The sequence below is a fragment of the Arctopsyche grandis genome, chromosome 11, assembly GCF_051622035.1.
Source record: "Arctopsyche grandis isolate Sample6627 chromosome 11, ASM5162203v2, whole genome shotgun sequence".
Taxonomy (NCBI): Eukaryota; Metazoa; Arthropoda; class Insecta; order Trichoptera; family Hydropsychidae; genus Arctopsyche; species Arctopsyche grandis.
In genome coordinates, this window is record NC_135365.1 from 12,236,359 (window position 1) to 12,380,537 (window position 144,179).

The following is a 144,179-nucleotide window of genomic DNA, read 5'->3' on the forward strand; positions in this document are numbered from 1 at the left end:
GGACTCTCTTGTTTACCCACGAATGTACTTAGACAGTCGATACTCTCTCCCATGTTCCCACATTACAATACATATAAATTTAAAGCAATAAAAGGAACATCAAAATGGATCTATGTATATGAGGGGGACTATTTTTAATAAAAGAATAAGATCTATGTATTATATATATTGGTGTCATCATAGTTGGTAGAACGGGGATTAAAGTGAAATAATGTAGGATTAAGGAGGGAATAGTTAAGTATTTTTACGTATATAATACGAATGTTGCTTCATGTCATTCTGTGAGTAATTGGTGTGTGTTTTTTGTGACGCAACAACATCTGAAGCAATTCCAGAAACGTAAAAGATCAAAAGAGGACAATTCAATTAAGCGATTATCCATACATTTTTTATCAGATGATCTTTTAAGAATGTTTCCGGTGTAATGCAAACGAAAGTCTTAATTGGAAAAGACTTATCTCAAGCTTTATCAAAATGTCTTATTCTTCTCCGTCTCTTTCAAAAGTTAAGCGTCTGCGATGATCATTTAAATATCTACATACACCCATTATAATACACATTTTCTGACTATAATATAATATTTTGAACTTCACCAGTTTCTCCATTGTTTGTTCATGAAACTTCTTCGTGTGTTTATTTTGTGTACCTATACGCTAAACTTGGGTCAAAGGAATCGCCTTATACATGTTTGTACATATGTATGTACAATCGCCTTATACACACACATGTACACACAAACATATGTATTTTTTATCATCATCACATGTGATGGTTTTAATGAAAAGCCTTTAGAATAATTTTAAATGTCATTTATTTGAGCGAATTTTAAAATGCTTGTACAAAATGGCATGCGAAAAAGCAGGGAAAGGTTAAAAAAAACATAGGGGTAAACAACCAAAAAATTTAAAATTTGTCACATTTCATATGAAAAATGTAGTACGATTACATTGAAATTATTCCTCACGATCTACTGATGTACATATTTAAGTTTATACATACGTACAATGTACATACATATATCTATGTAGCTTTGTAGTTCAGGATCTAAAAAACGCAGTAGTGTTCTTATGTAACTTTGACGGATTTATTTTCTTTATTGATTATTTTATGTAGTTTTATTTCTGTTTCATCTTGTAGCCTTAATCATTTATCTAAAACGATACTAACGGACCTAATTAATCAGAACTTCGACTCTTTTCACCCTTCTCCAGATACTTCAGTCACCAACCCAAGCCAATTTGATACCTCATTTTTATTTTTATCTATGTACGTAGTAAAACAATAGATGAAGTTTTGTGATCATGCGAAAATTCGAACTCAAGTTTTTGACTGATTCGAACTCGGAATCGATCACTGATCACGTTTTCATGATCTAGAAAAAAGTGTGTATGTGTCGGTGTATTTTGGGTATTTTTTGAATACCGTTCGTCCTATCGATCTAAAACTTAGTATTGGTTACTAACATTTATATCGATATAACGTAATTTTTTTTTTAAATTTTTAAGTTGACTGGAAATGGTACCTCAACTTATAGGTGTCCTCTTTTAAGTTTTTGAATTTAATTATCTCCCAAACCGATAATCAAACCGAACTGCAATTTTTACATACCCCCTTTACGTTTCACTTACGATTCCAATTCAGGAAAAAGTTTGGCTCTTATCCGATCGTTTTCATACTTTGCCATATTGCTCATTTTGGTCATCAATGAGCAATATGGCAAAATGGTAAGTAAATGGATCCTCCGCCATTACGATGGTGCAAAAATATCATGTAAGACGCGTTTGATATCTGCCCGGTGAGATAGTCGTTGACGTTTATCCATCGTTTGTTTTTTACATGTAATAGAAATTATATTTTTTATACCCCAACATTTTTTAAATACTCTTTCCTAAACCGAAAGTAGTACTTTTACTCTAGAGAATCGAAGTTTTTTTTATGTTTTTCTCAGAAACCCTTCGGTTTATTGAACTGAAATTTCATATTTCGAATTTTAAGCTTAATACCAAGATATGCATAATATTTGGTAAGCATCCGTTAACCCGAAGTGGAAGTTTACTCTTGTTCGATTTTTCTTCGACTATTTTTTTCGACCTCTTAAACATGTGTGCTCTTCCCAAGAAAATTCAAGTATAATCCTTGTGATGAAAATAAAAAAAAAATCGCTAAATTTAATAAACCGGAAGTGGGATTTTTTCCTCTTCCAAAAGTCAAAAAGTTTGCGACCACACGATATTTTCCACACCCTTGAACGTATCAAGCTGAAAATTGAGCAGTTGTCGAATCACTGTGAGCTGAGGGGTTTATCATGGAAATAAGAAATCAGGAAATTTACAACTCTCAGACACGAGGAAAGCGACTGGAAATATGAATAATTAACAAAAGAAACAGCATATAATATTCTCAATGTAGAACTTAAATGCATATATGTACATACATATACTATATATGTATGTATATGTATGCGTATGTTGAATTTCAAATTGGAGCACAAAGTGTCAGCATGTCTCATATCAATGTCAATTATGTACACGTAGAGCGTATTACCGAATCGGTGGCGTCATACAAGTGAGCCGCGGATTGGAATCAAACGGTCGTAATTTTCTAGTGCACATTGCGTTCGCTTAGTTAGGGCGGAGTAACGATCTGCTAACTGGTTGTGTACAACTGTGCGTTAACTATCGTAGTTTACGGAATAGAGGAGACCTGACATTGTAATTACTCGAGAGGACGAAGCGTACCGTACGCCATTCCCTACGGGAAGACCTTTTAATTATACGGACGACTGTTCATATCGAGGGGTAAGTTACCCCCCCCCCCTCCCCCTGTTCCTCGGTTCACTCTTATTGCAAAAAGTTCAATTGTTAATTGTACATAAATCCAGACATCGTTTGTTATCAGCGCTGTTGAAAGGGTTTCTCTTGTGCATTAATGAGGCATTGAAATATACATAAATAGAAAATTGAAATATACCCAGTGGAATATGACGTGATTTATTTATTTAAATGTATGCTCGATCAAACGGTAAAAATGATTGTTATTTTAGAAACTTATAAATGAGCCGTTATATTTGAAATTGGCATAAGTCCACTTTTATTCATTTAGAGAAATATTTTGCAAAATATTGAATATAATGTTTTGCGTTTTATTTATTTATTTATATAATTTTAGTTATATATCTTATTTGAAAAAATACATTCTTAATTGCATAACTCTAAAATTTTATGTATAAATTTATACGGACTGTCCTCCACAGAGGTGTCTCCTCGCACCTCGCAAGAATGCATCCACGGTCTTAGAAGACTTGATGCACTCAGGGAGGGTATTGTACATGAGCACACCCCTGTGAAAAACACCCCCAGCTGTCTTCTTTTTTCTTACTCTAGCTACAACTAAATTTTTCTTATTTCTAGTATAATAACTATCTCTATTTCTTATTGTATAATTCTTTTGACTATAATATATTTAAAATACTGGTGGCCTGTAATACGTGTATTTTGCTTTTCCGAGATTCTGGACATATCGTGATAGCAATTTGGGAATTAAGTTTTTGGTTTTGGAACTGAAAATTGTCGGTGTCGAAATTTGAAAATTGAAAATGTCGGTGTCGAAAAAGGTGTATGTAAGCCCAACCGGCCTTGTTTCGTGCAAGCTCGACAAGTACAATGCGGCCCAATCTAGGCGAGAATGAGCGTTCTTGAGTTATCTTTTCCAATCAGCACATTGGAACGCATACCTACTTTTTCTACATAAGCCAAGTCTTTCTTTATGCGGTATCCCGTGGAACGCATTTTTCACATAAAAAGTGTATAATATTAGCAAAATGGTGTAGAACTAAAACGACTTTGTTGAATTTTTTTGATTGTGAAATTCGATTAATTGTAATGGCTAGTTGTTGGTTTTACGCTTTAAAAATAAAACGTTAAGAATTAAATATATTATATTTACCATCCACTGCTGGATGAGGCCTCTCCAACACTCTTCCATTATTCTCTATTTTCCGCAACTCTAAATAGCTAAATAGCTAAAATTATATAAATGAATAAATAGCTCTCATCCATCTCACTCCACATATTTTTACCCATAATCCTTGCCGTCTTCCTTTCACCATTTTACATTCTCTCGGGTATCATTCCAGCACTTATTTTGTCCTTTTGTCTACCTTTCATCAATTCTTTCAGAAACATTGCCGGCTCATTACCATTCCAGTCCCTGCACTCTATTCTCTATATAAACTACCCTTGTCGTTTTTATCACCCACGTATTCCGTTTCCAATTTCTTCTCGTTATGCCGATCATACAGCGTTCCACATTTACATACATATATGCAACATGAAATTGGGTGAATATGGAGACAATTCAAAACATTTTTTATTGCATCTGAGATAGTAATTCAAGCGACTAGAATTATTTAATAAATTAATCAACATTTTTTCTGGAAAATTTTTGTAAAAATATAAATTTGAAAAAGTATGTGTCCATCTTAGACGCGCAAGTATTTTTGATAAAAAAAATTATTTTGGAAATTTGAGATATTAAAGCTTAAAAAATTTAGGCTAATGATTTTTTACTATTGTATAATTGAAGTTTTTTGAGATACGAATGTATCCATTATTTTAAGCATTTAATTTTTTTTTACTTTAATAATAATACTTAAAGTTACGTGTCATCTTTCAAAAATTCTATCTCGAGATTTTGATTGATTTGAACTCAAAATCGGTCCCAGATCACATTTTCATGTTATTATTTATGTGCGTGAATTTTGGAGATAATTCGAACCTTGCTAATCCCATCAAACTGAAACGTAATATCAGTTACTGAAATTTTTACGTTTTAATTCTTTTGAAACCGTAAAAGCCAAAATTGTGTCGGCGAAAAAAACATATATTTTAATTTTAGGCAAAAAACAATTTAATTAACATTCTGTGGTCATGTAATTGGATTTTAGTCAGAGGTTAGATGATCCTACTCGACCTATTTAGGGGTCCGTAGATTTTGTGTTTCCGTCAAATTATGTCTCGACTGAAATGTTTACCAGCCCCGTGTAATTAAAATGTACATATTCGTCCCTTCCCGGCTCAGAATGGATGGTCACCGTGTTGCATAGTTAATCTGGACATCTTTAGTCTTCATTATGTTTGAAATTTGCTCGGTTAAATCTTAATGCTGTGTCGTTAACTAAACGGCAAGTTGTGTCGTCGTATGTCGACCGTAAATCATACATAATATACATATTATATTATGTTAATGGGCGTCACAGAATGTACCCTGTAAATAATAGTCACGGATTTTAGATTAACTAAAGGCATCATTTTCTGAAAAAATAATTTATACACCAATTAAAATAAAGTTATATGTTATATATAAATATAATATATGGTAATTAATAGTAAAATATTGAGTGCGAACATTACACGCTCGCCGATCCAACCCTTTCACCCTTTTGAAATGACGGATGAATGTGTGTGTCACTTAGTTAATGTGTGTATGTGTGTACACTCCCGTGCAGTGCATCTGACGCTGACGTCACCCGTTCTAAGTTAGGTGCTCAATATCAGGAGCACATGTAAGACGCTCTACACCCCCCACTTCCCCGCTACCCCGCTTTCCGGCTATATCCCTATAGCGGTCGTCACGCCACATATCTATGGCGGATGCTTAAAATGCACCCATTACTCAGAATGTATCGTGGTTGCTCTAATTGGTCATTTTTTTAGTCCACGTTGGCCGCTTCACGCTGATTGGTTGTGTGCCTCGTTCACGTGTATTTATTTTATTAAATATCTCTAGGCACAACATATACACCTGGCTTTCTAAATTTTGTTTTTTTGAAATCTCCATACTTATCAACGCATCCGTCACATACATATGTACACACATCGCGTCCGTTTTTATATATGTATGTATATTATATTATAGATCAATTGATTTATACTTACGAATACATTCACTCGGGAGCTTTCAGTGATATATCGTTGGACATTAATTGAATGTGTTAGTAATTAAGGATAGTTATTTCTTTGAGACTTTTATTTGTTAGTAGCATTTTCTCCATCAGATCTCGTTAATTCGGATAAAGTTTATCGACTCGCTAAGTCGCAGTGAACTTTCAAAAGTTTCGGGTGGGGGTGTCGTGTTCTTATTAACCCTTTTTCTAACTTTTTCAATTTTTCAATTTAGAATCGACACGACGCATTTCATTTCGCATTTATGTGTAACTTATACCAACTGGTAAAGTTCTTTTGCCAATTAATTTTGATCCTTTTAAAGGGCCATTACGAGGATTACACCGAGCACACCATTATTTAAAATTGGAACAGCGATGCATTTCTCCGTTTCATTTTTATAATAGTTTCGACGATATTTATCACAGTCTCTTTAAGGATTAAAATTTCAGTTTGCTTTAAAGCGTTTCAGCGGGAAATTGATTAGAGTGTAGAGCACTAACGTTTACGTGGCTTTAAGCTTAAAAAATTGCCCGGCGACTCGACGGAAATTTAAAATTGAAAATAAATTACACCAGATGATGGTTAGCATAATAATTTTTCTCTGCATATTATAATATTTTATCATTTAATACGTATAATAAATTTTATTCTACACTTTCATGTTGTAAGTCAAATTTATAAAACCCGTCTTTTAGGTGGTATTGTTTTTTATTGGTTATATTTATAGCCTCATTTCACTTCCACAATTGAGTAGTGAGAGGTATTCTCGAATTTTTTATTATACTATTATATAAATGTTTAAAAATTGTTTTTAATAATATTTTGATATGTAGACGAGAAGTTGTGTCAGTTCATCACAAAAAATTTAAACTTTGATGAAAAAATAAATGTCGGGTTCAATTTTTAATGGAAAAACGGGAAAACTTCAAAAGGCAAGAATGGTGATGTATTCAATTTCATGGTGAAATTTTTCGCCCAACACTGGAAAACTTCCATGGGGGGTGCGAAAGGGGGTAAGCCGGGTGGGATCGAAAAGCGTCCATTGTCAAACTCTCTCTGGAATATTTCAATTTAGCGACATTGATTAATTTCTCTCTAATCTTTGGTACAATGGATTATTTATAGGTGGATTTTGGCTTTTGCAGCGCCAAGTTCGACAGTCACCAATGAAAATTTGAAAGTTTTCCCGGTCGATATCTGAAAATGGATTGAAAAAATCTCATTGAAAATTAGGCACATTTATGTAGTAGTATTAAATATAAAAAAAATATATATCGGCGTAGGTATAAAGAAAAAACTAATCAAACTTTTCTCATTTTTCGCACTTATCGTAAAAAAAGATATTTATTTAGGTTTATGGGCCAATGGTGGAGAAAGTTTATCTATTATTTCACTCCTCGGTATAATGTCGAGTGGTAGGTATACCAGCAGTAAATTATATCGTCAAACTTATGGGCAAGCTTTATTCTTTTAATATATTTATTGTTTAATAAAAATAGACAATTAATATAATACTCATCTCGTACATATTGCTTTTTATGAAACATTAAATTAATCTCCCATATTAGTATTTGTAAGATGGCAGAAATCACACATAAAAAGTAATCTCATATTGATATTTCAAAGGGTTGTTTGATAGTTTGATTTGATGTTCCTCTTAAAAACACCGTCGATTCATCTTGTCAATAATATTTTCATGGCTTTGCGTCTGACATGGACAAGCACATATAAAGAAATCATTCATGGAACCTTTCAAAATCTTTCGTGAAGTCCACTTTTATTTTAGATTGTTCAGGGTGTGGAGATGTCAAATGTAATTTCTCAGCGTTGCCAGAGCAAATAAGTATTTCGGCTTTTCACTGTTGAATGTTGAATATTTTAAATTGGCACGTGTCAAATATCATATTTTATTTTTAAAAGGTTTATATTAGTTTCACTTCGTCCGTATGGACAAACTTCCTACACTCTTCCAATCGCTTTAAAACTTTGCCATTTTGTGAGGCTTGATCGCTGATAGAGATTACAATTGAGTCCGCTAAGTCGATGGTGAAATATAATCGTAATTAACACGTTTAAAAATCCAAAAATATTGGAGACAGTGACAGCTCATTCAGCGTCAACGGCCATTAGCCTTGTTTGTTTGACTTTTCGATCCCCACTCGTTTTGTCAGATTTTAATTGTTTATATGGCTATAACTTTAACTTTTTCATACTATATCTTATAAAAATTGTTACTATTATACATACATATGTCCACCATGTGCTATTACATGAATTATCCCAAGGAGACAAATATGGTTAAATTAATGTTTAGCAATTAGCAGTTTTTCAAACATAGCAGTACATAGAACACAAAATAGTACAAATAGAGACATCTATGAACTATCAACAAAATTTCGATATACAGCAAATTTACGAGAAATATTATACATTATGTGGATAGCATTGATAAGATTGAACAAATGCGCAAGAAACTCAGGTGAGGATAACGATTTATTGTATCTGTCACAACAATTAGGCTAGATAGATCAGAAAAATTCAAAAGGGAGACGATAGGTCGGTGTTTTTTTTTTAAATCACAAGATCTCGCCAGCAGCGTATTCGGCCGGGAGCTGAAACCACAACCTACGTATATATTGTTATGCAATAGCTCTCCTAGTTCACTACGCTGTGGCTATGTATTGCAGAGAAATGTTATTCTCTGATGTATTGTTTCTAATTTTTTTTGGGATAATATTTTTGGACAGTTGGATGATCCATCCAAACACATCGTAATTTCTTAGCAGCCAATTCAATTATTTATTTAAGGATAGGTTAGGCTAGATTAAGCTAGGGTTGGTTTTATTCATTTAAGATTAGGTTGTTAGGGTCGGTATTTATTTTTGTTACTGGCAAACCATTTGACGTTTGATTTGCCGAGTGGACACCGATTTGGTCGTGCGAGCTATTTTATAGAGGGGCACTCTTTTTATTTGCATGGCGAAATGTTTTAGAGATTGTCATTCGCATATAATGTCGTGATAAGTACGTAATTTTCCAGGAAATAGGACTATTTTGCCGGGCCTATAAATGGTACCCATTTTTTATGTCAATTTTTCATAGTACATATTTTCAACTAATACGAATAGACGTCAAAGCTTGGTTGTACAAAAACTCACAAATGCCGTAGAGATTTGCATCAAAACCAAAAAGGAAATATAAATATGTATTTGTCGCGTAATTCCTGAGGGTTGACAATATTTGACAAAAGAAAACTCGAAAGATTTTCCAGGCGAGGGTCACGATTTGATTAATTCCAACGGGTCGCTCGATAAAAGTCCGGCGCTTTCCGGCGGCTACTGTCCGTGTATGTGTGTGTGTGTTGGTCGTGACGTCACATCCGGTTTAGCCCGTGGGAAATCATTTGCGTTGGATCCCCAGTTAGCGTTATCGTCCGCGGTGGACCGTCAAATCACTATACCGGGACGAGATAACGCACGCATACACTTCGCACCATTCTGTATACAAAGGTAGACACTATGCATATGTAGACACAGGTGTGGGTCGGCACTAGTAAAGGTCTCATTTTGAGCGTGTCGTCCATTTTCCGGTATGACGACGTTGTAACGAGACTTCCGATTCAGGTGTGACAGTCGGCGCTGTGAATGTGCTTGTTTCAATTGCACTTTATTCGTATGTGAGGTGGATTAAGTATGTAAGTTTGCTGTTGGCTTTTCGTGGAATGATGTACATATACACATATGTATTGCATACGTGCATATAAGCTGAAATGTTGTTAGGATTTCTGCGATGCTGCTGATTAACTTTTGGATAGTTGTGACATATGTTTGTGTTTATGTATGTATAAGTCGATCGTTTTCTGCCAGAGTTTGCCAATTTATCTAATTTCACTGTTGAGACAATTTCTCATAGCATAACGTTGTCTGACTATGATTTCATTTTATTTTTTAATTTATATATTATATATGGTATACATATGTGTGTACTAGGGACATTTTGCACTACCGGTACTAATGAAAAAAACTTCTCACTACCGATAGTACTGATATCTACCGGAGTATTTAGTGTAATAAAAGTTAATTACTATGCTTAATACATAAGTAATCTAACTAATTGCTTTAATGATGTATAAGAAAAAAAATTTAATTGCATATTGGAAACTCTCTCGGTGTTTTACGCAAAAAATATTCGCATATTGGCGTTCTTGTTTTGAGAGTTTGGCTATCATTGCAGTTAAGCACAAAATCTGCGACACAATTCAGGCCGGTCATACTGTTGCGTAGGGGTGGGTGGAGGATCCAAGTAAAAGGCCAACAGTCGTTTCACAGCATTTATTGATGGTTAAGGAGATACACGCAGTGTCACTGCTAAGTCCAGAATGACATGATATCGCCTACGTACTGCCTTATAAAGGTTAGATCTCTCAGGACGCCTAATCTGTTTACCTGTTGTATAGTCGCGTATTCGGATATGGGTTTCCACGACATTGGGTCTCCCCGTACCGATTCTGAGAAATAACTAATAACGGTCATTGTTTAGCCTAAATGCACTTAGAGTCCAGATATAATCTTTGGAAGTAAGTGCATGCATTTAGTTAATCCGATAACAGATATCCGTTGGTCTAAGTGCAATTCGCTTAATCCGCGGCGTACGTAACAATACCATTTCGTGGAAACGGCGAGCCGGCGTTGAAATGACTCGGAGCAAATAAATGGACTATGACTGTTATTGTTCATAATGTAATGTTGTTTTATGTTTTTTCCTTATTATTTTTGTAAAAATAATATTTTTATAGAAATTTCTGCCAGCACCGTAATCCCGGTAATCAGACTAGTTTCAGTACCGGGATTAACAGTACCAGAAAACACCGGGATCCCGGGATTGAAAGCCTTAGTATTCAATTAATTGTCAAGTGAAAATAATTTGGTTTCTGAAAAATTCTTATTGTTGACAATCGGTTAAACAACAGTGTGGACTAGTGGGTAGCGTATTATGCTTTCGAGCAGAGTGGTCACGGTTCGAATCACACAAGTAGCTGTTGGCCAGACTTTGTGGCCTTCGTTTGTGGCTCCAGGTCGATCGTTTGCTATCAGAGTTTGCCAATTTTTCTGAATTTAATTGAAACGGTTACTGTTCATTGGCATCTCCTTTCCATTCTCTTTTACAAATCTCAAGTTATTCCGCGTCTTGAGGTTTGACAATTTCTATAATAAAAATGATGCAAAAATTTCTACATATACATATGTATGTATGTCATGGCGGATGATTTTATGAACTCGCATTGTATAAAATGCTTGTATTGTATCTGTATTAGTATGTACACTCGTCACTTTGGAGCGATCTGTAAACGCGAGTGTATATGTTTAATTGAAGTAAAATTTGTAAATCAATATAAATATGTATTCGGAAATAATCTCAAAGTACGATATTATAGGCATACTTTATCTTCGATTTTAAAATTATGATACAGTTAACGACTCTTTTGAATAGCAGCTCAAATATGATGTTGAGTGTTGACTCATTCTTAGACTAATATATACTAACTGGTAGATACAACGTTTTCTTCTAAATTCAAAACAATTCCACTAACATAAAATTGGAATGATTGTATAGGTATTGTTATTTCGGTACTACCGGTACCACCGTAGGAAGAATTTAGATCAAAAACCAGTAGAACTAATTGAAGTAGTACTGGTATTGTAATGCCTAATGTTTCCACGTTTGATTTGAGGCGATATATAATGGTAAAAATTTATATATTATATTTTAATAAATTAATCTTTATAAAATTGTAATTAATGCTATATATTTCAACGTTATAACCCAGCTTAAGATGCAATTACCAAAATATTACTTATGGGTCTATTTGGCAAAACAACTTCGAGGCATAAGGATGCTAAATCATACTTGAATGCTTATAAGCTTAATAACTTTCAGCGTCGAGAAAAGCATTAATTTTATATAAAATTATTTCTGATACTTTTCATGTTCTATGAACTGTGAATAAGTCTGTATATTTCGAAAGTTCGAAATCATTCGCAAGGCACTTAAAATTGTTCATTTTGAAGTAACAAACAAATTCTCAAGCGTTGTTCAAATTCCCGACGGTATCGTGTAAGATTCACTCTTCATTTTATTTTTATAACTTCTTGCCAAAAGTTTTTAGAAGAATTCAAATAATACTCCTTAGATATCACTCTCATAAAATGCGAGTGTATTATATTTATGCACGTGTTTTCCTTTTCAGAATACTTGAAATGTTTTTTACGTGTTTACGTTCAAGGAATGTCCGCTGAAATATTTCTTCGCTCCTTATCATCCGGCATACTTTAAGAGGCGGAAAATTTACCTATAGCAGATGTTAGATTAAGATAGTTTGCGCACTAAAAGAAGTATACATGTATAAGGTGTATCGATAAGTCCATATCATTAAGGTGTATATATATATTGTATATAATATCGGCTTATCTGTAGAGTTTTCGTCGAGACGCGTTCGCCGCTTATTGCGCGATGAAAGCTCACAATAACGACGAGTTCGGTGTAAAAATAGCCATAAAGTGAGACCGATCCTGAACGTGAGTACGAGACATGTCTCTTACATAGATAAGACGAACTTCGTTCTAAGCGATTTTTCAGCGAAAGCGTCAGAATCGAGGCTCTTATTGGACGTTCGCAAGCAGACGAAATTTATTTCACTATTCCAACGACGTTAATACATATGTAACAATGTAATAATATGCCAGAAAGTTTTATCTATTTATATAATTGTTACTTGTAATGTATTAGATATTAAATTGTTTTTTTAAAGAGTGTATATCATTGCAAAAATATTATACGCAGAATTGATTTGATTATTTTTAAATTTTCAAAATGATACTTAGTGTAACGTGGGAACATGAGAGAGTATTCACTGTCTGATGGCATTCGTGGGTGAACAGTAGGGACTCCGGATTAGGCTAACTAGACTCAGTAAGTGCCCGAACAAAGGATACGCTGGAGTTCTCATAGACCCATGCGAGTGGGTGCGACTCACCAGGGATACGCGCCTAGACAATAAACACATTAAATGAATCGGGGAAGCGGTGAAGCAGCAACCTGTCCTGTATAAGGAGGAACACACGGTAGATCACATTATTCTGGAGTGAGCGTTGATATCGTGTGGACCTCCCGAATCGTTTAATAAATGCTGTGAAGCGACTTTGGCTTTTCATTTGGATCCTGAACTCACCCCTACGCAACAGCAGATTATTTATTTACGATATTTTAGTTCATTTTTGTAGAATTATCATTCATGCCGATCTATTTCAATATTGGATAATTTTAGATCTCTCGACAACATTGAAATCACTTTTGACTTCAAAAAATATGAGAAAAAATTTATTTTATTTAACTTTTCTATTGAGTTGATTTTATACTTAATTATTAAAATTATTAATAATTCAAAACTCAACTTTGAGTTTTTTATATTGTAATTTTTTTTTATATAAATAAAACAAACTTGTGGAGTTGCGAAAAATATGTATTTGACATGCGAGCATTAAAAACTTAATTTCGAACATTTCGAAAATGTATATTTCCACTTTATATTTAATATCCGGAGAGAAAAAGCGTTTGTTTGAAAGAATTTCTTCAGAACAGATAGGGAAAAAAAAAGTTCATTTTATTTTCTGGGAAAGAAAAAAATTTCAGCATTGAAAGGATCGTAAAAAATTCTCACAATTTGATTGAAAAAAGCATTATATTATATTTGAGTTTGATGCCTATAAACGTCCAAAAATATTTGTCGATAAAATAAATTAAAATTTCATTAAATCCAATATATTTATGTAATATTATACATACATACATAGGTACATATGTAGATACATGACTTCCAGTTCAATAGCGCCATCGCATCACACCGTATGCAAAATTTATACATGAAATTCGATATTAAATTCCCACACAGACCAAATTTTACAATCGGATGAATAAATTTCACCAAATTACACTCTGTAACAGTTTACAGACATGTTTCAGAACGTAACGACCGTACGCTCGTAGAATTCATTGCTATATATGTATGTATGTATGTCTGTATGTGCACATGATGTTGCATTGTAATGCAATCGCGCCAAAACAAAGCGCATCCAGTTCGACAGATTGCACAAAATCATCGTCTGTAATATTCGCATTTTAGCAGCAGTTAACTAAGAACTCTCTCGAAATTCTCAAGTAGGCACTCGGGAATTGTATACCCGAAATGGAGTCATAATGCAACCGCACATACATAGTACTTGTAATACTTGGAAGATACTTCGGCTCGAGTGCACTCTCTTACCTTCTTGGGATGTGTTCCCTTTGTAAATTCAGTATGTTTCAACTGAGACAAAAACCGCGTACTAGCACACGTGCGCTTCGAACAATCTGCGAAGAACGTAGCTTTAGAATTTTGGTAATGAAGGAAATTTTAGAAGGGTAGTGGTTTGTAACCGGTGGCTTGAGAGCTCTCGGGAATCCGTGCCCGGGCTTAAAGTATCCGTTAAACGGTGGTTAATGTTGGGATTAAAATTTAAAGCAAATTCAAACGATATTTGAGCTGATGTCGTAACTCTAACTTATAAATCTTGTAGCACAACTTCTGATCAAACGTTTGTATGTTATCTTTTGGAACTATTCTAAATTAATATTCATATTAGACATTATAAACCAAAATACAATTGAAAAGGATACAAGATAATGGTCGATAGTACAAATTATCCCCTGAAAGAATGTAATGTAGCAGGTGTAACTACATTGTATATGAGCCGTTATATTTGATTTATAAACGTTGGAAGTCCAATTTTCAGTTCTAAAACCTCTATTTCTATTTGACTTAATTCACAAATTGCCTTTACTTCTTTTAATTCGGTATTCCCGGAATCTCGGAAAAGCAAAATAAACGTATTACAGGCCACCAGTATGTGATATGATAATAAAAAATATGTATTGTCACGTTCCAGGGGTTGATTGTATTTTTAAAAAGTTAATTACGATGATGACGATTCAGTCCCGCGTCCCGCGTCCCGCGTTAAAATATAGGCGAATGTACTAAATTTACTAATACTAAACTATTATGAAGCAAGTGTATCCTTCTTGTATTGACGATTCCACGATGGAATACAAATTAATAAAGATGAGACAATTGTGTTTGACGTTGAATGAAGAATTAAGTAAGGAGTTATCACAAATCTACAGAATAGCGTAAATAAAAATAGCTTTCAAAAAGACTTAAAAAATCAGACAATTTAAAAATATGAGTTTTCATCTCTTTTAACTTAAAAACCAACTTCGATGGAAATTGAAAGAGTTTTTTCCATTGCTGGAAATATCTGTGCCAAATCTAGAAATAGGCTTAAAAAGCTATTCCCAATAAATTTAATTTTATAATTACATTCTTTCCAGTTAAAAGATACATTTTTTTAATTTATTTTTTTAATATTTTGTTATTTAATAAATTTTAAATTAACGAAAAATAAATTAAATTGTAATTTTTTTTTTAAAAATTTCAAATCGTATATTTTAAGATCCCGGGAATCTCGGGAAGGATCCCAAGCTCGATTCCATGTCCCGGGAATATAAAAAATCCGGGAAAACGGAAACCAAAATCTTAATCAATATATTTTTTTAATTTAATTTATAATTTTAAAGTTCTGTTAAAAGCTATAATGAAACAGTTTCTACTAATAGTGAACTTTTTTATTTTTCACTAGGGATACTTTTTATTATCACTTTAGTTCGAATTTGAGGCTGGAATGATGAACTTGAAAGACGCGTAGAACCGTTTATTATTTACTGCACTGATTGAATCGGTGTGATGATCTGACTATATGGTACTCGTTGTATCGGATACTATAATTAAATGTCGCAAATATTTTTAAACCTTTGTTATTTCCACGTATGACTGTGTGGAGAGCGAAATTAAAGTATTTTAATATATGAACTTGAAAAATAAGCCAATTATATTTATAGTATTAATATTTACATGAATTGGATTAGAAATTCAAAGCAAATCTCGAGTTTTTTCAGTGGCCTTTATATTATAATTAAATAATCTCGAAGCATTCATTAAAAATAAAATAATAGTAATTTTGTGATAGTTTTAAAATTAACTTTTTTTTTTATTGTATTGAAACAAAATGTATTATGAAAGCTGAATTATTTTAAGCAATATTGTGTGTCTTCTATAAAAATACAATATAAAATTTGATTTACATAATTTCAAATTAATAATGAATATATGAGTTAAGTGGGCTTGTGGTTTGCAGCTTCCTTTTGATTATGAAAAGGGTCAGACCATTAAAAAAAGATTTTGCACCTCTGACGTACAACAAAGCTTCCGCCTAGTTCTTGAATATTTATCGAAGAGCTTGTAAATATTTTATCGCAGAAAGGGCTCGTGCATCTCGGCGAATAGAAAAAAAAATCAACAACATAAAATTCACGGCAAAGTGAAGATAGGGCGAGTGTGTGCATGGAAGTGTATGATAAATGGCTTTGCTCTCGATGTTCTTTGTTACACGGCGGGAAAAATTCGCACCGCGAAAATGGCGTGTAAAATTTTAATTTTATAAGCTGACGTAATACGATGAGAATTTATTGATCACCGCGTATGTACTTACAGGGTGTGCTGTGTTCGAATTTAACGACCGTTAAACCGGCGTATGCGGTGGCGTTAAAATAAGCCAAAGCTCATTGGCGAAACGACTCGTTATACGCGTAAAGTAATCGACAACTATCCCATTGGATTTATCGGGATCAATCGCATTCATTTTATGGGGAATTTGCGTTAACGGGTTTGCAATCGGGAATCTGTATAAATGCATACACAGTGTATGTAGTAACTACATACGTATATACCTATGTATATGTACATGAGTGCATGCATACGTTGTGAATGCATCTCAAGTCTTCATCCTTTAACCTCTTTTATTGCTCAAGCTTCTGAAGTTGTACTCTGGAGATATATAACTGAAAGCCTTCCCATGAAAAATCTCAATATGAATATCATTTCAGTAGCTCTCAACGCTGGGAATTTCAGGATGGGACTTCAAACCAGAATACGCTATTTTACTTTATATATTCCATCTTTTCCCAGTGCATTATCCGTTACCGGACGATGGCAATAATTTTTGCTATACATAGTAATTTTGTTGGCTGCTGTCCGGAACAATGTAGTGGTACTTCCATTGAACTATTGCCTTAGTGTTTTCAGCCAGGACATCCTTCTTCTTCTGGAGCCTCTCCTGCCGCAGATTTTCCATTTAATAATAAAATGCAAAGGTTGATGTGTCGCATTTCGTGTTTTCATCTCTTGATGGTCTTGGCGATTTTCTTTGTTTTATTCTTATTTTCCGAGACAAAACACACTCATTTGTGACATTTTGATCTATGTACGTAATAACAATAGATTAAGTTTTGTGATCATGCAAAAATTTTGACTGGTTTGAACTCGGATTCGAACAAATACGATGTCTGTGTATTTTCGAGATAATTAGAACACCGCTAGTCCTATCACACTGAAACTAAGTATCAGTTACTGAAATTTTTATCTTCACAATGTACATATTAAGTTTTTTTATATTCAAACATATGTACATATTAAGTTTTTTTATATTCAAACATATGTACATATTTCTATTTTTTACATACCTCCTTTGCATTTTTTGAACTGTGTCATATGTACATTTGCATTTGGTTTATTTACAAAATCTATGTTTATAAATGTATGACTAACGGTTCAATATATGAATAGTGTCAGATATTCTCGGTTTGAGACTTTGAGACTCGGTTTGAAATTTAAAAAAAAAATTCTTTACATATTCCATATTCCAAAAATTTTTAACTCAATTTACTAAAGAAAGTCGTCTTCGTGAGATAAAAATTGTAGTGGTTGGCAGTGGTGAATCATCAGGTTTACTAGGCGGTTAGGATAATTGCGATGATACATAAGGTTTTCACTACAACATTCGAATATTGCATCAATGCCGGATTGTAATTTCAAGCAATCTGATAAATATTAATGCGATGGAAAGACATAAGATCATTAGCGTAAAGTAAACACGAACACATCAGATGAGGTATGAGATCGTTGAAAAATATAGTAAATAGGAGTGGTTCAAGCTGTAAACCTTAAGGAACTGTTAATGGGATTAGTCTTGTCTTCTAGTGGAACTAATTGGCTTCTCAAATTAATATAGCAAATAAACCATCTACATAAGTAGATTGCCATGAATTCTAAATTTAGATAATATGTACTTATATTGTTTAAAATTTCAATTGATCTTCATCTCTTACTCATTACATACATATATAATGCTTGGTTTCTAGCCTTATCAGTATCACAATCGTCAACTCAATTTTTCAATTTTTCACCCAATAACGCTCAAAATATTTCTTTCCTTTTTGACTGGCTTATTATTATTATTTTTCTTCAATCATTTGTAGAATTATCCCTAAACCAGCTCAATCAATATTTACTTAATTTAGCCCATCGTTCGACTTCTTGTGTTTTTGATTTTTTTTATCTTTGATTATATTAAATAATATAATAGATAATCCTATGTACATTGTTGGATAATATATAATCAAAGTTTACGATAGAAATCGTAATTGTTGAACCGTGCACGGTCAATAGACACGTTATCTGCACACAATAATAATTCAAGCGTATCACACGCTCTACGACGTATATTATCATAATATCCGTAGCACCTGCCTACGACATGTTCGCCTACGGACCTTTGCGATAAGGTCTACTTTCGAATAAGTTCTTTGTTGTGCTAATTCTGTTCGGGGTATACGAAATCATTTTCAGCACTTACCTACATACTTTCTCACCCGCCTACCCCACGGGGACCCCGGAACTTTCCTGCCCAAGTTTGAGAATATATTTCAACTTTTTTTCTTCATTCGCCCCCTCCCACATTCCCCCCGAGTTGTCTCGGCTTTGTTGTAAAATTACCCTTTTTTTACTGTCGTGGTGTATTTTTTTTTCTTTTACTTCTGAAGCCGCAAAATTATTAAAGAACAACGGTAGAAAACATACGGGCGATTCGTGGCAGACACGAATTTTTCACAATTTTAAAAAGGCTTTGTTTAGTTTTTTTTTTCGTACGACATACTAAACTTTTACGCTTATATATTTATTGAACAGTAGTATCGACCAGATTTTTTGAAAAAAATAAGTTATTTTTTCAAGTTTGACACACGTCAACTAGATAATATTTATGTGTACATAACATATAATAGTATGAGGCAATTTTTTATGTTATTTAAAAACAAAGTCATGATTCAATTTCAAATTATAATGTTGTTAGTATGTATGTAAAATAGACTATCTAATACCCATCAACTATTCGTATGAAAGTGGAAATGCATTATTTAAAAATTTTAGTAACATTTTTTAACAATGTACTTTCGGTTTCAATTATGTAATGTTTCTATTTTTATTTTATACAAGCTTAATTTGAAATTCTATCGGGCGGGTCGTGTAGCTAGAAGAATGGACGATAGATGGATGGAAAACATGCTCAAATAGTACCCGAAAAAATTTAAGGGCGAAAACACACTGAGTGGTACGTGGTACGTGTTTTTTAAGATACTTTTAAACATGCGAAAAAAACGTAGCACCCCTAGCCCATATACATATGTACATGGTGCACAGTCCCAAAAATGACCCCTTGTGTGTTTTCAGTGATATTTTATCCTTGCTTGATAGTGATCGATAACGGTGAATCCCATATTTGATGAAATGCAGGAGAAAATTATACATAGGTTGCATATGGATATGCATACACGTGTGACGTCTCCAACATATGCATTATGCAAGTACACCCAAGTTCGGTTTGGGGAGCACCCACTGTTTACTGTCACAGCGGGAAGCCAAGGACACGTGACGTACCATACCACTCAGTGTGTTTTCGCCCGGAAAAAGTGAAAGGACGGCCACAGGGGATGAAATTAGAAAAATGTGTGGGATGAGATGAATGAGAGTTGACCAACACCAAGACGAATGGACGAGTGTTGGAAAGGTCTTCATCCAGCGGTGGATGATGATGACTACCTTATTTGCATGGAGTTGATCGATCTTATGTAATACTAGTGTTGTGCCCGATGAAATATCATCGCATGGGCTATGGCATATCAAGTTTTTAAATAAAAAAAATTAAAAGAAATGTGTAGGTCCTGTGTGTGATCCGCACGCGGTCGTATTTTTTCAAATGCCTTTTAGATATATTTAATTTAATATTTATATTTAATTGTTTAAATGGTAAAAATACCTACCTACCTATGTACATACATATAAACAATATAAAACACCAAGAGAAAAAATAATTAATTAATCAAATAAATTTTCAATAAATGGCGCTAAATGCTCAGAGATTTATTTCGCTAAAGGAAACATTAGTAGCAAACAGTATATATATAGAAGTTTTTTGTTGATCTGTTATCATGTTTTAGCTGTGACGTACCATATGTCTAATCGAAACGACGATCGATTATAGTACGGCGAGCGTTATCTTACACAGACACACATAATAGCGCTATTATATATATGATCGTTTTGAAAATCATCTACGTTTTAATTAAGAGTGCCTTGAAATACTATATTAAATTTGATAAATTTTCGGACAGACATAAAAAACAAAAAAAAACATGTATGTATGGATATATAGGTGTGGATGTACATATGTAATTAGAGTTTTTCATTTTTGATTATTTGAATCATATTTCAGACTGTTTCGAAACGGAAAAAACGCGATGACACAAATGTAAATTAATGTTAAAATGTGTCACCGTTCACGTGACGTGACACTTTTTATGGGTGTGTAAAATCACGAATGAAAAAAAAATATGCAAAAGTTCTTCCGTCAGCTTTAATTATGCCGGGTTGGTAGCGTGGAAAATGATTGTACATAATACAAAATAAGAGACTTTCCGAGGTAAATTCGGGGGTAGTTTGCATTTCAATACCGACGGGAAATGCGAAGATAAGAGGAAAATCACGACTGAAGTCTGGCAGGAGGGACTTTGTTCTCACACGACAAAGAAGCAAAGAAATTGTATACATATGTATTATATTGTGATAAAATATTGTACACGAGGCTAGTATTATTCGACGATGCTATTGATCAAAATGTAACAAAGTAATTGTTCTCGATCCGAACAATATTATTATTTCTCTTTTACGCTTTTCCCGAAAATCAGAGAACAGTGTCACGTGTAAGCTAATTCGGCTTATGAATAGAATTTGTGAGCTTTATAACGTATTCAACGACGTCTCTTATTAAATAATATACGGAAAAGCTTTTACGTGTAATATCATACGGATGAATATTTTTCCTAATGGAAATATTAATCCACATGAGTAATTATTATGTACATACAATGTGTGAGCAAATTTAAATAATTTCATAAAAAAAAATAACAGGTAATTTTCCCATCATTGTTTTACATTATTTAATGTCAATCTTTATATTTTACATATGTACATTGATTTTATATACATTTCATCAGCATTACTAATGTTGACAGTTCCGTTCGACGAAACTACGTACATATGAGTGTATTTGATGAATTTTGGAATAAGGAGCAACGAATAAAATTGACATGTACTGTATGCGTTTTTTCCCAAACCGCATGACCACACGTCATTGATATGATACGAGTGCGTTGTTCAGTTTGATAAGCTAATAAACTTTCGACTTCCGAGTATGACAAATTTTGTGTAGAATTTTAAGATAATATTTAGGATGAATGTTTCAAACTGAGTAATCACTATCGAAACCAGAGATAACTCGTTGAAAAAGTGTAAGGCATATTGGATTTGGACCCCCTAAATGTTTTATTTTTATTTATTTTTAAAAACAGAAACGAACAGCATTGCAAAGTATGTCTGTATATAACATTGACACCAAAAAGGTTTCTAAAAATTCATAATTACATTGATTGATTATTCAAAGTATAATATATCTATCGCTGCTAGAAATATCTGGAAGACCATCTCCTCTCAAAGTTTTTCAACTCATCTTACTTTTTACATTATCTATGTACGCAGTAACAATAGATTAAGTTTACTGATCATGTGAAAGTTCGAACTTGAGATTTTTGAGTCAGAATCGGTCACTGATCACGTTTTCATGTTCTAGAAATGAACACCGTTAGTCCTATCGAACTGAAACTTAGTATCGGTTACTAAAATTTTTTCAATTATTTAAATTGACCGGAAATGGTACCTCCCCTTATACATTCATATGTAGGTGTCCTCTTTTTTTTCAAGTTTTTGAATTCAATTATTTCCCAAACCACTAATCAAATCGTTCTGAAAATTTTTTACATGTATTAGAAATTATAAATTTTATACCCCAATATTTTTAAATATTTTTTCCAAAACTGGAAGTAGTACTTTAATCTAGAGAATCGAGATTTCATAATCGAGATAAAATTTTATATTTAGAAGTCTAAGCTTAAAATCAAGTTATGTATAAAATTTGGTAAGTATCCGTCAACCGTGACAGTGATCGTTTACTCATGTTTGATTTTTCTTCCACTATTTTTTCGACCCCTTAAACTTGTGTGCTCTTCACGAAAAAAATCAAGTACTATTCTTGTATCAATGTGATGAAAATAAATAAAAATCACTAAATTTAATAAACCGAAAGTGGGATTTTTTCCTCTTAAAAAGGTTAAAAATGTTGTGACCACAATTCTTTCCACAACCCTGAGCGTATAAAGCTGAAAATTTATATTTGTATTTTTTATGCACTAACTTAGAGCTGATAAGGTTTTGGTCAGAATTCGTAAACTGGAAGAAGTATTTTTTTTTAAACAATATTTCATTATTTTATTTTGACCTTTTAAATTATTTTTATTTTCTTGATATGTATATGATGATTGTAGTGATTTTAAGTAATAAAAAAAATTTGAACACAATCCGACAACCGAAAGTAGAACTTTTGCCTCGTGCAAGTTTCCATACATTTGCGCTCAATTTGTATCGAAAATGCTGTCATAGCTATTAGTATTTCATAACGCTGCCGGTATGTGTGAATGTGTCTGTACGGTTCAATATAGAATTTTGTTTTGTGACTTTCTTATATTCCTCAAATACATAGATAAAGTCATGGGTTGGTCACATCCAAATTTTTTTGTTGTTGTTTTTCTATTTATTTATTCAAGTAGTAGTAGTAGTAGTAGTAGTAGTAGTAGTATAATTTTTAGAATGACACTTAATGTGAAATTGTTGCAGGTATTTGGCACAACCACGACAACACAGTGGCGCTCTGTGGCGCGGGTCGAGGGGGCCGATAGTACAACTGCGCAGGCGCCGGGCGCGCCGGTCCCCACTCACGCCGTCGCTCTCTCGGCAGCCCCGCCATGGGCCGCGGGGACCGGAGGTCACAGCACCACAAGACTGAAGGTAACAAAGGTTAGATATCACTCACTTACTTACATATACTCGTAAATGTATAAATGTACCCGTGATTTGAACCCCCCCCGCCTGGCGCGGGATTGTGAATATGTGTTGACTATATTCAACCGCGCGCGGCGCTGCGGTCGCACGCGCAACACGTTGCGCCACTTGTGGCGTTCGTTGCGGACTTGCTTTTGAAACTTTTTCAAGTGTCCGCTTGACACTTGGTCGTCTTCTATACACGGAGTGGATGGATATAAGCGAAGAAATTGCTTAGAAAGTACAAATTAATGAATATGTTTAGGCTGTTTACCAGGGATACCCACCACAATACCCACAATTATGTATACACAAACCCTGGTCATTGACCTCGCAACCTTGAATATTATAAATTACATATATATATGTTACACCGAATCCGTGAAATTGTCTATTACACGCATTCAGCAAGAGAATTGCCGAATGCGTGAAAAATGCAAGCACGTTGCCCAGTTCGCGGATTCGGCAAATTCTTTGCCGAATGCGTGAACTGGACAGCGTGTTATATTATAACCAAGTGTCAAAGTGACAGCTGAATAAGGATGTTTAATTTAGTTTAATTTACATATTATTATGTATAATATGATTACATACATATGTTTCGATGATCTCATATAACTTATACATAAATTAATGCTATTTTTATACATTTTATACAGTCGGAATTTTATACCTTGTGAAGAATCAGTTTTATATTATAAATATTATATTACAAACCCTGGTCATTGAGCTCGCAACCTTGAATATTATAAATTACATATATATATACATATATATGTAGATCGCAATTAAATTGTGTTATTTCAAGCATTTTGTTTATCGCCACTATAATCGAATGGTCTGCAAAGAGTGCTCTGGAATCGCGGGTCGTAGGTTCGATCCCGCGATCTGAAATTAATTTTGATTTTCAAATATCGTTGAAATATAAATTAATTTCAATTAAATATATATATATATATATATATATATATATATATATATATATATATATATATATATATATATATATATATATATATATATATATATATATATATATATATATATATATATATGTATATATATATATATATATATATATATATATATATATATATATATATATATATATATATATATATATATATATATATATATATATATATATATATATATATATATATATATATATATATATATATATATAGGAAGTCCGCTGGGTAGTAGGGAGGATTGCAGGAGAGAGAGACAAGTAAAGACGATCTCAATTCAATCTTATGTTTATTTAGAACAATAGGTAATCGATGCGCGTACGCAACCGGCGCGTCAAGGCGCGACGCCTACTACTACTACTGCTACCGCACACGGTTCAGGGGTACCAACCTTAACATTAATACATACGTGTACCAACTGTTCGGCATGAGCCACATCATTATACATAATTGTAATCATTTTTATATTAATATCCTACATTCGGCCATATCTGACAAAACATTCGTCCTCGAATGACATTCATCATCTTTCATTCTTTATAATTTTTCATCTTTCATTCAAATAAAACAGTATCACTTCAATCTCCAAGTATTCATCATTTCTACTGAAGATTTAACAAAATTTGACCCATCGAGTTCTCCCACTTCATATACATCATACTGATTGTTGTCTCTAACTTTACAATCAACCCGATACGGTCCAATGAATTTAGGTCTTAGTTTCATTCCCGATTCAAATTGTGAATCCTTTTTTATTCCGACCAAATCTTCTTCTTTGTACTGCTTTTCTGATGTTCGTGTCTTATTGTATGTCCGTCTGTTTTTCTTCTTGAATTTCTTATACAAGATATCTTCATTCGATAAAATATTTTTATCTGAAACATTTTTCTTCTGCACGCCGTCAGTCAATCTCTTTTTCCAAGTCTCTTTCTTTGAAACAGCATGCAATTCTCCCGGCTCCATGTAATATTCTGATACTTCAACAGACACCTCCGCCTGTAGATCAGTCTTCCTTCTCGGCACAATGTTTTTTGAAGAACACTCCTTGTTTGACATCAAGTCTTCAAGCTGTTCCAAGCGTAACTTCATAAAATTTCTCTCCGTTCTGAGCTGTGAAATTTCTTTGTTTCTCTCCGCTAGCTCTTCTTGTACTTTATTGAGATTCTCGGTGAGAACAGTCAGTTCCTCACTATTATTCTGCTGCTTTTCTTCCATTGTTTCTTTTCTCGGTGACAACTATGTTTGCAAATAGAATTTGTGTTGTCTTCTTTTCTTCCTCATCGGTGACAAGTTCTTCACCAATATTCTCTCTTGGCAGTTTTTCCATATCGGACTCTTTACAGATTTCCATTAAAGCAGGTATATTTACATTATCTATTGTATTTACAGTAGATTCCGATACATCTTTTCCTTTTCTCATCGGACATTTTGCATATACATGTCCAAAGCTGTTGCATTTATAACATTTCAGTCCTCTGTGCTTATTTCTACACTCTGAAGACCTATGTCCTTTCCTGTTACAATTGAAACAAATTATACTGTATTTGTTTTCTTCTGTATCCTTCTTTTGATACATGTGTTTGTTTGACACTCCGTCGTCTTTCCTCGAATTCCAGGGAACATCTTTTCTAACATTAATTTTTTCATATGTCTCCACTTTCTCTTTGAATTCTTTAAAGTTTTTAGCTCCATATAAAATTATTTTATTTGAGCTTTCGTCTGGAATACCATCAATAACATACTGGATGATTACTTCTGCCTCTAGGTTTATCCGACTACGTATTTCTCGCATATTTCTCTCACACACACACACACACACACACACACACACACACACACACACACACACACACACACACACACACACACACACACACACACACACACACACACACACACACACACACACACACACACACACACACACACACACACACACACACACACACACACACACACACACACACACACACACACACACACACACACACACACACACACACACACACACACACACACACACACACACACACACACACACACACACACACACACACACACACACACACACACACACACACACACACACACACACACACACACACACACACACACACACACACACACACACACACACACACACACACACACACACACACACACACACACACACACACACACACACACACACACACACACACACACACACACACACACACACACACACACACACACACACACACACACACACACACACACACACACACACACACACACACACACACACACACACACACACACACACACACACACACACACACACACACACACACACACACACACACACACACACACACACACACACACACACACACACACACACACACACACACACACACACACACACACACACACACACACACACACACACACACACACACACACACACACACACACACACACACACACACACACACACACACACACACACACACACACACACACACACACACACACACACACACACACACACACACACACACACACACACACACACACACACACACACACACACACACACACACACACACACACACACACACACACACACACACACACACACACACACACACACACACACACACACACACACACACACACACACACACACACACACACACACACACACACACACACACACACACACACACACACACACACACACACACACACACACACACACACACACACACACAGATTACCGTCTTTATATATATGATATATATTACATCACTAAAATATATTACATCACTATTATGAAATCAATTTTTAAATTATTTATTTATTATGACTGATTATTATTACACTGAGCAACAAAAAGTCACCTTTTTGAGTTACTAGAGCGGAGACTAACCAATCTTTAGTAAGTTTGACCCACTGAATTCGAATATGATAATGATTTTTGTTGGTTAGTGATCGTCTGCGAGATATGAGCGTTTAAAAAAACGCGCGATTTTTATAGTTTTTTGGCTCTTGAGGTCTTTTACTCAAAATCTAGTATTTATGTGCTCAAAGTAAGTATTGAAATCAATAGTCAGATGTTTTTTCTAAGGATTTTAATTTTTTATTGTTTTAAAATAATTAATTGTCTAGCAAATTTTAAAAGTCAAAAATATTATTTTTTAACGGATATTTTCTCCGTGCTATTTTGCGTTTATTTGACCAGTTTTTTATTTCACCACGTTCACAAGGGTTGGTTTTCTATCTCAATTTATTTTTATCTAAACGTACTAAAGTGCGTTTTTTTAAACGCTCTTATATCGTAAACGGTCACTAACCAACAAAAGTTGTATAGTGATCGTTAGTTACTTAGTAAAGATTGGTTAGTTTCTGCTCTGGTAATTTTTTTTGTTGCTCAGTGTAATTACTATACATATATTTTACGAATTTTCAACATAAAGAGGATGATTTTGCATATGTGTAGGTATATGTACGTATGAACGAGTATTATTCCATTTATTCAAATGTAGCGTTCAAAGAGCGTGCGCGAAAAGTGTTAAAAATGTAGTGGAAAATTGCGAAGCGACGTTACATGAACTAACAACCGAGTTTCAGGGAAAATTTTCCACACCGACAACTTTTCTCTGAGATGCAACAAGTCGTTCAATTTTAAATAAGGTCTTTGATAAAACTTTTTTTACTTTTTTGCGTATGTAGGTACATACACACGTACCAAAATACCGTAAGAATATAAAATTATAAATAAATCTCTCCGTTTATCTGATTAAATTTTAAACTCTATTCAGAACGATTCATTGAAGTAAACAACATTCCAGTTTGCAAAGAATTTGCTTTAAAGCCCCAACTTATGTACTACTAGACGAAGCCAACGAATAGTTATCTATAGTTAGCAGATATGTACCTACTTTGCGAAGAATGTTTTAATGGGTTTTAGTCTATCGCAGTTATTCCTTTGAATTTTATTGCAGAATCGTAGGAAATGCTCGTAAATGTAATCGGGAACGATCTATGTACATACATATGTAAGTATACGGCTGGTTCCAGCGTTAGATTTATTTTATGTTCCGTGCAATTTTATCGGTTCAATTTCATAATCGAATTGCGAATATTTTGTACATTGGCATTAGGGTCTCGCAGCTTAATCCCACGATGCGTACGAATTTTCTAAAGACCCATCTTTTTCACGAGCGTGGACAGCCGTGAAATGAAGCCGTCTTAATCCAAAAAGGGTTTTTCATTTTGGAAACGCTTGCGTATTGAATGCTTCTCTTTATCCAAACGCGTGACGTTTTACATACGTTTTGAATAAGCTTATCAAAAATGCGTTATTTATAAAGTGGTTAAAATATGCGGCCCCCACGAAGAATTAAAAAAATCTTCCATTGAAATATTAATGTATTATCGTGTAAGCATCTACAAAAGCAGTGTGTAAATTTTTTTATTTGTTTAATACACAAGTACCTATACCACAGAGTCTTCACAGGTCACCCCAATATGAGACTGGTCAAAAAATACATAAAAGCTATTTGTATAAATATACACATAATAATAGAAAAACCTAATAAAATTAAACATTAAAAAATTGTAAATAAATAATAGAAAAATAAAAATTACAAAAAAAAAAAATGAAAATTGAGAATTAAAAATTAAAAATTAAAAAATCGAAAAATTATAAATTGAAAATTATAAAAAAATGAATAGTTTAAATTGAACTAAAAGTTAAAAAAAAAAACAGTAAAAATACGGATATATTATCTGGTAAAATATTGAAAATATCGATGTGATTACCGACCAAATTCAAGCAACGTAAGACTCGATCAATTGGTGAAAAAGCAAAAACATTAGTTCTTAGATTAATTTTTTGGTACGATATATTTCAAATTTAAACATCTGGATTTTCATATAAATAATGTATCAAATCAAAGACGTTTTACAATGTAATAGTTCCATAAAGGGATTTGAGAAAACTTTAAGGTCCGTTCTACTTCTATCCATACAGTAACTGGAAACATAAGAAAGAGTATCCACTGTCTAAATGCATTCATGGGTGAACAATAGAGACCCCAGAATAGGCTAATGGGAGTTAGTGCCTGAAAAAAGGATACAATGGAGTTCTCATAGATCCGGGCGAGTGTGTTCGTAAACAAAAGATGCACCACGTGTCTAGACCTTTACGTGTCTAGACAATAGATACATAAATAGATCGGGGAAGCTGTGCTGTGCAACTTGATTTTTATAAGGAGGTACACACTAGGGTTTGCAATACCTAGTATAGGGTTTGCACTAGGTTTGCTGCCTTCGGGAGATAGGAAAGCCACACCTGAATGCGTGAAAGCATCCATTTTAGAGTGAAACGGACGCGTTTTGACAGATTGAACGGAAAGTGCACGCACTTTCGAGCCAATCGGGTATTACTTATTTATTTAATTATTTAAGAATACTTGGGAAAGGCGGAAAAGCCGATGGACCAAGGGGGTTTGAAAATCATGTAGTAGTACAGAAATAAAAATAGCACATAAGATTAATTAAATTAAAATGAAAATCAAAAATAAAGAAAATCGAAAAGAAAATATTAATAACTCAAAATAAACGAAAATAAAATAAATAAGAGAAAATATAAAAGATAATCTTTTTTACTTAAAAAGGGAAGAACTACAAAATCCAATTTATTTTAAGGAAATCATCAAGTTTATTTTTTAACAAAACTTTAAGATACTACATAGAAGTTTACTAATTCATAGGATTCTCTAATTATTTTGCAGTAAATATCTTTTTGTTGTCTGAGAGTATGACCATTCAGATGGATAATTGTATTTGGTATATTGGTTATTTTTTCAATTTTATAGACTTCAATTAAATCACCTTACTCTTCTCGTCTTTAATCTCATATCATAAGATTTAATTTCAGTAGGCATTATATTCTTTCAACTTTTCGTGCGTTATGTCACGTCACACATTCAAATTGGAGGAAATAATAAATTATATAGAACATTGTTAAAATTTCCCGCTACTATGGGACTGCAAGGATAAATATTACGTAAATAAAAATAAATAAATTACGCTTTTAATATTTTTAAATACGCTTTAAATATTAGTGAAGAAAAAATTCAAATGTCTTCGGTCATATTATTGTAAAAAGAAAACAAAGACAGTGAACAAAAGAAAAGTAACGCTGGCACTGATAAAACATCATGAAACATCAATTTACAGTTGACAGTATTGTACAAGTTTGGATGGTTGATTGCATGCGTCACGCATACGCCTGTTGAATGTTGAATGTTGAAATGAAAATTGAAAGCGAACGTTGAAGACGAAAACGATTAATTGGAGACATAGCTAATGAAGAACAGTTAAATAATAAGGAGTTTGAGTATGTATCTTTACATAAACCTCCAGGATGTTACTTATCATGTGCATCATTTGTGATAAAGCAACACCTTTCCCGAATAATAACGTCATAGCATTGACTAAATTTTTTAACATCCTTCTACTTTTGGGAAGCCCTGCTGTCGTCTGTTTTTCCTTGATTGGTTAGTTGCATCAATCGATGAGGTAATGAATTAATAGAAATAACCGGAACCGAAGTAGATTCGCACGCTTCGCTTGAACGATGAACTATGCCAGCTAAGATTTATTGCGGAAATGAAAATACCCGAGTTGCAGTTTAAAAAAAAAACATTCATCTGTATGTAGTTCTGAGTCAAAGCCGACATACACTTTTGCACATAATGTACCAACTGTATATATGTAATTATGTATGCTTCTATAATACCTAATACATTTTCGATCTGAAAATAAAATTTTCAATTTCCCGCAGGCGATAACTATAGGTAACTACATCCATATATATATATATATATATATATATATATATATATATATATATATATATATATATATATATATATATATATATATATATATATATATATATATATATGTACATATGTAGCTCTACTTTTATTCGAGCGAAAATTGTCGTCTTCCTGCTTCTCGTCTTCAACAGTTTATTTCCTCTCGGCTCAGGAACATTTTCCAGTGTGGCTGGAGCAAAAATCGACGAATAATATAAACGAAGAGAAGGGCTTACAAGGGACAGCGACCGACCCTTCGTTGTTCTCAAACACTGAAAGCCTCCTTTTCAACTCTATTACGTTTTTTGCCCAACATTTCGACCGTGCAAAGGTTTTTCTATTTAAAAAAATCCTCTTACTAACCCACTTCAACTCAATAATTTTCAATAGAAAAAATATTCCAGTTCAAGTGCTGCAGCAACGGAACGTCAGAGGAGACGCGCGTGTCATCGCAAATTCCATCATCTAATTTAATGATAGATGTTTCATTACAATAATGTCACGCCCTTAAGTCTACAATTTGCTCTCAAGCCCTACACAGCTTTAGAGCACGCTTCTAGTCCGTTGTGGACGTGTCGTAATTAAAATTAATTGGCGTAAAATACGCCGCGTTAACGCAACGCTCCGACCTGTCGTCTCGTTAGCGTCACGCATAACGCTAAATATATTTTTTTCGCCTGATAAAATATACGCAAAATCCCTCTTTTTCATTTATATTATTATTTTTATTATTTTCATATTGAATTTGAGCTTCGCTTTCGGTCTGCGCATACATCGTTGATTTTTTCCCCTCCTATTCGTGGGCAAAAAATATGTATGTATGTAGTTTCGAATGAATTTTTCGGCGAAGGCTACGGGGGCTTCCGATGTGGAAATTCAAATTGTACAAACGAGCGTGCGAAAAATAAAAATAAAGTATAGACAAAACCATATATTTGGAAGAAAAACGGGAGACAATCACGCTAGGTGTCAATTTATTTTATTTTTTTCGTCAATACATACAAATATGAAAGAAGTCGTCATTCAAAAAAGGCATTTGAAGTTTTTCCTTTAAATACTAATCAAAGTCTAAATTGTATTGTTCGAAATTGATAACGGTCCATTTATAAACAAATACCAATTTATTTTGATGTATTTTAAAATAATTACGTCGAGAAATATTTGGAAAAGTGTCCGGTGTGAATCTGCGCGAAGATTAAAGTTGATCTTTTTAAATGCTGCTTACGACGTCTAGGATAATATTAACCCAGAGTCTATGCCAATATTATGAAATTAATTTTGGTTACATAACCCCTGAGAGAATTATAAACCCTTCAACAATATTATACGAAATTCTTAGAAATTTCCTTCTAAGGCGACAGTAAGGGCGAAGCCTTGAAATTATAACATGATATATTCACACATTGTATCTCATATTCATTGGTATTTTATCGTCTGCTATGAAACTATGTTGAAGAAAGCATACTACATGTGTATAGTATTTTTCCAATTTTGTAAATATCATAAATTTCCTAGTGGTATTATTTTTGCCCTAGTCGCATTATGCTGGCTCTCCTGTTAACCTTTCAAATATTCTTTGTGTCTTTTTTGTGTCATATTTAAGAATACACCCCCCGGTACATCAATTTGATGTTTTTTTTATTATCAAATTTCATTTAAAGAAAACTTGGCCATGATATAGTTGAGTAGCGTGGTACATAAATATAGATTAGTGGTTAGCGTACAATGCTAACAACTGAAGAGTCACGGGTTCGAGCCCTGACCCAGTGTTTCTCACCAAACTTTGGATATAAATATGTATGTATGTGACTCCAGGTCGATCGTTTCCTATCAAAGTTTGCTAATTTATTTTGCCAATTATTTTTTTCAATTTCAACGGATCCTACCAAATTGGCCACATAACATAATTTGTCATCATGATTTGAATTAATTTCGAATAAAATACATATAAAAACGGACGCGATGTGTGTGGGTATGTGTGTTTGTGTCACACCATCAACACACAGCCAATCAGAGTGAAGTGGTCGAAGCGTGGTAGCGGGGAAGTGGGGGGAGGGTGTGGAGCGTCATGTGACGTAAGGCAGAGCGATGGGTAACACATACACAAACACACACATTCATTCATCATTTCGAACGGGCGAACGGCGCATTAATACGCGCACGTGCCCATAAATTACCTTACACTCTATTTGTATATAATATATATTTTTTTTAATTTCTGTATCAACGGAAATGAAATCAACGGCCACAACACTAGTTTATAATAATACTATCAAATTTATATGTAGTTAAAATTTAAGTACAAATTTGGCATTGGTGTCGCTTTACGGCGATCCGTAGTGGCACCACGTTAAATATTTTTTTTTTAATAAATAAACAAAAAATTTGACGGTCACCTTCTGTGTATATAACTGTATGGCTTAACAGAAGAAGCCCGAAATCGGAAAACTCTGATAGGAAATTATCGACCTGTAGTCACTTATCCAAGGTCTAGCCTGGAGCACCGGGTCAAGGATTGAACCTCGCAGTTGAAAATATTAAACGCTAATCACTGATCTATGCTGCTGGTTTTTATATTATTATACATATGTATTTGAGTCCAATATTGTTGTGTAGCGTTTAGTGCATTGCAATGTATGAAGCAAACGATTCGAATTGCACTATTGAAGCTCGGCGGTAATAAAGTGGCCTAACTTTTAAATGGCACTCTAGGCGTCCGCTCGCCAGTCCAAATCCTGGATTTTCATCAGGACTTAAGGATACTATAAAGGCGAGTCTCCAGGAGTCAGGAAGGAGCCGAGCTGAGTTATGGGCGCAGGACCGGCTTCGGGCACAATGCGCCCGCTCTTTTATTGCTCAGTGAAATTCTTTATTGCGGTCGGCCATTATTATAACAGGGCCGGCTCTCGGCGCCGGTCTCGGACACAAAAGGACGCCTTCCTTCGACTATTTGAGGACGTTAACGACGACGCCGAAGATAACGAACGCATTGAGCCGACGCTGGTGAAAATGAAAATGTTGAATTTTCCCAAGTACAGCAATGGGACTAAATCCAGCGCGCAGGTACCGAGCGAACAATCCCTTTTTTTTGTATTTAAAAGTTGCATTTTTTAAACATTGAAATTTGATAGGATTCTCTGGATGTATGTATATATATGTATATATACGCGACTGTGAGGCTTCCACTATCGCCATTTATCCTTCTGCTAAAGGGAAATCATTAATCGTTCATTCTACATATATGTACATATGTATGTAATCTGTATACTTCTCTTTTAGTGATGACAGAGGCTCTTTAGAGAGTGACTTTAGCTATTTTTAAGCTTTCGATTGCATGATGACTAGACTCAATTCCTTGCTTTACTTACTGAGAATAAGGGCGAAAACACACTGAATTGTACGGAACGTCACGTCCTTGGTTACACTTTGTGACAGTGGGCGTTTCCCAGGGGCGTCATTTCAGCTTTTTCCAGGAGGAGGGCAAAGTTTTTAACCAGTAAAGAATGACTTTCTAGGGGGGGGGGAGTGTATTATATTAAAAAAAATTAATATTTCAATATATTTTTTTATCATTTTTTCAATAAAATTAATAGTAGAATAATTTTAAAGGGTAAACGAGTTTTAAATATATCTTTCAAAGCAAGACAAACAACAAAACAAAATATATTCGGAAGTTAACATTTTGTTTCTGGGAAAAATCGACGTGTTTATACCTAACGGTGCTCTAAAGAATTTCAATATTCAATTTTGTTGGTTTAGTATTTTAATTCAAATTCATAACAATACATTAAGAAATGTGGGTAGTCCCGTTTATTTCTAGGGGGGGGGGGGAGGTTGGTTCACCGTTATCGATCACTGTCAAGCAAGGATATATACAAGGATAAAATATCACCGTAAACACTCCAGGGGGTGATTTTTGGGACTATATACCATGTACATATGTGTCTGGGCTAGGGGTACTGCGTTTTTATTCGCACGTTTAAAAGTATCTAAAAAAAACACGTACAACGTACCATTCAGTGTATTTTCGCCTTTTGTTGTCGTTTTTTCGCTATGATGCTATAATCATTAGAAAATAAATGACTGATGAGGATAACCTAGCTCTTTTAAGAAATACTTGTTAGTATGACTGATGGGTATATGTATATAATACAACAACGTTTCTGAACCGAAGCCAAAGAGCATTTCCAGAGGTATGCGGCGAAAATCAGCTTTTGGGGAGAAATAGAAAACTCTATGGAAGTCGATAGATCCATTTAGTACGAATGCAATTGATATAAGAAAGTCTTATATGTAGATCTGTAATGTTATATTAGAGCTAAAGTTAGATTTAAACTAATTAAGAGAATTTCTGTGTAACAACTGTGAGGGCTAGTATGTATGTATGTACCTACAATGTATGTACATTTCCACAGCTCTGGGTAAAGTGCAACTGTACATTTCCCGCATCTTGTCTCAATGAATCTTCATTTAGTCGAGCTATTTAACTCATTTCAAAAGCTTGTAACCGTCATAATTTCAATAGAGGAGATCTTTGTTGTACGCCAGCTAAATTGCAACCAGTCATGCATAAACTTGATAGTTTACATCAGGCACGCTGAATATGTAAACTAAACTTAATTTATTAAATATTTTGTTTAAAAAAGTATTTGCATAGTTCATAAGAACTATATATTGTAATTTAAAAATAAAATGCTTTAATTTTTACAATATTCTCTTTTGGGGAAGGGGTGGCACAAAATATTAAATTCAAAAGGGGGTACAGGCCCAAAAAGGTTACGAAACGCTGGGTATACGTAATATCAATTGCATTATTACTAGCGGTGATTATTCCGCACAAAGCGATCCCAAACACGTCACAAAAATGTCGATTACGGATCATCTGGCACCCGGAAATTCCATCCATAGATACGTGAACTATCATACCAGTGCCAGATATTTCGTATTCGCGATTTTCGTAGCAATAATTATCATTTGCGCGATCAAAATGTGCGGAATAATCCGTTTTCCATTATTTTATCTGCAACAGATGGTTTATCAGAAAAAATAATTTCTAAATCAGATCACAACAGGAAACTTCAAAACGGTACATACATATATACGGAATAAAAATTATATCAAAGGAAATCAAACAAAATTATTTACGTATGTAAAACGGTTATAAAAATATATTTTTAATCTCATTATATAATAATTACATACATATACATATGTATATGTGTGTGTGAGTAATTGGATTATTAATGTGTCAGCACGTTAAAAAGATCAATAACCTCCGAACGAAATCAAATAAACTTCAAAGTGATTTGATTATTACAATATTTTTAATGGATTTTATTTAAAAGCAGTCGCATTAATCAATTCGAGAATAACATGTCACATTTTTATAGATACCATCTCTTATTAGACAGACTCGGCAGTTTTCGCGTTCGATCCCTGGAGCATTTTTGTCGCATCGGTCAAATGACGATCTATCATTTCTACGATACGATCTGACACTTACGGAAGGACAGTCTTGACAACTTTGTGATGTCCCCGAAAGGTTCGTCGCGCGTTTGTCTAGGTACCTACTTATTTAAGTACTATGAGCTGGATTCAGATTTTACTTTTTTACAGATTTTACATGTGCTTATAACACTTACTTATCCTGAATTGTTATAGATTCATCAAAAAAATTAACTAAAAAAAATCCATCTTTTTCGAGTGACCTTAATTTTATATGTACCTTATTGATATACTTTACGTGACGAGTGATCTTGTTGTATTATCTATGTACGTAGTAACAATATGTATATGAAGTTTTATGATTATGCAAAAATTCAACCTCGAGATTTTAACTGATTTGAACTCAGCATCGATCACAGATCAGGTCGGAGAAATTAACATGTGGAAATCCAAAATTCAGCAAGAACTATTTTACATGCATATAAAGAATCTTCGCCAAAGTAATTTTTCGAAATATCCTATGTATAGAGAGATACGAGTTGAATTAAAATTTTTTTGATGGAACGAATGTTTTTTACGGTCAAGATAATAATATAATTTAATGTCATCTTTATTGAAATACCCAAAAATCGAATAAAATTGTTGAATTCTATAAGGACTTGATATGTATGTATCATCATCAATATCACTTACGGCCATTCACCATCTATTGCTAGATGAAGGCCTCTCCAAAACACTTCCATTTGTCTCTTTTTTGCGCAACTCTCATCCATCTCACCCCACACATTTTTCTAATTTCAACCACTCATTTTCCTTGCCTTTCTTTCATCCTTTTGTATTTTCTCGGGTACCGTTCCAGCACTTCTTTTGTCCACCTTTCGTGGAATATATATATATATATATATATATATATATATATATATATATATATATATATATTTATATATAAATATATATATATATATATATATATATATATATATATATATATATATATATATATATATATATATATATATAAATATATATATATATATATATATATATATATATATATACATATATATATATTATATATATATATATATTATATATATATATATATATATATATATATATATATATATATATATATATATATATATATATATATATATATATATATATATATATATATTTATTTTTTATTTTTTATTTATTTTTTTTTTTTTATAACATGTAAACATATTTTGACATCACAAACATTACAAATACAATTATATTTATACAAGCAGCGTGGACTAGTGGTTAGCATATTATAATTTTAAACAGAGTGGTCACGGTTTGATTTCCACTAGTAGCTGTTGGCTAGACATTGGTTTGTGACTCTAGGTCGATCGTTTCCTTTCAGAGTTTGCCAATTTTTATGATTTTCATTGAAACGGTTCGTGTAAATTGACATTTCCTTTCCAATTTCTTTTGTAAATCTCAAGCAATTCAGCGTCTTGAGTTTTGTCAATTTCTATAATAAAATGCTGCAAAAATTTCCCAATAGATGTCAGTGTGGATGATGTTTGTAGATAAAAAACGGGGATAAGTTGCCAATTTGGTGGAACTGTTTCAACAATGACATCAGATAAATTGGTGAACTCTGATAAGAATCGATCGACCTGGAGTCATATATGTACATATATCTTAGGTCTGGCCAACAACAGAGTCAGGAAATGAATCCACGACCTATCAGTTGAAAGCATTATACGCTAATCACTGATATATACTACTGACTAAATATTGAATATAGAGAAATTATTGAGTCATTAGAAATTATAGAAATTATTGAGTCATCTATGAAGTAAATACATAGTATAATTCGTACTTTGAGTAATTCATGAAAATAAGCAAATAAACAGATGATGCGATTTTCAAGACTTTCAATTTGAAAATATACTCACTACTTTCAAATAGAAAGTCTTTTGTCACTAGCAACAGAACTATGCAATACATACATGTATTCCAATATGGATTTTTTTTGTTTAAAATCGACAATAAATTAGTTTCGAAAATCATCTCAAACTCGACTTAAAACGGAATAGATTTCACGGATTTATTCACGTTATCCTTATATAATATGTTTAGTGATTGCATTCGCTCTTGCAACGGCATACTATGTGAGAATCAAAGGAAGATATCTCCAACTTTACAAATTAACATGCATATGTACGTACATTTGCACATACAATTTAATTTTCGTTAGATTCTCAGACAGCAATAGACACTGGTGTAAATTTTCGCAACGGTCGCCTCGACAAGTTTTCAAGGATATGCACCTCATTACAGCTAGATAAGTTATGGACGAGCGCGTTTCCATTTGATCCTTTAAAGTTATCCTCAAATTTTCAACTGCGCATATTGGATTTTTGAATCGAAATCGAGATCGCTCGCGAACTTTCGATCACTTCCGGGCTCGCCAGTAAAATTAATTTAGCAGATCGCATAATTTTAATTATACACTCGAACCCACCCCCGAACCATCCCCATGCTAGGGGCATTTAATAGAGGGCGGATGGTGGCGGCAGGGTGTTCGTTCGGTCGGATGCCAAATACTACCGAAGTTCAAATTAACACTGCGCCATAAACGTTCACGAAAATATATTGCTCGCATAGAAAATGGCCCGCCAAGTTTGCAGAGTCGTGAATATTTCACGAGCACACTATGACGCGTTTGATAACTATGTGTGTGTGTGCGTGTGTGTGTGAAAGTGTCTTAATTATCCGAAATATTTACCCAAGTGCGCTATTAATCCTTTTTGTTTGTTGAAATTTGTGGTTCTCGAGTTGTTTCAATTCGATAGTCGCCGAATTTTATCTACCATATTTTTGAGGTAGTAAAATTTTAATTAAAATTAACGAGCTTTCCGTTGCTATCCTTTTGCATTATATTTATTACTAGGCGGTGTAGCTTGGGTAGATGAGAGTTGAAGAAAAAATGAAAATTTGGTGGCTATTGAATTAATGATTTACAAACAAACGTACATACATAGATTGTGTATTTATACTTAACCATTTAATCGCCACGCGTTTGTAGAAACCGATTCGATTATTTTATTATACATATGTGTTTAGTCCTGAATATATCACAAACTAACGAAAAATATAGACGTTTTTCAATTCCATTAGTATCATAGGATATTTTTAGATCTCACTGTGAAGAAACCAAAATTAATTTCGAGTCATAGCCTTAAATACGAATGAGCGCGCACCGATGCGCTTATGGTGATGAAGCGGTTAAATCTTTGAATGCGACAGTTGAACTTTTACTACTAAACTACTTTTGAACTAAAACTTTTCCATCTCATTTTGTTGTATATGTTACAGTTGAAGTTTATCTTGGAGTTGTAATATATTTTGACTAGTTGGAATATATTTCATCTAAGCTGATACCAACTACCGTTATAGTTGAAGTGTGTTTTCAGTTGTAATATATATTGACTATTTGGAACATACACATTCCGTCTAACCCGCGTAAGTTGATTCATATGACGAATTAAATTCCAACTGGTCGAAATATATTACAACTGAAAATATAATTCAATTAAAAGTTGTTACCAGGTTAGATGGAGAGGTTAGGTTTTCGTGAATGGTCACTCGATTTGTAAATTGAGTTGCAAAGTCACATTTTTTGTTTTGAACCCATTCTTAGAGTAATAATACGGTAATAATTACCTTTATTCGTAATTTCTAGCAAAATTTAGGGCATTATTGAATTCTTAAACATTCGTAATAACATCAGTTTTGTCAAACCTCAACTGTTATATAACAACTGGTGCACATTCTTGAAAGTGTATCTGCGCTTGTAGAGGTATAATTTACTAGTTGAATTGTATTCGAATATGAATGACCTATAACGCCAGTTGGAATATATTACAACTGAAAATGCACTTCGACTGTGACATATATGTACATATTGATATGTAGCTGGTAGCATACCGAGTAAAATTATAAATAACGTGAAATGCAATGAATAATTTTACACTAATGATTAAAAATACAATTTTATACAGTGGAAGAATTCAGCTTCTGTATTCCCAACCGAATCAGGTATACATATTATGTATGTACCGAATCAGGTATATTATGTTTCTAGATTAGATTATTGGCTAATTTTTAATACTTTTGGTTAGGCTTGGATATTTGTGACTCCAAGTAGATCGTTTTTTATCAGAGTTTGCCAAATTTATCTGATCATTGTTGAAACGGTTCTTCAAAATTGGAAAAAAAGTCATCCTACCTGCTGTCACAAATCTTCTGTATTTAATGTATGTACAATTTGTAAAAATATATGTAAAAGTCTAAATCCATAATTGTCTCAATGGATGAATTAATTGTTAATTTAAAGTTCTGCAGCTTCTTTAAATACAGTGATTTATGTAAGAAAAATGCTGCATTATTTGTAATTAATTGACTAGGAAGGCGCATTGGAGTCAAGCCTTCCTATTATATATCTATGCAAAATAAAATAAAATAAAATGTATGTAAAGGACTCGTCTTTGATACCATGGAGAACAGAGGACATTTAGTGCCGTATTAATGACACTTTATAATGTTTGGCGTACACAAAAAGCTGAAGAACCACAGCAAAAGATACAATTAAGTGGTGATGTAAAAATTAGATATTAATATGTGTTTGCTATTTAAACTTAATTTGGGAGTGACTTCTGTTTTAAACATTAAAAGCAAGCAAACATAGTCCAGTGCGCTTGACATATGTACGTTCCAATTAACGCTCATTTGAGAGCTTTCGCCGTTGGTCGAGTTTTCGCTGCTCGCTTTGTCCCCTTTCCAATTTCGTTCTTTCGCAACTCATTTCCTCTCGTGTGGTCGTTATTTTGGTTTTCTACTCTCCTCACACCTTCCGAGAAGAGAGGACGTGTGTTTGCACAATGGCTTCGGGCTTTTCGCTTACCAGACACAGCCAACTGAAGCCACCTCCAACTGTAAGCGTGTGTGTTTACGTGCTTTTGAATTCGTAAGGTCAGAGTAAATACTGTGAACGGAAACGAAGTTGCAAATGTTATTATTTGTACGATAAAGGACGATTTTTTTATTCAAAATAATTGGCAAAACACTCGAATATAATTAATACCGTATTTTAAACACAAATTCAATTTAAATAGCGTTCGAATGAAGAATAGAGTTAAATTAAAAGATCAAAATATTATCAATATATGTATGTATTATATATGTAAATATATGTATAACAGCAAGTGGAATAATTAAAAAATATGAAATCAATACAAACAATACAATAAATTAAAAATAATATAAAATTTCGTAAGACCCATATCCAAACTTGTAATTAACAGTTTTAAAATTTTCTTATACGAAAAGTTTAGTTGCGATTTATTATTGTTTTATATATGATACGTAATGGCCGGGGTTCCCAACCTTTTGGTACCCTAGAGCGCATTTTAAAATATACCTATTGTTTCTAAGGATATTTAGATAGTATATCACAAAGATGCTCATCGGTTATGGGCTAAATAATTTATCATAAAGATGCATAACGGTTATGGACTAAAATTTTCAACCAATAAATAATAATTAGTTGCAATTCGAATTAAAACATGCATGGTTGAACTTTGTGGATACGTGCCACTCACTGCTTTGTAGTTTCCTTTCAGGTATACTTATGGGTTTTCGGGTTTCAAATTCGAACCATGAAAAATGGGCGGTGGAAGTATAGAATCTGGTCTCAGTGGTGGAACTGGTTTCAAGGATATACCGGTGGTGGTGTTGAAGAATTCTGTTTCGAAGTCTATTTCGAGTGGAACATAGTAAGTGACAGTCGTAATTTCATCCGGTTGTTGTGTTGGTATGTTTGCAGGTGCTTGGGTTGTCTTTTCGGGATTTATTTTAGTGTGAATTTTCTCAGTAGATGGATTATTATGTACCGCAGTATAGCAATTTGAATCACAAGCGCAACAAATTCTTTCAATATACCAGCATACCACATCGCTATAATAAGGTCGATAACACGAATATCTCCTACAAATATGCGGTGTACATGTATGGCGCTTGGTTAATCTTGAATTTTTGATATATTGTTCGTGTGATGTCTGTTTTGGTACATCGAAGATGCTCAGGTAGCTTTTTTCTTCTGGCAAAGATTGAGTTTCACCTGTAAGGGGACGCTTTTGTTCTGTAATATCTGGTATGTTTTGGTCCGTAGTAACTTGTTCTAATTTTTCTGTAGAAACTTCTTCGATATGATCTTCATTGTTATTTCTTGACATTGTGTAAGTATCGCCTATTTGGATTGATACCGAGACTAGTATCGTCAGTAAGAATAGCGGTTTGTAGTTTGGAGACATTTCTGAAATAAATGTAGATTTTTAGTACTATGTATGTAGTTCCAAACAGAATAAGCTACATTATATGAATGATTTATACTAATAATTATTTGTGGAAATGATAAAAATAAAATAAGAAATGTTTCAATTACGAAGAAGTAATTTTTAAATAATAAAAAAAAAATAGAAAATGTTACAATAAATAAAATGTAAAAATACAATAAATAAGAAGTACATACATATGTATATGTATAATATTTGTATATTTTTATATTTAAATATACATATGTATGTATAAGCATTGAAATACATAATCGAATATGAAATCAAATATTATCCAATGTCAATCGAGAGTTATACGAAAGGTTCAATGACTTTCAGTGCCTTGATTCAAATGCAAACATTCAAAACCAAATGGCAGAGGAAATTAAAAGATGCTTTGAACCAGAATAATTAGTAAAAAATTCAAAATACTCATATGTATATGTATAGAAGTCTTGGCCTCAAGATTCTGAAAAATTATTCGGATCATTAAAAAATTTAAATTAATCCACAGGGTTGAGATAACTCATGATATGAAAGAGCTACGTTACAGTTAAAAATAAACATTCTGCCGGGCCTAAAGGTTAAGATAAACGAATCACATGGAGAGGATGACGGCATATCTTGATCTTGACCTTGAATTAACTGAAGAGATGCACATTATAAGTTATGTGCCGTTTCAAAACCTATGATAGGTTATGAGACTAAAAGTGAGAAAAGAATACCGAATGTAGATTAATATATTTATTTGTGACTATAACGGGACATTGACATATCCAAAACGAGACAGGACTATGAATATATGTGCATATAAATAATAATTTTATCATTGATCAAATAGTTTTTATAAAAAATTAAAACAATAGAAAACGACGGAAAATTTAAAACTACAGCCTATTATAGTACATATATATTATTATAGTATATACATACATACGTATAATGCTTTTAAAAAGTGTGTAATACAATAGGTAAAATTTTCAAAAATAATCGACATTTCTATATACAAATGTTACTTACTTGTATGTTTGTGATGGCGTTGAGCTGGTGATATTATCCGCTATCGATTGACCTTCTTTGTTTATAATTTATTTATTTTTATCATTTGCTGCGTCTTGACAGTACTCTCTTTATGTACATGTATGAATATATATAAGGATGTATATAAGTACATATGTATGTATCCACGTATATTCTCCAAAGACGGATCGATGGCGACTGACCGATTTGGTGAAATATGAAAATGTTAATACATTTATATACGTATTACTTTTATCATCTGCGATCGCTTCTCCCTCCATAAGCACGATTCAAGCGTATTTCTAGTCATACAATACTGAGAAATTCAAAATTGCAATCGTCAAATAATTAAATATTTATTACATTATTGTCCGGGGCTCGTAATTTGCGAGCCAAAGCGAGACTAGTCAGTGGGGCGGATGACACGGTTTTGCGTCTTTCGCTCTGATTTTGGTAATATTTGATGTGACATCATGGTGACTAAAATTTGCTATGCTGAATCATTGCGCGAGACGAAAGGCGACTCATTGTCCCATTTCACCCTGTTCATCCCCTTCCATCGTTCGTCCTACCCTTGTTCTCTTTACAAAACTTGCCTGTTTTGGTGTGTATGTTGGATATTTTGCGTAAGGAATTTTTACATCTGTAATATGTGGTATAAAAGTTTTACCACGGGGACTTAAAAGGGGAACGAAATCAACATAGTTTTTTCGTTCTAAGATTGAAAATAAAATATGAAAATTGGTTGTTGGTTTAAATTGTTATTACGTTTGTCAACTATCAGGTGCTTATCCCATCGCATTGAAACTTTTTGTTGATTAATAAAATGCTAATCATGACGTTGTAATTTTTTTTAAATATAAATTATAAATTGTAAGTAAATCTTTTTTGATATTTATTTGGATTTTTTCATTTCCCAATTTACCCAATGAATTGAGGTGAAAATTTTACATGCACATGTGAGCCGTTATATTTGAAAGTGGCGGAAGTCCAATTTTTGCAAAACATCAAGTCCCAGCCAAATACACTGCGGGCCAGATCTTGTGTCTATTAAAAACACAGATTGACCGTCTTTTGTTAGAATTTTCTAATTTTTCTAGTAATTGTTATGTCGGATCCAATAAATCGGTATTCCCTTAAGTTTCTCGCAAATTTGGGTTAGGCCGCAGACACACAGAGAAGCACGCGGTACGTATTTTTTTATAGACAGTTTTGTACATGTAAAAAACGCTGGCACGCATAATTTATGATATGGTACTCGGGCTTCAATCCTTGCATTGACATTGGTTAACAGTAATCGATAACGGTGATTCCCATATTTGCAGAAATGTGGGTGAAACTTGTCGAAAAAAAGAAACTCTTTGCGGTTTTTCACAGCGGGAGGCCAAGAACGTACCCGTGCCGTTCGATTCAATGTGTAATCGCCCTTATTAGCATCTTGAATCTGTTGAATCTTATAAATATTCAATCTACATACTTTGTTATATGTAATGTATTTCTCGTAAATTTGATGTATGTACATATATCAAAAATTTGTTGATTTTTCATATGCAGATGTTTTTATTGTATTCTACATATGCACTGTTATGTTTGAAAATTGTTAGTACTTATGTATAAAAAAATAATCTAACCATTTTTGTCGCCATGGGATAATTTAGTTTATGGGATATGTGATGTATGTATGTACAATATATGTATGCAATAAAAATAATATAAAATATATGACAAATTTTAGAAAATCATATTATTTTCACGGAAGTTGCTTTCATGATTTTCTTCGAAACAATTTGTTGTATCGAATTGAAATTTCAAATACACAACTTTCAACTAGTAATAAGTTTGATTTAACTTAGTAATATGTTGGTGAAAATGTATCAACCGGAAGTAGCAGTTTAATTTTGATTGTATTTTCTTCTAGTATTTTTTTCGGCCGTTTAAATGAGTGCTTCACTAGAAAATAGCAGTATGATTCTCATATCAATATTATATATGTTAATAAATTTGATAAACCGAAGTGGTACATTTGTTTCATAACAAAAATTCAAAAATATTAATATTTATATCCCTAATATATGTATGTACATGCTTACTTAAAGTTGATAAGTTAAAATTCCAGATCTGGAAGTAATAATTTCTTCTAAACAATATTTTATTTTGACTTTTTAAATTATTTACATTTTCTTAATATTTAATACATATCTTTGTAGAAAAATTAGGCAATGAAAAATCATTATGAATAAAATTGGCCAAGTGGAAGTATATTTTTTGTCTTACTGATTGATAGCCCAAAATTTTTGAATTTCCCTGTGTTAGCACTCAAATGAACATTGTATATTGAAAACGCTATTATAGCCGGTATGTGTGAATTTATTACTAACGAATTTCCTTTTTGATACCACTTATATTCCTCAAATATATTTTCTTAATGATTTAGTCATATATGTACATACATATATATTGTACGTAAGAATTATAAAATTATATATTATATATATGTATATAATATAGCTATTCTGTCTGTGTATGTGTGTGTATCTGAGATAACGCTCGCTTTACAATCATTCGACATGCATATGTACGTCACAGCTAACACACTGCCAGCAAAAATGTACAAATATAATAAAGAAAATAACTTTTACAGATACTGTTTGCTACCAATGTTTTCTCTAGGCAAATTAGTCTCTGAACATTTAGCGCCATCTATTGAAAATTTATTTAATTAATTAATTAATCGTTTTGTACCCGATGATATTTCATCGGGTACAACACGTGTACAATATAATAGTCAATAATCGTACGTCAGTGCAATAGTAGATACATCGTATGTATGCATTTAATTATATACATACATATGTACATACATAAAATAAAAGCGTGATACATTTATTATACACAGTTTCTTTATTTATTTCAAATATGTCACACAAAGAATTTCTACATGTAATACATTTCAAAATCCCATATTTAGAAATGCGAACCAAGCTTCATTAATTAGGTTATTTTTGTGCATTAGTAATTATAATTTGCCGAGTACACATAAAATTCGACAGCTTTCATCTCAGATCTTCACAATCCAGATCGTATTGTATTTACACCAACCTTAACCTGGATGATTAAATAATGTACATACATGCAGATATGTACTCATGCTGTTGAAATCCCTATCAGGGCAAACATTCAGATATCTGATAAGATGAGGTCAATTTCCAATTGAAACTTAGGGCTTTTATCTACGTATAATGTTAGAACCGTGGAAAATCGGTGGTAGCGAACTCAAAGCTGGTCTTAAAGGTGGTACTCGGTCCAGCGATATACCAGTAGTTGTATTGAAATGATCGTTAAAAAATTCCATTTGTTTATCGGATGCTGTGTTATTCTCATCTAAGCGTGCGACTACAGCTGTATTTTCTGATGGTGTAGGATTTTCTGATAATAAAGAATCTTCGGGTGGTTGTGTACTAATTTCCGATTTTTTTGGTGGACAGACGCTGTTCTCACAACCCCTCCTTCTGAAGCATTTTTGAATATTCTTTCTAATGGGCTTGCAACAGACGATAGTGGCGTTGACACACTTCAAAGTTTCGTTTTTATTAATATTTGATTCATTTTTATCTCTTTGATGATTTGACGAGTGTTCTTCTTCATTAAAGTTTCTTGAAAGTTTGATTTGGTTTTGTTGGACGTTTCTAGCATTAGTCACGTATATTCGAATTGGGTTTTGATGATTATTTTCGACATGGTCTTCTTGCTTTCGTGTTTTCTGTTCAATATGGTCGTATGGTTCAGCTCTCGAACCAATTATAAATGTGTCTTGCAGTCCAAATGATGCCAAGAATAGAATCATCAGTAATATTGGATACATTTCTGAAAAATTAATAAATATATTATTTGTATGAAATTTATTGATCTAAATATAAGTTTATATTAAATTGAAAGCTCACCTTTAATGATTTTCAGAAGTGTTAAAAATGAAGCAGTGCGAAATGCGATTGCTTATGTGCAAGCATTCGGTTATCACTAACGTCAGTGTACTAATCGACTGTATTTAAACGTGGTTTTAAATTATCATTTTCCTGCTCCCTCCATCGTTGAAAATCTAACATAACATCCTGGGTAAAACCCATGAGTCTTCAAGAGGTCAATGCAAAGCTTTGAACTGTAAGATAAATTTCTAATTTATTTTATTATTAAAAATTTATTTTATTATTCTAATTTCTTTTAGTACGAAAAGTTGTTGATCTGCTTCGACGATATAAGAATATAATTTTAATGTCTTGTATGCGAAACTCGTACACTATTATCAGTACACGTTTTTTATTTCAACGTCAGTAACAGATTCGTAAAAATGTAGTGGATAGGGTTTTGTTCATAGAAATATAAACACATATGTAAGTACGTTAATTATTTATATTTTTTCTTCCTCGTATCTGAATATACTCGGAGAGAATGAATATAAAACAAAAAGAGATACATAATATTACCCAAAGCGTGGACTATCAATTTTTGAAATTTTAATTAGGGTAAAAACTAAGGTACTCTGTAATGTCACTGTGGCTAATATGCTAAAAAACAAAATAAAATAATTGCACTTAATTTAAATAATAATAATAACTTTTATTCCAGACGATAGGGAGAGTAGGGAGAGAATATTGCAATCCCCATCGTCATAAATAATAATACAAATAATACAATAATACAAATTTTGAATGGCGAAACAAAGAAACATAATGTAATGATATAATAATAATGACACAATATATGAATATACAATAACACATTAAACAGTTAATAATAATAATAATAATGAATTTATCAATAATTTTCACTTTCATACGAATAATTTGCACTAATAACAAATACAATATCCGATATCGCACGAAAAACAAAATATTCTAAAAAAATGATTTCTACATTGAATATATTTTTTATTTCATCTACCTACATATATTTTATTTTATTTTATTTTATTTTATTAATTGAAAAATCAACAGACAGGATGTACAGAGATAGGTATAAAAAACACAAAAAGTAAATAAATAATATATGTAACACCCGAGTCCAATAATAGATTTTTACAAAAATGAAAAAGATAAATATAAGGAAAACAAATTAAAAAGTAAAGAATAAAGGCATGACAAAATATGTAGTACATTGCATAATTAAACTATAGTATTAAAATAATTGGAAAAGGTTATAAGATAGAATATAAGAAGAAATTGAAATTTACAAATATAAAAAACAAATGAAAAAGGTAAATACAAAATAAACAAATGAAATGGAAAGGAATGAAAGCTATAATATGATTAAATAGCACATTACATAACTAAACTAAAGTATAAAAATAATGGAAATATTGGAAAAATAGAATAGAAGAAAAAATGAATCAATCGGTCAAGATTCTCTTGATGTTAGACCTGAATTGATGTAGGGAAATACCAAACAGATCAACCTCATTCAGCTCTCCGTTAAACATACGATAAACGCGCTGCAGATAAAAATATTTTTGGGAATTAGTATTGAAAGGATCAAGTGAAAAGAGTGCAACGCGTCTAGGGTATCGAACTGGGATTCTGAAATTAACCTTATTCAGTAAATCAGAACAATCAAGGAAACCATTTATGAGCTTAAAGAAGAATATAGCATCAGAATGTCGTCGCCTGACAGAAAGATTGTTAAAAGAAAGGATTTTTAAAATGTCGGAAACAGTAGAATGGGTATAGGTAGGAAAAAGGTAGCGTAAGGATTTAATAAATTTAAGTTGAACTTTCTCAATACAATTAATATGGGATAAATAAAAAGGTGACCAGATAATTGAGGCAAATTCAAGGTGAGACCTTACAAAGGAAAAATAAAGTAATTTTAGTACGTAAGGATCATTAAAGGGTTTTGTTGAGCGGAGTAGGAATCCAAGAGATTTAAATGCTTTGTTGGTAATAAAAGAAATATGTTCAGAGAAATCTAGTTTATCATTGAGTATTACACCAAGATCCTTAATAGAAGATGACGTGTTAAGGATTGATATATATACGTACGTAGTAACAATGGATGAAGTTTTGTGATTATGTGAAAATATTTTAATATATCTGGATATTGTAATCAACACTTGGGACATTGTTGGACCTCAGTTACTGAAATTAATAAACAAATCTTTAGAAATGGGATCCGTTCAGGATGTATGGAAGGTGTCCACTATTGTACCGGTACCAAAGGTTTCTGGTACAATAGTGGAATAGTGGGTAATTTTAGAGTTAAGTAATTAAGATGTATTTTTTTAATTAGCTTGATAGCTAAGATAATATATAAATAAATAAAATAAAAAATCTGAACTCGAGATTTTGACTAATTCGAACTCGATCACTGATCACGTGTCGAGAATCGATCACTGATCACGTGTCTGGGTATTTTGGGGATTTTTTGAACACCGTTAGTCCTATCGAACTGAAACTTACTATCGGTTACTGAAATTATTATCGATACGACGTAAAGTTGACCGGAAATGTTACCTCCACTTATAGATGTCCTCTTTTTTATATTGTTCTTCAAAACGGATACGTTGTATCAGTGGCGTGCTGTAGAATTCTCCCTGTTTTTATCGCACAGGACTCGGTATCACCTATGTATGTATGTAGTCCTCATGTATTCTGCTGGCGCACACGTAAGTAAAGCTGTGCGATAAAAACGGGGATTTTTCCACGGCAATCCACTTCATTGATTGTACTTTCAAATGACTAAATCCCATAGAGTTTTAGCTAGTTGCACGTTTGTGTCCATAGCCTCCTTTTTTACCTGTAAAACTGAATATGTAACTGTCAAACATTGGATCATATGTTTTATTGGTCATCAAAAAAAGCTTCAAGACCAGCGGCAGCCCGTGGAAAATATTTTTGGGGGTGCTGTTATACATATGTACATATGTGGTGCATGTTATGTAAAAAACAATATTTCATTTATCCACAAGAAACCACAAATCAAAAATGAAATAATGAAGTTTACATGAAATGAACAAAACACAATCCAATTTAAATTATATAGATACATATATGTATTTACGTAAATATAAACTTCATTCTTTTAATTTTTTCTTTAGAAAATAAGTCAATTACGACCTCGTTAAAATTACTAAATGAACTGTCAATTTCATTTATAGTATTTTTATTTTATTTTACATAGATATATACCAGGAAGGCTTGACGCTGAGGAACATGAAATTACAATTAATTAATAAAAGAATTAATCCATTGAGACATCTATGTATTTTAATTTTGTACATAATTTTTACAAATTATATACAAAATAAATACAGAAGATTTGTGACAGTAGGAAAGATGTTTTTTTGCCGATTTTAAGGCACTGCATGGGGTACGTGGTTTTTTTTAGATACTTTTAAACTTGCGAAAAAAATGGGCCGTGCCCTGCACATATTCATGGAACGCCCAGCACGCCCCACCCCAAAATGACCACCTGGAGAGTTTTCGGAAAAATTGTATCCTTGTATTTATCCTTGCTTGACAGTGATCGAAAACGGTGTAACCCATATTTAAAGACATGCAGGAGACCCCCCACAGCAGTGAGCCAAGCACATGATGTGCCGTTCATCACTGTGTGTTTTCGCCCCTATACGTACATACAATCTTCCGATTGTTTATCCGCCTGATCAATTAAGAGGGCTGGACAGCAGCGACTTGTCCATACAAACGTACTATACTTCTCCCTTCCTCAATTATGGCACTAGAGAAATTATTTTTTAATATGCTTTGGATATCCACCATTGGGGTGCATCTATCGTTTTATTTTTTTGATTAATTATTTTTTATAGGAGCTAGAAGCCGCCCAACATCTATAAAATCGCCTCTTTTTTACACCCACGAAACGAGTCCAGCGTGCTTATTTAACGGTAGATTTAAAAAAAAAATACGCCGATAGATGCACAGAAAGTATCTTTCTCATACCGATGATGAAATTTTTTTAAAAATTGGTCCAGCTTTGGAGGAGAAAATAGGAGAATACGAAACCTCGATTTTGTCAATTTAAAATACGTTTTATCTAGTCGAAGCGCAACTGTCGCATTCACTCAATATATATATTTATATATATTGTCGCATTCACTCAATATATATGTACATACACTCAATATATATATATCGAATAAAGGAACGGTAACAAAATTAAGGTTTCGGGTGTACAGCCCTCTTAATATTTCAATCTTTCAATAATTGTACACATAAAAATCATATTAGGATCGATTTTAAATATATCTTGAAGTATACTCTTATTTTTGGTTGGGGACGTTGGGGTGCTGCAGTTCCGCAGTTCCAATGGATCCGCCCCTGTTTAATACTAAAGATTTGTAATCTTCTTCAATTTACCAAACAATTATAATTCAGAAAGGGATGATTTTATAATTTTTAAATTCTTAACATGTTTATTTAAGGTCTGTATTTACATAAATGGTCAGTAACTAATTACCTTACACGGTCAGTAAATTTAATAATTTGTCAATAATATATAAAAATGTATTTATTCGTATTGTAAATGGTTTGTATCCATTGGACAGTATGGTTGTGGTTAGTTAATAATAGGTACTAGTTCACTAGTTAGGCTCAAGTTTCCCGCTGAAAAACCAATTATTCGCTTCGCTGCGACGCTACCACTATATGTCAACAGATGTCTCAAGTGTTACAATCAGTATTCGCGCGCATTCCTGACGTTTATGCATTGAACATTTTTCTTACATGGTGTAAGTTAAGACCATTACATGGTATTTTTATCTTTCCAATCCCAAAACAATTAAATTTATGAAACTTTATAACAAAAATTTAGAAACATGTACATATGTACATACATATATACATAAGACCAATTTTGAATATATATACTTACTGGATAATTTTGTTTATTAGGCCGCTGACCGTTTTTGTATTTAGAGATTAGCCGAAAAATTAGTTGAATTTTCAAAAAAATCATTTTTAAGTTGTCTAATTTTTAATCATGACTGTCACTAATAAAATCAAAAAGTCTTAAATTGTCCACAATTTCCTAATTAATTTGTTTAAATACTTGTAGTACGCATATTATTAAAAATTGTTCTTTTTGATTTAAACTAAAATAATAAGTTTTAAATCGTAAATTGTGTACCACATTTCTTTAAATATATCTTCATTCAATTCAATTTTCAATATTGCAAACTATCCAATTTAAAGTGTATAATATTCACATTAAATTTCCATGTACCAAATGAATACTATCTAAATTATAGTACACTAGTGTTTCTACCCGGCTTCGCTCGGTATTTGTGATATATGTAAACTGCTTAAACATGGCCAATCTAATAGTAAACATTTTATTATACATATTTATTTGAATAGTTTTATTTTATATAAATTTATTTGAATATTCATTTGTTTTTTTTTATTAAATTGACTGTCACGAACAAACAAACATTTATTAATTTATTTACAAATTTGCCATACTGACTTTACAGATTAGCTCCAAGTCGTCACTATGGCTCAACCAGTATTTAACTTTTAATTGTCTGCCACAAAATGATTTAAAGATTAAAAAGTGCGTAAATATATACTGTCTCTTTCGAAATTATATGTATACCAGAATCTGGCGCCCCCCCCCACCGGCACCCTCCGGGGCCTTCGCCCCCAGCGTGAAGGCGCCTTCACCCTCGGCGCCTTCGCCCCCTGTGCCTTCGCCTCCGGGCACTTCGCCTCCGGGGCCTTCGAATCCTTTGAATCGAAAAAAAAATCGAATCGGCGCCTATGAATCGAAAAAAAAATCGAATGTGTTGTTTCAAACCAACCAACCAATGTAACATACATATATGCATAGATACATACATACATATGTATATGCATTCATATATAGAAAGTCTATTTCGAAATTATATATTAGATTCAAGATTTATATATTCCCCCTTTAATTATTATAAATTAGTTAATAATAGTTTTTATAATTAAGATACTTAACATACTAAAATCAATTTTTGAAAATTCCTTCTAAGGTGAGGGCCATCATTTTAATGTGTGTATGTATGTATGTATGTTTTATGTAATTTATACATATGTGTGTAATTTATACATATGTTTATGTTTTATATGTGTGTATGTGTGTACAATGTAGTTTGTAGATTTAGAAAATATTAAGGATACATTTCAAAATGTTTTTATGTTATAATCGTTTATTCATTTTACATTATTTTATTTGTTTCACATAGCACTTCAACAAATGTAATAAAATTATTCAAATGATATCACACAACTAGTATGTATACAACATAAATAAATAATTATAAACAATAAATTAAATCAAATCACATCTTGCAACTAAATTATAAACACTCAAATATAATATATCGCTTAACATTATTAAGAAATAAACATACATACATATATGTAGTATAACAATAAGCAAAATTCTATATTATACTTATCTTTATAAAAAAAAACAGATCTTTATATTGTAGATTATTGAAAATAGGTTTTGAATTTTTTAACCTACATATATACATACATACATTTGTACAAACCTACATACAATATTATAATAAATATATATGTATATTAAAGGAACATACGTTTTAAACAATAAATATCAGAGTTGCCAATGATGCATCATCATTTTTTAGAATAGGACTAAATAGGACTAGCCTCACTTTTTAATATTACTAAATATGACATAGAAAATATGTACGTACATACATACAATATACGCACATATGTATTTATGCGCCGTTATATGTAGTTGTAAATGTCGTAGGTCCACTTTCCTCCATTTCGGGAAATATCTCGCAAAACATTAAATGTAATTAAAAGTAGCGATAAGAATTTGGAATTAAGTAAAACTGAAATAGTGTTTTTGATACTGAAAATTGGACTTCCGTCACTTTCAAATATAGTGGCTCATATAGTACAAAATTTCGAATTGTATTTATAATACTAATACTATTTTAATTGTTGATGCTGGTTTTAATGAAATCTTACATATACATACATATATAAAATAATACCATTTTTTTTAAATATTATTTGATTCGGAAAAAATTAACCTTTAAATATTGAATACTATTGGGATTTTTTTTCAATTGGATATCTTTTGTTGTTTTATGGCTTGGATTAATGAGAAAAAGTATGGTATCCATCGAAATCAACATTTTAAATTAAATTCGATTAACTAATCCAATTACCAGTAAACGCACATATCAATATTTTCTGTTCTAAGAACATGGACGTTCAACGAGATCCGACATTTACTTGGTTCCATTTTTTAAACATGGGTTTTCCATGAACGGTCCTGGACAACCCTTTTGTGTGTAGCACCGGTCGAGGTCTCGAATATTGAGACCTCTGTTGCAACAGAAGATTTTTGCACTATCGCAAGACGAATTTTCTGATGCTTTCGGACTTTGTTCGGGATATACCATAGGTGGGATTTCGTCAGAATTTTCAGGTTTTGCATTTGAACCGTGGAAAATGGTCGGTGGGGGTTTGGAGTTAGGCCTCAAAGGTTTCACTGGCTCCAACGATATACCAGTAAGTGTATTGAAATATTCCTTATCGAAATCAACCTTCAAAACAGGAATATTGTTATTAGGTGACTTTGCATCTTCAACACCCCAGATTTGCTCTTCGGGATAATCGTCCACACCACCGATACGCGGTTTGTCGAAAGATACCTGAGGTTTTTCAGTTTTCGTCAACACCACCCATCGTGGACTCAAACCTACAGAAATCGGAAAATAATAACCCTTCCGCACCCAATTGTACGTTGGTGGGCCTTTAATCTGGTTATTATTCGCCTGTCTGCGCTTCAACGTGTGTAATCCAGTTTCATCATTTGGTACTTCTTGGACATAACCTTCCGGTCTTCCAAAGTTTGCGAGATGATTTGGTCGAAGCCATCTTGGCAATGGCTGAACTTCGGTTTGGCCCGATCTGATCCAACCCGACACCAGAACAACAAATAAAATTAACAATTTAGATTTCGAAGACATTTCTGAAACAATACAAAATGATCATCAGTAAAAAATAACATTATAAATATCGTTATTTTTATAGCTTTAGATGTTTTATCCTTAGCAAACACGCTGAAATAATGAGCCGTACACAATTATAGCGCGAGTAATTGTGTCAAACACGACTCTTATCAGAAGAATAAATTGGTTATGGACATAATACATTAAAGCTTTATTAAACGTATATTAACATATTTAACGCATTGAGATTATAATACGAGAATTATTTGAACTTATATATGTGTTTGAAGAATGACGCATAGCTACGTCAATCTCTCGTAGGTGAGCATTTCGTAAGGATTTTCACCCAGAGAAATCTAATTACATATATATTTTTATAGTTAACTCTATCCCTATGTTTTGTCCCGTGAGTGTAATGTCACGTGAGCGATTTTTCGCATATATTTGTCAATGATGGTGTCACGACTAAACGTTCACGGAACTAACGCTCAACGTCACAACGCGCACGACGTAACGCTCACACGATGAAATACTCATGGACATTATTATATTCACAGATACAATAGTTTGTGATGTGGATAAAGCATTTGGCAACAGATGTATGCCATCTATACGAATTTATAATCGCTTAAAAATAAACCGTATGTATTTATCTTAACTTTATCTAACACGAATGTTCTGTGGTAGAAAATATTGTTCTATTTGACCTTTTTCATTCGGCTATCTCGAAAGGTTAATTTGTCGGCTGCGCATTTTATACCGACGTCCCAAAAGATACAGAAAATAATCGTGGAATGCAAGAGCAAGCATATTTCGAAATGCGTCATTACAAAAGTGGAAATATTAAGTTTCCAAAGATGTAGCAAAAAAAGTAGTTGATTTGTCAAATTTGCTCTAACAATATATTTATATAATTATCATTATATAATTTTTAAAATTTCAAAATGATACGAATTCGTTTAATTTTAAGTACATATTATTATATTATACACAGATTAGCGAATTTTTAACGCTAAATGAATGAGCACCTGAACATTTTTGCACCAAATATTATAAATTTTGATTTCAGCTATGTAAGATTTAAATACGGTCACATATATTGCAATCGCTTTATTGTGATATTTTTTATAATGAAAAGATCTTTCAAAATTAAAAAAAATCAGCTGCACTGCATATTTCGTAGCAATTTTCAACCAAATTAACTCAATTATTAAATGACTATTCAATTAAATCAAGTGAATCTCACTGTGCTAAAAACATTACATTTTTATGCTTGTTTCATCAGAAGAAGAATAACTGTATTAGTGTTAGCAAGTAATCACTTCCTATTATGATTGAGATATATATTTAATTCCGGAAATAAAAAAAATTGTCCAATTGTCATTGCTGAAATTTTGAGATACAACGGTTTTTGTACAACGATTGTATGAGCAATACAAACTTGCTTTTGATATACACTATTAAAAAACGATTTTGGCGACTTTCATTTCAGAGGACCATATTTCAAAACATTGTCGCTGGCATATATACATATGTATGTATGTATGTATGTACATATGTAAAACATATTTCGGACATAAAATCGATTTTGAATTTCTTAGCACTTTTTATTTCCGGTATTCATATTATATAATACGTATGTATGTAATTTATAAATTATTTTTGCTATATCTTTAAGAAGAATTTTAAGTTTAATTGACTTTTACTACGGCACATGCACTTTTTACAATATTAAAAAATATATTAAAGGGAGACACACTATTATAAGTATATATATATATATATATATATATATATATATATATATATATATATATATATATATATATATATATATATTTATATATATATTTATATATTTATATATATATATATATATATATATATATATATATATATATATATATATATATATATATATATATATATATATATTAATAATTACATTTGAATTTAGTTGAAAACTGATACAAAAAATTTCAATACAGCGAAGAGCATTCAAAAATACAACAAGGGAAAGTTTTTGTTCACTCATTACACAATAGATATATGTACGTACATATGTATTATAAAACATGTATATATATTATATATGCATATAGTACTGTATAATCACAATGCATACCATTGAAATGAATAACATTGAAACGTTTCACATCAATACAATCAAACAAAAATTGAACATGTCAAAATATTGAAGGTAAAAGTGATACTCACATATGTATGTATATTTGTTTATGTCACAATAATGTATTCTGGCACTGATAATTAGCTGTCCCTAACCTTATGGTTTTACTGTGGTATCTCTTTGTGTATATGAAATGCGATGCAACACAAAAGGCAATAGTCACGTTAGTCAGTTCGTTTGCAACTGACCGATATGTTGGAGCAAATCAGATTATTATAATAGGTCTTTCGAGCAGAGTCCGTGGAAGGAGAAACCAAGCAGTGGGGCACATTTTTTATGGCTATATTATTGTCTGCATTTTCTGAAAATATTCATGAGTCAAAATTGCAAAATTTCAGACGCTCATCAATATTTATGTATGTATATTATGTACTTTCAGGTATTTTACGTTTTCATCATAATACATATGTTCACAATTCTTTGGAAAATGGACATCATTTTACAATATTATCATTCAGATTATACCTATGTATACATATACATAGACGTCAGCAGATTCTGTGAAAAATCAACTGTGCTTTAGATTAGAGTTCAGACGTTATATTTTCCACACTTTTCTCCAGCGTTCCAGGACGAATCAAGCGGTCTAGGTGTTAGGCACGTTTCAACTTTTGATTGATTTTGGGTAAATTCATTTACGTTTTATAACATATTTCAAAAACAATATTGTGGTAGTTTTAATCAAAATTTGGAAACATTTATTTTTCCAAAGTACATATCTTTTTACAAGCGTATCTATTATTATTATCATTTGTTTAAACCTATTATTATTTCAACTTTATATTTATTTATTTTTTAGAATATTATACACCTACAGATTACAGATTACAGTATGTACCTATACGTACCCAGTATGTACCCAGAGTATGTATATATACTGGGATTAAAAATATGTTTTTCAAATTTAATATTTTACATATGAGCCGTTATAATTGAAAGTGGCACACGTCTACTTTTCTTCATTTCGAGTAAATATCTTGCAAAACATTAAATTTAATGTTTTTATTTTTATAATATTTAATATTGATGGCCTGTAATTAGTTTATTTTTCTTTTTCAAGATTCTGGACATATCGAATTAAAAGTTGTGATAGCAATTTGTGAATTAAGTCAAACACAAATGGTGTTTTTGGAACTGAAAATTGGACTAACGGTACTTTCAAATATAACGGCTCAGATAGTGATTTTTAATTACTGAGTCTAATCTTTAAATATTTTTGGTCAGTTGTTTTAAATAAACGAAAAGTGCATTCAGGTAGAATCAGACAGTAATAAACAATCAGTTATTATATACTATTTTTATTTATTTATTTAGGTAAGAACAGTCACATACAATTGTTTAATAAATATACATAAACAAACAGACTATAAATTTTTACAATCTTATAAATATAGACGCAAAAAACATAAATGGCAATCGAAATTAAAACTATGCATATACTTAATAACTAATTAAAATATGTTGCTTTTCAAAACAAAAACATAAAAACATAAATGAAAGTCGAAATAAAACTATATACATAAAATAACTAATCAAACTATGAAACTAATGCGAAACAAAAAATCACCTAATCTTTTCCTGAAAATAGCCAATGTACGGGAAAATATATCAAGTTCATTCAAAACTTTATTATAATGTAAACAGGACCGTCTGAAAAAGGTATTTTTTGCGTAATTCGTATAAATAGATGGGATATAGAGAGTATGTGTAATGTATACATTTATTGATTGGTAAAATGATCAATTTATTTAAACAGTTGGTTCGTAATTTGTCATATTTAGTTCAAATGTGTCATTACTTACGGATGGATGACTACTCATCGGTGCTATAGTCACAAAAACGGAGCCAAACGACAAAAAATGTGAACTCAGGGGGGGAGGGGGGGTGAACTAGGCAACTGCTTAGTTATTTTTAATAAAACATTATATAGAAGTAATTTAACATCAATGGAGGTACGCTAATGTTCAAAGGTAAAAAAATATATGTACATATGTAATAAAAACCCAAAGTTTTGATGAAGTAGTGTTTCAGTGAAGACGTTCGAGCATTTTTAGAATACTGTTACGGGGACAAGTAGGAGATGGTGTAGAATATTATAGTCACAGATTTTGTCAAATGATTATATTCTTTAATTAGAAGTAAATATAAACGAGATTAATGTACAAGTTTGTATTACAAGTTACTAGTCTCGAAGTGTTAGTTAGGCAGTTTAATCACAAGTGCCTTGTAAGACTGTTTGATCGCAAGTGAGGTTCAATAGATCTAACATGAGCATTTATACACAAAAGAATGATGAAGTTTTTACCAATCCCAGAATTTTGGTAAATAACAAAGTGATTAAGATACAGAACAACATCCGTGTGTAAGACAGTTTTAATATTTGATTTATGTATCCTTTGAGAGTATCGAGACATTATTGAGTAGATACACATTTATCATAGAGATAAATAGTGATAATAATATTTGAGTGTTTACACGTGTCGTGAGACAAAATGCAGCTATAGCAATAAAGATGATTAAAAGTAATACTTTGGATTTCAACAGGTCATTAACTGTGTCGTCTTATATAACAATCATGTTAGAAACTCGTATAAATTATAATAGATAAAAGTTAAGTAGATAGGATTGAACAGAATAGTTGATTGTACAGTTTGGAAGCAATAAATATATTGAAAGTCTCATAAATAAAGAAGGATAACTTTAAGAGATAACATCATAAGTAGTTAAAAATGAAACGGATGTTCAAACTTAAGGTTAAAGGGTATTATACATAAGTATATACATAGGTTGTAAGATCGTACCACATAACAATACATAATAAATATTAATAACTTGATTCACGGATCACTGGTTCAGAAACCCTGGAATATGAATCAAATCTATTTTTAAATTTATGACAACTGCAATTCTTTCATTCGCTGTAAATCCAGACGTATTTTGACACCCCATTCTTATAATGTTATGTGTAATGAAACCCGATTATTGTAAATAATATTTATTTTAAGTACATACTCTAAATATAATATGTATACTTATAGTATTGAAAAATATATGAACTTTAACTATGATTATGAAATACTACGATGTAAATGCTTCGAAACGATTGATAAAGCGAAAATACTACTCAAATGACTAGTATGAATGAATTATTATTGAATGAATGACGCCTACTGACGTCAGTGTTTTACATATGTTCATGGGAGTGTACACGTACATATTTCACATACGTATGTATATTTCTAGATGCTCTGTCCTACTTACATATTACGTAAACTCCTGCCCCTGACCATGACTGTCTCTCATGTGGGTGAGGTTATTGGCAACAATTCAGATGTTATATTGACGATTGATTATTCATTAATTAAGCTTTATATCTTGTCGATAATATTTTTCACACAATTCGTTCTAAAGCTCCATAGATTGTTGTGGAATGCTTTTAGTAGTGCGGCAAAAGGTTAATTCAATCAAGGTAAAAACATTGTATTATCATAATCATAATCTGTAGCTTTTCGCCATTTGTAGCTTTGCTGGATGATGGCCTCTACAACATGTTTTCATTTTGTCTTTGCTTTGGACAACTCTCATCCCACACATTTTGCTAATTTCATCCACCCATCTCCTTACATGGAATTCCTTCCTTCATCATTTTACTTCCTTGCACCATTTTACACTCTCTCGGGTACCGTTCGAGCACTTCCTTTGTTCATCTATCTTCCACTCTTCTAGTTACAAATGACGGGTTGAGGTACCATTTCAAAACCTTTATTTTCAACATTATATCAGTACTAGTGTTTGTGCCGGTTGATTTCAACGGATGGCTTCGGAAACTACTTTGTAATCTTTTTCTTTGAAAAATAATAGTTAATACATCATCAGATAGTAAAATTCTACAAATTTGGGACCATTTCTCTAAAAAGGTTATAAACCAATGTTATGGCACAGTGAAAATACAATTTAATCTGATATTTTTACTTTATCTATGTACGTAGTACCAATAGATGAAGTTTTGTGATCATGCTAAAATTCTAACTCGAGATTTTGAACTCAAAATCGATCACTGATCACGTTTTCATGATCTAGAAAAAATGTGTGTGTGTGTGTATTTTGGGGATATTTTTAACACCGTTAGTCCTATCGAACTTAAACTTAGTATCGGTTACTGAAATTCTTATCGACACGACGTAAATTTTTTTCAAATTTTTAAGTGGACAGGAAATGGTACCTCCCCTTATAGGTGTCCTCTTTTTTTAAGTTTTTGAATTCAATTATCTCCCAAACCACTACCTGAATCGGACTGAATTATTTTTAAATATGATAGAAGTAATAATTTTTATAACCTTAAAATTTTAAATATTTTCTATCTGAACCGGAAGTAGTACTTTTACTCTAGAGAATCGAGGTTTTTTATGTTTTTCTCAGAAACCTTTTGGTTTATTGAAATGAAATTTCATATCTAGAAGTTTAAACTTAATACCAAGTTATTTATAAAATTTAGTATGCATCCGTCAACCGGAAGTGGCAGTTTACTCTTTTTTTAAGATTTTTCTTCCACTATTTTTTTCGACCCCTTAAACATGTGTGTTCGTCACAAAAAAAATCGAGTATAATTTTTGTATCAATGTGATGAAAATAAAAAAAAATATTAAATTTTATAAACCGGAAGTGGGATTATTTTCTCTTAGAAAGGTCGAAAATGTTGTGCCCACTACTCTGTACACACCCCTCAATGTATTAAGCTGAAAATTTATATTTCTATCCTTTATGTACTAACTTAGAACTGATAAGGTTTTGGTCAGAATTCGTAAACCGGAAGTAGTATTTTTTTTAAAAACAATTTTTCATTATTTTATTTTGACCTTTTAAATTATTTTTATTTTCTTGATATTTAATGAGTATAATACTGATAGTAATTTTAAGTAATAAAAAAAATTTGAACAAAATCTGATAACCGGAAGTAGAACTTTTGTCTTGTGCAAGTTTCCATACATTTGCGCTCAATTTGTATCGAAAATGCTGTCATAGTTATTAGTATTTCATAATCTGTCTGTACAGTTCAATATCGAATTTTGTTTTGTTACCTTTTTATATTCCTCAAATACATAGATAAAGTCATGGGTTGGTCACACCCGATTTTTTTTACTTTATCTATGTACGTAGTAACAATAGATGAAGTTTTGTGATCATGCGAAAATTCGAACTCGAGATTTTGACTGATTCGAACTCAGAATCGATTACTGATCACGTTTTCATGATCTAGAAAAAATGTGTGTGTGTGTGTCTGTGTGTGTGTCTGTGTGTGTGTCTGTGTGTGTGTCTGTGTACTTTGGGGATTTTTTTCAACACCGTTAGTCCTATCGAACTGAAACTTTGTATCGGTTACTGAAATTCTTATTGACACTACGTAAATTTTTTTCAAATTTTTAAATTGACCGGAAATGGTACCTCTCCTTATAGGTGTCCTCTTTTTTTTAATTTTTAAGTTTTTGAATTCGATTTCCTCCCAAAGTACTAACTGAATCGGACTGATTTTTTTTTACATGTACTAGAAATAATAATTTTTATAATTTTATATTTTTTAAATATTTTTATCTGAACCGGAAGTAGTACTTTTACTCTAGAGAATCGAGGTTTTTTATGTTTTTCTCAAAAGCCTTTTGATTTATCGAACTGAAATTTCATATCGATCAGTTTAAGCTCAATACCAAGTTATGTATAAAATTTGGTAAGCGTCCGTCGACCGGAAGTGGCAGTTTACTCTTGTTCGATTTGTCTTCCACTATTTTTTTCGACCCCTTAAACATGTGTGGTCTTCACGAAAAAATTCAAGTATAATTCATGTATCAATGTGATTAAAATAAAAAAAAATCACTAAATTTAATAAACCGGAAGTGGGATATTTCCCTTCCGGAAGCATCCGGAAGGAAGGTCAAAAATGTTGTCGCCTGGATCCTGACCACACCCCTGAACGTATTAAGCTGAAAATTTATATTTATATTCTTTATGTACTAACTTAGATTTGGTAACGTTTTGGTCAGAATTTGTAATCCGGAAGTAGTATTTTTTTTAAAAACAATATTTCATTATTTTTTCATTATTTTATTTTGACCTTTTAAATTATTTTCAGCTTCTTGATATTTATTGTGTACCATAGAGATAGTGATTTTAAGTAAAAATAAAAAATAAAATCAGCAAATTTTTTTTTTTTAATGTAGATAAAAAGACTTTTTGAATTTGGAAAAATATTGAGTTGGAAAAGACGTTCGGTATCATGGGGAAGCCGTAAAAATAATATGAGAAGGTAATAAAAGGAACATAAGTTTTTAAACACATTTAAGCACCTAGTACACAAATCATCCCCATATTATTGACCGGTAGGTAAACGAATGACAAAATCAGAAACCACCTTGGCCAATTCGGAAGTACAGGGGTTGTCAAAGATCGGTCCGGGACAACCGTTCGTTTTCAACAAATGTATCACTTCTTGTTTATACACCGCAAAACGATGAGACACCAACGTGTGTTCATCTCAACTGAATGGTTGAATGGTTTAGTTGAATGGCTCGAACCACTTGATAAGTATTTATATACATATATATTACTGGCGACTTATCTGCGTAGCCCCATTGCTCATTCTACAATCTTCATGTGCAGGGTATTATATTAAAATAGCTTAGGCAATTTTTCTTGTGAGGCCTCTCAAAGCAATTTTTATATACGATCGAACCTTTGGGAAATCAATAATTCTGGAGCTTTATATTTTAAGTTGATTCATATGGCGAATTGCATTCCAACTGGTCAAAATATATAGCAACTGAAAATATAATTCAATTAAAAGTTGGTACCAGATTAGATGGATAGGTTAGGTTTTCGTGAAAACGTCACTCAACTGGTAAATTGGGTTGGAAAGACACATATTTGTTTTGAACACATTCTTAGAGTTATCGTAATAAGCTAATCATTACCTTTCTTCGTAATACCTAGAAAATATTAATGCATTATTGAATTCTAAAGCATTCGTAAAAACAGCAGATCTGTCAAAACTCAACTGTTATATTACAACTGGGGCACATTGTTCTCAGTATAATTGCGCTTGTTAAACTATAATTTACCAGTTATAGTTTAACAAGATACGGATGAGAGTTGCACAAAACAATAACGAATGGAGGCATGTTGGAAAGTTCTTCATCCAGCAGTGATGAAGCTAACAGCTGTAAATCTTGAATATAAATAATGTAAAAAATGTCTTCAATATTGAATCGCCTATATAGGAGATTTTGTATTTATCTGTTATGGCTGTGATCCAATGCCATGTCTCAATGAAAATATAATTTTATGTGAATATTTTTTTCTTTTTAAATGTAGTGAAATAGATTGAATGCAGATATTTTATATTATAGTACTTTTTGGATTTGGAATATTTTATTATGATACATTTTATTGTCGTTTATTATGAAAAATAATAGGATTAGGATTAATTGGAACAGTGAAAATGCATAAAAACAGAACAAAAACATTAAAAAATAAATATTTATTAATATTTTTAATACAATTATTACACACACACACACATACACACGTGTAATTTAAAATATAATTATAAAAAATATATACATATTAAATTGAAACATCATATGTAGTTTAAGTCAAATAAACAGACTTCGCCTACGATCCAATGCGTCGTGAACACCGTGAATCAATTCGAAGTTGTTTCAAACAACATACAAAAAAGCAGATAAAGACAAGCATTCAAAAAAATCAAAACCTAAAATCGACAATCTTAATCGAAACAGATCTTTTAGCAGCTTACGATTAAAAACTAATACCATAAATACTATATTCTCTCAACTTATTTAGAATCATCACAAACGCAGCACGATTTAGAAGTATGACACGTTTGAAAACTTTACATGTAGCATGACTTGTTTATATTTTCAGTATTATATGTACAATCATATAATATCGAAATACAAGGCTTTTAAGAAATAAAAGGAACATAAGTTTTTAAACACATTTAAGCACCTACATAGTACTTTCAAATCAACCCCATATTATTGACCGGTAGGGAAACGAATGACAAAATCAGAAGCCGCCTTGGCCAATTCGGAAGTACAGGGGTTGTCAAAGAACGGTCCGGGACAACCTCTCAGAGTGAAGCACTCGCTGCGAGATCTGACGTTGGAATTGTTGCAACACGAAACAACAGCGTAAGCGCAATTTAGTGGATTTGTGGTATCTCTTCCTGGTTGGTTTGCGTTTTGAGTAGGCGGTGGTGGTCGGTTCGGTCTTTGTTGGGGTCTTGGTGCTTGAGGTCTTTGTGCTTGAGGTATTTGTGCTTGAGGTCTTGATTGTGAAGGTCTCTGGTTTCCAGGTGATCCGACAGGTGTTTCTTCAGGTTTCGCATTAGTTCCGTGAAAAATAGATGGTGGTGGTCTGGAGTTAGGTCTCAAAGGTGCTACAGGTTGCAGAGATATACCAGTAGCTGTGTTGAAATAGTCTCTGTCAAAGTCTACCTGTAGAGTAGGGACGCCGTTTGTAGGTCTTTCAGGTGTATCTATGCCATTGTTATCAACAGCACCCCAGCTTGGTGGGTCATCCTCATCTTCACCAATACGGTTGGGGAATTGATTTGGGACCGTACCGTTAGAATCTGGTCGTTGGGGATTTGGCGGCAAGTAGTCGGGTTGTAAATTTTGATTACAAGGAACTTGCACATATATGGGAATGAACCCAATGCCCAATGGTAGGCCGAAAGAACCAAAAGCGCCATAAGCACCATAAGCGCCATAACCGCTATAACCGCTATAACCGCCATAACCACCATTATTATATCCAGAATTGGGGTAAATGTGGTTGCTTATCTGGGATCCAGGTACGTTGTTCGCCTGATGAAATATCGGAGAAGAGATCGGTTGGTTAGGTTGATAGTTGGCCTGGCGTTTGCTAATTTCCGATGGTCTCGGTCCCTGGTTCTGCATCCATGCCTGCTGCTGAGGACTGCCGAAAATGTTCCTGACGACGTCGTCTTCGGTGACTGGTAAATTTTGGCCTCTCCTTACATGTCTTCGTTTCAATATGCGCAATTTGGTCGGATCATGTGGGGCTTCTTCGGCGTTGTCTTCCAACTGATCTTGGTGTTTGACGGCGTGTCTACTGCTGGCATGATGCTGTCGATGATTGTGCCACTGTGGTACTTGCTCGGGACGGTCTTCGACTTCTTCTCGTGAGTGTGTCGTGTAGGCATCCGCGAGATGGATCGAACTAGAGACTAGAATCGTCAATAAAATTAACGACATTGACTTAGACATGTCTGAAACAAAATGGAAAGAAATCGTTAGTGATATGCAATAATATTTTCAACATTATGTAAAATCATGATTTTATCAATTGTAAAAAAAGTTCTGAAATGATTATTGAAACTTTAAAAAAAAAATTACGATAATTTTTTAGCATACACTATTTCATTTTTACCATAGGTGCCATGACGGGCTGCCCCAAAGTGACACATACTTGTACTTAAATACTAAACAATTAAAAATAAATTTGGAGAGGAGGGGGGTGGGATGCCAATTATATGGCATCCGCCACAGTATCACGACAAGTCGTTAACGAAAATTTCGTTCACCGACAACTTGCTCACGACCGTTCGGTCGCCGACAGTTCGTTCACAAATACTTTTTTCACCGAATCTGGCTCACCGACACTTCGTTCACGGACGGTTCCTTCACGGCTGTTCGTTTACGACTGTTGTTTCACACACATATCAATCACAAATTTTTGATAATCAAGGTATTTTTCATAAAGAAACAGATGTATACAATAATTTTTTTTCAAAAGTGTTCCTTCATAATATAATAAATAAACAATTTATTTTGTTTATTTTTTTAATCTTTTTGAGGCCTTATTCATAAGTGCTAATTTATTCTCACGTAGTTGGCGGTGAAATTAAATTGTTCATTTTGGGAAAATAGCGATTATGAACGAGCGCTTCAAAGTGATGATAATGGCTTCGTTTGGGGCGAATTTCAATTTCATTCTGCGCTCCCGAAAGTATAACGGAATTACGGCCATAAACTCGATTCGACGAGAATATTGTTTATTTCATTCTAGGATATGAGAGGGTTTCCAGAGTAAGGACCGCGGGATACGTGAAAGGGCTTAGACGAAATACTAGAGATCCTGTCACGTCGCGTGCCACGACTGTCACGCAAAGGAAACATGTACAATATTTGAACGCAACCCTGCCTTTTTCAACTCAATTTATTTCATATGTGCTTATGTAAATCGCGGATTTTGCCGAGTGAAAAAGAAAATCCAAGGAAAATAAATATTTTTTTAATTATGTATGTATGTAAATATTACGAGAATAATCAAATGGTCGAAACGTGACCGACCTTGCGGATTTAAGAAGCCGTAGCTCTGACAAAATCGTATTATAAATTTTTCGGAACGCAATCTGAAGCGGAAAAGTTTTCGGCGAATGTTAATTGAATTTTGCGTTGTATCGATACAATTGTGTACGTATTTTAGTTTGTATATAAAGTTTGAATCAATATTTGTCTGTCAAAGCACGTTTTTACTATGTTAAAACACAAAATGTCCCAACACTGAAGAATAACAATTTTTCCATAGCCAACACAACAAAGTTTTATCAAAACTAATAATAACGTTGTCCAATTTTCGGTGATGTTTAATAAAACAATACTTTACTTTCTGTATCAGATTTTCATTACATCTCGGTTTGTTGAAATATTTTCAATCTAAAAACTTTGTGCTATCATGAATTTGGCCGTCAAGAAATAATACATTTTTATCTGCAATGTTTTTTTATCCTCAACATTGACATTTTGATAGAACATTGATCAAAATTCCAATATTTGTAATAAAATGGATATTCCCAAAACTGTACAAATTTTCCGCCAAAAAATTTAAATTATGCAATCTTGAATTTTTCCAGAAAATACAATAATCATATAAAATTTTCGGTTCCGCGACAAATTGCTCACGAACCTAACACTCAACGACATAACGCGCACGACATATACATAGCTCACGCGACAAATCACGGATATTGCACTCACGGATAAATGGCTCACGCGACATTGTACAAAACGCCAAATAATTCGTACCTACAAAAACGATATCTTAAGTATGGAATCTGCATGCTTGGGATAACTAGGACAGATAGGAAACGGAATATGTGGACGAGAAGTACATACTCATATAGTGCAAAGAATGAATAAATTGAAATGGTAATGAGCGGGTAATATAGCTAGAAGATTTGGAAAGATGGACAAAAGAAGTGCCACAATGGCTCTAAAAAAATTATGATAATTATATTATCATTAATTTATTTTGACAGTTTGATCATAATAAACTATTTGAAGTTCTGTAGTTCAGTTTATTTCTCAAAATTAAAGTCGAATTTACGAAGCTCATTTTTTAGAATGGACATTTTGTAGTATTTACTGACCAAATTCACAAACATGTGCGTATGGACATACAATGTTTTCCGCTAAAATTGTTTCGAACTATAGACAAATTAAAATTTTTTGAATTTTTTAAAGTGTGTAAAAGGTATATTTTTCAGAAAGGAGTCTACTGACACAATTGATACTAAGAAGAGGAGGCTGTGCACTATGAAAATTTAAGAACCACTGTAAAATCATTATTTTACTTTGCTTTTGCGACGTTCAGACCACTTTCCGGTGTCGTCTAATTCTACTCTGATTAAATTATTGTCTCGACTCTTTCGCTACACCTATTTCCATACAAAGTGTCCGTAATGGAATTTTACGGCAATTAAACCCGCCTAGGACTAGGGATCCCAATCGGATAAAATATTCGAGCATTCGAATTATTCATCTGATTTTTCAGCCATTCGTTATTCGAATATTTCATCAACTATTCGAATATTATTCATGTATATATATTTTTTTATAAACTAAATACACAAAATCAACATGAAAAGAATGATGACGAAGAAGCCGACGATTATGAAGTAAATTAAATATATAATGGGGATAATTGTGATGAAAATGAAGTGAATGAGGAAGATGAAATATCTACACTTGAAGAAACGGATTTTTATTCATTAAATACGGAAACGTTTGAAGAAAATCACTTTTCGATCGATAATAATCTCTACGAAATTTTAGAAAAATAATACGAATATTTAAGAAGTCACCGGCGAAATATATACATTTTTACAAGAAATCATAATGACAAAAAGAAATAAAAAAATTGAAATTATAATTGGATATAAAAATGTGGAATTGTGGAATTCAATGGCAACTATGATAAGACTATTTATTAAAGTTTACGAAAGTGTAAACATAGCACTAAAAGAATATAATTTCAATACTGTTTCCAAGAATGAAATTGAGATTTTGAAATTTTGATACCGCAATCAAAGTATTAAGCAAAAATAGTGTATCTTTAATAACAGCAGAAGGGTTTTATAAATTTTTATTTAAGAAGTTAGAAGAAATAGGGTCTCAAACAAAAAAAAGTTTTCACAAGTTTTAGAAAACAGAATGAATGAAAGACGTAAGAAGACGGTAATAACATTAGTAATTTACTTAAATATAGGAATTATTCCAAATTCACAATAAAACCGACATCAAAGCGTGTGAACGAGTATTTTCGACGTAGGGTGGACAAAAACAAAAATTAGAAATAGACTCGACAAAGAAACATTCAACGCATTATTATTTATAAAATATCATTTTCTGAAATTAAATTAAGATTTTTCCGTATTATATTTTGTAAATTTATTTTTAATTGCAATTTTCTAAATTTTACTAACTATCTTATATTTTATGTGTGTTTATTTTAGTTTTATATGTTTTTTCTTAATATTTTGTTTTTAAATTACGTTTTATTAATTGTAATATATTACATATATAAATATAATGTAATTTATGCTTAGCATTTATGTAATTACTTTTTTTTTAATTTTCTAATATTCGAATAGCTCTTGATTTACATACTATTCGATATTCGAATAGCTGAATTCGACGAATATTTGGACACCTACCTAGGACACCTCTCTCGACTGATATCGATCTAAAAAGATTTCGAGGCATTCTTAAAAGTGACAACATCTTATAGCACATTCGATGTTTCCATATATATGTACATTGTATGTACATATATGTATACGCATGCACGTAGGTACATAATCAAACATAGCTTGAATTGAATTGTACACGGAAAAACTCCCAGATAAAAGTGCGAAATTCTCCTAAGCGGCAAAATCAATATTTCATACGTTCTCTACGACGCACGTGAGATTCTTCGCTCATGGGCATATATATGTACATAAACACAGATACGTACATATAAAGTAATTTGTACGCTCAAAATGTAAATACATATAATACTAGGAGTAGATACGTACGTTTCGTAGACAATGACAATTTGTATTCTGCTACGGTGCGATAAAACGCTTTTTGCGATTGGCAAATGTTCTCACAACCGACACACACGCACAGAAAAAAACCGGCAAATTTACCCGGAACATATTCACAGTTCAAACAGACAAAAAAAAATAAAGAACCACTGACGGCTTTGATCGTGACGCAAATTAAAGGGAAAGAAATCGCAGATCAAATGAGGAATGAAAATAAATGGAAAATCGATTGTGTTTGAAGAGAAAATGTCGACAACGAAAAGGACATGCCGGAAACAAAATAAAGTAAAAAGGAACAATATCCCTCTGTATTATAATTGAATCGGCCAACGAGTCAAGCGGAACAAAAATTTAATGGACTTTGTTAAATTTGACATGTTTAAAAAGCAATGTGTCTGGAAGCTACGATATTTTGTGCGATTTCACTTATTTATCTTAAAATTTGTTTGAAAAATAATCGTGAATGGAATTATAAATGAAAATGCGTATTATTGACTGTCTTCTATATTAGTATAGTTGAAAGCCTCAAAATACAATACAATTAAATGACAATTTAATTTCAAATATGTAGTTATTTAGTTTGAATATAAAAATAGTTAACCATAAAGTGACCTGGTTTGAAATATATTATATTAAATCTTTAAAAAAGAATTAAAAAAAAGACAGAATAAATATATGTATGTACATATTATTATATGTATTATGTACAAATAATAATAATACTGGCAAGATACAGACATTGAAATGAATTAATTATGTAAATATTATGAATAGACTATAAATATTCCTAAAAATTATGAAAAGAATAGCTAAAGCTATGAAAAAATAAAAGTAAGGAAAGACAATAGGAAATATATGCATCTATCTAGACAGACAAACGAAAGATATTCAAATGTCAAATCCAAAAAAATAAATTAATCATTAATCATTATACTGTAAATTGTAGTTAATTCAGTACACGTAAAATTGGATAAGTAGTAGAATATTGAGAAAAGACAATAGGAAAGACAGACAGACAAACGAAAGATAGCCTTGAAAGATATTCAAAACAGACAAGGATGAAAGCGTGTTAATTATTAAATCAATGAATACTCACTTTTAATAATACAAATATCACTTGGTTTGATAAAATACTAGACTACGATTTGAAATATCACAAAATAAAAATGGCACTGGTTGGCTATCGATTATCCGTTCGTTCTTAACAAAAATATCACTTCGTGTTTATACACCGCATAACGACGCGATGCTAACGTGTGGTCACCCGATTGTCGGTCTCGACAGAATCGTGTGGTTGAATGGCTCGAACCACTTGTTAAGTATTTATATATACTAGCGACTTATCTGAGTAACCCCCCCCCCCCTCTTTCTCCATCTTGATTCGCGGTAACTTATATTTTATTATATACGTGCGATTTGACGTAGGCAAAACCTCAATTTTCCACACTTTTCTCCAGCGTTCCAGGACGAATCGTGCGGTCTTGGTGTTAGGCAAGTTTCAACGGTTAGACACATTTACGTTTTATAACATCTTTCAAATACAATATTGTTGTCGCTTTAATCACAATTTGGAAACATTTAATTGAATTAAAAGAAAATAATTCACAAATTGTTTTCTTTTAATTCGATATGTCCAGAATCTCGGAAAAGTAGAATAAACGTATTGAATATCACCAGTATTTTTTGAAGTTGTTAAACGCAATTTATTTAAACATTATATTTAATGTTTTGCGAGATATTTCTCGAAATGAAGAAAAGTGGACTTAGGTCACTTTCAAATATTAATATATATGTTTACACTCGTATGTATTATTATTATCATTAGTTTAAGCCTATATATATTATTTCAACTTTATTTTTATTTATTTTTTTAAATATAATATACATATTTATGTACATATAACATATGTATTTCAAATACAATATTGTGGTCGCTTTAAAGTACATATCTTTTTACAAGCGTATGCACATACATATTATTATTATCATTTGTTTAAACCTATTATTATTTTTATTATATTTATTTATTTTTAAAATATTATATACCTACAGATATGTATGTACCTATACTGGGATTAAAATATGTTTTTCAAAATTAATATTTTACATATGAGCCGATATATGTACATATAATTGAAAGTGGCACAAGTCCACTTTTCTTCATTTCGAGAAATATCTCGCAAAACATTAAATATAAGATTTTGCATTAAACAATATTATATTTAAAAATATTGGTGGCCTGTATGTAATACGTCTATTCTGATTTTCCAAGACTCTGGACATATGTACATATTAAAAAAGTGATAACAACCAGTGAATTAAATCAAACAGAAATAGAGCTTTTGGAATTGAAAATTGGACTTCCGCCACTTTAAAATACATAAGCTCATTTAAAAATGGGAAAAATCAGTATATTTAATAAAAAACGTATAAAAGAATTTTATCGAATAAAATTTAGCTTTTATTTAAAAATTTCAGAAAAAAAACAAGTGAAACATTATTTCGCTGACAATTTTTTACCTTCCTAACAAATTATGCCTTTTTTTGAGCATTAAAAATCCGTGAATAATATTATAAAGGAAATCTTGTATTACGTATGAATATGTAGATTTAAGCAAGTCACTTCTTTGCACACAAAACATCATATTTAAGACTTGCAAAACAATTAAAATTTTAAACAATAAAAAATTCCCTATATACATATCAAAGAATGTATTATTACGAACAATTGAAGTAATTTAAAAACAGTTTTAGAATAAAACAAAATTATAAATACAAATATGAATTTGCGTGGGCTTATTGACCGGTTCAAGGCTTTCAATGTTTACGCTCATTACTATGTATTATATAATTTAATTCTACAGAATGTGAGTATGAATCATTTATACACGTATAATAGATTCGTATAAGAGAAGAAAAAAACGGACTGATTAGGGAACTCCGCACATTGAACCCAAATTTCAGTTCGATTCTTGGAAGACGATTGTAATATTTCTTAATACTGAATTTTCATTCAAAACAACGTCACTTATATTATTTGTAAACATGTACCTACATATTGACAGTTTCAAAATATCAGATAAGTAAAATATACGTACGCCCATTCACAACATCAAAACAACAGAGTTCTCAAACCACTCATCGCGAAACACTTAATACTATAAGATACGAGTATCTGTACAATGTTCATTTGAATTGGGTCACAATCAATACCAAAGCATTACAAACTGACGTCACTGGATCGACACTACAAGGACTTTCCCGGAAAATGCGTTTAGAATTCTATGTCACGCCGACTGATGCAACTCCAGATGACAATGGACCGATCATGCGGGTCTAAATTGTCGCATTTTAACGACGGCGCTTAGCGTTATGGTAATCGTTCCATTGTAATCTAGAATATCTAATGAAATCCTATGAGTTCATATACATAAAATAGTAAACCCTCCCATCTATAATTAATACGTGAGTCATGCCAATTATTATATCATATCCAAATATCATTCGCATATGGTCAGATTCTGCTCAGCGTGAGATTGAAATTAGCTCGATTGATTTTTATTTCGGTTACTGATAAAAACAGAGGCGTAAATCTACTAACAGGTTATACTTGTCGATTGATTGAAGATTTTTATTATTTGTAAGCATTGAGGATCAATCGTGATATGTCATATTCATGCTTATGATAGGAATCACATCGTGAAAAACTAGTAATTGTATAGAAACATTATGGTTTGATATATGTATTGAATGCATTGTATTATAATTATTAAGAATTTATCGGATAGGTACTTGAATTGCAGACATTTTTCTTCAAAAGCCCTTTAGTTCTATAAAGTTATCAATATTTTCAAGTCTCATACAAGGATAAATTTATTGAATTGTATGTATATACATATCATCGACATGAATATCTTAGAAATTCGTTATACTAATAACAATTGATTTGAGTTTTTGGCGCCAGGTAGATTTTCTGATAAGAAGCATTCGCAAAGAATTACTATATTGACTCACTATATTCTAACTGATGAAAATTCTAAGAATTTTTATCGAAATCGATTTTGTGGTAAAAAGTATTGAATAGTAAAAGAGAAAATGTTAAATAAATGGGGGAAGTACCCACTCGTACTTTGTTATACACATGTATGTATGTACTTCCAAGATTATATTTTGTATTTCGTAGTATTTATTGAAATTCGAATTTAATATAACGAGAAGATTTCCTTTATGATGTTCTACAAAATTGACGTAAATTTATTATTTTATTTCGACGCGGTTTTTAAACCACAAATGCGTCTTTCCCTCAACAATCCAAATATTATACATAAACATCAATATTTCTTCAATAATTAATTTAATAATTAAGTTGATCAATAATGAAAAATAATTAAAATATTATATATTACATATATGTTTCAAGTGATATATGTACATACATACATATGTATGTATGATGCAATAATAAAGGGTTCAAATTCTAAAACAATCAAAATTGAATTAAACCGTATCAGTTACATATGTAGATAAAGAATAAACCGTTCAGCAAAACATTTGTACTTAATCTTAGTTTATTTATTTATTTATTTAAAGTTTGGACCGTTGTAGCATTACAGGAATTCCTAATGCGCCACAATGGTCAAAAATATAACAGAAAAGACAAGAAACAAAATAATAAATTAAACATAACAAAAACAAAACATATATATACACAAACAACTAAAAATAATAATTATTATTATTATATATCGTTTATCGTCTTGAATGTTTACAAGGTTTTTGTATTTCGTAATATTCTTTCTCGATTATGATTTTCAAGTTATGAATTCCATAAGTCCTCACCAGATAGAGTTTCAAAATTTGTCATCCGGACTGACCGAAACCAATCACGACAAGCAAATAATACACCACCACCACGTCGATCTACTCTATCGCGACGATGCAGCCTCCAGGAAGAATCAAAAAGTTCAGCATCAAAAAATGATGAAGTCAACCATGTTTCCGTTAGTGCTACCATATCATCACAAATATGTAGTAGAAACGGCTGAATTAAACGCAGCCAGCTTTGTCCTGAGACCTCGTGCATTTTGGTAATAAATTACCAATTTTCGGTCTCCCAGTTTGGCGCGTGACTTTCTTTGAGACAAGAAATGGCAATTTTGATTGAGCCAACGGAGACGAAACGGAAGAGGAAGCAGAAGAAGAAGCCAACACAGTCACAACAGCATCACGACTATCAGGACCATTTGAGCAGGCAGATGTAGGAGAAGAGGCAAATGTAGGAGAAGAGGCATACATACATTTACACGATAAGATACTATGTGAATTTTAAACCTACGTAAGCACGTACATATACAAGTATATAAAGGTTAATATTTAGGTGACTTTGAAAGATTTGACATATACAAATGTTAGCACAGGAAATAAATAAATATAAGAATCTATTAATAAAGTTTATATTAAGTGTATACTAATCTAATGATTGCATTATGCAGATTAAAAAGAAACGAATCCGATGCAACGATCATTGCGCATAATAGGAGTCTTTATCTACTGTAAAAAAAATACGAATGACCTTATCGATCACGAATGATCTTATTAATCCGCATCTTTTTTTCAATGTTATGAATGAAGCCGTTGAATTCATTAGAATGTACGATCATGATAAATATTTAATGTCAAATGAAAATTTTGACAAATAGAATGACTTAATTAAACATCCATATGATATATGGCGAAGGCTGATTATATAAGGACTAATAAAGCAACATTCATGAGCATCTGTGCATTGTCTTATGACAACGTGAATTATGTACATACATCTGTATCAAATAATTGCACTGTTCAAATAATTGCACTGTTCTAATAATTGCACCATTCGAATAATTGCACCATTCAAATAATTGCAATATTTTATGATTCTCAAACTTCTTTCTGCCTATTTCACTTTAAAATTGTAATTTTGATCTTACAGCATGAGGTTGAAAGGCGTATTCCATGATCAGCTATCATCACGTAGATCAGACAGCCAAGTCTGATGATTTCGTTAATGATTAATTAATCGGAGACGTTTGCTTATTTTAATTAGAGTTAACTTCCACATGTTGGAAAAAGATCAAAGCGACAGAAAAAGCGGAAGTGATTAAAAATCAAAATATTTGGAAATACACAATATCTACATACATATGTATGTATATTAGAGTTTCTGCCCTGGTCGATGTGGAACAGAAATTCCCGGGAATTCAAGAAATTTTTATGTCCCTAGTCTCGGGAAATCTCATCTCGAATTCCGAGAAAAATATTTCAATCAAACCATTCTTTAAATATTATAATAAGTGTAAATGTATGTATATCCTACGATGAAACTATTATGAAGTGCATCCTTTTAGTATTGACGATTCCACGACGGAAGGAACTCTTTTAGATTTTGATGAAGATCAGACAATTGTGTGTTTGACTATTAATGAAGAATTAAATAAACGTTATCAAAGACAAATATTTATACAAAGTAACGTAAACAAAAAAAATAGCCTAGACTTCAAAAAAGAAATTAAAATATGCATGCTGACAGAAAAAAAACATAATGTAATAATTGTTTGAATTTAATTGTTTAAAATAGTTGTTTTCAACTTTAAAACCAACTTCGACCGAAATTGAAAGAGAAGCGATCCCGAGCTCTGTCCCATGTTCCGGGAATCGAAAAAGTCTGGAAAATCGGAAACCCTAATCTACATATTGTTACACTTCTGTTATCTTTTAGAAGCCTTCTGAATCCACTACTGTGGAACGTTTCAAAACGATAACTATTAAAATAAAGTTTAAAAATAACAATGGAATGTTAAAAGTGATGCCATTTGATAATTTTTAATCTACATACATACATACAAGGCTTAAAAATATGTAAATGTAAGGATACATTTTTAGCGACAGTTAAATCAAATTAATATTTCACAATATTTAAAACGTAATAAGTTTCAGGCCGGAAAAAACTAACGCAAATTAAAGATTAAAAGAAATCGTTTTGATTAATTGCTGTTTATTGCCGTTTAACCACAAAAAAGTCACATTTGTTAGAATAATAGCATACGTGATTTTCACCTTGTCAGCACTTTCATATTTTCCACGGGAAAAGAATTTACTAGCAAAAAATACGCACGTAATATATATTTAAAAACGATCATAATATTAAAATTATAAAAAGAAAAACACAAAAAATGGCTACAATGTATGTAGCCATTTTTTATAATATCATGAATGTCATAATACAATATCATGAATGTAAATTTGCAATCACTAAAAGGTATTGCAAACCATAAAATATAATATGACGCTAATAAATAATCAAATTGATCAAATCCATATACTGATATCATTGTTTCTGGTTAATTATAAAATGATTCACGAATTAGGTGGATATTCATAGGTGCATATGTATAAGATATAATGTTTCCTCCTACATATTATATTATAGTGTATGCATATGTAGCCTTTTTTAAACATTGTGGTATATTCTAAAAACTATCGACATTTCATAGTTAGTTCACCAATTATTTTATTAAAATGTACCTATTTATGTACATATATTAAATTCCTTGAATACGCAAACAATTACTTAGTAAGGAAAATTTATTTAATTTAAATATTTTCTTTAAGGATAAACATATATATGTACATATGTATGAATGTAAAATAGAAATTAGCCGATTTTTTAAATTTTAATGCTATAAAAATAATAGGCAATTATTTCATAAATAAAATTAAGATGTGATATATTGAAAAGGATTTACCAATGACTAAACAAGAATTCAACACGTTTATCGGCGGTTTGATTTAATCTTCCCACATGAATGATTTTCAGGTGAGTATCGTACAAGCACGATATTAAGTTGAATTAGCGTCATAGTGCTTTAAATTCTTTGACACAAAATGATGAAGTCATATTAGAATGAGCTGTGTAGAAGTGTTTTAATTACAATTTGCATTAACGTTCAAACATCAATTATACATTGTCTGGAGCGATGAGCGTAATTACGAGAACTTTCTTAAGTCGTTGGCGAAATTTGCTAAAGCGATTTTTAAGCGACCCCTTTGTATAAAATATATCAAATAATCGTTAATTAATAAAGCATGACGATGATGATGGGTAAAAAGTGGTACAAAACGCGCAATTTTGTATTGTTTTAATTTTCCGGAAAAGCTTGCGACGTTACAGTTATTAGCGTGTGGTAGGTTTAGCAGCCAGTCGGGAAAAACTCATTTGCATGAATGTCTGTATGCAAATTTGGCCCTGGAAAACCTCCAGATACGTTAAGTCGTACACGACTGGCTTTCGTTTTATGTTACGACACTTCTCCCCCGGGTTTTCAGATCTAAGAAGTCTGAACGCAAATTGAACCTGCAAATGCGAACGTTGTATTTTACTTCCTAACGCTTTTAATACACGAACATCGATCCGTGACTCCGACCTTTGAAAGCTTCGAATGGTTCTTCCGAGCTGACTATATACATTTTTTTTTAATATTAGTAATAACCAGCTTTAAGTATTCCTGTGAGACGCCAATTATTCTGAAAATTAAACAACGCCTTTGTCTAAATTTTCAGAATGTCTACGGTTTTTCATATTAAATGGTTATAAGAATAAAGTTATATACAAAATCCAAAAAGAAAAATTGATTAAATTGATCAGATATTCCTCCTTTTCAAACAGAGTGGTTAAAGTTTGGAATAGTCTTCCAAATTTAGTAAAAATGTAGTAAATTCTGAAAACCTGCATATTTTTAAAAACAAGCTAGAAGTATTTCTTAAACTTGAAGATTTTTGTAATTCTTCTTTTCCAATATCTTTTCTATATTTTTGTTGTCTTTTAGTTATTATGTTACCGTCCCAGATATTTTTATTTCGTATTTATTTTCATGATTCCTTTTTTTATATATTTATGTATGTATACGTATGTATGTATATATGTATATATATATATATATATATATACATATATACATACATACGTATACATACATGCATATAACAATTAAAAAAAAATCGAATTGACAAAGATTTCTTGCTATATTATAACCGCTATGCAATTTCATACATTAATTCAAAACTTATTATAGCAAATCCTACATCCATATATCAATTATATGTAAGTGTTATGCAAGAATAGCTAATTACAGCGTATTCACTTGTCTCGGTGTCACAATGCATCTACATATGTACATTGCATTTAATCATGCAAAACTCTATCAGAGATTATTCAACACCTCGTCAATTTTAATAATTAATACCTATATAATACAAACAATTCTAAATATTTTAGTACATAAAACGATACCGAACGTTTAACGATCCCAAGCCCCTAGATAAATAATTGGCACGTTTGCACGGTAACGGGTTCGTTTATAAGCCCCGTGTATTTGCATTACGTTTATGGCTATTTTGCACAAAATTTTAAGACCGGACCAAAGTATAAACGTGTATATATATATATATATATATATACATATACATATCCGTATATGTATGTATGTAGTGATCATGTAGATTTCAAATATTTGCGAACGCTATCCTGAGACTCGTTTTACGATTTATAATATACGCAATAATACGCATGTATGTATGTGCGAATAAAATAATATAATACGTGAACGATGTTTGATGAAATTAATCGGATATCCGGTCGTTGTTCCATTTCCGTTCATTTTAAATAAAGTGAAATGGAAATGGTACGGAAAAACAGAACCGCACGTGGAGAGGATAATGTGCGTCGAAAAATATTCGCCAGCAAAAATATATGTATGTATATATGTATTAAACTTGACCACAAAAAATAAAAGCAACAAATACATTCGTAGAAATATTTCAATTACTTCGTTCGATACGAATATATAAAATAAGTAGATGCGGGCGTTTTTGATCGGTTTTTTCCAAATGTTTAAAATTTGATGGAATTTCGCTAAAAAAATTTCGCCTCAAAGAACCAATGATTATCTTATCTTATCAGCGGTTTTTTTTATATTTACCATACGATTTTATATAAATATACATATGTATGTACGTAGTATCTGGGAATAAACTAGCCGGCGTTGTCTGAAAAAACCCGGCATTTCTGAGAAAGTTAGAAGAAAAATCTTTAAACGGCACTTACTCCTTTTAAAATATGATGGTGTTTCTATACATATCGAGAACTGTGGAAATATACAGATAAGAAACACTTGCACACGTTGCTCAGCGTTAAAAGTAAAAATAAAACTTGAGAGGGCTTCAGAAACACACCTTAGGTCCAAGTAAGGTGCCATGAGAAAGTTTTATTTTTAATATATAAATTTTTATTTTCTCATGATGGAATTACGGGCTGCCCCTAAGTACCCTATGGTATTAAACTTGTACATATATGTATGTACAATGTATACATTTATAGAATATTTTTATTTTGTTTAAACGAATCATGTACATATGTATGTACACTCGTCTTAACAGATTTCTCTAAAGCCATGAGTGTGGTATATACATTTGTATGTAGAATAAGAATATTTATTCCATATATACACAGGTATGCACCCTTATATATGCATTTACATTAAACACGATATCTATGGTCGCACATTGTACGGACGTATTGTAACTATAATATTATACAAGGCAAATGCAAACATCGATTAAACATTAAATATTGATCCACAGAGACGATCATCGAAATTCGAGATGCTTAGAAACTCTTAATTTTACGAGAATATGGGAAAAGGTTGCCAATTTGTTAGAACCGTTTCGATAAATTGGCAAACTCTGATAAGAAACGTTCGACCTGGAGTCACATATCCAAGATCTAGCCAACAGCAGCCCATGGGATTGAACCCGTGACCACATGTTCTAAAGCATTATATATTTACTACTATTCTATGCTGCTGGTTAAACTATATATTTTTAAATCATATTCAAATAGTGGGTAGGGTGGTTTTGGCATTTAATGAGGAGCCATTTCAATAATATGTAAATTTTCAAACTCTGATAAGAAACGAACGACTTGGAGTAAAAAATATAGAAGTCTGACCAACAGTGCCACAGAAATACAGAAATACCAAATAAAATTCTTTCCAATCGAGGTCAGCGTAGCGCTTGAACCCGGGAACCTCTTGGTGGTTAGCAATACACGGACTACCGAGCTATACTACAGATCAGTTTGGCTAATGTCTCTATTTGTGTTGTGACAATTTGAGTCGAATCTGAATAAATAAAATTTCATATAAATTATTGAACATATGAGCCGTTATATTTCAAAAGTCCACTTTTCATCATTTCGAGAAATATTTCGCAAAACATTAAATATAATGTTTTTTGTTTAATATTAAAAAATACGGGTGGCCTGTAATACGTGTATTCTGCTTTTCCGAGATTCTGTTCATATCGAATCAAAGCAATTGATAAAAATTTGTGAATCAGAAATAATATTTTTTGCAAATATAAATTGGATTTTCTATTTTAATAGCTACTGATCTACTGATCATTTTCTATTTTACAATTTAATTTAATTTGGTTAGTAATCCTAGTATTATATTATTCTAATGCTAATGTACAGCGTAATAGGAAAAAGAGCTCAAAAACCTATTTACAATTCTTATAAATTCTTATAAATACTCTAATACTTAATATTAATTATCACTTTCAAATATAGCCGCTCATATTATCAAGATTAGCACATATACAAGATTAGCTCGTTTGATAGCATAGTATGTACATATGTATGTATATAGATCGATAAGAAGAATACGCATCGTTGCACCGTCGAATTTACGGTGAATAAACTTGAAAAGGCGACGGACTAATGATCGATTGTGATGATAATAAACGACCGTCGCCATATTGATTTACAAAATGGACGCACGGGCATAATGGTGACAAAGACGGTAATTTATGTGCGGCCTAAGGGCTCGTGGTAGCCACGTCGTGATGCACGATGATGGTTCATCAATCACGAGTTGGTTAACCGATTATGCTAAATCTCCGAGGTTGATTAGTACCCCGGCACGATTCGCTGTCATTTCATCTCGTCCACGACCTTTGGGGAGATGTTCCAATTCCACGGAAATTATTTTATCGCAGCCACTCTGTGCGGGGGCAGTGTTTAAATGATGGATTTTTAATCCGCATTCGGCCAAACGAGCGGAAAATTTTACGGCGTCCCTTAACTTGTACGTATGATAGGAACGAAACGGCTTTCGCCATTTTCCAGACGGATTTTTATTTTCTCTCACTGTATGTATGTATGTACATTGGACAGTTTAATTAAATTGAATTTTCGACGATGAAAACCGCACTGTATACATATATTTTATAGTAACAGTCCGTTTATTATAAAATAATTTCAACACAAATGCCCTAAAGACAAGGATTAAAATATCAAATATACCACATTTCCGCCCAAATTTCAGATAAAATTAATGACATACGTGCTTTTGCACCGGTTTATTTAATGCTACTTCTAAATGTATTATAAGTATTTAGCGTCATCATCATTATCTACAGCCACTCACCATCCACTGCTGGATGAATGCCTCTCCAACACGCTGCCATTCGTCTCTGTTTTGCGCAACTCTCATTCATCTCACCCCACATATTTTCCTGATTTCGTCTACCCATCTTCTCTGCGGTCTTCCTTTTACCTTTTCACATTCGCAAGGGTACCATTCTAGTACTTATTTTGTCCACCTTTCGTCCATTCTTCTAGCCACATGGCCCGCCATTGCCATTTCAATATCTTTACTCTATCTACTATTATTTTATCATATCTACTATTATTTTACTCTATCTACTATTATTTTATTATTCTATCTACTATTATTTTACCATTTCAATATCTTTAATCTATCTACTATTATCTACTTCTATTATTTTATCATGTCATGAAATGTTATCAGGCATGCAATAACTATTTAACATTAGTATAGTTATATATATGAAGTACAAATTTTATAAATGAAATTTCGCTATAATTGAAAATTTTGAAAAAGAATTGTCTTTCCCGGAAAAATTAATTTAAAGAGATAAAGCCAAAGGTTTTATCATATTTTACACAGAAGTAACTCAATGAAAATAAAACAGAAACAATCATGACGATGTAGATAAAAGATAACAGCGATAATAAATGATTGCATAAGTTCATGCCCGATTTTCAAAATTTTATTAAAAGGAAAACGAGCATGAACTTATGCATTCAACACATAATATATGTATGTATGTTACAGTGATTGCATACAAGCAGTGAAAGTATACTTTCACTGATATTTTAGGGAACTCATTTATTAAAGTTGTGTCTTCTTCTTCTACCTCTTACAAAAGTTTTTCGATATATTATTCAGTGTATTAATGTTTAATTGCATCAGAAGGCAAATTTTATGATGTTAGACCAACTTTTGCAGTTTGTCCAAATTCGGCTTCATATTGAAACTCTTTGATTCCTGAATGAAATGCCTTATTTTTCATAAATTGGACTGGACAGTCCTGATTCCTTTCTTAAAATTTGTACTGTTATGATCTAGCATTCAAGTTGACAGCATGTTTTCAATAACCTGATTTGTATTAGTAAAAATATAATTTCATTGGGTAATACAGATTCACTGTAAGGTATACATATGTTTAATGATAAAGTAAAAATCAAAATGTCTATTTAATTGAAGATTTTAGAGAGAGTATAATTTTCCATACACAAAATTTCGATTCAAGGACCGCAAAGCAATGAATCGCATGGTAAACGAAAATAGTACCCTGAAAAGAAAATGCAGAAGGAAATTAGATAAGCCACAAGCATGGTAGTCTTACAAATTAAGGATTTAGATTAGTTTGGCCCAGAATAGGTACAAGTTGAAATGCGTTCATTCATTTATAGCACCACACAACACATTTCCCAAAAGATTTCCAATATATGTACTTATATGTACTTGGTTCATAAAGAATTCTGTCAAATGGGTGAAAGTTCAAATGTCGATAAGTCACGTTGATTTATTAATGACCGAACGCAACTCACGTTTTGCTGTAAAATAAAAGAAATCATAAGAGATAAAGTCGTGATACAATGTACTTACAACACGTCGCAGTTACTTTATCATTGAAATAGTGAGCATATGGACCAGCCCACAACCGACAAAACGATACGTGCAAAACATAATTATGACATCATTTAACGATAGAAGCTTACATACTAGTACCCCCATATTTACAAAAGCACAAAGGAACAAAACGAAACACGTTTAATTACAAGCACCTGCTTCTTCCAAGATAAACACAAATGACAATCGAATAGCCTTGTGTCACGCAAAAATAATTGTCGTACAAATTCATACTTACATACATTAGAAAATATAATTATTAGATAACAAATTGAGTATATGAAAATGGTTGGCATCTCTCAACTTTATAAGTCAATTCTTCAATTATTTTTAAGAACATTTTTTATAATATATGTACATATGTACATATGTGAATATTGTTTTTCAGAAGATTACGCTTTCGGACGAAGGTACGTCATTGTCATAAGAATATAAGAAGGTCATACGTACATAGTTATATACAAAAGCGCGAAAGGTTTTCCTGAAAGCTCCCTTTGTCATGCGAAGTAATCCTAGGGTGTTTATTAAACGCTGTTTTTTTTTTAAGAACTCCAAAGCATGTGGGGTCCTTTGATGTAAGAAGTCCGAATGTTATACGGTTCTTTTCACTCGGACATGTGTCGGAACTTTATCCAAGATGAATCACTCAAAAGTTTCATATTAATACTTCAACCATATTCAAATCAATCCCTTATTGATTTGTAAATATTTCAGATACAAACGATAAGTGAGAAGTATAATCTCATAAGAAATGTTGTTCAGTCTAGAAAAAAAAGATACTAGGTTTTTTGCAAATATGCCAAATTGCCATGACAGATCACTCTAAACATATATTGTGGCTAATTGTGTACATATCCAAACATACATATTATTAATTACAATTTCTTATGGCCATCCAGATCTTGCTAGCAGCGATAATTTTTGCAAAAAATAAATGATAAATTTCAGCAAAGATTTGAACCAACAAGCTATCAACTGATTAGCAATTGCTAGTTACTTCTACTTACTTCTACCTGTATAATATCATTTGTATGATAACCAACGTTCAACATTAATAAGAAGAGGCTGGTAAAAAAGTAAATGGATTATTATGAAAGGGTTGTGTTATTTTGCCGAATTTTTTGTCCACAACTTGAACGTCACGGCTGATATTTCTGCACTTTCAACTATATAGTACTGATACAATTATCTTTGTTAAAACTTTACTCTTTTATCTGTATAACTGCATTTGTATATTTTTATTTGACCATTATGGCGCATTAAAGATACCTACGTACATACATTATTACTATACTACAATAGTTGATTTGATTTTGAAAATTAATATAAATATGCACGTATGTATATGTATACACATATCTATGTATACACATATCTACGTATCAGTTTCATCCTTTAATTGAACTAAAGGTGCTAGGTTAGTCTCCTAAAATCTTTTAAAATTTTAAAATACAAACAATAAAATAAATTCAAATCGTTGTTCATATTGATATTTTTCACTCGGATTAGCGAAGTTCAGAAAACGGAATCGGCCCTAACTGAAGTACTAGTAGTGTTTGTGTATTGTTATGGTATGGCCCACCGCGTCGTTCACTTGCACGGGCTCGCCGTCACTTGCACGGGCTCGCCGTCTCAATTCTGTCCCCTCAGTGGTACTGGTAAATTGTTATGTATAGACATTCTATCAAAGACAAAACGGTTTTTAATTTACTCGTCTCTTGATTGTGTCGTCTCTGATTTGTGTTTATCAAACATTTTTTTTGTTAAAAATAACACATATTAACTCACACCATTTTGAGTACAAGGTCTCGGCTCGCAAAACGATTCCTTCAGAACAAATCAGTGCGAAACACACGGAAACAAGTGACGAGGCCTTGGAATCTTGCATTCTAGATCTATTGTTCGACAAATCATTCAGAAGATTAAGTTTTGAAGACAAATAAAATGTTATTAAGAAAAGTAGGCTTCTTCTGTTTTAGAATTACATTCATCACTTCAAGAATTTAAACTATTTTTTTGTCAATACCTAGTACGCTGTTTTAAAAGTCACGGCACGCCACTGTTAACTAAATATATACGTAGATAGCATGTTTTTTTAGCAAATGATTTCCCAATCGCAAAAACCGCGTCCATTATTCGACATCGGACGTAATTTGTGGCGGTTGCGGCGATCTCGCGCAAGAATCTCGTTTGGTACATGTCTTTTTAGATTAATCTTTTTCGGAGAGTTCACGCACGTATATGTACATACATATATATCCAAAGGGTTCGAAGAGAACGTTGATAGGGTTGAGGTGAAGGGCACGTGATGAAATGCTGAAGCGTTTGTGAGGCAGACGCGTTCGGAATTTGCGTCGGATAGGGGCGGCCATGCGTGGCTGTAGCTGGATATTCGCCTATACGGTGATAGGCAAAGTGGTTGGTGACGGGGAATACACCCCACCCAAGGGGGGTAAGAGGGGTGGGGCCAGGTGCTCATCGGAGTGAGGGAAATACCACCCTTCAGCCTGCCATCGACCGCGCGATTTGTCAAACGATAATGAAAAAATCCTGCTGGCGGGGATGAGACTCGAATCTGGTGATGATACATATGCAAGTTCATCGACCTGAAGCAAAAGCGATTACGTAACTGTACGCCCATCATATCGAATATGTGATGGGCGTATGTATGCATATGAATAATATCATGTTTTTTCTGAGATAATAAAACCAGTGCGGTAATTTTCCTTGTCAAGTGTGACTCTGTGGGTTATAAATCGCTCCGCCGAACCGCACTGTCCGGAAAAGTCGTTAAGATTCTGTAACCTAGATTATTAATAGTTATCTGAGTTCTATTATATACATACGTACTTACATATGTACGTATCATAGGTACTTCAGAAGCAATTTAATTAACTGTAAAGTAGCTAGCTTAAAGCTAAGGAGGCAATTTCCCGACTCGAATGATTTTTTGAAATAGATTTTCACACAAAGCGTCTATTTAAAAACTACTCCTTTTTTTAACATTCATTCCAAAGTAATTAAACCGCTAATTTTTGCATACCTTCGTGGACTTTTTTTGCCTAAATTTGGACTCAAATATTTTTATAAAAAATAAAACCCGAATTACTAAACAATCGTAGTACATATAAGAACAACACTATTAATATACTATTTTTAACTCTCATCGGATTTCACAACTTTTTCAAATTAAATATGAATATTAAAAAATGATATTTTAAGATTAAAACGAACCAAGGGATCATTAAAGAAATTTATCGATCAATTTGTAAAAGTATTAGAATGAAGTATTTTAAAAAAGTATTGTGAAATAGCAATGCTTATCTGTCATTGAGTAAAGCTTCGTGAAAAACATTAGCTTTCACTATACTTTTACTATATATTTCACTATATATTTTAAAAAAAATGTCAATGTACTGTATTTGTATTGTCTTCTAGTACATATCTGAGGAAAATCTACGAAGCTTCTTAGAAAAAATGTAAGATTTTCTACAAAATGCTCTATGTAGTATCACGAGCGAGCGTCAACTGTGACGTAGCATCTTTTCCCGGAAAATTCACTATCGAATTCAATGAAAATAAAGAAGATACACTTCGAATAAAATACGTCACTAAAAGAAGAATTTCACGAATACTATCATATAGTATATATGTATATAAATGGATGGCTGACTACAATAAATTATCATTGAAATAGAAACTCGTCCATACATATTCATATTATATTTCATACATCATTTACTTTGTGCCATAAATGCAACAACATATGTATTATGCATATAAATAGTGAATTCAAAGAAATCAAAAAGTATCTATTGAAGCTTAAAGCCAACGGTATTATTGGTATACACATACATATATCCACAAGTTGTCCTTAGATAATGGATAGTTTCGATGAGCAATGCTTCTCATGAGTTCACTCTTTAGTCATTCGTATTTCAATGAATCGACATTTCAAACATCCCTAAGTAACAAAAGACTATCAAATACACGATGACTCGTATCATATGAATCATAAGGCGCTTGAAGTTTCCCATGACTTTAAAAAATTCACCAAAGTTCTTAAAAATAATGTACTTCTTGGAGATTTCGTATTTTTTTACGAATTTAGTCATGATAAGTGAACCTGTATAACGTATAAAAAAAAATTTCGACGAGCTAAACGAACCGCGATCGTATTTCTAACCTTTAACCCATAGCAATAAATTAACGTTAACATACGCGATCGTTATTTAATCTAATTAATCAACCATGTGCAATATAGCGTGCGCCCACAATGAGAGCATTCATTTTTATTATACAAAATTCAATGTGAAATCATCTTTGTATGTGAACTTTTTGTATTGCAATTCGGTCAGATTAACATAGATCATTTTCTTTCATCTGTTTAAAAATGCCATAAATTAGTACAATTTATGCATTAAAACCAACGCTAATTCTAACCCCTCTAGATTAATAAACTCTACAACCCTTTTGTCATGCATAAAACATGGCAAATGTAGTGAGATTAAATTACAAGAGAGAAGAGTGTATATCTCGGTATGGGTTCAATAATGGTTCATGTCAGCGTTTCTCAAATTACACGGCGTCGACTATTGAAACTGATACAGAAAAAAATGTATTGAAGTATGTACATACATCTTCAAATATATTTATTATAATAACTGATTTTTTGAATAAAGAGCAAATTAAATTTAAATTCTGCAAATAGTCACAAACGTTCAATTAAAGTGAACCAAATTCGAAAAATTTTCGATAAAATAAATCATTTAAAAATTTATATCTAATAAAGCAAAAATAAAATTTTATAAAACCTCTATTTATACGGAGAATTCTTCAACTTTTATGGTATTCTGGAATCTTCTTATTTTTTTTTCTTAGCCTAATCCCATTTATTTGGAGTTCCACGGTATTCTGGAATGAGCATGGGAAATAAGCAGATGAACGTATATACATAGGTATGTACATACATACATTTTCTTCAAAACGATGTATATATATTGCTAAGTATTTATACATATATGATGTAGATATATTGTTAAGTATTTATACATATACATAATTGATACATATATAAGGAGAGCGTTTACTTTGACAGAATATTTATAATGAAGATATATTTCGTTTATTTTGGAGATACAAGCGTACAAATATGTATAAAGTACCGTTTGAATAAAATTGTTTAAAAAAAAAAACCAACGAAAATCAGACGGGTCTCATTTTGGTTGTTGCTTTATTAAAACATTTTATTTATAATATAAAATAAGATGGCCTTTCAAAAGACGAAACACAATTTTTGCCAATTATATATTATACATACATATATGTACATATATAATATTCATTCATGAATCAAATAATATGCTGCGAGGCCTCCTTCCGCGTCGGAACTTAATTAGGTTTGTTAAATATTGATTGTGTTTTCAGCGAAGCCACATTTCAGACTGTAACAACCGCATTCTATTTATCTTCATTACAAAATTACACCATAGATAACATCGTTACTATTATACATATGAATACAACAACATTACTGAATTCATCCCCGTCCTGCATACACTACATACAAATATTAAAACAGCATGTATAAAAATTATTGCACATACAATAAACCACACATTTGTACTTAGCGACATCGACCTCAGCGAGTCATCAAGAATATTTTTATTGGCGCATTTGAATGGACTCTGACAAATAGTCAGTTGATTGGATGAGACTTCATATTCACTGGCATGATTTTGAGTAAGCCTGATAATGTTAGGTTTTTCCCATTCGTGTGTCATCCGTTAACTTTTAAACGCAATCACGTGCAATTGTTCAATTTAAAAGCACAGTAATACCAAATGGCAACAAAAATTTTGCTCAGTTATTAATCACAGTTTATCAATAACTTTTATTACATGAATAGGTCAATAATTATATACGAATTGTCAGTTTGGGAGCTTTGAAACAGTATATGGGCGAAAACACACTCAGTGATATGGGACGTCATGTATCCTTGGCTTCCCGTTCATTAGAGGAATATAAGGAGATCACAAAACAAAATTAGATATTGAATCGTACAGACACATTCACACATACCGGCAGCATTATGAAATACTAATAGCAATGACGGCATTTTTTATACAAATTGAGCGCTAATGTATGGAAACTTGCACAAGGCAAAAGTTCTACTTCCGGTTGTCGGATTTTGTTCATTTTTTTTTATTACTTAAAATCACTATCAGTACTATACACAATAAATATCAAGAAGATCAAAATAATTAAAAAGGCCAAAATAAAATGATGAAATATTGTTTTAAAAAAAAATACTATTTCCGGTTTACGAATTCTGACCAAAACCTTATCAACTCTAAGCTAGTACATAAAGAATACAAATATAAATTTTCAGCTTGATACTTTCAGGGGTGTGGACAGAGTAGTGGGCACAACATTTTTGACCTTTCTAAGAGGAAAAAATCCCACTTCCGGTTTTTATTTTCATCACATTAATACAAGAATTATACTTAATTTTTTTCGTGAAGTGCACACATGTTTAAGGGGTCGAAAAAAATAGTGGAAGAAAAATCGAACAAGAGTAAATTACAGAAATTTAAAAAAAAATTACATCGTGTCGAGAAGAATTTCAGTAACCGATACTAAGTTTCAGTTCGATAGGACTAACGGTGTTCAATACATCCCCAAAATTTCCAGACACACACACACACACACACACACACACACACACACACACACAGACACACAGACACACACAAACACGCACAATTTTACTAGATCATGAAAACGTGATCAGTGATCGATTCTGAGTTCGAATCAGTCAAAATCTCGAGTTTGAATTTTCGCATGATCACAAAACTTCATCTATTGTTACTACGTACAAAGTAAAAAAGGCAGTTTCCGTATACATTTGGCCTTATCGAATAAAAGCAATGGCTTCTGCGTCCGACTTGAAAAACCAGTTGTGTTTCGCGCCACTATAATGTAGTTGTGATTGGGAAAACCAACAAGAAAATGGAAAACATATCCTCTAAGATTGACGTGTGTATAACATTATAAATATATATATAAACATGCGGAATGGAAAAAATTTAGAGGATAAAAGTCACATGAGCGTCTCTCGATTCAGGATCGCGTTTCTTTACCATTAAATCCATTTCCGTTGCGCAACTAGGTACCAACGAAAAGGAAAAATGCTCAAAACTTTCGGAATAAAGGTAAAAGCCCCAAATTGGAGTCGCTTTCCCTTTTTTGCTCACGGTCTCGGCCAATATCAAGTTAGACAAAGGTCGGCGAAAACCTACCCGTGATTCGACACAGTTGCAAATTTTTATTTGCACACGCAAAAAGCTCCATTTTCCGCGAACGTCGATGATAGGGAAATTCGACAGTGGCGAGTTTAACGTTTCAATTACGCCGTCTCCGTATAATCGCTTATTTACAAGAACGATCGTTGCGGCTAAAAGTGGATGACTAAGCATACATCTTCAAAGCGAAATGATAAATGAGACATCGTCCATTATGCCGGGAAAGCTTTGACGCCGACAGAATGGGAAATACTCGAACGAAAAATACACCACTGACCCAAAACGTCTCAAACGAGAAGCCCGCAATAAGCGACCACTCAAAATCTACCCTTAAATAAAATTTAACATTTCCATGGACTTGGGTAGGCAAGGATATATGTACATATATCATCCTTTTCATGAGAAATTTTGGATATGAACCACATTTATTGACATATGTATGTACATATTGTGTATTACAATTAGGTTCATATCTGATCGCACGGCTTTGACTCCATTCAAAACATTTATCGAACATAATAAAAACCACATGCTATCACAATTTATTTTTCTATTTGATTAATATTTTAATTAAAAATATACATGGCCATATACGATTATATAAATGGTTATATAAATGGTATATGATTATATAAATGCACAAGCTCGGCTAGCCACTATTGAATGACTAGTGTTGTGCCCGTTGATTTCGGAAAGGAATTGATTACACGAATTAAAATAAAGTAATATTTTATATATAAATATAATTTAAGGTTATTAATAGGCGCACACGCGCGCACGTATTAATCGTAATTAAGACTTTATAAAAAAAAATACTAAAATATTAAATAAAAAAATATATAAAATGTGATAAGAAATAAAAATATATACATATACATATATAAAATAAAATATAAAGAAAATGTACCAAAAGTATAAAGTATAAATATAAAAAATTTTCACTTAGTATGATTAAAATTTCAATCACAATAAATTATGATCCCGGCTTAAATTAATGTAATTAAATATATTACTTAAAGGCTTGGGACACCCAAGGATAAGATATAAAGGTGACCTTAGGCTTTAAGTAACATATTTAGTTACATTAATTTAAGCCGGGATCAGTCAGAAGCTCAAATGACAGTTCAGCCTGGGGTATTTGGCCATAACAAGCATATCAAATCACCATTATAATATAAACATTTTAACATTCAATTTATAACTTAAGTAAAAATATATATGAGAAATAATGAGAACCTATAATGCAAATTTTATAAGATATAGTTTGAAAAAGAAAAAAGTTATAGGCGTTTAAACAATTAAAATCTGACAAGACGAGTGGGTGGCGGACAGTCACACATATAAGTCTACTAGCTGTTAAACGTTACCGTCTTCAAAAATATCGCAAATTTAGAAGTGTTTATTACGATTATTTTTCACCATCGAACTATAAAAATCGATTGAAATTTCTATCGTTGACATCGTTCCGCGCCAAATTACAAAGTTTCAAAACGATCGTAAGACCGTTTGCGAAGTAAACGCTCAGCGATCCAACCCCTTCACCCGTTCAAAATTATGAATGAATGTATGTGTGTGTCTTCGTGGATATGTGTATGGGCCGTGCCGCACCGTGCGACTTGCGAGCGACTTGGTTGAGGGCGACCAGACCAATGCATGCAGGTAGTTGGGACATGCTACACCCGTCAACTTGTTTGTCGCACACATTTCCATACATTTTTTCGTGTCACGTAAGTAGTCGGCCGACAAAGTTGCACGGTGCGGCCCGGCCCTATGTGTGTACGCTCTTGTCGCTGACGTCCCCCGTCGCTCGGCCTGACGTCGCACATGTCAGACACTCGACACCCCTCCACTTCCCACTTCCCTACTTCCCCGCGTCTCCTCGACCACTTGACCACGTGGACCATTTGACTCTGTTAGGCTGTGCACCTCTGTGACTTCGATTGGCTGTGTTTCCACGGTCCGTCACAAACATACCCACATACATACATACATCGCGTCCGCTTTTACATATATACATATATTATTTTGGCCTAACTTTCAATGTATTCGAACTGCAATATTGTAGACCAATAAAGGTATAAATTCAAACTCGAAACATTATTGCATCAATTAAAAACATGTACATAATACGATGTCACCATACAAATTTAATTTGAAATATATCACGCTTAGAAATAATTAAAATAATGACGATATATGTATGTACGTTCATATTTTATTAATTTTATACGTTCAAAGTATGTAAATATTATGATTTTCCCGCTGCATATTTTTCAAACAAATATCAATACAATGACAATAGCATACCTTAGTTATAACCGGCTTGCTTTAAGGAAAACTCTGATACGTATAATTTCTTCATGAGCATGCATATACATTTATGCATTTAATATGAGTTAATTCATTCCAAATCTGCATTACCTGAAAATAATAAAAAAAAATCAATTAAATATAGTTTATACTGTAATATGTACTATGCATATACAAATATGGCAAATTATTCAATGTGGTAAATAAATGTAACAGTACTTAATCTTGGAAAGTGTTAAGTAGAGAAAACAATATCGAATCTATTCTTATAGGTTATGACATCCCCCTTTTAAAACCTATCAACTATAGAGAAAAATCTGACATTTTCAATCGATTGTTTATTCATCATCATCGTTCACATCGTTAACAAAACCACATCCTATAAATGAAATATATAACATAATAAAGACCTTTATTATTTCGCAACGTTATTTATAAACCTTATTCATTGATTGTGATTGAATGTTAAAAACGTGATTCAAATCGTGTCTAACGTTTATTGCACTTACGACACTTTCAAGGTAAGATAAATATACGTATATCAAAAGTTAAAAAAGTGGTACGAATATTATCGATCGACAAAAAAATTGAAGGCGTGAATAATAATAAAATGAAAATGTGAGAATAAATTATAGCTCATTTTTAATGGAAAATTTGACGTGAATTACCTAGAAATGTCATTTATTATACAGGAACGGTCTAATATACGACGGCAATGAATAAGGGATGAAGTCGAATTTTAATTCGAAAATGAATTTAACCTCAGCTATTTAAAATCAAAAGAAGAGAGGTCGTCATTCTTAACGGAACGACATCGAAGTTTTATTCCGACTTTTATTTTTATTTCACACATAAGGTAACAGTCCCAGCCTCCACCAGGTCAAAGTAAATTTCTCCAGATGGCATCAACTATTCTTAATTGTATAGCATCTGTTCATGGAAACGTGAAAATATAATATTAGGCTGTCATATTATATAATTAAATTTTTTTTACTCATTTATTTTAAGTCCAATAGCGTAGTAATTTCCATACATCCGTCATCTATGCAATTCAAAATTGTTCGTCACGTTATTGTTGTACGGGTGACTGATTCAATATACACGTTTAACTCAAATGATCCCAAAATATTGAAATACATGGCTGAAATGTGTACCATTTTCAAATAATCCTGATTTAGAACATTTTTTACCGAAATTTTGACGCTTCAAATGCCGCGTACTCCACCTACTTACTTCTCACTGTAAATTATCGTCAGTTTAGTAACAAAGCCTTAGAATTAAAAGGTTTGACATTTGAAATACAATATGAAATAAAATACCTTTCATTCACATTTGAAATAAAAAGTGAAGGGGATTGGATATTTTTCGGAAACATTTACCTACACATTACATTCTATAAGAATTTCCTCGAATATTCTCGGTAGACTTGTACAATTTTCTAAATAAAGCAAGTGTTAATATTTTACTAGCTTTGTGTGAATGGTCTACAAGAGATATTCGGCTAGTCGGTTTGATGTATTGCGAACAACGTACATATGTACATACATATATAAATACATATATTCGCTTTTGAAGAGGTCTGGCAACTCCGGCAAGAGTATTATCGATCGTGGGATACCAGAGACCGTTCTAAAGGCATTTATTTACACGAAACTCGTGTACGAATTTTTACAAACAAAAACAAATTGGCAGATCAGAACAAAGACTCGAGAGCGAAATTGAAAGTTGAACCCCATATATCCTTTGCCCGCAACTTTATAATGATCAAAACGTGCGACTGGTAAAAGTGATCGATATACTATACATACGTATCCATGTGTGATTCAATCGAATACTTCTAGAATAAATTCACTAATGATGTGACGTATCGTTTCGATGTAATCAAACCATGTGGATATTGTACATGAGATTTTGATATGCCTATGTACTTTAAGCCTTGAACTTGAAGTAACATATGTATGAGGAAACTCGATATTAATCATAGTGACGCCAATCATACTGCTTGTGACACTGCAGTCATGGATTAATATACCGCAAAACTTGCCTAATATATTAAATATGGTCATCTATACCTAGTAATATGTATATACAAAATGCAGCTTAATACTTATTAATAAAATATGTTACACACAATTATATGTCATCATTTCTATAACGCTGGCGACCCCTCCTTTAAAACGACAGAATTAGCATCTTCTGAGTGTTATTATTAATCATAATGAATAATTTAAAACCATTGTAGGCGGTATGAAAAAATTACAGTGTTTACATATCATATTAACATTCAAAGAACACAAAGTATGAGGCGAATGTCATACAATTTGAATTTGAATATCAATTCTATACTTAATACGAATAATGTTTAGTTGAATTCCATGAATATGAATCAACGATTTATTATTTGCAAGAGACGGCGATTCACCATTGAAATTTATTTATATTATACTACGTTTGAAACCTGTAAATTTTTATTTCAATTTTAATCACCTGAATTTCGGCACAAACGTATAGCGAATGATTTATGAAATAGCAGCCCTCGTTAAATGAATCATAAATAAAAACCACTTCAAATTACAAAACTATAATATATAGCTAGTATTTGATTTATTGTTTAATATCATATGTATGTACTTAGTTATATATTAAGCAGAAGAATCATTTAAAAAATGGTATTGAACATAATGATAATGACTATGAGTCAAAAAATTATTGTTAATCACATAACATACGATTGCAATGTTTTACTATAATATTTACTGATTTTAATTTAATTGATAAAACATGCAACTTGTAATATTAAAAATTCAAATTGAACTTAAGAAAGTGATCATGTTTTAATTGTAAATATAAAAGTAGCCTCGTGACAGTTGACACGAATTAACTAATATGTTTATATAAAGATTTCCTTACAAAAGAACACCCCATCGATATGTTTGTAATAATAATAAATCAAGTCACGTCGATACAACTCATTCCTATTAAATTATCAGCGTGGGAAAAAATAAATTACTGTTTATAAATTAGCCACAAGAATTTATATAAAATATGTATATGTTATTATATACATATGTACATACATATGAAGTATTAAGTCTTCGAATCGTCGCTGAATTGAGCGAATTTATCAGACCGGTTCAAAATTCCACGCCTCAAATTCTTAGACATATTACGATCGACATATAAATATGTATGCTTTTCGATTTGAATTTATATAAGATTTATTGAGTGGAGCTTTTCGTTTGCATATTCTACTTATACGGGAAACTCGCACGAAAACTTCCCGGAAGTCTGTCCGGAAAACGGATTCTAGCTCAGAATAAGGACATCACTTTCGGTATACATTCATATATGTATATATATATATATATATATATATATATATATATATATATATTGCGACGTTTCCCAAAGAGATGTTATCGGAAAACGTGATGTAATATTAATTGAATTGTTAATGCAACTATAATGCTTCTACAAATGTTCTCAAAAAAAAATTTAATTATTTTCATTATACATTATACACAATTCTTTAAATTGCTCATAATATGAAATTGACAAAAAACACTATTCATGAACAAAGCGGTTTGTTGGATATTTCACGAATTGAAACATACATACTTATAAAGACCTGAAATAGGGTTTTCAATCAAAGACAAACTGATTTATTATAATTTATTTGTATAGCCAGCAGTATGACTCGGTGGTTGCGTTTATGCTTAGCACCGAGAGATTACCGGGTTCGATATTTAATGCTGCTGGTCAGACTTGGATATTGTGACTCCAAGTCGATCATTTCCTATCAGAGTTTGCCAATTTATCTGATTTCATTGTTGAAACGGTTCCTCCGTGAAATTAGCAAAAACCATCCTACCCACTATGTCACAAATATCTGAATGTGATTTATTTACAATATGTAAAATTTCTAAATCCATAGATATCTCTATGGGTTAATTGATTGTTTATTTCGTGTTCTTCAGCCTCTCGAAATACAGCGATTTGTATAATAAAAATGCTGCAATGTTTGTAATTAATTGTCTAGGAAGGCGCATTGGGGCTTACCTGTTAGGCCTTCCTGGTATACGTATATCTACATATCTAAAAATAAAATTAAAAAAATAAAATAAAACACGTAGATTCAATTGGACGTGAGAATTATTCAAACCCGTACAATTTTCACACACACACACCAATTCGGTTGAAAATGGGCTGCATGTACATATGTATGTATATATTTTACACGGAAAGATGATCAATATTCAGTGTAGGATCCCATTGCAAATCGAGTGCGACTATACCCAATTGGTTAGCCGACCTTTAGATACATTTCTAGTAATACAATTGAAAGCATTACCAATATTTTGTAACCAAGTTCAGCATATCTTCGTCCTTAACATCGAATATCAAAGATTCGATTTAAATTCATGCGATGCTTTGTACACATTCGGTCACAAAATATACCTTGAATTCTGGTCTCCGTGACGAGACAGAATGTTAAATTACAGAAAACGAAAATATCGGAAGGCAAAGATCGAAAATCGTATTAATGTGCGCGCGCAGAATACGGGAGGAAAAGCATGATCCTCTTGTTCCTGTTGTATCCTGCTCGCGCAAATTAAGTGAGTGTGTACGTGAGTATGTACCGTTTACCATGCACCATTTTTTTTTGATCTTTCGACTTAAGATCTTTCGATTTTCGATCTTTGCCTTCCGATATTTGTGTTTTCTGTAATTTAACATTCTGTCTCGTCACGTAGACCCCTTGAATTCATATTATAATAGACACTATCAGAACCTTCAATGTGATCGGATCAAGGCAACGCAATTCTTAACGCACGTTACTAGCAATGCTAATTTAAAAAAAAAGTATGTAGACTGCATATCTTGGGCGTAGTGTGTTTTTATTTTCGTACGTTCATGATAGACACTCCCACTCTACATAGTGAATCTATTTTCAAAAGAGACCGATGATCCAATGGATGAACGATTTTCGTTTCATTTTTATTTATATTTTGTGTCCGAACTAAAAAGGAATGCTGTACCAAACTTCAACGCAAATATATTTTGTAGGAGCTAAACGAAATCGTCGGATCATGTAATGCAAAGTCAATGATATAATTAAAATATTATAATCCAATATATGTAATTTAATAACCAAATCTGGAATATTTAAATGCAAATCTACATACTAACGGAATCTGTAGATTGATCTAAAATTACATAATCGTTTCATAATTGATACATATGTATGTACGAGCAAATAATTTAATCTGAGTATAATCTTAAATGATGCTGGTCAGACCTGGATAGTTGTAGCTGCAAGTCGATCGTTTTCTATCAGAGTTTCGAATTTATCTGATTTCATTGTTGAAGCGATTCCTCCATCAAATTGGTAAAAACCATCCTACCCACTATGTCACTACTATTTGAATCTGATTTCAAAAAATTATTATCTACAATAGATGTCTCTTTAATTTTCTTATACATATATGTATATAGTATTTTGTAACATGCTTATACATATGTCTGATCACAGTGACGCGTTAGAGTATTCTGTTGTCACTGTGGCAAAAAAAAGCGATATGTATATGTACATACATATCCCATTTAATAAGCACCTGTACTATTTAAGAAGTACTTATCTCTTCTCAAGACAGTTTAAATATGTGTCATCGCGTCGCTCAAGTTTAACTTTTCAATCAAATAAAGCAAAAGCAAACAAGACTATGATGAAATTTCAGATACAGAGATAAATATAGTGAAAATATTTTTTACTGTACAGCTTTGGCAAGGGTTATCAAATAATTACTTTATGATAAAATTCGACCTTCAAAATAACAATAAACTCAAATGGAATTGTTTGGAAACTCGGATATTTGAAAATGAAAGAATTGAGTATTTCATTTATAACAATGTATACAAATTACAATCATACAATCTTAACAAATTTATGATGTTCGTAAACAATCAACAAATAAATACAGACGAGCTGAATTTGTGAGAAAAATAAACGGATAGCCAACTTCAATTAGGAACCGTTACAACACAAGTTAAATAAAATTGGTAGACAGACAAACGATCCAAAGATTTGAATTTAATGACTATCCAGATCTTTTCAGCAGCGATAAGCTTACTTTGAATAAAATCGAATAATTCTTTCGATTCCAGTCGGCATTTGAGCCCTATACTCGAAACAAATGTGTATACATATGTACATATGTTACAATCCAAGTGTAAATTTCGTTCGTTCATGAGCATACTACATAGTTTGTTCAAGCACGAACCAATCTGGCCAGTTTTAGTACACACAAAAGAACAAATTGACAAACGAACTATTTCATGCACAAACTATTAAACATAAGTTTACAAAATATTCTCAATCGTTTGTCTCGTTCTATACATACATACATATGTATGCTTACAAGGAAGTACAACAATGTTATAATGGGGTTTCCATAGCATTGCCTCTTTAAATACTTGGCGTTTTGACATATCAAAGGTTTTGACAGCTAAAAGTTTCGTGCGATAGATACCTGGTAAGTCTATTTGAAAAAAAACATTGAAATTTTAGAAATTAAATTAAAACATTAATTTCTGTATGAACAAATTCGTATGTTTATGAACAGAGCCGGCTCAAAGGTGCAGCAAACTAGGCACGCGCCCAAGGCGCTGCGAGGCGCCTCATTTTTTTTTTTGATTATTACATTGGAAAAATAAAAATAATTTTGCTTTCTTTAAACTTATAAAACATTCTTTTATTCAACTAAATTTTTCTACTCGAAGTAACATTACTGATTGTAAAATATTACAATTTACGAGAAATGCAGGACGGTCAAATATCAAAACTTGTAAAACAAACTGTAATTTGGAATTCTATTTTATATAAATTACCGTTGAAGCATATGTATGTATATACATATATCAGGGATTGATTTGCTTCACGAAATTAAATATCTTAACCAATCGTATTCGAAAAAGAAATGCCACTCTATAAAATTCTTCAATTCATTGTTAAATATAAATTAATGTCTTCATTACCGAATTTATTCATAATTATCCATATTTTATTCATTTTTATACATAAAACGTATCTATTTTGAATAAAAAATTTCAACTTAATTTTTTGTTTTTGTCTTAATATATTTTTCTACAACATAAAAAGGGGGGGGGGTGAAACCAATCTGCCTAGGGGCGCCATATACCCGGCCCTAGGCCGGGCCTGTCCATAAACGAACTGGAGTGAACACTTAGACGGTAACATATTGTATATATGTACATATGTGGTTAGCCGAGACTCCTAAAATAACCATTTGTATTTCACTCATAATTTATATAAGGCTATCTACAATATCCACTACTTTAGAAAATATGTTGCGAGCCTCTGCATCAACTATTGTATGCAATGTCGGTATAAAAAAACATCTGACAATAAACAAAAAAAAATTGAAGGGCGTGCCTCCTCGCATTAAATCATCATGGCATGGCGGTTAAGGTCAAGCGATTTTTGATTGTCGACACTTATGTATTTATTCGGCAGCGACACATCTTGATAGTCTTTTTTGCGCGTCTGTCTACTGAAACGTCATTGTTTAACCAATGTAACATACGTAAATACAAGATCATCGGTCTGCCGCTACACCTGCACGAGGTCAACAACAACATCTTCTGCGGTCATCAACACCGGTCATTGTCGTAAAACCAGCTCAAAACATCATCATTATTTCAGAATTACACCTGTAATCACAGTCGCCTTCCTAATTTACCGATATTACGTCTCTCCAGAGTGCACCGGTACGACATTTCGAATGATTCGCAATATCATTATTGTCGGCTTGATCTAATTGCACGGTCGTGGTCTCCCGAGAAATGCGATAAAAAGCTCAATAAGAGATGTTACACTCGGCTGTTGTAATCCGTCGTGAGAGGCGATCGGTTTCGTGATTACGAAAGGAAAGGGTATAAAAAATATAATACAATTATATTGTAATAAAAGTACGAGTTTTCTTACGCAGACGCTTCTCACGAATCCACGAGAAGAAGATTGCGATGCAAAGCAATATGTGTTTGCGATTTGTATGTTATATTTAATATAATATACGTCGGCTAGTTCGGTTGCATTCAAGTTCTTAAAGCAAATCAAGAGAAGCACTTAAAGGAGCTTTCAAGTATGTATGCAGATAATTTTTTAATATAGGTGGAAATGTTAAAGAATGAGGAATTTTGATGTGTCGAGCTTTACATTAAATAAGTAATGATCCTTATCATTGATGTCTTAAAACTCTTTTTGTTTGCATAATGGTCTTCATTAAAGATGATTTACATTTAGTAATCAAACATATGAGATTTAAGGCACAGGCAGTTATGCATAACTTTTGATAAAATACATAAGTTTTCGAATGTATAAAATATCTTTGAGATTGTTTAGAGATTGTTACAGAGATTGAGTCTGCTTTTTTACTATAAACATATACTTATTCGATCATTAAAACGTGCAAAGGTAGAATTAAACTCTTTCAGAAGAACACTATCAAAGGCAAGCACATTAATCAAAACGTATCGATTTTATTGGAGGGTATGCAATGTATTGTATTACTTATATAAAACTGCCAAAAATTTTAATCTAAAAGAAAGATATGACGCAAGAAAGTGAAAATATCATATTATACAATAAACTAAAAGATAAATAAACATCATATTATATGATAGCTGATGGATGAATGAATACAGCAAAATAGTATTTCAAGTTAACTAATTAATCAAAAAAAATTTAATTCGCATGGATTTAAAAAAAAATTATGAGTAATAACAATGTGCACAGTAAAAGTGTATAGTAAAAATATTTAAAAAAAATTTTTTTTCGTTTCATTCATACAATTTCGTGAATGAATTTATGTGAAAACTTTTATCGCGTATGCTAGCTAATAAAGAAAACTTACGGTGCAGATATTTTCATAGGAGGCAACGACCCGGAGATGAAAATCTTCAACGTTTCGGAAAATTCACTACACGGAAAATGTTAGGACGGGCGATAAATAAGGGCGAATCGCATATTAACTTTCACGAAACGCAAAACCCAATATTCTTTACATCGACCAATCAATCTTCTCGCAAGTATACCCAGATTTGCCATACAACTCGTCGGTACAACGAAAATATCCAAACAAATCCCGCAACACAACAATGTCCAGAATAAATCTGAATTTTCACTTCATATATACTTCATAAAAAAAAATTGTATCGCCGAAATAAAATGCGCCCCTTAGACGAAATGGTATTCGATGCGACCCTCTAAAAACCACCCCGTCCTCTTAAGAGGCCGTCCGGACAATAAAAATGGACCATTAAGCGCATAAATTTTCCAAAATATGTTTTTAGAATTATGACAAATTGAAAGAGATCAAATTTAATATCGAGTTAGTCATTTTTTTATAAAATATCACCATTTTATAATGAAGTCTGGTGATTGTGAGACTCTTCCATTGAAGCACAACAGTCAAATAAGTAGAATCTTCTTTTAAATCATGGAGTATATACATATGTATGTATATATAATACATACATATATTGAGAGTTGCTGACTCTAGTATGCCAATTATATTATCATATATGTACATAGGTCTACAGAATCGTAAACTGGCTAATTCCGCTAGATTTCTCTAGGCCAATGGTAACAAGTCGCTCAATTGAAAAAACAGAGGTTGTATTCAACGTGTTTTTATACCAAATCGGTGTTTTTCCATTTGACAATTGCTCTCACAACACAAAAATACTGAATGCGCATAGAAACATCAGAAATCAAGCGGAAGTTTTTGAATTTTACAAAACAAACAATAGACGTCGCCACTGTGATACTCTAGAATAAAGTGTTCCATTTCACAACCGGTCTAATCTCCATCGTTAACACTTGAGAGTTCATTTTTCAGGCCTATTATTTATTTATTTATGGTTTTGGACCATTTAAGCATTACATGAAGAACTTAATGCGCCACAACAGTCTACATACACAAAAATGGACCTAATAAAAAATATACAAAAAAAAACAAATAAATAATAGAGAATGTCTAGCATCCACAGTCAACATCAATATATTACAATATACATATAAGAACCAGCCGTTAATACAAAACATCCCTGCGAGTTCCAAATGGAAGAGAAAAGATCAAAATTCCACTCATATGTACATGAAATTCAATTATGAAAAATATTATGAGCGCAGGCTAACAGAAAAATAGATTATAATAATATCCAATAGTTCATCGAGGTTCAAAATATCCGGTGGCCCCTACGGCATAAACTTCGAGTTGATAAAGACCCGAAAAATGAATCCGAAAAAAAATGAACTGGTACAAAAAAAATCTCGAGTTCGGATTTTCGCATGATCACAAAACTTCATCCATTGTTACTGCGTACATAGATAAAGTAAAAATGCAAGTACGCGTGTATGCGTGAGGTTCATGGGAAGGGCCGACGAAACTGTCTATCCCCTCATTCCTAATCTTAGAGCATGTACATACATATACACTCAATCATTTCAAGAGGACGATTAGTTCGTTTTTTTCGAGTTCAGTTTTCGAGTGTTCATCAACTTGGAATTTGTACCGTAGAGTGGACCCAAAGATATCACATTCAGGTACGGGAGCAACGATTTCATTAAGAAGTCGGATAGCTCTTGGAAATAGAAGCCATCCGATGAAGAACTTTGCGGACAGGAGGTGCAACCATCAAATGATTATGTCTACCACGCACAGAATTATTAGGGACATAAAGTCCCAACTGTTCCAGCAACAATGAGCATGACTTATTACCACGTATAAGCTGGAGAACAAAACGAATTAATATGAAGTTTCACCAAGTCCACAGGAGTTCGACCCAAATATGGCTAAAAGAAAAGGATTAGGGTAGAGATATGGGTACATAGGAAACGAAGAAATATGTAATAATTGAAATTGACGTATATATTTTTTCACAACATGTACATACATACATATAGCAAACTTTTAAAATTTGTAGCAACAGGTTGACAGCTTCTATGAAACTAAGCCAAAACTTTTTTACGTACGAAAAAACTCATACTCATTCTCGAAAAACCCAAAATAAAATACATTCATATGTATGTATGTATGTACATCACTTTTTTTACTAGCCTCTTCTTACTTTACTTTCGATTTTTATACTACAATAAACAGTTCATTCTATTATTGTTACCAATCAAGTGCAAATTCCGATTAAGTCAACAGTTATGTAATTGAAATACTACATAGAATGAGTCAAAATACTATACAACTCGCAAACTTGCTTACACGTTCAAGGTGATGTCGTTTACGTAACAATATGATACAAATAACAAAAGTGAATCATCATCTTAACGTATTATACACACGAAGTTAACACAATGTTTACATTTACGTATTCAATCATAATAATTATTACGAGGCTTTATTTCTTTTAACAAGATAACGCCTCTAATTGGACCGCGGTACTATTTTCAAAGAGTAAATACAGACATTACCCCGCAGATAATAAATATGTACAAATGTATGTACATATGTATTAACAATTTCTAGGAAAATTTCCAACTAAGCTTACAATGTTGTAAGCTTAAATTCTTACAATGTTGTTACTTTCAAAACATTTTTAGTACGTTCGCTTCATTCCAATGTTAATAATTCGATGATTGATTTACACGTACACGTACATATGTACATAAAACAAGCAAATCATTGAACGTGCTAAGTTTTAATCTGACATGGGAACTTAAAAAAATATTTATACATTTTGTACGAGTACTCGAAGTACACACACACATACATATGTAATATAATATAAACAGCATTCTGACCCGACTAATTTTAAGATTCGGCCTTGATCTGATGACTTCAAACGTTTCAACTTGTCGTGGGAGATTTTAATTGCAGATTCATAAAGTTGAGGTCATATTAAACACTTCCTTCATACATACATTCGTATCTATTTACGTTTTAAATGCGTACTAAAGGAATAATTATATATAAATACATCAAAATTGATTCGACACCAAAATGAGTAATTAAAATAAATATCGTCATAGTTTGTTTTATAGGCAATTACTTTATACTGCACAGTGCAAATAGAGTTAAGCTAATGTAAACAGTAACGCTCAAGCAAAATTTGGTTTAAAATGAAATTCAATTGAATTTTTCGAATGAAAAACGGATATAATTATGTACATAATGATGTGAATTAAATCAATATTTGTACTTGCAGTTAGAGATTGATAATATTAACACATTCAATGTATTCATAAAAATGTATGCTTTGAATGTTAATGTGGGATATTAAATTAAGAATCGTTGAAATATTTTTTGCAATTGATTCAGTTGAAACTCATTGCCATTATTTGAAATAAGTAGTGTGCTTTGAATCAAATTTAGAAAAAAATTGAAATTTATTGAAACAAACAAAAATTGCCTCTCAATAAATTATCAAATTGGCTATCATTTCGTAAATTGAGTTATGTATTACATTTTTTTCCAAATACAAAAGCAAAATTGGACCGTTTTCCTTTCCATAACCGGAATAAATACATACATACATATATATTATATGACAACAAGAAAAATAAAATATTCAGTGGTAGAAAATCAAATATTGGAATGCCTGCAAACATGTATCACATTATTTATATAAGTAAAAAAACAAACATAATCCTTAGACGATCAATATTTGATTCAATTTATATAATAAAAATGGATTTCGACCAAATAACGAGATGGCATAATCTAAAACATTTTAATTATATTATTCAGGGCGGTGGATCAAAATTTATATCATATTATATTTATATTTTATGATTTTTAATAAGATGGACTTTTCTTGCCAACGTATAAAATTATTAATAATAAAAATAATAGTAATTTTCAAAATATGAAAAATTCAAAAAAATCACTAAAAATTGACTAGTAGCCCTATTTATTGAATTATTGGTAATGAAATAGGTATAAATAAAAAGTAAGTACATTCATAGTATTATATACATGTATGTACATATGTATATTATGAATTTCATACACAAACAAATCAAATTTATTAAAAAAAGTATCAGTCGGAAGAAACATCGGTTTTGGTCAGAACACATCAAAATATGTGCAATTCGACGATTTTATGTGTAATAAAATTTAAATTCATGATTTTTATAAAGAAGTTATTAAATTTTTATTTATTAATCAATTTACTTCAATAAAATTAGAGATTCTAGTTGACGAATATCGTAATACTACTACATAATTAGAAAAAATAATAATCACCTACATATTAGTGAAGTAAAAATATATATGAGAGATAATGAGAGTCTATAATGCAAATTTCTATAAGATATTATGTGAAAACGTTGAAGTTATGGTCGTTTAAATAATTAAAATCTGACAAAATGAATGGGGGTAGAAATTCAAACATGCATGGGCAAAAACCCAAAATGTAATTAAGAGCTGTCATCGTCTCAAGATTTTTTGTATTTTTAAACATGTTAATTACGACTATATTTCAGTATCGACTCAGCGGACACAATTAAAATCTCTATCGGAAGCCAAACCTTGGAAAATGGCGATCGGAAGAGTTTTAGGAAGTTTGTCCACAACTAATAATATAAACCTTGTAATAAAAAGTAGTCGGAGTCGGTTTATTATTTACGACTCTGACTCCGCTTGAAATGCTCCGATTCCACGACTCCGACTCTACAACCCTGCTGTTATTACAAACATCAGTAATATATAATTTGATCTAATGATAGCTGTACTTACTTGAACTGTTGTCGGAAGCCGAATATTTATGTAATGAAAATAAATGAATCAATATAAAATTTAAAAATAAAACAAGTCTATATAAATTTGAAAATAGTCGAATTATAAAATTAATAATAATTTTAAAAACTTCAACCAAAAATCCGATACCAGATTTTCCAAATATAAAACGTATGTATGTATGTACATACGTTAAATCACAGTGGATGATTTTATCTTTATCACATTTCGGAAGATACCAAGTTCCGTTAGCTAATCTCGAATCTACCTTTTAAAAAGTACGAACAATTTCCAAGTCAGACGTTGGCGTCAACCGATGTAAACGACCCATTATGACCTATACCGCTAACTTGCCACGACTTTGACGTGTGATCGATTGTGACCCAACCTGTCTTCGTACATACCGGTAGTAGGGGAGTTAGTGTCGTCTGCCGCATTAGCATAATCGAAAGTGTGGACCTACGGAAAATGAGAAATTTTCCGCCATTTTAGCCACGTATGAACATTCAAGTGTCGCAAAAGTGAAATCATGCATGCATTTCATGCGAATTCGATGCACAATACATACCTATTTGCATAGGTTTATCGACAAAACACAGCCGAAAACGAAATCGTATCGAAACGAACAGCCTCAATGCATTATTTATGTATACGTTGGGGCTATTGTTATTGCAATTGCAGGAGATAGCGCAACGAACAAACGGTAACAATCGCCGTAATAAACGTGCAGATTTTTCTCTATTAATCTTCTGCGAACTGGCGAATTTTATACTTTTTGTATCAAATATTTTGAATGAAAATGGGTTTGTTCCAATTTTTTTTCATTATTTTGTGCGAGAAAAACAATATAAATCATAACTTAAATGCGGGGAACAGAACAAACTGACAACATTAAATTTATAGTGGACGCATTAAATACTCTGGTAGAGTAGTTAAAAATAATAATATCATAAATTTAGATATACAGTATTGTTGCGTAGGGGTGGTGTATAAGGGTGGGTTCAGGATCCAAATGGAAGGCCAAAGTCCTTGCAAAGTATTTATTCCACGATCTGGGAGGTCCACACGATACCACCACTCACTCCAGAATCATTTGATCTACCGTGTGTACCTCCTTAATAAATAAAAAGTTACTCAGCACAACTTCCCCGATTTATTAATATGTCTATTGTCTAGGCACATAAAAGGTCTACCCTGGCGAGTCTATTGTTTACGCACGCACTCGCCCCGAACTGTGAGAACTCCAGCGTATCCTTACACAGTCCTGTTAGCCTAATCCGGCGTCTCTATTGTTCACCCACGAATGCACTTAATCAGTGGATAAAGTGTTTCCACGTTACAGTATAATTTTATAATATTTTCCTTCCTCCAGGAAAACCCACGTACGTCTTACCTCTTCTGGAATATCAATCTGTAGGTTCTTACTTCGTAGCTGACTTTCGTGTATCATCTATCTCATATCATTCTATGATTTTCCCATCATTACGTTTCTAGTTCTTTTTCTTCTTACTATGTGTACTCACTATTTTCATGAATAATATTAAGGATAAAAAGACTATGAATAAATTTAGATAGAGGAATTTCTTTTTTATCCAAGAAAATGTATAAGAAATAGGAAAATTAATTGTGGAAAATATGCATGTAAACTATTAGTAAAAGTTGCACAAGAAAAGTGAAGGATTTGAAAGTCGTTCATTCATTTTCGGATGATTTTCCTGAAGCAAAAAGAAATAGCCACAAGTTTAAATGGAGGCTTTTCAGTTCCTTCGTATTTTAAGAAAATAAAAACAAACATTTTCCGCCCTTAATTTTTGTGACTTATTTATTAAGAGCCACAGCAATTTCGCACAGTAAATAGCCACCCATTAATCTTCAACAAATTCCGCAAAAAAAGAAAAAAAAGTAATTGATACAAGTCAGATGTTTTTAACTGCGAAACGTGCACCGGCAATATAATTGATTTACTTCTTTACTTTTCGTTCTGTTTTAATTCAAAAACAAAAAATAAACTACATATACATTCGGCAAACAATATCTGTTGCTAAAGTCGACGATTTAAACGCATATGTATTTGTTTTTGACATTTAATAACAGAATTCTAGTTGACATTGCCAACATATCATTGCAAACCTGTATAACCACTCATACCTCCTCCATTAAAACACGTAACTTGCTCTATATCGACGATTCGATGCATAATTGCAAGCAACAAACCAATTTTAGAATACCTTATATGTAGATATGTATGTGTGAATTGATAATATACTAAGTGAGATCGTTTTCATTTTTTTTTTTGAACATTCCAACAAGTTAACTGGTCTGAACTCCTTTTTCTTTTTAGGTTGTGTCGTTAATAATTTATACAAAACGGGCAATATAGATGAAAAATTGCCTTTGTTCTGCGTTAAGAGAGAAGGAATCACATCTGCCATCATGTTCTAGAATGGAATAATTCAATTAGAAGAACAACGTTGTACCATTTTTATAGGCCCTTTTACGTTTAACGGTTCACAGTGAAAGAGCATAAAGCGAATATGAAAAAGTAATGTATTTTTATAATATAAAATAAATGTGCGAGAAAAAAACCCATAGTACATAACCATAAATGTATACTATGAATGTATATACATACATACATACGTAGGTACAATTGATAATGTTATCAAACGTAACAAGAAACCATTAGACATTAAAAACTTCTGGTGAACATTCGTCCGTGCTATTCCCCTTTGTCAGCACTGCAGGACTTGAAAAAAGTCAAACAAAACCGTTAAAAACCGGAAAAACCACTTAAAATACCCGTCGAGAGAATACAGCGAAAGTTCATTCGAAAGAACCGAACGTGTTGAATTAAAAAATATACGAAAAATATTTTCATATATGAATATTCTATTAGCGTTAAATTCCCACTTGCCAATTGAAAATTCAATGTCAACATCTTTCTCAAAATTAACAGACTTTACAACGATTTTCATTGTGATTAATACGAAATAATATAAACGTGTATACTAACGGAGTAATTAAAAATTTTAAAAAATATGTATATATACATAATATTAAAAGCCGATTTGATTAGAACATCAAATGACGACATCGTAATAAAAATAAATAGACACATTTATGTAAATATGATGTTTACCCTAAAACCGGGCTGACACGATCCGAGTGCACTCAGTCACTCGTTACTCGTAACGTGGCAACGTCCGAATAACAACCCGTTATAAGTATAAATATAGATACATACATATATATATATATATATATATATATATATATATATATATATATATATATATATATATATATATATATATATATATATATATATATATATATATATATGAATATTTTATTTAATAACACTGAGCAACAAAAATAAAATACCGGAGCTGCTAAATACTACTAAATACATGCACCGATCGATGGATATTATTTGCATTTTGGTCTTATTTTGCGATGAATATAATTTCTTGTTTGAAAACTTGTTTTAGTTTATTCTTTATTAAAAATAAACTAACATTCTTGTATATTATTTAAAATTTTATTGCAAGAATGAACGAATTACATTGAGCAACAAAAAATCACGTATCTATTTAACGTACTGGAGTGGAGACGAATCAATCTTTATTAAGTTTAAGCCACTGAATTCGAATATAATAATGATTTTTGTTGGCATGCTCTCATTTAAGAGATATGAATGCTTAAAAAAATGGAAAATATTTTACTTAAACGAGAGCAAGCCAAAAAAAAACCATTGTCATATTCTAATTCAGTGGGTCAAACTTAGTAAAGATTGATTTTTCTCCACTCCAGCCAGTAAAAAACGTGATTTTTTGTTGCTCAATGTAATTCGTATATTCTTTAAATTACATTTTAAATTTTATACAAGAATACTAGTTAATTTGTCATACAAAATAAACTGAAACAAGTTTGCAAACATCGAATTATATTCATTGCAAAATAAGACTGAGATGCAAATAATATCCACCGATCGGTGCATTTATTTATTTTTAAATTCGATTTATGTAGAATTATACATTTTTATCTATTTTTTATAGAAATAATTTGAGATTTATCTCATTAAGCGTCTTTTGATAGGAAAATTTTGGATCAAAAGAGAAAGAGAGAGGAACTAGTTTTAACGGAACTATTAAAATATTAAAATTTTGGGGTCAAAATACTATATACAGACATACATATATAATACGTATATATATTTTCTTTAATCTTGTACCAATGTAATAATATCAGAATTAAATCATGGGGGCGGGTGGATTTAGTTGATTTTTAATGCAAATTCAATATGTAATTGAGAGGGGGTAGGAGGGGTAGAACCCCCCACCTCCCGTTTCCGAATAACGTTATTAATTTTAAATCAAAATTATACAGCAGTTGATGGATGTGTTAATGCCTATACAATACAAGCATCCTTTGATGTTTTTTTAAATAATTAATATTTATACCTACACATACGTAACAATTAACAATTCATAGTAATACAACTTTCAATTTCAATGAATATAAAAAAAAATACTTGATTTCTAACAAAAGTCATGACAACAAAGCTATAAACTTACGTCACATACGTCAACAACAGACAACAAAAATAAAAAAAGACTTAGCAATACGAATTGACTGATTATACAGATGGCTCATAAATAACGGAATATTATTATCCATTTAGAAAATTTTAAAAAATTCCTGTTATATATTCCTGTTTATAAGTATGTATAAATTGACCCTTGAAACGAGACAGACACTTCAGTCACATTTTTTGACCTTGCCGCGTTTCAAATTGATGGTACTTGAGCGATAACTGATATAGCAAACAAAAATGAACGAGACATTCATTATTAAACGACATGTTTATTATGCAATCTATGTATGTATGTATGTCATACTACAAAAAAAAGTCAAATAATGAATGCTTGACATTTACAGTTGTTCATGTGACGTCACCGATTTTGCACTATGTCTTTAATACTTTCAACTATGACTCGTATACGTCAAAGCTTAAATCTCAAGGCAAAATTGAGAGTTAAATATCCCGCATAAATACACATATAATTTACAACAAAAGGAAACTCCACATCGAGCACAACTAACAGCTCAACACACCGATTGACGTGTCAACAGCAGCAGCAACAACAAAACCCAACGCATTGACGTTCGCACAAAGCAATGTCAAGATGAACGGTTCGACAACCCGGTTTGAACTTAGCCGCATTTCGAAGTTTTGGCTTTGATCTAATTGTCGACACACATACCTATTGATCTCGTGTCTCCACTGTTGAGTCGCAGGAGGTCGTGTTGACGAGGGTATCCAAGATCGCGATCTTTCCGTAGTATGTGCGGAATAGATTTGAGACCGACCGGTTCGGCGGCGAACCGGTGCGATTTTATCGACCGGTCTACTTTGAAATCACCAGCCGAACGAACGTCGATTCGCCGGTGAACGTCGTCGTTGACTGCCTTGGCTCATGTTGATTCTTGGACGACCTCATCTTCTGGGTCTCCCACATCGCAACGGTACAAAGTCGGCAAAGATATGGTAGGGATGCGAAAAAGTTCAATCGAATTGTACGCGAAATGGTTATAATTAAATACCAAGGACCCTAGGCATTGTTTGAGAAACGAAAGCGAATTGAAAATTTAAAAATAAACGCTGCCCAATCCATTAGACGCGCAAGGTGCGTTCAACACGTTCTGTGATGCGTACTAATTAGATATCGCCGTATGAATAAACTATTTTTTTTGCACCGCGATATACAAACATAATGTACGTCTAAATTCGAATCGGGTTGAGTGAAATTTAACAAATGCGTTCACGAATTGTGCCAATTTTGTAAATATTGCCAAAAATAATCATGCAGAAATTCAATCAGAACATGCTCAAATCCTTATAAATAGGTCAGAATATAAAAATTTCTTAAAAAAAATAATCTAAACAATTGATTCCAGTACATATACACATTTCCTTCGTTAAAGTAATCAATTCAATTGAAATAAAGCAGACAAAATGGTTGATTTCCAATTCTATATACTAGGTTACATTGATTAGAGCCTTCTTAATACATACAAACTTGTAAAAAGTGTAAAAACACAATTTTTAGATTCGATGACTCGAATATGCACATTTGTATATAACAGTTTAAACCAGCAATATAACTCAGTGGCTAGCGTATAATGGTATCAACTGAAGGGTCATGGGTCTGGTCAAACCAAACCTTGCTGGTCAAACCTTCAATATATGTATGTATGTCAATCCAGGTCGATCGTTTTCTATCAGAGTTTGCCAATTTATCTAATTTCAGTTTTGAAACATTTCCAAACAAATTGGCAACCTACTCTCATTTGTCACCATTATTTTAATATAATTTCATATTTATTATAATAGTGTTATAAATGTATATAAAGTACATATAGTTTTTTAGACCACATGATTTTTTCCACACCCCTGAACGTATCAAGCTGAAAATTTATATTTGTATTTTTAATGTACTAACTTAGAGTTGATAAGGTTTAGGTCAGAATTACTTAACCGGAAGTAGTATTATTTATTAAAACAATATTTCATTATTTTATTTTGACCTTTTAAATTATTTTTATCTTCTTGATATTTAATGTGTATAATATATATAGTGATTTTAAGTTACCAAATAAATTTGAACAGTATCCGACAACCGTAAGTAGAACATTTATCTTGTGTAAGTTTCTCTACATTACGCTTTGTATCGTATCGTTAATTTGTATCGAAAATGCTCTCATAGCCGGTATGTGTAAACGTGTATGTATGTTTAATTTTCGAATTTTGTTTTTTATCCTCTTATATTACTCAAACACATACATAGATATACATAGTAGTGGGTTGGTCACGTCCGAATTTTTTTAACTATATAGAGCGAATGTTGGAAGAATTTATTTTGGAAACTGGACTGTGACACCACAGTACATATGTATTGCAATATACTAAAATTTGATAGACATTTACTATGTAAAGCAAAAGCGCCATTAAAATTCGGCAAATTGTTGTATTACTCAACACTACTCCAATTCGACAATCGCCTACAACTCTACATACATTACATGTAAATAATAATGTGAAGCAACAGAAATGTTACCTAAGAATTTCGCCTACTAACGTATTCTTTTGGCACCGGTGGATTCTCACGATCTTGTTACTTTTTCTTTTCATTATTTTCGGTGAAAACGCAAAGAAAAAAACCATTTGCAAAATAAGCTTCTCCAACACAGCTCAGGAAAAGTCATGTGAATCATGACAGTAATAATTTCATTCACCCACAACTTTACGGTACATTTTTTAGCATCACATTGCAAAACGAACTATTCAGTACGAAATACTTTCACCCATATGTAAGAACTCAATACATTCTGCTAACCTTGTAGGTAAGCAAACGTGCGTACAGGATAACCGTTATGCGTGTTAGAATCGCATAATTGGTTTTCAACTGGTCTAATAGCAGTAGAAAAACGCGTAAAAGAATCTGTACAAATTCAATAATTGGACATTTGAAAACGCGTGATGAATAATTGATTGAAAGATTACATATGTACATATGTACGCGTGTAATGACGTTCAAATATGCATTTAGAGGTAATTATATTCACATTACTCACATACAAATTAACGTGTAAAACTTTTGGATAAACTTGCAACATGCAGACATAATAGGATGCTATTATGATGTGTTTGTACATATGTAAAGTTTGAAAAAAAACCTCTTAACATACATATGTATGAATTATTTGTTTTGTATTAAAAAAAATAGAATCCATTGTTACTATATGCATATAAATATCGTACCATTCTTTCAAAAATTTCCGTATTAAATAATATTAACAAAGAATATACATATGTACGTGTAAAGAAAGCTAAACAAAATTTCGAAAAAACTACCCTGCGTGTCATATTACAAAAAATAATCGATAATAAATGGGAAAAATTTGCATCATAACCGAAAACGCACATTTCAAATTGGTCCATCATTATCAGAAGAGCACTAAATCACCATAATTTCCCATGGGCGACGGGATTGATGGCTATGGCAATTTAATAAAAATTTGTGCAAAATTTGCCGGAAGAAATATACTCGCTGTATCCATTTACGATATTACAATATTATTACATCATAAATTTTACCAATATATGTATGTATGTATTTTGACAGTAAATTTACACTTTATCGAAAAATATACAAACTATCTTTCCACGAAGAATGTACATACAAAAATATATAGTTAAATCGAAAAATTAATTCAGAGAAATGAAGCAGGAAACCGAACCTTTTTCCTGCTTCCATTTTGAGATGCGTCAAACCAAATAAGACAGGAAGTCGAATTGAATCTTTCAACTTTTTATCATTCTTGATGCGTGTAAAATGGACCGACTTACGAATATGCAAATCTAAATATCCACACGATTATTTTATCAAATATTCAAGATTTTAAATAATTTACTGAGTAGCTAATTGTAGCATGGTTAAAAGTGACGACTGCAGTATCAATGAATATGATGATGATCAAAATTTCACTACTACTAAAGGTCCGTTTATATCATCCAGCAATGCACGTCAACAGCTCGGCACAACACTGCACGGTAAAGTCTACTTCTATTCATACTATACAGCACCGCCCATTTTCGGCACGTTTATGCTTAATTTGAATGATTGTAAGGCAAAATCGAATCAATCATCGAGTCAATATTGTCACATTATGACGTTTTCGAAAATATTCATAGGCACGGAGCAACACTTTCTTTAGTACGGGTGCACTCGTTAGTATGACATCACGTCATAGTGGCGAGTGCACCCGTTTCGGATTCTGCTTCATACGTTTCGGTGACATTTATTGCTGTATAATATGAATAGATCGTGTCGGTTACTACTGTCACGGATGCGCGGCATATACATTAAGGAGTATATGTATGACTGTGCCCGTTTAGAATGTACTAAATAATTTTTTTTACTAAGTTTCACTTTGCACATTGTTTTGGACAAACCTCCTAAATCTCTTGATCGGTTTGAAATTTCAATTTTTTCTGCTTAGTCGATAGTGAAATATAATCTTTATAGGCAAGTTTAAAAATTCTAAAATTTTGGACACGGTGACAGCTATATCTTTGCCAAGGGCCGGTAATCTTGTTTGCTTGACTTTCCGACCCCTGCTCGTTTAAACTTAATCTTTTTCACACTATATCTTATAAAAAAACTCCGACTGGTCTACCTTTGTTTTCAACTTTGATTTTGACTTTCTGTCTTGATTTACGTTAGACCAGGTACCACTTCCGATCATCAAATCGATCTGATATTTCGCATACTTGTGTAAGTACATAAGTGTATACTTTTGCCTGAAATTCCTTTTGACATTGATATTTTGAATGTCCTGTTGGAAAAAAAACATCTTAGTAAACCGTAAAAGCGTTTGAGTCATCGGCGAATACACAACCGTAAATTTGTAAATTGATCTGTTTCTACAGTTTCTGATTGCTTTGATAAGTTTCAATTTTCCCCAGCATATTTATCGTATTGCTGTTTACGTGCTGTTGTCAGCTTGAGCTGTGCTGGTATAATATAAACGAACCTAAAACCGGCAATAATTGGAGGACGATCATCAGTAATTAAATTAATTTGACTAAGGCTGAATTTTAATGAAAATAAAAATAAAATGTTTATACCATTTATTATAACAAGTGACGCGTCAATTTTCAGCACGCTGACTATAGAATGGAAATCAAATTTATTATGTAGTCTAATGTCATAAATTCGAACATGCCTGTCAACTTTGGTAACAAACAGATTCTGTTTCACATCAGTTTAGCTAAAAAAAATATACTACACCGACCATACTCAATCAATCTGGCACCGTTCAACTTCTAGTCCTTATCACGAATCAAAAATCATTATTAATTTGTAAACAACTATTAAATAATACAAACATGGCGTCACCGAAGTACAAGTACGTACTGAATCCAATATGATCAACCTAAATTTATAATCTTTTAAAAAAATATATTTATTTTTTCAGTACAAATTTAAAACACAAAGAAACCACAGTGTGATAAATTCACCATGAATTGAATTACTCATGAGTTATCATTTCGCAATCGGCATGTTGAAGCACTCTGATAAAATCGTCTGGATAAATGATACTCTTGTCTGGTTCGTCCGCATTGATATCATCCTTTCAATTATTTTGCTAACTGATCCTTCGATTAAAACAGCATATTTAGACAGTCTCACATTGCTCGTAAAATTGGAAAGCCATGTGCTTATCAGTGCTAATAATACATGTATTCAATTTCAAACGTATGGGAAAACCCAAAGTGGTTGTTAAAAAGCTGGTGTGATTCTAACATTTGCAAAATCGGACATTGAACAAACAAATTCATCAATATGAACGTTATTGCTCTACAATTTGGATCAATCGAAATCGTTATACATATGTAGTAATTAAAGTCAAGTTGAGTAATTTTGGCACTGGATGTACAATCCAATTCTGACTGATGAATTCACGGAATTAGCGAATAGTTATTTATACACGAAAATGTTTGCATATAAAAACGCACGAAATGTTGAGACGAGAGTTCAATCACATAATGGAGATTTTATCTCCAATCTGTATACTTTGGTACATGTGTATGTACATATATTTAAGTACATAGTAACAAGCCAAGCCTATGCATATTTTTATTTGTTTGCTCGCCAAGTCACTAAATAGTATTGTTTGCTCGCCAAGGCACTGAAATAAAATCATAAACGGATTTATCGAATGCCTTGAAGTGAAAAATTAAGTAAACTTATAAAAATATAATCTGATGAGTTAGTTAATAAAGCACATACATATGTATGTACATATGTACAAATCCTTTTGGCACACGATGATTGTTTATTTTCGATCGACTGTGAATATAAATTCTTAAGATAACATTTTTCTCACGAGGTTTATTGTAACAACACCGATCATACAAATAAATCGACACGTTTGACATTTTGTTTATGGCATTATAATGATTCCCGAGAATTCAATAAAATATCAAAAGAGCCAGTAAACGATATTAAACGATCGCTTTGTAAACGTTTCAGATTGAAGTCGATCAAGTGTTGCATCAAAAGCGGCTTTTTCATTGGGCTTTTCAAATATTCTGTATTTTCAAATAAAATTTAACAAAAGCGATTCACCAATTTCATAAACATGTTATGATGATCAACAATATACATCATATGTATGTAGTGCAGTGGTTAGCGTATAATGCTAACAGCCGAGGGGGTCACGAGTTCGATTCCTGATTCAGTGCTGCTGGCCAGACTTCGGATATATGCAACTCCAGGTCGATCGTTTTCTATCAAAGTTTGTCAATTTATCTGATTTCATTGTTGGAACGATTCCTATCAAATTGGCCACCTACCTTCATTTGTCACTACTATTTGAATTTATAGTAAAATTTGAGTATATTTCAGCAAATGTATTCCGTATAGAATTCTAAAATGGTACTTTGTCTTTGGAGAAAAGAAATATCTTTGACCAATGTGTCTTGCGTGTAGGGGAGGCCTTCATCCAGCAGTGGATGGCGAATGGCTGTGAATGTTGATGATATTACAAATGTACAAAGTTGGCCATAGGGGTCGCCTTGAGGGAAATCCCATAATGAGAACCATGGTAAAAAAAAATTAAAACGATTTATTTTCTTAAATAGTAAATTTTTCAATTTTTAGGTTGTATATATTTTTTCTGTTAATGACATATATATTAGCATATATACAGTCATATTGAAGAGTATTCAGAGGTAAGGAAAATCAAGTCGAGGTACAAGAAAACAATCAGGTAGGTTTCAGATCTTTAATAGTTCCGAATACTGAGGCCAACCCACCGGCTTTTATACATGTTCGTCTGCCGTGCGGGTTTGGTCGTTTAGTCGAGCTCGCTCATTGGTCGATGAGTCAAGCTCTCTGATTGGACGACGTGCACTGATCCCCCTATCTTTATCCAACAATATTTTGATAAAAATTTGTTTTTTTTTCAATTGATCAATTTATTCATCGTTTTGATAATTTTTTTCTCCAAAACGAATCGATGATATAAAAATTTACAACTTTTCAAACAACTATTTTATTTATGTAATATGTATATGACATGTATGTAATAATCACACCGGATACATCGAAAATATCCATTTAAATTCATAAAAATGATGATGATGGCAATAAATTACCACCATAATTAGGTGTTGTATACATACATACATACATATATAACATACACACAAGTTATTATATAAAATTTCGCATAATATTTAGCCATGGACAATTCCATTTCTGTGTCTCGTACAAAAAGCCATCAATATATGAACAAACAAAAAAAAACTAACAAAATTTCTAAAACTTTGCATATATTATACTCACTAATGGAAAGCAAATATGTCTCGAGTATTGTAATCTGCCGAAGACGATTTTGACAACAAAATAAACAGTGACAGATGACAGGAAAAGTCACGGAAAACGCTTCGCACACTCACCTAAATTTATACACAATTATGCAAATATTCATATAAATTTTCGGAATTACCCATAAGTCTTGTTAAATTCGTCGCTTATTCGATCAAAGTGGTACGTGTCACATAACGCGACCGTTGAACTCGACCTTAAGCGTTAATTAAAATTCTCAAATTAGGCGATTTCCAAAACATGTGTGCTAAAACGCATTCGTTGAAACGAATACGAGCCATGAATTTCGTTAAAGTTGTATATCAAATTAAACGGAACGATGGAACTAGTCGGACAAATGCCTGTTCTAATTAAACGGACCGCTTCTAATTACGTATTGTATCTAGTCAATTGTAGTGTACACATTCGGAGGTCTCAATTCAAATTGCGGAAATTTTGCATTGCGTCACTTCCCCAACCTGATTTTCGATATAAACGAGATGAAATATGTGTGTCTGGTGTCCAATTTAAATGTCTGTTACTTCAATTATTATGGTATTGAAATGCGTCGTTGAGAGATGATTTATTTCTACATATAAACACACGCTTCAGACACTTTATAAATCATATTTAATAGGAATCCGTATGATGGTAATCTAAAAACTGAAAGGTGCAAGGTTTTAATCCTGGCAGAGGTCAAGGTTCTTGAATATATGTATACGATATGTACATGATATCTGACAATGATGATTTTAAATACAGATCGTCTACATCCTGTTTTTGTCTTCTGATTATATTTGATTCGAGTTTAGTAACCGTTTCATACAATAAAAAATTGGAAACACCAAAGGTCAAATCATTGTTTATTCCATAATTTTGTTTTTATCTACATATAGAAAACAGACTAGAGAAGTAACATTCTAAAGACATTACGCGTACTTATTTCACATAAAACATTTAACAAGCGATTATCTCTGAGGTATTATTCCAATCCTATCACTAGTTTCAACATATTTCACACATCTATGTATGTGCATTAAACCGGAGTGAAAAACGCGAGTTTTGAATTTTCATTGGTGAAAATCTAATTGATTTATCTCTTCGTTACATTTCATAAAATATCGATTGGTTAGAGGCACAGGACATTGTTTGAAATTAATGATTTTTTTTATTTAACGTTCCCTTGATATGACTAAAGATTTCCACTAGGTTCGTTGATGAAAATCGAAATTCGCATTTTTCAATCCAGCTTTTTCTTAATTATTATCTTCTCAAAATTGTGTGTACTATTTGAACCCTTTTTTTACCCCTATAAACAATTATTTATTAAAATGTTGATTCCAAAAATAATTATTTATTTTTAGTCGTATATACGTATACCTATACGTACTTTCATATTCGTTTAATAGCTCGTTTTTTATACTGCCTTTCTATGATACATATAAGACATTTGATTTTTAAAAGGCAAGGTCCAATGAATTGAATAGCTTTAAGATCAAACTATGAACAAATGTATATGTACATATGTATTTATAATAGCCGAAAAGGTTGTTACGTATTCATATATATGTATATATGTACATAATATTATGTATAATTATATAAACAAATATCCTATCCGATTTCAAGGCTATTTATCTCGCATAAGAGGGGAAATGTGTGTGTTATTTTTTCATTGTAGTATCGTTCAGTATCGATTTTCGAACTGCGAACGAAACAAATAAACTTTTTATAAGATCTCCGAAAGTTGAATTATTTATGCTACGAGATTGAAGCAAAAAAAAATCTGGGCACTATTTCGTTGGATGCGATCTGCGAAAATCCATCAAAGGGAAATTCGGAGAAAGAGGAAAACCATTAATATTCATAAAAACACTAAGACCTGTGGCGCAACGCATCTCAAAAGGTTGTTATCCATTCGTTTTCGAATCGACTATTTAAACTGATCGTACAAACTATGTAAATCTATAGTTAAATATTGTAATATAACTTGATCGCATTGAAAATATAATTATATACAAGAAATTTTTCAATGCATTATTAATATTCATGAAAAATTTCGATGGCACCTGTTTAAACGGATGCGTAGATTGCATCCTGGTCAAAGTTCACGATCTAAGATCTATTGAAACATTTAGGAAGCGATCTGAGTAAGGGGTCAAACTCCTTATATAATATGTAGTACTCTTATCAGACTAGGTCAAGCAATTGCTTTTACTTATTTAATTTTATACCTATGTAGTACATATATATACTTGATGTTAATACATATCGATAAGTAATTGAAGTAAATTGTTATTTAACTAGCACGATGATAGCAGAAGTATTAATTGTGATTAATTACGATATTGATGAGCGAGAATCAATTACAATTTGCATGAGGTCACCGACTGTGAGTTATTTGGAAATCCTTGATGTTTCCGACAGCTACCATGTAGATTCTAGAAAACCTTCAAATCACTTTATAAAAACTTCCCGTCAAATATTAAATATAATTTGCAATCACGATTCTTCAATTCCAAAACAGAAATATTTGCTATATGGAAAATATTGTCAATTATGTATAATTTAATAAACAAATAAGTGATCTTGGTGAAAATATCATACATACATCTTTTTCTTTTTAATGCCTTGTCCGCATTCGGACGTTGGCGACCATCTCGTCCATTATTTGAAGATATCCACATCGGTCTTCAGCGGCTCGGAACAGTTCTTCGGCGCTCATATCGGTCCACATGCGCATGTTTCGAAGCCAAGATAACTTTTTCCTGCCAATCCAGTTTTTTCCTTCTATTTTCCCCCATGGTTATCAAACGGAGAAATTCGTATTTTGGACCCCGTATCATGTGTCTGAAGTACTCCATCTTTCTCCACTTGATGACAGAAACAAGTTCCCTGCCTGTCCATCATGCCGAGGACAGCTTCATTTGATATATTTTTGGTCCACATCTCAAAAGCTTCGATGCGGCTGATCATCTTGGTCTTCAGAGTCTACGTCTCACATCCGTGTAGTAATACTGTCCAGACGTAGCTCTTCGCAAATCTCAACCGCGTAGGAAGATGGAGATGCTTGTTTGTAAGCGCCGCCTTCATTTTGATAAATGCTGTTCTAGCCATCTCGATGCGGATTCTTAGATCTTCATCTGGGTCAATCTCTTCATTCAGCCAGGTACCCAGATATTTGAATCTTTTAACTCTTTCTAAACACCTCTCCATCCAACGTTAGATCATCGGTGTCTGTTTGCATTCTATCTACTATCATAAATTTTGTCTTCTTTAGATTTATGCGCAGACCTCTTCGATTGCTTTCTTGATGTACACGGTCTAGAGATCTTTGCAGGTCTGCAAATTTTTCAGCGACTAGTGCCGTGTCATAAGCATATCTTATATTGGTGATCGTCTCGCCGCCCACCTTGATACCCTCCGTTTCTTAGAGATCATCGTGGAAGATGGATTCGGTGTAGGTGTTAAAAACAGTAGGTGATAGGATGCATACTTGCCTGACGCCCCGCTCTATAGGAATATAGCATACATACATATTGTGTGCATAACATAGGTCAATATGAAAAAAACAAATTTATGTCAAACCATAAACAATAAACAAGTTGCCATAAAAATATAAAGCAGCAAACTTACGAAGAAGTGTTGTAAATCAAACTGAAATCAGAAAACAATTATGTATGTACACACTATGTGTGTATTTACATATGTACATATATGTATATGTAGGTGGTCCATATGTCTAGTTTTTGTTACCTACATACATACATATATAGCTATCGCTAAGAGTTCAATGTAATGTATGGGATGAAAATGACCTCTATTGCAGCTTTCATTATCATTAACAAAGTGATCTTGCTAACGTTCTGATTCACCAAGCTTGTTGACATACATATATATTATATTTCAGTCATTTGTCTAATATATAATTTCGAAAGAGACTTTCGTAATGTATGTAAGGTTTGGGTGGTAAAATCCGTGACGTTATGGAATTTTCTATGATGACGATATCGATATTGATTTCGATTCATTTTTCAGTTCCATTATTCAGTTCCGGATTCTATATTTAGTTCCTTATCCGGTTTCCTTTTTCAGTTCCAGTTACGGATTTCGATTTCAGTTCAGATTCTCGGTTCTGATTTAAATCCCGATTTCGGATTCATTTTTCAGTTCCGTATCCCGATTCCTTTTTCAGTTCCAGATCAGGATTATTTTTTCAGTTCCATTCGTTTTGTGTGTGTAATTTCTGATTGGCTGTCGTTAATTTTTTTTTTCGATTCAAATAAATTTAATAAAAAAATAAATACTATTAAATTAGCAATGTTTAAGCGGTTTATATTACTATTAATCACTATTAATATATAATATAATAAATCCAAAGCCATCAGAATGTTACTGTCTACATAAAGTTTAGCCCTAAAAATTATATGAGATGTGAAAAAATAAACTCTAACACAGGTACACCCCCCCCCCCCCCTCCCCCCACCATGTTGTTTTTCGGTATTTTTATGACTTTTTCGGACTATTAATAATTACCAAATAAATATAAATTAAATATGTGTTAAATTCAAGGCGCGAGGAATTCATTCACGATCGTGTGATATATCTTCTATAATTCTCATAATCACAATATATTATTTTTTTTAATTTAGGGGGGACGACTGGCGCCAAGTCAATACAAAAGTATTGGAATAATTCATATGTAATATAAATTCGCGCCGTTGCCATTTTTTTATTTTGAAATTTGTCAATCAAAATTACAATACAAAAATTCGGCGATTTATTACAGTGACATTTAGAAACACATTCCCATGTGTACACAGTGGCGGACTGGGACTGAAATCAGTGGATGCCAGGAGTCAAAGGGGCCCCACCAGGGTTAAAAAAATTTGTCCCCCCCCCTCCATATAACAAAATTTTCTTCTTTCCATCACGCTAAAAATCAAGGGAAAATTTTTTTTTTTTTTTTTTCAAAAATGGTAAACAAATTTAGGTTAAAGAAAAATGAAAAATAAAGAAAAATAAATTACATTGTATATTTCGTTTTAACCCTTGTCCTAGGTAAATAGAATGCATCATAAAAGAATCAGGGACGTCATTTCAGCTTTTCCTTGGGCTGGCAAAGATTGGTCAAATTGAATTTTTTTTCAAAAAATCTTTTTTTATCGGAATAAAAATGGAAAATATTCTTTGCATACACCTTATTGAGTTATAAAATATGAAAAAAAGAAGCTTATATTTGAAAAAATAATTATAAAAAAATATTATGTAAAAAGTGAAAAAAGCGCCGCAGGCGAAAATTTTTTTCCAAAAATCTTCACATGGTCAACGAAAATCGACCATCAAACTGAGTCACTAAAAACTATCAATTAACTTAATTTCTACCGACTGTCTTTTCACTTTATCTATGTACATATGTACGTAATAACAATAGATAAAGTTTTGTGATTATGCGAAAATTCGAACTCAGAATCGATCACTGATCACGTTTACATAATATAGAAAAATGTGTGTGGCTCTGTGTGTCTGAGTGTGTGTAAAATTTCGTGAACACCCGTTAACCGAAAGTGACAGTTTACTCCTGTTTTTTACCACACCCCTGAACGTATCAAGCTGAAAATTTATATTTTTATTCTTTATGTACTAAATTTGATGAAGTTTTGGTCAGAAAGCAATTTTATTAAATAACTAAAACTTGTTTTGGACCGAATTCGTTACACATGAAGTTTAAATCCATCTCATTCGTTGTTTTGTGAGAGAATGGACGTCTGCAAATAAAATAAAAATACGAGAAATAAAACCATTTGTGATTGAACCGATTCAGTAAAATATTAATTTAAAACATTTCTTGAAAACAAAAAATACACGAACTTTCGGAAAAATAAACGTTACACATCTGTTTTTGAGACAAAATAAAGTAAAGGGGACCTTTCTAACGATTCGCTCCATAGGATGGATTTTACCCATGGCATACCACTTAAAAACCTAAATATGCTTTGAAATAATTTTTTTTTTCAAAGCACATAGCAGCGATTATTTTATTAATTACCCAAAAGTAACATAAGAAATAAACGTAGTATTCATAGATCCATAGTATCTCATTAATCATTAAATTCATAATATTTTCTAAATTCTCACTATTCCTTAATTTAGGGGGGCGATTGCTCCCCTATGCCCCCCCCCCCCAAATTACGTCCCTGAAAACGATGCATAATATTTTCAATTAAATGTTAATCGAAAATTGGGATTTTGGGGAGGGGGCCCCTATCCTATATTTCTATATACATGGATGTGTCTAGATTAGGAATAGATTTTATATTAGGAAACTGTTTACAATTGTGTATTTAAATCTTACTATATCGTCGAAGTATAATCAAATGTTATTTTGAAAGTATGAAGTAAATTTAAATAGCTGGTTGATGATAAATCGTCCTATCAAAATTGTTTTAAGCAATTCAGTTTATATTATTCACGGAAATTTGTTTATTACCATTTTTATTTCAGTAGGTAGTTGTTACATAGGTATTGGTATATACATAATATTGACGTTGGAAATGGGCCCGGCAAAAGGGCCCACGCAAATGTTGAAACTTACATTTTGAGCCTAATAAAAAAAGTTAACCGATCCTTGGGCCGTTAAAGCAGGTATTAGTTGTTTTTGTATATCGTAAGAAATTTGTTTTGTTGAAATACCCAAACTTTAGGTCCCAAAGTGCAATATCCTATAATTTTTTACACACGTGAAATAGATAAAAAGTTATTTAATTTCACTGAGGGCCCATATTTTCTAACAGACAGTGGGGCCCACATGCCATCGGGCATGTTCGCTTGTATGGCCAGTCCGCCACTGTGTGTACATATCATATATGTATGTAGGTATAATCAAATTGCAGCTAAATTACATTTAAAATCCTGTTTACAACGCGTTTCCTCTATTTGTACTAGTTTACGATTTGTTACGAATAATAATAGTGACCATTTATATTCGGTACAATTGAATGACACGTAACCTAGAATGACATAAATGGCACAAAGGGATGTGACGACAAATATGATATGACAGATAAACGAGTTCCGGCGGAAATTGGACAACATTTGTGCAAATATCAGTCACAATGGAAGCATACGTCTTTCCTTTGAAATACTAAGTACATATGTATGCATTTTAAAAACACCCTAACTGGACTAGAGATCACTGGTATATTAAGATGACCCGGAGCACTTTTGAACGAATCCAGAGTCTGCGATCGATATCTGGGAAAAAGTCGTAAGCAAATGCATACAAATAGTATTAATATAATATTTAAAGGTCTATTTATATTATCCAGCACTGCACGTCAACAACTCAGCACAGCACTGCACTAAAAAGACTATTTGTATTCATGCTATACAGCACCGCCCGTTTTCGGCAAGTTCATACTTGTTTTGGTTGAGTGCAAGGCAAAGTCGGCTTACATATACATACATATGTACATTATAGAGCGCGACGATATGGCGCCATATTACTTGCGTCGTATCGTCACAACATGATGTTTCCGAAAATATTCATATGCGCATGTGCACTTTTGTTAGTTCGGATGCACTCGCCACTATGACGTAAATATTTCTTCGGTAGTCAAAGAAAACCGGTTCTGCTTGATACGTTTCAGTGATGTGTACTGATGTATAAGATGAAAAGAGTGTGTCGGTTACAGCTGTTACGGATACGCTACATACATAGTATAGCGGAACACAAGAATGTGTCCATATATAATGTACCAAAGAATAATTTGTGTACAACTGTTAATGTGCTGTTGCCGGCCTGTGCTGTGTGCTCAAAATTGATTATATTATATACTAGCTGTATTACCCGGCTTCGCTCAGTATTTATAATATAAACCGCTTAAACATGACTAAGATAATTTAATTAAAAAAAAAAAAAAAAATTTAAAATTTAAAAAAAAAATTAAAAAAAAAAATTAAAAAAAAAATAAAAAAAAAAAATCAAAATTTTTTTTTTGCCTTCTAGGGCTTCGCCCTCGGCACCCCCCTGAGCCTTTGCCTTTTAGGGCTTCGCCCTCGGCACCCCCCTGAGCCTTTGCCTTCTAGGGCTTCGCCCCTCCACGCCCCATGAGCAATTGCCGTTTAGGGCTTCGCCCCCATGATCAGTTGCCTTTTAGGGCTTCGCCCCTCCGCGCCCCCATGATTCAAAGCCGTCTAGGGCTTCGCCCCCCTTAGTTAATGCCTTTTAGGGCTTCGCCCCCCGCGCCCCCAAGATTAATTGCCGTTTAGGGCTTCGCCCCCCTTAGTTAATGCCTTTTAGGGCTTCGCCCCTCCGCACCCCCATGATTAAATGCCGTCTAGGGCTTCGCCCCCCCTAGTTAATGCCTTTTAGGGCTTCGCCCCTCCGCGCCCCCATGATTAAATGCCGTCAAGGGCTTCGCCCCCATGATCAGTTGCCGTTTAGGGCTTCGCCTCATAAGGCTGCGCCCCATGGGGCTTCGCCCCATGAGGCTGCGCCCCCTTGCGCCCCCTTCGGGGCCCCATGCGGCTAAGCTCCATAAGGCGGCGCCCCATAAGGCGGCGCCCCATAAGGCGGCGCCCCATAAGGCGGCGCCCCATAAGGCGGCGCCCCATAAGGCGGCGCCCCATAAGGCGGCGCCCCATAAGACGGCGCCCCATATGGCGGCGCCCCATAAGGCTGCGCCCCATAAGACAGCGCCCCATAAGGCTGCGCCCCATAAGGCGGCGCCCCATGAGGCTGCGCCCCCCTGCGCCCCATGAGGCTGCGCCCCCTTTGGGGCCCAATGAGGCTGCACCCCCTTCGGGGCCCCATGAGGCTGCGCCCCCTTTGGGGCTTCATGGGGCTGCGCCCCATGAGGCTGCGCCCCCTTCGGGGCCACATGCGGCTAAGCTCCATAAGGCGGCGCCCCATAAGACTGCGCCCCATAAGACAGCGCCCCATAAGGCTACGCCCCATGAGGCTGCGCCCCCTTTGGGGCCCCATGGGGCTGCGCCCCATGAGGCTGCGCCCCCTTGCGCCCCCTTTGGGGCCCCATGGGGCTGCGCCCCATGAGGCTGCGCCCCCTTGCGCCCCCTTCGGGGCCCCATGTGGCTAAGCTCCATAAGGCGGCGCCCCATAAGGCGGCACCCCATAAGGCGGCGCCCCATAAGGCGGCGCCCCATAAGGCGGCGCCCCATAAGGCGGCGCCCCATAAGGCTGCGCCCCTAAGGCTGCGCCCCATAAGACAGCGCCCCATAAGGCTGCGCCCCATAAGGTTGCGCCCCATAAGGCTGCGGCCGATAAGGCTGTGCCCCATAAAGCTGCGCCCCCTTTTGAGCCCCATGAGGCTGCGCCCCATGAGGCTGCGCCCTCCGGGGCCCCACGGGGTTGCGCCCCTTGTGGCGCCCCTGGCGGGGCCCCATGAAACTACTCGCCTTGCGCCCCCGCGGGGGTGAATCCATTGAAATGAAAAAAAAAATCGGCGCCCATGGATCGAAAAAAAAAAAATCGAATCACGTGTTCGATGACGTCACCGATCTACGGACGATGACGACGACGACGACGACGACGACCAAGGATATTTACATACAAAGTCTCTTTCCAAATTATAGATTAGATACAGACATATAAGTATCAGAATGAAAGAATGTGAATGAGTTATTTGGTTTCAGTCCCAAGTCAATTTGAAACAATTTTTACTGCATAATATGATTTTTTTTTTGAGAATGTGTTTACGAAAATATCTGAAGATATCTGGCCAGGTATAAAAATATCTGAACGCTCACATATTATCAGTATACATATATGTATGTACATATGTATAAATATACACATTGAACAAAATACTGAAATATATAGGTAGCTTAAATTTGGACCATGTTAAAGGTTTTATATTAGTTTTATTTCGTTCGATAGAAAGACACTCATTTCGAAACTCTTCCAATTGATTTGAAACTTTGCCATTTTGCGACGTTTGGCCCCCCGATAGAAATTTCAATTGTTTTCGCTAAGTCATTAGATAAATTTAATCGTCATAGACATTTTCAAAGATCCAGAATTTTTCGAGACGGTGACAGCCAAAAAGAACGATCGAGTGATTGTCCACGCTTGTTTGACTTTCCACCCCCTATTCGTTTTGTCAAATTTCAATTGTTTAAAAGCACTACTTTTGGCTTAGAAAAAATATTAGATTATAAAATTTATAATTTCTATTACATTTAAAAAAATTTCAGTCCGATTCGATTAGTGGTTTGGGAGATAATTAAATTCAAAAACTTAAAAATACACCTATAATGGGAGGTACCATTTCTGGTCAACTTAAAAATTTGAAAAAAACACAGACACACACATTTTTTCTAGATCATGAAAACGTGATCAGTAATCGATTCCGAGTTCGAATTTGTCAAAACTTCGAGTTTAAATTTTCGCATGATCATAAAACTTCATCTATTGTTACATGTACATAGATAAAGTAAAAAAAGGGAGACTGGGTCACTGACAGAGATATGTATTCACGTATTCACGTATGTATACATACATATATTTATAAATATGTATATAAAAGCATTTATGAATAATATTCAAAATACGTGTAATTAGTTGCATCGCTCGTAGTGTGGTTTGACGTCAAAGTTCAATGGTCGTTTTAATATATAATACATACTTATGTACATTTGTATGTATATGTATAAACCAATAATGAATTTAATATTTACAGATATTTACTAGAATTTTACGTCACACTACTTCCATATGTAGTGTGACACTATTCAATTCTCGTATATTGTATGTACATGTGTATGTACTATGGTAAAAAAAGGCCTTACGATACTACTATATTATGACACATTTAGGCATATTTAAATAGTCTACATCATATAAAAAACAATACTTTGAAATCTATGTACACTATACATGTGTACATATATTATATGTATGATATTGCGATTCTAATTTTTTATTCATTCAGCGATACACTATAGGTTAATATAAAATATATACAATTTATTATTGACCCTTCAATACAAATTGTTTATCCGGACAATGTGTAGATTCGGTTTGTCTGGTTTTTTTTCACGATGAAGATCGAAAGCTGAAGCAAAAACAAGGTCGAATTTTTTACGATCACCAAACTTAATCCTAATTTAATACCACGTTACTGGATAAATAAATATACAGAATTTAAGGCAATTTCAAAACGCGATCCCGTTATTTTTGAATTTGTATTATTTATGAACCCGTTGAGGTTTCATCTGATGAGCCCAAAGGTACTATAAAATAGACCCGAGCTTTTTCTTCTAAATATCAATTTACAGCAAGTTAAATTTGATAGATATGTTCACAAAAAAATTTTAAAAATATAATTGATTTAGTTTTTCGTGTTTTCAATTTTCTTAACTGAAAAATCTTAACAAAAATTCAAAAAAAATTAACAGGCTTAAATTAGAACAGTATATCAATACCTTCCGAACTTAAATCACTTTCTTATAACGAAAGGTTGAAATGAATGAATCTCACTTCTCACCATTCTGGATAAAAGAAGAATAAGCGCGAAAACACACAGCGATGAATGTGGCACGTGTTTTTTTTTGATACTAGTGAAACATGTGAAAGAAATGAGCCGTGCTATGCAGTGACGCGTCTGGCATTCATGGAACGGCCGACACGCCCCAACCCTTTGGACCTTTTTTGGTAAAACTGTATGCTTGTATTTATCCTTGCTAGATTCAAAGGAGCCACATAGACTAGCTATACGAAGGAGCCACATAGTGTATCATAAATTCAAAATCAAAGATAATGTATGCTGAAAATATCGTACTTATACCGGAGACTATTTACGTATATTGATTAATAGCTGACTATTGATAGTAGCAAGACTTTTTTTTTGGAAACCTTCTTCTTAAAAAGCCTTAAATTATTAGTTAATTAATATTTATATTGATAATTAATTAAATGTCATTGCAGTGATTGCTTAAAAACCCAATACCAGTTGATACCAGTACTACCGGTAGTTAAAAAAATGTCGGGATTTTGGGAATCCCTATTCATGACTAAATGGTCAATTTAAAAAAACCTCACAACATGTCCTAATAACCTATTTTATATGTGACCGAATCCTTATTCAGTTACTTAAAATACGTACATATTATATAGGAAAATTATTCAAATTAATTTCTTTGAAAATAAAATTTTCCGATCATTTAGTGTACAAATATACATACTTTCATTTAATTAAAAAAAACGTTCAAAAAATTGGCTCACATTTTTATTACGTGCTATTGGAATTAATTAAAATAATAATAATATGAATTAAAAGGTATAATAATATTGAAAGTTTATATATTATGGGGTAAGAATTTAGCGTTCTATCATTCTAGGGGGAATAATCGACCTACAAATTCACCGTGTTAACTGTTCCATCTCCCGAAGCAGTATTAGATTCGAATTTTCAAACTTTCAATTGTTCTGAAGAATTTGATACGGTTGTTTCGAGTTTGCTAATTTCTGTTGAAATTGTTCAAGCGGTTTTGTGGCCGAAAGGCCTTTCGGTGTGTAACATGACCCCGATTCATCGCAGCCTCTCATATTCTGGTAAAATTTACAAACTCAAACAATCAGACGAGTGTCATAACACGTGTCCACGTAAATTAGCTGCGTGCTGGGCTCGTAAATTGCCCTTCCGGTAAGCATTTTGATACACCCTATCTACCTATCTGTTTAAGGGCACTTCCGCTACCGAGCTTTCCTTAGCAAAATTTAACGACGGCTTTAAACTTTTTTCTTAAACCCAAACGCTGCTACTTCCAAGTGAAGAACTTATGAAGTCTTTCAGAAATGGACAATTTTCCAATAATGATAAAATGCACACAATAAAAACAAAATTATTAAGTACAGTATATATGTATGTTTAAAATGCTAGTCAAATAAATATATATCTCATGGGTACCTTTGTCGAATTCCAAGTACGCATGGATTGTAAAGAAGTTTGAATAAGACGAAGAATAGAATTGAAATAGAGTGCTTTTGGATGAAAGAACATTGTTTTAAAATGTGATATTCTGTTACCTTTTAAGAAAAAAGCTTTCAAGTAATAATTGCATTTGGATTTGGATTTTGCATTTCAACGAATGGGGGCCTCTATCATTTTAAATTTTATCAAGGCTTATGAAAATAAAATTTATGCGAAAGAACCATTTTGTAGACGGCATAGACGAAAAAATTTGGATGTTACCTACCCATGGCTTTATCTACGTATTTGAGGAATATAATAAGTATAAAAACAAAATTCGATAATGTCGCACACATTTACATTCACACATCCCGGCTATAAGAACATTTTCGATACAACTTTGTACGCTAATGTAAGGAAACTAACACAAGATAAAAGTTCTACTTCCGGTTGTCGGATTGTGTTCAAAATTTTTTTGTTACCTAATATCACCATACATATAATAAACGTTAAATATCAAGAAGATAGAGATAATTTAAAAAGTCAAAATAAAATAATGAACTATTGTTTTAAAAAAAAATTACTACTTCTGGTTTCCTAAACCTTATCAACTCTAAGTTAGTACATAAAGAATAAAAATATACTTTTTTTCAGCTTGATACATTCAGTAGTGTGGAAAAAATCATGTGGTCACAAGATTTCTGACTTTTATAAGAAGAAAAAATCCCATCAAACTTGATGATTTTTTTTATTTACTTGAAGTTAATTTTAATTTTAAATTTTCTCGCGAAGCGCACACATATTTAAAGGGTAGAAGAAAAATCAAACAAGAATAAACTGCCACTTCCGCTTGACGGATCTTCCACAAAAATGTATATATTACTTGGTATTAAACTTCTACATAGATATGAAATTTCAGTTCAATACACTGAAAGGTTTCAGACTATAACCTCGAATCTCTAGAGTATTACTTCCGGCTGAGTCAAAAAATATTAACTTGTATAATTTATCATACTTATTATGTATGTATATACATATGTACATATAAAAAAAAGGAGATAATTGATTGAATCCGACAACTAGAAAAAAAATTACGTCATCTCGATTGGCATTTCACACACTAACACAATTTTTTTCTAAACGTGATCAGTGATTGATTCCGAGTTCAAATCAGTCAAAAATCCGAGTTCGAATTATCGCATGATCACAACACTTCATCTATTGTTACTACGTAATAAAGTAAAAATTGTCTGTCAGGTGTTTCTCAAAAGACAAAAAATTATCAGTCAATGATAGAGCAGATAGTTTTGTTCACAACATCAGTAATCAATTCTCAAATCAATTAATTAACATCACAGACAAAACCTGTTTTTCACCTGGTAGGTATATGTACATACATATATGTATATAAATTTTGCATATCGAAGCTTTACTTCTGTAATAAAGCTTCCATATGCTAATACAGACGATAATTTTGTACAGACGATTGATTTCGTATAGTCGTCATCCTCTGTGTAAAGGGTCTTCTTAAGGCCATTAGCTGTACCATTGCTCTTCTGCATATTCCTCGAAATTCCATTAACTTTAATGACTTCAGTCATAAAAAAGCCATTATCGACTTGGTCTTGTTTGGTCCTTCGAGTAAGGAACCTTCCCCTTCCTTGCTTTCTCCGAGAATCCTCCATATGTATGTATGTTCAGTCACAAGTAGACTTTCCAAGCTATCCAGTTTGCAACTCTAGCTAGAATTCGAGGATTCATTGAAGACAGACTTATGACTGTCTATTGGAGTCTATCTCGATTTACTGGAGGACAGACTCATTAGTACTCCATGATACTCTTAACATACGACTCTAGCACCACATCTCAAAGACGTCTATAATTTGTCTTTTTCTGGCCTTGATATTTCAAGATTCAACACCAAATATAATGTTTAGACTAGACAAACATTGGTCAATGTGGTGATAGACCGGTCCTTCCAGATTCGGGTCAGCCTCGGCATGTTTGCTATTGCTATACATCCTTTAATTTCGATTTCACACCCACCATCATTTGAGATAACTGATCAAAGATAAACAAATTCAACTTCTAGGTTTAGTATTCTACTTGTCATGTTTAGCTGACTATGGCAAATCAATTATCACAAGCTTTGTCTTACACATGTACATATATATGTATGTACATATTTACATATATCACAAAAAGTGATTTATCAATGCGATCCCAAAATGCAGATCCTAAAACTAAAGAATGTTTTTTTCGACAAAAGATTCTCAAGGCGAGAAATTTGTGAGAGATGAAGGTGGGAGAATTGTCTTTTATAATTCATAAATAAATAGAGATGTACCATATACTTCTATGCCGAAGTTTGAATAAGAAGGGGATCAATAATGTATTCCTGGCAACATATTAAAATAAACAAAAAAGTTTCTGAGAAAAACATAAAATACATTGATTCTCTAGAATAAAATTACTACTTCCGGTTGACGTAAAAATATTTAAAATATATAAGGGTATAAAATTTATAATTTCTATTACATGTAACAAAATTTGTCTGATTCGGTTGGCAGTTTGGGAGATAATTGAATTCAAAAACTTAAAAGAGGACACCTTTAAGAGGACACCTATAAAGGGAAGTACCATTTCCGGTCAACTTAAGAATTTGAAAGAAATTAACGTCGTATGGGCAAGAATTTCATTAGCCGATACTAAATTTAAGTTCGTTAGGACAAACGGTATTCAAAAAATCCCCAAAATTCACAGGCACACATACAAACACACACATTTTTTTAGATCATGAAAACGTGATCATTGATCGATTCTGAGTTCGAATCATTCAAAATTTTGAGTTCGAATTTTCGCATGATTACAAAACTTTATCTATTGTTACTACGTACATAAAGTAAAAAATAAACATACATAGATATATAGCCAGCAGCTTAGCGCGGTGGTTGCATTAATACTAATCTCCAAAATGTTCCCGTGTTCAAGTCCTGGTTTGACCTCGATTGAAAAAGAAGTAATTCTGTAGTGCTGCTGGTCAGACTTGGATATTTGTGACTCCAAGTTGATCGTTTCATAATAGAGTTTGCATGATTTCATTGTTGAAACGGTAATATCATCATGGGAAAATATAAATATTCTTTAAAAAGAAGCAGTATCGAATATACCTATATATGTACATACAGTATACTAAAACCATATAACTGTCTGAATATTGAAACCTGGTTAACTGAGGTCATTCATCCTTTACGTTTTTGTACCACACAAATCTCGCTGACATCCATCGACAAAATCGATCGAATTCCTCCACTGCTTCAACACCTGTCAATCTCGCGATTTACGAGTCTTAAAAGTATGGCGACTAAGCTGCATGTCTCAGCGGTTAAACAATCCGTTAACATTTTGACAGGGCCCTTACCTACCTACCTGTTAAAAGGGAGTTTTAGGGAGACTACCGTTTCGGTGTCCAATATACATATATTGTAATATACCTACGCAAAGTTTAACATCGGCTTAAAACGAAATTGCACACCGTAAAACGATCGTTTCGCACAAAAAGCGTTTGGTATCCCACCCCCCGCCCTATCCCCTCACCGTCCTTTCTCGATGATTTTATCGTATTTGCACGACATCGGCCGATACGTGTTCGCCGTCATCTCGTCTTTATCGTTGCGGAACAATTCGCTCTTTTATTTTCTCGGCAATTCCCATTCAAAAGTTCACTTCAGTCTTTTGCTTTTATTGTGCGATTTTCCACTGTGGCGGCGCGTTATCTCTTAGCCTTTGAGAATAGCTTTTCCACTCATTACGCTCAGTTTTCCGACGAAATTTCAATAGAACCACGTTAAAAAAATACAGTTTTCAATGAAGATATGGCGGTACCGATTTAAATGTAAATTTGCGGTAATCACGTAGCGCTACCGCGCACGCTCGATTTTAAACGGGGCACACACCTGACCACACGTACACCATCACATCGTTTAATCTAAATTAATTCCGCCGATTTACGTCAAGTCATTTTAAATTGTAATTAAAATAGGTAAGGATAAGCAATATGTATTTACTATTAATCTAGTAGGTATATGTTTGAATAAACAAATTTTAAAAAAACTTTTAATTCCCAGATGTGTCAGTAAATATCCTTATTAAATTTATAATAATGTTGTACCCGATGAAATATCATCGCATGGGTGTTCGCATATTAAGAGGGCTGGACAGCAGCGCCTTGTCCATACAAACGTACTATACTTCTCCCTTCCTCAATTATGGCACTAGAGAAATAATTTTTTAATATGCTATGGATATCCACCATTGGGGTGCATCTATCGTTTTATTTTTTTGATTAATTATTTTTTATATGAGCTAGGAGCCGCCAAACATCTATAAAATCGCCTCTTTTTTACACCCACGAAACGAGTCCAGCGTGCTTATTTAACGGTTGATTTAAAAAAAAAAAATACGATAGATGCACAGAAAGTATCTTTCTCATACCGATGATAAAATTTTTTTTAAAATTGGTCCAGTTTTGGAGGAGAAAATAGTAGAATACGAAACCTCGATTTTGTCAATTTAAAATACGTTCTATCTGGTCGAAGCGCAACTGTCGCATTCACTCAATATATATATTGATATATATATTGTCGCATTCACTCAATATATACATACACTCAATATATATATCGAAGAAAGGAACGGTAACAAAATTAAGTTTCGGGTTTACAGCCCTCTTAAGTTATTAAATTAAAATTAAAATAAATAAATGTTTCGTTGGTCATGTGTTCGATCTGCACGCGGCTTGAATATTTTTCAAATACCTTTTAAATATATTTATTTTAATATTTAAATTTAATTGTTTAATTAATTTAATTGTTTAATATAAAAAAGGTAAAAACTCCCTACCTACCTACATATGTACATACATGTAAATAATATAAAACACCAATAGAAAAATTAATTAAATAATTTTTCAATAGATTGCGGTAAATTCTCTGCCAAGAGGAAACAATGGTAGGAAATTGTATATATGTATGTATAGAAGTTTTTTCTTTTGTTATTGTATCGTATATTCGTTTTGGCAGTGGTTTAGCTGTGACGTACATACGTATGTCGAATCGGAACGACTATTATACATCGTACGGCGAGCGTTATCTCAGACAGACAGACAGACATATAAACAGACATAATAGCGATATTATATACATATATGTATGATGAAATTAAAATAGTATGTATGTACATATGTATAAAAAATAATATATTTCAAAACAGCATTGAATCATTGGTAAAATGTTTTAAGATCCGTTTATATTATCCAGCACTGCACGTCAACAGCTCGGCCCAATAATGCACGGAAAAGACTTCTATTCATACTATACAACACCATACGTTTATGGCACGTTCATACTGTTTTGAACGAGTGCAAAGCAAAATCGGCTCACATATACATTACAGAGTGCAACGATACGGCGCAATATAGCTTAATGGAATCAATATTGTCACAACACGACGTTTCTGAAATTATTCATATTTGCATGCGCACTTTTTTAGTTCGGGTACACTCGCCACTATGACGTCACTTCATTCGTGAATATTTCAACAGCCGGATTCTGCTTGATACGTTTCGGTGACATGTACTGCTGTTTAATATGAATAAATCGCTATTTCGATTATGTCAAATGCACATTACGGAATATATGAATGTAGAACGTACGAAAGAGAATTTTTCACTTTGAATTGCACTTTCCGGTCTGTATAAGCGAACCTTAAAATCTTACGCCATTTAAATAGTGTTTGATAAATCAAACCATAACGAAATCGAATAAAAAACTTTCAAAATCCATTAACTAATTAATTGAATCATATGAACCGACTTTTAATCAAAGTTAGAGATTGTAGATTTGAAATCGTGATCAATTATAAAATATATAGTATCAAAAACATAGTATTATATGTACGTTATGATATCTTATTTGTATTACTTAATCTATGTACATATGTACATACATATGTACATATGATTGCCTCAAAAACTTTTCCGATAAAAATGAAATAAAATGGATTATTTTACTTAGCAACACTTCAAATAAACACATCTACAAAAATACATATGCTATCTTATCTTATCTAATTTTACAAAAAAACTGGAATTTCCACTGGTTATCATTTTATAAAATCATAATTGTCAATCATCGACCATCTGCTACTAAATCAATTGAAGGAAACCGAATGAATTCCAACACGCTATCAATCTTTCTAGGCTAAATCAAGAATTTTTCTTGGTCAAACTAACATTCTTGTTGCAAATCTTATTTCTTTCTATATACATTGATATATGTACATATGTACATATTTCCTCCTTAAGATTCAAATTTCTCTCTATTCCACACAATCTTGCAATCCAATGTGCCCCTAATGCAATTTCAACCTATTTTCCCGTACACTGCATAAATCGATTCAATATATATATGTTTCTTTTGTCGTTAATATTTGTCATTCTTACTATTGATACAGTACTCAAATCAATCATACTGCATACATATTCTACGAATGCGCTGAATGTTATCCATCATTTTCCCATTCAACCTTGTATCATTCTTGTACAAAATATAAATACATAGAAATCATTAAATTCGTTCACCATATTGCATAAAAGCATTTAATAACATTTTATTATTTACCATTATGCACCAATACAGTAGATTTATCTACATCAGCGTTTCCCAACCTGTGGTACGCGTACCACTTGGTGGTACGCGGTTGATGGCTGGTGGTACGCGAAAAAAAAATCAGTAATGGCGGACATGCAGGAATGAATGATTTACAATCATAAAAATAGAAATATTTTTTATATCTAATATATAATTTCGAAAGAGACTTTGCAAGTTTGTATCTTTGTTTGGGAACTTCGAAAACAAAATAAAATTTCCATGACGACAATTCAATTGATTGAATACTATATTTTTTTCGATTCAAATAAATTTAATAAAAAAACAAATGAATATTTACTATTAGATTCACCATGTTTAAGCTGTTTATATTACAAATACTGAGTGAAGCCGGGTAAAACAACTAGTAATTAATAAATATTATCTTAATTAGTCATCGTCGACGTCAATATGTACAGTCGATGATCGAATATCTGGCAATCGATACATTTTCCGAGTGCTTTTTTAAATTTACCGCGTTCACGCTCCAATAAATAAATAACTTGAATTTGACACTTGAGAACAGTTCGATAATAATCTTTAATGTTGCAGATAAAATTGAAAGTACATATGATTAGAAAATTAGTTTATTGGAATTTATGTATCGAAAATAATCAAACTGAAATATTTGAAACTTTACATAATTTCTTATCTGAAAACAAGTCTCGGGATATACGTGAAAAAATAATTGAATATTTAATAGGGCTGAAATCGTCTTTTACGCAGTGCTTCCCCAAACCTTATTTACATTTTCGGACAGCTACCAAGGAAAAGGAGAACTTGATTGAACTTTCAAATTATAGCATTTAAAAACTGAATTCGAAATAAATAAGGTTATTAATTTTTGGCTAGGTATTAGTGAAGAATATGAACAGCTTTATGACAAATATAGAAATTGATTTAATCCATCTCCAAACTTAAGAGTAAATCTCGCATCATTTGAACCAGATTTAAAAAAAAACTAAGTACAAGGATCTCATTAAATTTATTTTGTAAGGAGATTTAATGAAAAGAAAACATATTATATGTACTTTGTAATTTTGTGTTTTTATTAAAACCATCAATAATAGAAGTATGACAAGTACGCAAATTACTTTTTTTCCACAAAATTTCTTACCAAAACAGATCTACATAATTCCTTACCATGCAAATACTATATATAATAATTACACTTGTAAAAACAAATTTCATGAAATACAATCATTTTTATATGGTGGTACAATTTTGCGTTATGTTGGGAAACGGTGGAAAAAAAGGTTGGGAAACGGTGATCTACATACATGTCTATAATATAATATAATATTATATATACGATACAGTAGATGTAATACTTAAAGTATCATATTTGGTAAATTCAAAAACGCATTAGCAAAATATTCATATGTAAATATGTAAATTGTGGAAGAGAAAAATTTCAATGCAATGCGACGTTTATAAAATATGTTCAGTTTATGATACGCTATAATTTAAACGCGTACTTTAATCGCTCATAAAAAGATACCACAGGCTAATAACTGGTTCATCGTGCAGAAAATCGATTTGGAAAAAAAATAATAGATCGTTTCGCATATCCACGGATCATTATTTATTGTAAGCATGGGATGAACGACCCCGAGTAAACGGCCGACATCTTTTCAAATAACTTGAATACGAAAAAATGACAAAACTCCCCAAAAAAAGAGCGAAATGTCTTCTGAGAAATACGGGAGCGAAGATATTTCAAATAAACAAATTAAAAATGAAAACAGCAGTACTTCGCGAACACTTCGTTGTTACGTACATATGTATTTAGTCCCAACAAAAAACTGTCAATTGGAAATAATTTATATTTAAATTGTTTTCAATAGTACGAGTGCATCTAAATAGCTCAATAGCTCTTTGTGGCCGTTTAATTTGAAATACCCATTTTTTACGACAGTACAATTCAATTGTACAATTCTTCCATGTCGCTCATGGTCACACGATCTTCAATCGAACGACCCAACAGCACTCTTTCAAAATACCACAGATGCGTACTTAAACTCAAGTTCAACTCAATAAAATATATAATAAATATTAAATAAATACTTTCGGAATAAATCGACTTTGAGCCGTTTTCAATTCTACAATTCTATGTACATATATATGTATATGTATGTATGTATATTCATACTTAATATTCAAGACACGCCGATCAACCGATCGGCGTATCTTGAACCTGTTTATTACGATTATATTTCACCATCGACCTAGCGGAAGCAATTGAAATCTCTATCGGCGGCGAAACCTCGCAAAATAGCAAAGTTTCAAAGCGATCGGAAGAATGTAGGAATACCGATTGGCGAAGGGAAGCTAATAAAAACCTTGTAATTATATATATAAATTCATTTTTTTTATTCGTAAGGGTTAATATTTTCACCATCTACATAACCAGCAGCGTAGATTAGTGGTTAGCATATTATGCTTTCGAGTGGAGTAGTCACGGTTCGATTCCCACTATTAGCTGTTGGTCAGACCTTGGTTTGTAACTTTCAGAATTTGCCAATTTTTCTGATTTTCATTGAATGTTCCTGTGAATTGGCATCTCCTTTGAGGTTCACCAATTTGTATAAAAAATGCTCCATAGATGTCACTGTTTGTATGAATTCACATTGTATTAAATGCTTGTATTGTTTGTATTATTGTATTGTATATGTATTAGTACACTCGTCGCTTTGGAGTAATCTGTAAAGGTGTACATGTTCGATTGAAATAAAATAAAATAAAAATAGAAAAAAGTACGTTTATTCTAAAGCTAGGCAGATATATACATATAATATGTACATATAATACAAAAAGCTGTAATTTAAATACATATATCCCAGCCACGCTGACATTTTATCCGCTGTGATAGCGCTAGTCATGATTTACGACCAACCGGTCGTAAATATATGTAACAATTATATGTATGTACTATGTTC

At 32.5% G+C, this 144,179-nt stretch overlaps 3 protein-coding genes across 3 annotated transcripts; all 3 read right to left on the reverse strand.

Annotated features, from left to right (window-relative positions):
* Positions 1 to 41,905: 41,905 nt before the first annotated feature.
* LOC143918851 (uncharacterized) lies at positions 41,906 to 44,331 on the reverse strand. Its single transcript, XM_077440925.1, has 2 exons — positions 44,101 to 44,331; positions 41,906 to 43,061 (listed from the first exon to the last, which is right to left on the reverse strand). Exon 2 carries the CDS (start codon positions 43,057 to 43,059, stop codon positions 42,376 to 42,378), a length of 684 nt encoding a protein of 227 aa, XP_077297051.1. The 5' UTR covers positions 43,060 to 43,061; positions 44,101 to 44,331; the 3' UTR covers positions 41,906 to 42,375.
* A 9,941-nt stretch (positions 44,332 to 54,272) lies between these two features.
* Positions 54,273 to 58,475, reverse strand: LOC143918962 (uncharacterized). Its single transcript, XM_077441090.1, has 2 exons — positions 58,298 to 58,475; positions 54,273 to 56,100 (listed from the first exon to the last, which is right to left on the reverse strand). Exon 2 carries the CDS (start codon positions 56,096 to 56,098, stop codon positions 55,355 to 55,357), a length of 744 nt encoding a protein of 247 aa, XP_077297216.1. The 5' UTR covers positions 56,099 to 56,100; positions 58,298 to 58,475; the 3' UTR covers positions 54,273 to 55,354.
* A 7,302-nt stretch (positions 58,476 to 65,777) lies between these two features.
* LOC143918961 (uncharacterized) lies at positions 65,778 to 114,628 on the reverse strand. The gene is made up of 2 exons (XM_077441089.1): positions 114,429 to 114,628; positions 65,778 to 67,575 (listed from the first exon to the last, which is right to left on the reverse strand). Exon 2 carries the CDS (start codon positions 67,571 to 67,573, stop codon positions 66,317 to 66,319), a length of 1,257 nt encoding a protein of 418 aa, XP_077297215.1. The 5' UTR covers positions 67,574 to 67,575; positions 114,429 to 114,628; the 3' UTR covers positions 65,778 to 66,316.
* Between the last annotated feature and the right edge of the window lie 29,551 nt (positions 114,629 to 144,179).

Excerpts from the sequence above, each read along its gene's own strand:
- LOC143918851 (XM_077440925.1), bottom strand. The coding sequence starts at position 43,059 with ATGTCTCCAAACTACAAACCGCTATTCTTACTGACGATACTAGTCTCG.
- LOC143918962 (XM_077441090.1), bottom strand. The coding sequence starts at position 56,098 with ATGTCTTCGAAATCTAAATTGTTAATTTTATTTGTTGTTCTGGTGTCG.
- LOC143918961 (XM_077441089.1), bottom strand. The coding sequence starts at position 67,573 with ATGTCTAAGTCAATGTCGTTAATTTTATTGACGATTCTAGTCTCTAGT.